This window comes from Uloborus diversus, chromosome 6 (genome assembly GCF_026930045.1).
Source record: "Uloborus diversus isolate 005 chromosome 6, Udiv.v.3.1, whole genome shotgun sequence".
In the NCBI taxonomy this organism is placed as follows: domain Eukaryota; kingdom Metazoa; phylum Arthropoda; class Arachnida; order Araneae; family Uloboridae; genus Uloborus; species Uloborus diversus.
This window is the reverse complement of record NC_072736.1, coordinates 61,427,719-61,534,655: the sequence shown is the minus strand read 5'-3', so window position 1 is coordinate 61,534,655 and position 106,937 is coordinate 61,427,719. Positions and strand designations below refer to the sequence as shown.

Below are 106,937 nucleotides of genomic sequence, written 5' to 3'. Positions count from 1 at the left end.
GAGAAATACGGTCACGGTTTAACCTGAGAACTAATGTGCGGGGATGAAGGAAATAAGAATGAATGGGATACTTTCACGCCGAGAAGAAGAACACCGCGGATACGGCTCCTTATGCAAAACAAACGCACATGGTAATGTTAAAGGTATTGAGAGCGTGGCGTTAGCTGTCGAAATTAGGTTTTTTCGTAAAGAAAAATGCTAACAAGCGGTTGTGCGTGTAGATGAACGAATAATGATGATAAAGAAGTATGCAAGGAGCAGGAAATATCTCTCAAAATCCTTCCACATTCAACTACAGAGCTAAAAAAATAAATCGGTTGTCAATGTCAAATCACGATATTCAAGGTTGTCACGACGGCCATGTATGACCACAAGGATTTTATCGGACTAAAAAAAGAGTACTGAAAACTGATGCTGTGTCAAATTTTTCTTTCTTTTTGAGCAAGCCATCTTGTAAGAAGGAGGAATACAAATTTTATGCCTCGAGCTGCTGAAGCTTAGTAAGTTATTTCGTCATTAATCTACACTTTATAGTCGTTATGTTTACATCAGTTTTGCCCATGTAAAGTTGAATGATATGTATAATACTTCTTGAATTTTCATTTATTCCCTTTAAAAAAAATCGAATAATGGAATTTTTATGAACAAATCATTCATTTTTTTTTCAGTTATTTTTTTTTAGCTTTGAGTATTAAAAAATGATGTTGTAAACTTGTCTCACTATTAGTACGAAAAAAAAAAAAACTATACCACCAAGTGCAAAAAAACTATAAATTATTTTCTCTTGTTGAATACAAAGGTTTGTTCCACTAGTCCTGCAATTACCTAAATTCATTCTTATTTCCTTCATCCCCGAACATTAGTTCTCAGGTTAAATAAATTTTCAACATTCATATACAGCTCATGCATTCCATTGATTCAGGTATATTAATTGTAAATTCATGTGATATTTGTCAAGTAATATAAATACTGTACAAAATTTTAATGATTAAAACTAGTCTTTGGAGCTGTGCCATATTTATATCTTTTAAATCTTAGTAATTTCCTGCTGAAGAGATGAAGAACACTTATCATTCTATATTTATCATTGGATGATTAAACATATTTTCTATACTGTATACATATTATGTGATTCGCCAAATCTCGTACCATAAATTGAATGCCAAGCAGTGCACCTTCAATGCAAAATTACTTTTCTGAGTACCTACAGGTCTGCTTTACTGTTATACTATGTTCAGTGTGAGGGCCCAACGAGAATACAAACATTTTTGACAAAGCTGTTGAAGTGAAATTAAGAAGTGCATTTCAAACCAATGTACAGTACAGTAGTCTCGTTAATCAAATTTAAAAATTTCTTTAAAAATCCTGTTTTTTCATAGATATAATTTTAAGTTATGAAAGTAAAAATATAACTCTGAGTGCAAGAAAGATTCCATTTATATTTTGATCTATTAATGAAGCATTTTCATGACCGTGCTTCTTTGAAATGTCACTAGTGTTTGAAACAGATAAGTAGACTAATTCTTTGTTAGGAAATACAGTCAACTCTCGATAACTCGAAGTCCCATGGGCTAAAACGTTTGAGTTGTTGGTACTTCGAGTTATGGGGAATTTTCACAACAGTCTCAAAAGTTTGGCATCTGATGAAAACTTCGAGATAAAGGAATATTCGAGGTATTGAGATTTGACTGTAATGTGGAAAATTATTCATATATTTTGTAAACAATTCTAATTTTTGTAACAAAACATAGTTTTTTTTTTTCATCCCGATACAAAATTGTTATGCCTTTTTAAGGATCTCTTTCGCTTTTTATACGTAGTATCCTGATTTTTGATTCTCCGGCGTTACGAACGGGACAATTTTTCCAAAAATCGCTCATTTGTTGTTCATTAATATTCTTGCATTTTCAACAATTGCTTATTTGTGTGTGTTTTTTTTTTTTTTTTTTTCGAGCAATAACGATTGCTAATTGTTTTCATTTGACCGTCCTTGGCGTTGTGGTTCCTTTTTCAGCTTGGATCGGGAGCCTCTGCAGGCGCGGCTCCTCTGGTACTGACCACTGTCCTCTAAAATCAGCTCGGTGGTGGTGTTCATGTCCTACTTACACACACGCTCATACACTCACACACGCTTTTACACACATACGCACACGCCTTCGTGCATACACACAGGTCTACGCACACACACAAGCCGACACATGCACGAACGCGCGCCTACATACACAAAACTATAAACACGTAACCGCCCAGGAGAAGGGGCAGGCTTGGAGGGACAGGAGCCGTTTCCAGAAACAATAACTCCAATGAGAAGGGTCCTGTCGCAACTCATGATTGCGAAAAACATAATTTGGATTCAAAATTTCATAATTCAAATAAAATTTTTTTTTTGTCAAATGTTGAATTTTGATAACTTTTCTACAATTTTATTCATTTCTTTTATTTAAAATATTAGGCAAAGGACAAAGTGTGCTAACTCAATGAAGGCTTGCATCCATGAATATTTTTGAGAACCAGTCAATTCAAGTAAATGTTTTTCTTTTGGACATTAAAGTATCACACTAGAGGTATTACTTTTAATATCTTTTCTGTTTATAAATGATTTTATTTTTTAAAGTAAATAAAATATTTGTGTAATGTCCTTACATAAAATTATTGATTTTCCAAACACAATATGAACATTTATAAATGAAAAAATGTTCCAATTCTTACACCTTCATTGGATACATACCTGGTATAAAATTTTCCCATTAGTTAGAACTATCTAACAACTCTTGTAAATGATTATTACACCATCAATTCTTGATGACATTTTAAAAATAGTAGCAAATAGCTTTTCTTTTCTGTGATGGAAATATACCTCCTGGGGAACCCGCCTTGCTTCTGCAAAAAGGGGTAATGCGCTTATTGCATCATACCTCCTAAGTGGCATCCCCACTAGAGTGCTTTTGATCTTAGGTCATGTTCAAAAGCTGTTTTATGATGCTCCAGTCTGGATGCCACTTTAAGGTAGTGTGGAAATTGATGCAGAACTTTATCTTTCTTAAAAAACCTTTCATACTCAAATGAGAAGGATTTGCATGCAACATATATTTCTAGGTTATCACAGTTGAAGTGGCTAACATCCCATCAGATTCATTGGCATAGCGAAAAATTTTGCACACAAGAAGGCTGATTTTCATAAAAACAATGGATTTTTTTTGAAAATAAAATTATTTTATTTGAATGTGTCATTGTTATTTTTTATACAAACTGTTGAACATTCAAATTGGTTTTAAGACTAATGAGTAATATGTATTTTAAGCATCAAAAAGTTTTCCTCCCAAACAATAGGCAGTCTGATTACTAGTAAGTAGTGAATGGTATGGATAAGAGGGTAATTTTTATCAGTTTATTATTAAAGAAGCAAAGTTTACCAGGATAAAGTAAAATAAAAAATTACAACACACACACACAATAATCTATATATACTCAACAATGGTTTGATGTGTCCATATGGTAAAACTATACTTTGTATAATCCATGATTTGTTGTGTAGTGAGAGATTTCATACTTAGAACATGCCACTATGTTGTTCTCCATGTAGGGGTAAAATATTGGAAGTCCATATATACTTTTCAGTAACTTACCGCCCTATAGCCAGGGTTAAGGCGGAAATACATGAAATACACCGCCAGCTCAGTCAATTCCAGCCGAGGACTGCAGTTTCGTGCTTATTAGCACTCATCAGCCCGGCATAGGAAGTGAGTGAGCTGGAGGTGGAAAACCTCTTAAGGAAGCCTAGAGTGCCAAACAAACTGGTAGCTAATGTAGAATCAGCACTGATGACCAGACGAGTGACCGAACCAGTGCTTCGATCACTCGTCTGCTAGCTAGTTTCACAGCTAGTGAAACAAAATGTAAACAATATTATACAGTGAATTTCCATATATCACATCTTTTTAAACTTTTGGTCAACTTATCAAAAAATTCACGTCTTACAACTGAAAACAATCAATATAAACTGATAAAATTCTCTATTAGAATCCTATAATATGCTATGAATCAAGTGAAAGCATTTAGTAGAGGAAAAAAAATCCTTAAATGGTATCTTGAGAAGTTTTTTCAAAGAAATGTCGGGTTCAAAGCTATGCGGAATATCACCGAAAGGCAAGGTTGTCAGATTTTGTCCACGCTGGGGAAAAACCGCCCTATCCACCTTTTTTCAGTACATTAAAATGTTCAAATCGAAAACGCTGAGCTTAATAATAATAAATAAATGTGTAATCTGTGTAAATGATGAATCTGTAACGTAGCAGTTAAATTTTCAATTAATGCAATTAAAAATTAAATCATGATACAAAAAATCATGAATTTTGGGTCCAGTATCAAAAGTTATAAAATGAATTAAAAAGTTGGTGTTGAGAAAGAAAATATTATAGTGTGGCTCTGATAAATGCAAGCTTGACCTTGACTACTTCTTTTTGGGAACTTCAATGAAAAACGGACGTGTAATTGCTGCACGGATTTGGGTTGGAATACTTTTGAGAAACTTCTACAAAAGCAACCCAACTCAATTTGGTGTCAATTACCCTTCCTTGATATCCCAAAAGAATATAAACATTATCAAGGTCAAGCTTAAACTTATCAGAGTCACAATATACATTGAAATGAAACCAGTACTTAGTATGACATTAATGTAAATTTTAAAGTTAAGCTCTTTTGTTCCGGTTCAAATTTAATGCATTTTATACGTTTTCACTTTTGGTTCAATATCTGAAGCAAACTTAATGAATCATAACTTCTTGTGGTATCAGCCTAGGCTGTTTTAAAGTGAATATGGATTTAAATGGAAAAAATAGATTCATTAAATACAAACAAATACTTTTATTAAACAATACAATGATACAGACATGTACTATTTTTACATTTGATTGCCTTATGATTCATAAAAACTAATGTAATACTAGTTTTCAATAAACAGATTTCAATGAATGATATTTATTTTCCAATACTCATGCTATGAGAAAATAATCCTTTCTTTTTCTTGTAATAAGCAATAATATATGAGTTTTAAAATTAAGGTTGGTGGTATTATCATAAGATTTAAGAAAAATATAAAAGCAACAAAATGTAACACTGCAACATACAGAAAAATCTATCATGCAGTAGCCATTTCGGAAGGTTAAGTCATTATCGGATGGTGAAATTGTAGACTATAAGAGGATTGCCAGAAGTCCTGGTTTGACCATGACAGTCTCGGTTTTCAAACAAAATCTCGGTGTCCTGGCTGGTTTACTTCACGTCGCGGAAAAAGATAAATTTGATTACAGATGACCGAAAAAGTCCAAAAACTCATTTCTGTACCTCAGAGCCAGACTGACACGAGTCTATAAATTGCGATTTTCTGCATTGTATGTATAATCCTAGTCCATATCGAGTCATGCAAACGTAATTCTAAAAAAAAAAACTGCAATTATTTACCAGAGTTAAAAGAGCGCACCCCTTATCCTTTGCATGATCCAGACAAATGTTCTTTTTTTTCCTATAAAGTAGCGATTGTGGACTTAAGTTAGTCTTGCTCTGAGGTAAAGTTGACCTGTAAAATTAATATTGGATTAGCTTGTGAGGAATTTTTACAGCAAGATTAAAAACAAAAAAGACTTTCTAAAACAGTCCTGGTCAATGCAAAGAATGCGTAAATATCGTTCAAATTTTTATTTCTCATTCAAAGCTTTCCTTCCTACTAAAGTAACTTAAAAATATTAACGTGTAGGAAATAAAATATTTAAATGTATCTGATTGCGTCATGTATTATTTATTACCCCTGATTTATCATTAAAATTAGTAACCATTTATTCATAGCATTGAGCAGGGGTGCCCACAGAGCGGGATTATGGTGCAAATTGCGCTATCAAAATTTTTGGAGGGGATTTTTTAATTTTTCTATTGAAATTTATTTATTGATTAATTTTTGATTCAAGTTATTTATTTTATTTTATTCTGTTTATATGTCATTTCATTTATTTATTTAGTTTGTATGTGTGTTTTCATTGGCATATCAAAGAACTTTTCTAATAAAATAATGATGATAATAATGATTAAAAATAAATAAACAAATAAATAAAAATGTTAAAAAAATAAATTAACATATTTTAAAAAAATAAAACATAAAAAAGAGAGCTAGAAAATAAAAAAAGGGGGAAAGAAGGTCGAGAAAATTGGGGGGGGGGGGGTAATGTGACCAGATTTTTCCAGTTAAATATCAGGACACATGACGGTGGGGGGGGGGGGGGGTCGAGTAGTTTTTTTTCCCACAGGCTTAATATTTTACGTAACAGAAAAATGCCAAGAAATAACTCAAATGTACCAATAAAGAACTCAAGTTGAAAATAATTTAATAGTATTGATGTAAAGAATATTGCATCACACAACAAATTTGTTAATCAAAATTATTATTTTCATTTGTACTTGCAGCGTATTAAACATTAAAGAATAACATTTCACATGGCGTTCTTACGTTTACTGACAGCAAAAAATCGAAAAAGCGTTTAAAAAATCTAGATTGTATGTTATATTTCTTGTGTGACAGAATTTAAACAAAAAAAGCAGGACTTTTTCGACAAAGCAAGACAGTTTGGCGGGACATTCCCGCTAGACAAAAAGCAGGACGTCTGGTCACATTGGGGGGGGGGGGGGGGGGGGGAATTTGCGCCATTGAATTTAATGGGGATGGGCACCCCTGGCATTGAGAATGAACCACCCTCTAAAACTCTAAAAAAAAACGGGTGGGCAATGTCATTCTGTTTAATTTCTGTTCACACACACACACATCAGAGGATTGTTCATTCAACTCGTTCATTTGAACTACTTCGTACATTGGAAAAAGTTGCAGATGATCTCTCTGGAAAACATACTCACTTAGACTCGAAAGGTTTCATTAGATCAGTAATATTCTTAAAGAAAAAATAACTAAAATTATTTTAAAGTAATAAAAAATGCCTATGAAAAATTGATCAAAAATTTTTATTCAGGTTTAGATGCATAAAGCAATTATAGTTTTTTTTTTTTTTTTTTGTAAGTCATTTCTCAGTTGCCGAAACGAAAAAGTAACAACAAATGTATTGGTAGCTCAGCCGGAGTACCGAAGAACTTAATTTTAAAAAAAGGTACTCACCTGAATATTAGAGAATTTCAAAATTATTCCACAGTACCGATGAGAACAGAAGAAAAAAAGACAACACTTTTTTAAATGGGGGACTAATTAGACAATCTTTATTAAAAATCCCTGGATATTGAATGTAAAATAAGCGACTTCAAAATCGCCAAGCAAGTTAAAAATAAATTAAAATCAATATAGAATGTAGCTGATAGGAATGTTATAGAAGATAAAATGATCACCTGAAAAGTGATAAAAATTATTTTTAGAAATAACTTTGGTGACAGAAAGTGTGAGAAGGATTTTAGCAAGTGTTTGGGACAAGAAGTGGAATGTCCAAACATTTTGCTAATAGCCCAAACCAGTTACACAAAACATTGCTTAATGTAAATTTAACTACATTGGAAAATAAAAAAATTAACTGCAATGGTTAAAGAAAAATGATGAATAACGCAGAAAGTAAAAAGGTTCGAAAAGAAGATATTGTACTGCATTGAGAAAAAGGAAATTTGAAATTGATTGCCCATTAAAAAATTGAAGATGAAAGTATTTTTTTAAAAATGCGATTTTATCACAAGTGCATCAATAAAATTTTCCAAATGCTCACCGTTCAAAGGAATGGTTGTTCGTTTTTTAGTTAAAGAAAGGATCTTTCATTTTAAGGATTCGTTCTTTTAGACTCGTTTGTTCATGAATGACAAATCCCTACCCTTTTGAATACTTGCTACGCTGAAGGCTGGGGGGAGTTTTTCGATGTTCCGGTTGAACAGTACAAAAATCTGGCTCACCTAAACATAATCCACATTAAATTCAAGAAAACTGAGGGATATCGCAACAGATTGAAAATTGCTTAGCAAAAAACAGTCTGCGGAATAATGAAAATGATCTGCCATCATCATTCACTGCAGTTTGAATTTTTCGACTGTCAAGAAATAAAGTCCTTGTAACATTGGCGTAGCCAGAAAAAAATTGAAAGGGATGTCGTTGCATTTCAGAGGGGAAAGGGTGAAGTTTGTTTCAGTTGTTTTGTAAGGTCATAAAAGAAACATTTCTGCTTTTCCGAGGGATGGATAATCACCAAATGTCACTGTAATGTGACTGCCTAATGTCATTCATTACACTCCAGTTACAGAACAGAAAAATTGGTTGACTTTGAAAGACAAAACCAGCAGAGAAAAATAGGCAACTTGTTTATTAGTTGTAAATTTCATCATAAAATCAAAATTCTGACTCTTTAATGCTTAGAATATCGTCAATAAAAAAGACACTGTACATAGAGTAAATAAGAAACCTCATGCACTATTTACTTCTATATATCGATCTAGAACTCAAAAAAAAAAAAAAAACATTGTATTGGTTAGGAACAAAAAATCAACTATTTATTTTTGATCACCTGCAGTTCTTTTTTATTTTATAAGGATGTTTGCTTAGTTAAACACTTAATATCATTTCATGATTCTTCTGTAATGTATTAAAAAATAAATAAAATACGGTGCAAAATCTCAGGAAAAATAACTTTTCATTATTTCCGTTCGTAGTTCACTTACATGCTGGTTCAAAACAAACTTTTCTTTACAAACTTCCAAGCCTTTCGTTGGTTTTGCAAATGATATTCATTTCGTATGCATCGAAAAAATTTTGCTGAAGTTTTCAGAATGATCATGTATTTCTATTGTTCTAAAATCTTTCAAATATTACAGCGAGACTAATAAAATGCTAGTTTTACCCAATTTTTCACTGGTGATGACAAGTAGCTGAAGCTGGGTGGTCAGCAATGGCTTCCAAAACAAAGCAGCAAAAGCTGCATAGATCACGTGTCCTATGCTAAAGTCACGTGTCTTATGCAAAACAAACCTGCTGTGACGTCACGTGAAAGTATCCCATTGTACCACGTTTGAAAAGCAAGCACTAATAAGCCACAAACAAACAAACAACACAGTTTAAATGCAGTTACTTGGGCAGGGACTCGAATAACTCATTGGAGCTATCTGCACAAAGTCCCCCCCCCCCCAAAAAAAAAAGAGACACCATAAATGAAAGAAAAAAGACTCCTTTAAATACTCCTCAACCCCCCGAAAAAAAATCAACGGCAAAGTTTGTTCCATGATCTGCAGGGGTGCCCTTTCCTTCAAGAGTGTGATACCCCTCCCCCCCCCCAAGAACGAAACCAAAATACCTGTAAAGAAAATTTTAATGGCAGCGCAGTTCTGTCCCATGAATCCCCCTCCCCCAACACATACAACCATGCTCGTCATATGGGTGATCAGGGATTCAATTGCCCTTTCCCCCTGGATTTTTTAAATGTTTCTGAAATTGGGCATTTTTGTACGAATTTGGTGTTTTTTTTTTTTTAAATCAAATGCATTGCGCACAATCTGACTGATTCGAGCACTTATAATGTAAGTTTCTAGAATGGAGGGGGGGACATTATCCCCCTCCCTCCATTCCAGAAAATTTGAAATGGCGGGCCTTTGGGACAAAAGACACATTGCTACAAACTTACATACATGCTTACATAATAAAGTGCTCGAATCAGTCAGAGCATGCATAAATCAAGGGCGGATCCAACTTCTGCTTTTAGAGGGGGTTATTCAGAAAAGGGGGGAGGGGTCGTGTCACATATATTGCTCTTCTTGAGCTCAAATGGGGGAGTACCCGTCCCCATCTGGAGCCGTTCCTTAATAAAATTTGCAATGGATAGCAAATTTGCGTATTCTATACTTTGTTTAATATAAATTTCTCATTTCAGTACGAAGATAAATTTTTCGTTTTAATCAGATCAGTTTTTTTTTTTTTTTTTTTTTTTGGTGCATTTATTTCTTTGTTTTTTCGCAGCCCAATGCAAATGAAATGCTAGAAAAAATTTTCGTTAGTAAACTCCTAAAATCCCATAGTTAAAAAAAAAAGAAAAAAAAATTGCAAAACAAAATTTTGAACAGGCATCTCGTTTACAGGACCAATCTGTGAGCTCAAGGCCAAATTGCAACTGTTATTCTCTCCCCCGCCCCCCTCCTCGACTGCCTGCATACATAGACATTTGTATGTGTAATTTTACGGAGTAACTAAGAAAATATTTCCATTTTAAATTAGTAATAAAAAAGAAAGCTTCGATTATTATGAAAGGGCGTTTATTAAATACCTTCAATAAAGCATTGACATTTTTTCTGGTGGCTGGGCAGCTTAATTTTAAATACAGTCAAATTTTGCCCAATATTTACTAACGAAAATAATTTCAGGTATATAAATTAGTATCAAAGTCTCAAAAATCATATTCATCATACCAACATAAAGGTAGTGTTTGTTGAAAAAATTTCATCATTCTCTAACTTTCTGGTTTTGTCTCCACTTATTTAACAGATGCTCTTAACATGTGAAATCTACATTTTTAAATTAAAATGTAGCTTTTTTTCTTTTTCATATATTCAAAACTAGGGAATAGAAACGCGGTCCATCGTTTTCCGAAAAGTTTCACTTTTGGTTTCGATTCTATCCCATAGCGCAGGTGTTCCCAAACTTTTTCGATTCGCGGCAGCCTTAGAAGAAATATAATTTTCCGAGGCATCCCAGTCTTTATCGATCACATATGTGTACGAATGTTATCGTGGGCACTTCGTGGCATCTTTTCGCAGATTAATCGGTAAAAATCGGCTGAAAAAAATTGTTAAAGTGGCCGCTGACCGATATGCTAATGCATTGTCGCATCTCTACTCCGCACCAGCAAAAAATGACGTTGATATTCCATTTAAATTCTTGAGTCACTAGAAAAAAAAATAAAAAAAATAAATAAATAAAAACATATTTAAAATTTTTTCTCTCCATAAGGGAGAAAATGAATAAAATACACGACATATAAATCCGCAAAATGGGGGAGGAAATCAATAAAATATTTGTTAACTAATTAGTCTCTTTCATTTCTATTTAACTATATTATACTTTATCCTTTATTTTGCGGCCTCCTGACAGAATGTACTACACCGATCCCTTCCATTTTGGTCGAACTTAGAAATATCAATCATGAATTTTAATCTCTTTTTGATATTTTCAATTTGGCCCAGGTTCCATAGTTGTGGTACGCCCTTTGTTAGCACAGCCATAAAAATATATTACTTTTTTCAATTTTTCAGAAAATTTGAAGTGATAAACAAATGTTACACAACAGTTTTTAATTTTAATCTGTACATTGTCTTTATCAGTAAAAGTATTAATTTGAAATTAAACCCTGCCAATGTTTGGAAAATAAACAAAATCTGGAAAACTAAGAAATTACAACAGAGAAAGCGAAAATGAGTGAGCTCTATTTACAATTCATGTATTGATTTAAAAAAGGGAAAAGCATATCCTCTAATATATATAAATAAGCATGTCCTTGATGAACATTGCCTGACTGAGACAATTTCTCCCACTCATCAATTAGTCAGAAACTAATGCTTAGTTTCTCTAATTAATATTTCATTATACCTTTTATTAGTGTTCATTTTCAAAAGAGAAACATATCCTCTGTAATATATAAATATACAAACAATTGATGAACTGTATGTCTGAGACAATTTCTTCTACTCATATTTAATCAAACATAACTGAACTAATGCTTATCTGCTACATTAGCAACCAGACTTCACCTGATTAAAATGATCCCTCCCCTTTCTGGCTTCTTTATAGCAAAAATAAAGTTTATAAATTGATGTAACTTTATCACACTTGTAAGATATCACACAGAAGTAGCAAATTTGAGGGTTTGCAAAAATATAACTATTTAGTCGAAAAAAACTAAATATACAGACACATAGACTTGGATATAAGAATTTTATTTATAGCTACAAAAAATATAGGCACCATTTCAAAATATGTAATCTTTACTTTGTGATTAATGAAACAGAAATTTAATACATGGTTATAAACAAAACTCTTTTAATAAAGTTGATTTAATCTTGCTAAGCAGGTGGTGCAGTTGATGCCATTATTTTTTTCAAAAGCATCTTTACTTTTAACATGAAGCCTTAGGATAACCATATAGCAATACAAAAATCTTCGGTTTTCCCTTTGGCCCAGATCAGGGATTATGTGGGTTAATGACATCAGCTTTGATTACTAGACTACATGGAATGCAGCTGAGTCCCTGACCCTAGAGGCACCCTTGGGTAAGATATCAGGACATGAAAAAAATAGCAATGAGGTATCAAGGAAAAGGGATTACTTGTGATGATGACTCACTGAGCTAAGCATGGGATGTTCAAAGAAGCTCCCACACCTGGAGTAAAATTGCTTTATACATTTCTATAAAGGTTGTGTAAAGTGAGAGAGAAGGTTTTTAAAGAAGTGATATGAGAAAAAAAAAAACTTTATTTATAAAAAAACACACACACACACACATACAAAAAAAGTTTAGTTGTGCCAGTCATTGGAAATTAAGGGGTTCAATGACACTAATTTCCCACACTTTTGGTTACACTTCATTATGTTTAGTGAAAATATATAATACATTCAAATCTCAGACTGGTTCAAACTTCAAGTTATGGGAAGTTACCACAGCCCCTCAAGGAATATTTGAGATATTGAGAGTTGATTGTATAACACAAATAAAAAAATGTGTTCCAGAATTTATTCCAGACGATTGAAGACCTCAGTGATCGTTAGTGGTGACCAGGGCTTGTTAAATATATCCATGGTTAAAGTACAAGTTCCCATGCCAAACTGATACTTTTGGGACTGCTGGATCAGGGGTTGCTTGGCTCCTGGTCTGAATCAAAAAACCAGAACTGTCTTCAAGGCCTCATCCAACTGGTTAATCTCCATGTTGTAGTAAGTATGGGGACCCTGGAATGTTGAGAGAGAGAGAGAGAATCCCATTCTTCAGTTGATTCAGTAGCTACTCTTCAGGCTCGGAAAAAACCGAAAAGCACAAGCAGAGTTAATGGCAGCAAATGAAGCCAATTCCCTCTACAATGTGCCATTCAGTCGGGAATTTTCAGCCTCTGCAACTGGACACCTGAAATAGTTCTTGGACTCTGGGAAGAAAAAACAATTTAATTTAAAAGCAACAATATTATACAATGCTAATGGACACAATACTGTTTTTCATCCTGTTCAGAAAAATAATATATTTTATTTCTCAACATGTTTGTAATTAAAATATTTTGTCAATAGGTACAATAGTAAAATAGCTGTTATCAATAGCTTATTTGCTATTACTTTTTTTGTCATCTATTACACCAAGGTGTAACCATGTATTATATAAAAAATTTACTTAGCTGTGATTGCTTCATAATAGAGATTATATCAAGAATAGAAGCAAGACACATTCATACGAAAGATTATTCAAGAATTAAATGCATTGCTTGTGTATTACAAGAAAATTCTCTAAATATAGTATGGCACAAAACCAATTCAAGTTGAGAATCAAGTTTCATAACAGTCTGGGAGTAACCCAAGTTTCCAATTACACAGATTAACAATAGAGTATAGCATCCATAAGAAAGTAACAATTTTAAAGATCAAACATACCCACACTTCCGTTGATTCAGTAATTACTCTTCAAGCTCGGAAAAAACCGAAAAGCATAAGCAGAGGAAACGGCAGCAAATGAAACCAATTCCCTCTACTATGTGCCATTCAGTCAGGAATTTTCAGCCTCTGCAACTGGACACCAGAAACAGTTTTTAGACTCTGGGGAGGAAAAACTTAATTTAAAATTTGAATGCAACACTATAACAATGCTATTGGAATGGCATACAATAGTTCTAAATAGGTATCCATCCTATTCAGAAAATAATTAGTATATTTTGCTTCTCAACATGTTATTAATTAAAATATTCTTCAACAGGTAAAATAGTAAACTAGCTGTTATCAATAGCTTATTCTCTTCAACTCTTTTTTTGTTGTATATTACACTAAGGTGTGACCATCTATAAAAAAAAAATACTTCAGCTATGATTGCTTCATAATATTACATCAAGAATAGAAGTAAGACAAATTCATAAAAAGTATTATTCAAGAATTGAATGCACGACCTGCTTATTACAGGAAAATTCTCAAATTATAGTATGATACAAAACCAATTCAAGTTGAGGATCAAGTTTCATAACAGCCTAGGAATAATTACACAGATAAACAATATAGAATAGTTTCAAAAAGTAGAACTGTAATAAATTAAAATAGATTGGACATCTTTCTGCGAATGGAGAAAAAATCTCAAGATAAAAACAAATATCAAGCAGTAAAAATCCTCAACATATAAGCACTTTAACCTGGAGCGTTTGTTGCTGCTCACAGCTACTGCACCCCACATGATACTTTGATTTAAATACTTCAGTATTTATCCTTAAGCATGTGACAATATCTGGAACTGGCAAGAAAATCAAATCTGCATGTTATTTTTCTGAAAGTCATGAAGCAATTCAGCAATAAAAGCATGATTGACAGATCTTTTAAAGGATGATGAGTGAATTATTTAATTTGAGATTTCCGTTACACAGAATTCAATTAAATAGCAGAAGCTAGAAGGAAAAAAAATGATTGTTTGATAACTGTTTTATAATTCAAAAAGGTAAGAATCTGCATCAGATGAATATACTCCTGTTTAAAAACATAATTTGGTCAATAGGTACCTGCATTTTGAAAAAGAAAAATGCATAAATTATTTTTCTTCTAGAAAATACCATATTTTGCTCCTGTCTGTAACTTTGCAATTTTACTCAAATGAAACAGATACACTATATAGGAAGCTAAATATAATAACTATTGCAGAAATAGTTATTAGTTAACAGAGAAATCACATTTCGTCTAACGAGCAAAGTATTAAGTTCATACAAAGAAATTATTGAAATCAAATCCGTATTACTTCATATCCATAATAACGACGTTCATCATTGAGCGAAACCGTTTTGTAAGATACTATTAAGATGCATTTCTTTAGAAATTAGTTGATTTAATATGAAATCTACACTGAATTACAAGCCGTTATCTAAGTTTACTTATGCTTAAATTAAAATATAAATAAAATTGTACCATTGTTTGTTTCCTTTATGAATCAAAGCAAAATCCTCTTTGTTCTCATGTTCACGAGCACCAAACCATTACGAGATCACTTTGAAGAAAGAGAAATACATAAATTAATCATTTCATCTCAATAGCTCAATATTAAATACATTGTAACATGTTATTGACATCAAATCACATTTATGACATTTAAGATCGAGCGAAACCATTTTGCAAGTCATTAGACTGATTTGAATAAATATTCGTTGAAATAACAAATGAAACTTGCAACATTACTAATTTCAAGAGTTAATTTGTGTTTTTGTGAAACATAAATTCAAATTAATCATTAAAACGTCGCTTTGGCTATTGCCACGGAAAGCCCGTGACGCTAAACAACAAAAACAGCTATTGCCACAGAAGACCGGAAGTACATCCAGGAATAGTCTGTGACAGCAGCTGTGGCATTGCGCGGCGCAAGTATTCTCCTCCTCATCCCGTGACTAATCAAGCGTTTAAAAGGAAAATGACGGGACCGTATATTATGTATTAAGTTATTTAAAGGTATTATTGAATACGTTGCGCTATTTTACAGATGACAAAGTTTTACTAAGCGGAAAATGACCAGTGAATTTATTAAATCGCTTTGAAGCAATGGATTTTTTTTCATTCCTCGCTTCTCATGAATGAAATTTGAGATACAGTGTACGCTAGTTAATTGAATCAGTGGTTAATCAAATCACAGCAGCTTTAATGAATCAAATCGTCAAAAACAGAACAAAATCCAACTTTATTGTATTAGCCGACTGTTTTGATGAAACGTGATTCATATAAGCGGCGATCACTGTATTTCGTAATAATGTAATCGTAACTTGATTTTTTGCGTATTGTGATGGAATTACGTTTTCCCCTGCCCCCTCCCCCACCGTTTCGCGGATAAAAAAAGGAGGATATGGATGTTTTTTTTTTATTTTTAATTACACGCGCAGAACATTTAAAATGATAAAACTGTGTGTGCGTTTTTTTTTTTTTTTTTTGAGGATTTGATGTTATTGGGTCACCCCCCCCCCCCCCCGCGCAAATGAGAGGATATCAAGTTTTTTTTTTTTTTTTTTTTTCTTTTAGCCATAGCATTTTCAATGAAAGAACTATATAATATTTTATGAATTTGATTCATTGCATTACTTTCATGCCCCTCTCCTATTCAACGGCGAGCGCAAAAAAAAAAAAAAAAAGCATCGAAGGACATTTTTAAAAATTATATGTAAAGTATTTTAAATGAGAGAAATGCAGGGCCAGATTACCAGATTACCGCACAGGCCAACTTAGCATTAAAAAGTCATGAATTTTTGTGAAAATAATGAAAATTAATGATTTATTAATTGAAAACATACCTCTGTTAATATTGTTAAACCTCCTAATATTGTTAAACATTTGCATTGACTTAATGTAACAGAATAGAGAGGGGGGGGGGCTTCCAAAGCATTGTAGGCCTTGGGCCTCACATTTATTTAGTTTACGCTACTTTCGATGTTGTATTCTCTTCGCCCAATTAAAGTTGTTAAAATATTTAAGAAAAATGTCCATTAAAAAGCTTTAAAATTAATTAACTGATCAGTAACATGAATTGTTTTGCTTGAGTATTAATCACACTCTTAGATTTAAACAGCATCAACGTGTGGACACATTTTCTGCTTAACACATTTGCCAGTTTTTGTCATTAAAATCAGACATTTTTCACCAGGATTGCCCATCCCCCTCCAGAGTAATGGTACACCTCCAAATACGAAGACCATCGAGCTCAAGAAAGGAATGAGAGTGCCCCCCTGCCCCCCCCCGAAAAATATAGAAATACCCGATTAAACACCTTTAAAATGTTCAATGACACAGTCTGCACCAGTAACTATTACATGGGGGGGGGGGGAGCACGCACTCCTGTTTTCACATTTCACACATACATCATACTCAGGCCGCAATTCCCAATAGCTGCCTTGGGCACGAAATTAGTTTTAACCACACATTATTTTTAATTATTATTCTTGAAACTGAAACATTCTTTCATTTTCCATAGCGATATTCTTTTCTTTTAATTTTAATGAAAAATAATGAGTGATAATAGGAAGCTGGTGCTGATTGCAGAAAAGCAGGTGTTATTGCGTTTAGCCAGAAGTCGCTACAAGATTGGACTTTGACTGAGATTTTCAGTGCCTTATTAAAGTTCACTCAATTGAGGTTTCTTGAGTGATTGACATTTATTTTCTCTTTGATATTCGTAAAATATTTAAATTTAAAAATTAGCTTCTGTTAATGTTGCCTCGGAGGCAAATAAAAATGAGTGTCGAGCAAAAAGGCGGAATGATTTTTAAGTAAAGAAATATGTAAAAATGAAAACCGGAGAACAGAAAAGAGTCATAAAAAAGTTTCTAAAATGGGCAGTTTTCAAAAGTGGAAACTTTCAACTCTGGAATGTAAATCCAGTTACAATTTACAAAGGAAATAAAATCGAAAAGTAAGGAGTGGTAAGAAATTCACGTAAGTGAACGCAATGACTGGGAGATTGATCAAATAGACGGGGGAAGAAGTTATTCAAATCGTAATGGATTCGTAGATGAAAAAAAAAGAAAAGAAAGAAATGAAGGAAACATCATCTGAATTTTGAACGTCTTGAATTCATATTACGTTTTCGCAATCATGAATTGCGATATGACCCTATTAGTTTCTACAAATGGAATGGAACGGAAATGGCCAAGAAATTCGAACCCATCATATTATGACTGGTGATTTTCTAGAATGGGTATTTCGCGGCCAATCCATAAAAAAAAGGAATGATGATTGGGATACGCTAATAAACATAAAAATTTTATGGCCGCAACACAATTATCATAAAGATTATTTACCGCGTATAACGTTATGTTCCTTTATCAGTATTAAATGATGGGAATGTATAATTAGGTTTATATGAAGTTCTGCATTTTAAATTCATCTATATGGTGTTTTTGTTCTTTCGAAAAACCTAATTTACATCCCTTTCCCCTTCCCTTTTTCTATTTTTTGTCTGTTGAGTTAAGCACCGAAAAAAATATTGATAAAATCAAATTGTAGACGATTTGTAAACACGACAACTAAAATTTCGCTCTCTAAATAAATATAAAAACAACAGTTAACATGGTAATCTGGAAAATCCGAACAACATCAACTTTGGTCAAGTGATGATAAAAACAATTCGCGATTGTTCAGTAACAGGATAATGTTTCTATTATAAATAAAGATGACAGCTATGATAAAATGGTAAACGCACATTGGGCCCGACTAACAAAAAGTGAGGCCCAAGGCTCACAATAATTTAGAGAAACTCTCTGTCTCTATTCTATCACTTTAAGTACCAAAATATTAATCACCAAAATATTGTTTAACTTTACCGCAGTATCGGTACTAGCTCTAGCGGGGCCCTTGCATATAGGGCCGTGGGGCCCTGTGCAGTCACTGTTTGCCCACTGCTTTTTTATATTTAAATATTCATTTTATAAATTAAAACTTTTATAACCCAATTAAATAGCGAAGAGGATATTGCCCCCTCCCCACCCCCCCCCCCCCCCCCCAAAAAAAAACACCATATAGATGAATTTAAAATGCAGAACTTCATATAAACCTAATTGTACATTCCCATCATTTAATACTGATAAAGGTACATAACGTTATACGCGGTAAATAATCTTTATGATATTGTGTTGCGGCCATAAAATTTTTATGTTTATTAGCGTATTCCAATCATCATTCCTTTTTTATGGATTGGCCGCGAAATACCCATTCTAGAAAATCACCAGTCATAATATGATGGGTGCGAATTTCTTGGCCATTTCCGTTCCATTCCATTTCTAGAAACTCCCACTCAAACATTCAAAAAAAAAAAAAAAATGATTACTTGCCAAATAATTCTTTTTTCAGTCTTCTGAGCTTAATTGGTCAGTTTACTTTAAGGGAAAAAAAAAAAACTAGGAACCATATTTAAGTCTTTCTCTTACAGAATTACAAACTAAAAGAAATACTAACAAAGTATCAAAACAGTTTTTTTCCAATTAATATATCATTAATTTTTTTTTTATTTTCTTAAAAATACATGATTTTTAAATGCTACGCATTAGTATTTCAAGAATTTCGGACCCCGTAAGAAGATCAGCAGGCCTACTTGGCCTGTGCGGTAATTAGGCCCGGAACGCACAAACTGTTGAAGTTCAGAGCTTGGATTCAGCTTCATAGGCATAAAATAGCTTGATTAGATATTCGATCTTAAAACACAGGTTTTAATCAAAACAGCACTAATGCCTGATTTTGAAAAAAAATTCCAAAATTATTTGGAATGCACTCGTTTTTTTTTTTTTTTTTTTTTTTTTTTTTTTAATGTCTTTTTGAGCAAAAGATAAGGAATAATGAAACAACTCAAAGGAAGTTAATTTCTTCTGAAAGTAAAAATGCTGTCTCGAATAAACCAGGCTTAGACAAATCTCGATTAATGTTTATTCCCCCATTTTCAATTTTTTCTCCAAATTCGCGGAATCGTCAGCAAAAATAGCCGAATTAGGTTTTCTCTTTTTTTTTGGGGGGGGGGGGGGACATTTTTGCGGTTTTTAAATCCAGGAAATTTTGCTCCTATTATTTTGAGGGGGTGAGGAGCAATTTCAACTCTGCCTAGGAGCCCGAACCGGGCCACTATATAGTCAGTTTGGTCATTTACTTCCCTTCCCCCATCCCGCATAAAACTTATAACTCTCCAGTGGCGTAAATAGCGCCCCCGCAACACCCGAGATGCGGGAGGGCGCACGAAGTTTCAGGACTCACGCTCCAGAATAATCAGTTTTAACAGTTATATATTTATTTTTTTATGAGTATTTATTTTTACCTGATTTATTGTCATAGCTTTGTCTTGGGCTTTCTGAATAAAATCTCTAAAAAAACTTGACACATGCTTTCAGTTCACGCTTTTTTTTCTTTCAAGATTTTATTTTATTTATTTATTCATTTTTTTTTTTATTTTTTTTAAAGCTTAAATGTAATGTAAAAGATTTAATTTCGTTTCAAAAAATCTATATCTAAAATTCAACACTGAGGCGTATGTTTAATTTCGAAAAATTGTATTTCATTATCGATACGATTTACATCACTAACTATATGTGAGCAAATATAACTTTAGAATCTTTATGCTTTCCAAAAACATGTAAAACTTTTAATGTTGGGACAGAGATGAAATGAACTGCCGATGATGTTACACACTTTGAGATCCCACCGAGGCCTTCGATCTCACTCGGCTATAAAGGCAGAGCCAAATTTCTAAGAGCTGTCAAGAGCAGCAAAGATTTATTGGGGAGAAAAATTTACCCTTCGTATCATTTTCAAGATCCATTAAAACAAAACATCAAAAAAAGAAAAAAAAAAAAAAAACTCACAACTGTTTTGAAAAATCAGAAATTGCTTATTATCCTGACTTGACCAAAGTTGATGTTGCTCTGATTTTTCAGATTACCTTGAAACCGATTGTTTTTATTATTTATTTAGGGAGCGCAATTTCCGTTGTTAGAGTTTCAAATCACCTGCGGTTTGATTTTATTCATATTTTTTGGGGGCTTAACTCAAGCAGACTTTACATTAAAAAAAGGATTCTTTGTGTAAAATTATATTTTTTCGTTTTAGAGAAAAGCACCTAGATGAACTTTAAACAGTTAAATTTCATCTAAATATAAAATTTCCAAATGACTTATTCCCATCATTTATGATTGATAAGAAATAAAAATACACACGGTATACCCTGCATATGATCTTTATGATAAGTGTATTCGTCGATATCGGCCACAAAATCTCTATCTTTTTTCCCCGCATCCTAATCACTATTTCTTTTTTTATGGATATGCCTCGTATGCCCTATTGTAGAAAATCACCAATCATAAGAAGAAGGGTGCAAATTTTTTTTCCGTTTCATTCTATTTGTAGAAAAAAGAAACTCAACGAGTAGGGTGCTATTGCAATTCGTGATTGCGAAAAACATAATTTGAACTCAAGGTGTTAAATTCAAACAAATGCTGGATGCATAGACGGCCAGTTTCAACGCAATTATTCACTAAAATGATCTCTCAAAAATCGAAGCAGATGGCCACAGTAGACTTCCTCCTCCCAACTCAAAGTTCCATTGGGCCAAGTAACACTGGTGGGTCCCCCCCCCCTTTCCGCTTTGCGCCACTGACGCGCACTTATAAGGCAATTCTTTATTTCAACGCGTGAATTCACCAATACTAGCATTAATTGATCGATCCATAATTTTTAATTTAAAAGTGGAGGAGCAAGGGCCCTTTGTTGTTGAAAAAAGTAACGGGGCAGTCGCCCCTCTCTCCCCCGTATGAGCCACGTATGGCTGCACGTTATATTGTTTATAAATATTTTGTTTGAAAAATACATTTTGATATTTTTTTATCATTCTTGTTTGCATTTTTGATGGGTAAAGCTCTATAAATAAAAATTCTTATATAAGGGGAAAAAAAAAGTTAAACTTTGGTATAAGTGAATGAGTTCAGCTCTTTCTGAAAAAAGACATGGTGGTGAGAATTTTGTTAGTTCATATTTCCTTAAAATTCCATTTTTTAGCCTACTTTCCCAGTAAAAGTCAGAAAAAGAAGAAAAAAGCATGAAAGAAGGCTTAATGCATCTTAAAAATATCGTGAAAAACAAAAAAAAGTCAAAAATAAATAAAATAATTAAATAAATATTGAAAAATTAAAAATTGGAAAGTAGGGTATTGAGATGGGGAAAAATGTCTGTCGGTCTGTCTGTCTGTCCCCCCCTAATAACTTTTGAATGAATAGTCCGATTCGAACAAACTTTTTTTTGTTCGAAAGATCTCGGCGAGGACACCTCATTCCCATATTTCACTTTTTGATTTGAACTATTTTTTGTTCAATTTTGAACAGTTCAAAAAAACTTAACATTAGCGCCTACGGGGAAATTCAAAGCAATTCCGAACGGTGAGGCGAATTTGCTTCAAACAAACTTTGTAGGAAAAAGCTTTTGATAAAAAACTTGTATATAAGATATCTTTTTGATTTGAACAATTTTCCGTTCAATTTTGAACAGTTCAAATCCCTTAACATTAGCGCCTACAGGGAAACTGAAAGTCAATGTAGATTCCGTACTTGAAGGCGGATTTACTTCAAACAAACTTTGTTGGAAATAGCTCTTGACGACCTACTCCGACTCCGAGAATTTAAGGGGACCTGACACCGACTCTGACTCCTGTTCCCGACAATTAATCGGACTCCGACTCCCCGACTTCGACTCTGACTTCGTAGCTTTCGTAGCAACATTTATACACGGAGGACAAATGACTGACTCCGATTCTTGGATATTCGACTCCGACTCTTTTATCCCAAAATGAGATTGACTCCGACTCCGACTCCGCTGCTGTGGTTTTAACTGTGAAATAATTATTGTTGATATGATTTGTTTTTATTTTCACGCTAAAGTTTTAATTTAGATATTTAGTTTTCGGTGAATAAACTCGAAAAATATGCCCAGACGATTTTTTTTTTTTTTTTGACAATGAAAATTATTTCTTTAAATTGACATTTTATTGTTTTTTTTTATTTTGGTAAGTGCATTAATTCGTTTAAAAAATTATTTTCGGCAACAGGGGAAAAAGAAACGATTTTTTTTATACGATGTATTTATTTTAATGAACTTATTATTATTTTTTCGTTTTGAAAGCTGTTAAAAAAATTTTTTAATGGAAGGAAGTGCATTAGCTGCTTTGTTTAAAAGGTGCTGCTATTTTATTTGTTCGTTTTTTTGAAGAAAAGTAAGAAATATTTTATTCCTAGAAATCAGCTTAAAATATTAAAAAAAAATATGTTTGAAAAAATTTGCGATTTTAGCTATTTTTGAGAATATTGATCAGGTAGTAGAAAGTAGTATGGGTATACGGGAAAGTAGGCTCGTCTAGTTCTAGACGGAACTTCTTGTTAAAATAAAAATTTGGTGACCAATTTCTACTTTAGAAACGTTAATAATCAGGAAAGGGTCACTTAAACTAAATGAAAGAGAGAGTAGACATATAGGGGAGAATAAAAATTTACATTACAGTTATGAATAAAATTATAGCTGGACTTTATTTATTTATTTATTATTATTGCATTTATTTATTTATTTATTAAATTATTATTATTGGTTGGTGCAAACTCTTTTAAAACGGTACCTATAGTGGAAATTTAAACTGCATTCTGTGCCCTAGCTTTAAAGATATTTTGTAAATTAGACATTTTTATCTTAAGGAAATGTATGTCTGATCAATTTCTTAAAGTTCGTTGATGAAATCAATTTGAAGCAGTTTTTGAAATAAGCGGTTGTTAGTCTCATTTTTAGATCAAAAACTTTGATTTGATGCCTAGATTTCTAACTATAGGTACCAGGGCAGAGCACTTTGGATCACGTTGAAGCTTTTATTTCTTGTCTTATTGTGATTAAAATAAAAAGACCCGTGATTGACTCAATTGATGAATTTGTAAAAGTAATTTTCAAATGCAAATCAACTTTGTCTTTGAAAATCATTTCCATTTGATTATTTTACAAATGTCCTATCGGCAGCGTGTTTAATAACAAATTTAATGTTTGAATGTGATATGTAATTGACTCATTGAAAACAGCGTCCACTTAGGCATCCAACATGACGCCTAAATTTAAATTCTCATTTCTAACACTAATTTGAAGGATATTTTTTCTGACCTGTCCTGTGGAAAAGTTTAAACATTTTTTTTTCCTATTTCAGTATCTGTTGCAAGTGGCATTGCCCCTTTTCTTTTGAAAGTCTGAGTCTGCTCCTCTTAACCCCCCCCCCCTTACGACAACGAGCCGCTCTTAATTGTTAAGAAGATTAGGTAATGCAATTAACATTGTGAATTAATTGATTTGTTTGGTTATTATATTTTTGATATGTACTAATGTATTATGCTGAGTCGGAATAGAAGTCGTAGAGTCACATTCATTTTAGGGTAAAGAAGGGGTTAAGATAGAATGGGTTCTGTGACCATGCAGAACTAAAAATTTTCAGACATATTCTCAAATCTCAATCTTAGTACTTTGTGTAAAGACTTGATATGACCTTCCCCGAAGGTAAATTCTGGCTGCGCAAGTGTACTACCGTAACTTTTTACTGCATTTTTTAAATTATATATGGTAAGCGTTTTAAAGAAAACCTTGTTTTCATAATTTCCCCTTTATTGAATCCTTTAATCAAACATTTTTGTATAAATTGGTTTGATTTCACCAAATTACATTTAAGTTCGTCTTGAAACCACTGAAAAACGACTCCATACTCCATACGAAAAACTAATACTTTTTTGTTTTAAAATAAAACCGCGCTCTTTCCTTTTTTAGAAAAAAAAAGAAAAAAATCGAAGGTCCTTGATTTGAATTTTATTTTTCATTTTCACTAAAAATTCAAATTTCAACAGCATCTTGTTGCTTATCAATTCAAATGTTAAAAAGCAGAAAATAAGGACCAAAATTTAGAAAAAAAAAAAAACTCTCAAAAATTATTCTAATTCAGCCATCACGGCACTGGAAGTCATCTATCTCATTCTTCAACATCTAAGACCGGGCAGTGACCTTGAGTGACCCCGCGATAACAACTCTTTTATTCGTTTTATACCACAAACGCAAAGAATGCAGGGGTAGGGGGGAGATCATCCACACGTGTGGAGAGTTTCAGAAGAAAGCTATTGTCCTAGTTGCCGACACCCCGTCTTTCGGCAGACACGTGGGAACGTTCTCAAGAGACAAGAAATGAAATAGGTGTAAATTGTAAAACAGAGAACGGCTTAAGAAAGATTTTTTTGCAAGCTTAACACATACTTCATACTTCCAAATTTTATTACATTGTATTTTCAACTAATAATTTAAAGATCTGAACATAAGCTGTATTTTATATATATTGCACGGTTCGGTTCCCCGAAATGTGCTTTATTATTGTAAAAATAATGCAAATACATCGTAAATTTATGAAAAATCACCTCTTTCAAAATAAACAAACTAGTTTTGACAAAATGAAGGCATACAGTCAATTGCCCATACTTGGGAGAGTTTTGAAATTTTACCTTTAGTATACACATTAATCATTTGTTTTCCATTTGAACGAAGTATTATTTTTTTTAGAATGTGCCTTAGTACTTCCCCTAAGGACAATGCATTGATTTGTTGATATGTCCCTTTAAAAATACAGCAAAAACATGTTCATTGTCCCAAGTTAGGGAACCCACTTCTTAACTTGGGACACTTAATATTTTGATCTTTCTTTAATGTATGCAGCAAAAGATAATCGTTTGGGACACCAACTATCACTTTTCAGAAATTATTTTAACAACTCAATAATAAAAAAAAATAATTAGATAGAAATAATAAAATCTTGTAGACGCTCAAAGATTTTAGAATATATACTTGCCCCTGAAAATATTGCATGCCTCCCTAGTCATCTTAATGCTTCTGAATAAACGTTTTCCTCTATATCTGGAAGCCTAAAAGCAATTGTCAACCCAAGTAATACTTAATGCAGCTGATTTTTAGCTCTCCATGTTCCTCATTTCACATCTTTTCATATTCATTTTCATTACTTCATAACACGTAAAGTTCACAACAAATAAATTAGTCTAATCAATACTTTGAGACTCATTTTCATTAGTAGAACTAACATATGTAATATTTTGGAAAAACGTCTTTCGCTCATCAATTAATTCCAATTTTTTTTTTTTTTACAATGACACTTGGTCTTGCTACTGTATGACCCATTTATCGTCATCAGAAAAATCTTCGTTTTTTAAAATTTTGTATCTATGCTTTTTTTTATTGCAATTATATATACTTTATTTCCACAATAGGATAAAGACCCCAGTAATTGGCACTTTAAGAGTTTGTCCTTAAACTTACCTCTGTTTTAAGTACTTATAAAAAAAATACTCTCTTGCAAATATTTTTGTCTCAAATAGTGCACATCTGTGCATCTATTTGGTTCACTAAAATCAAAAATATCTTGAATCGATACTTTTATAAAAATATGTATGTAAAAAGCTACCAAAATCCCCAGTAATTGGCACCTGACACTCCAGTGTATGACACCTTGTGATATAGTAATTGGCATATGTTAATAGAACTGGAAAATCACTTTATTTTTTACTTTTAAATTACATACAAATTTTATCATCATAAGAAACATGAGTAATGATAATGTAAAGTAGGTAATCTTTACTAATAATAAAGCAGAAAGTCTCTCTCTGTCTGGATCTCTGTCTCTCAGGATCTCTGTCTGTCAGGATCTCTCTCTGTCCGGATCTCTGTCTGTCAGGATCACTGTGACGCGCATAGCGCCTAGACCGTTCGGCCGATTTTCATGAAATTTGGCACAAAGTTAGTTTGTAGCATGAGGGTGTGCACCTCGAAGCGATTTTTCGAAAATTCGATTTTGTACTTTTTCTATTCCAATTTTAAGCCCATTTTTCAAATAAATTTGATAATATGAGGAAGAATGTGTTTATCTTTCTTCTTCTTTATCTTTACTAATAATAAACCTGGAAGTTTCTCTGTCTGGATCTCCCTCTGTCCGGATCTCTCTCTGTCCGGATTTCTGTCTGTCTGTCAGTATCTCTGTGACGCGCATAGCGCCTAGACCGTTCGACCGATTTTCATGAAATTTGGCACAAAATTAGTTTGTAGCATGGGGGTGTGCACCTCGAAGCGATTTTTCGAAAATTCGATGTAGTTCTTTTCCTATTCCAATTTTAAGAACAAAATTATCATAAGATGGACGAGTAAATTACGAAATTATCATAACGTGGAACCGTAACATGGGCACAAGCCAATTGGCGAGATACGAAATTATCATAACGTAGAACCGTAACATGGGTACAAGACAATTGGAGAGAAAATTCGCCACACAGGCGAACCAAAAGACCTTTTAATTTTTCTATTACGGGCAAAGCCGTGCGGGTACCACTAGTTTTATATAAATTAATGCTAAATCACTCTTCTTCACGTTGGAAAAGTATTTTAGAGAAATAAAAACATAAATTTGGAATGTACCATGGAAAAGATATTGAAATTAATGCTGTTTCATCCTTCGGTTTACAGTTTTGATTTTACGAATGCTACCAAGTTAGGTTTGCCCCAAGTATAGTTAAAAACTCATATAGCATACTTTTTTGCATAAGTTTTCCTCTTTTTTATTTATCAAATGCAACAAGTCGGTTTTCTTTCTCTTGAAAAACCACCAGCTGCAGGCGGCATTGAGATACCGTAGGTGGCGAACGGGGGTTAGCGAGCGAATCGAGCAAAGGACGGAGCCCCCAGTATAAAATTAATTACTGACTAACTTTTATTTGGATTTTTTTTCTGGTGAAAGTCACTCCAATTGACTAAAAGCCGCAACTTCAAAAATTGGTGATTTTGATGCTTTTTTTTTTGACAATTACTGTACAAAAGCTACCGATTTCAATTTCCGCTTTATCATATTCGTAATCTACGCAAAAAACTGAAGATAATGACACCTCACTCAGCTTTATCGCGGAAGTGACGCTATTTCCACAGTACTTGGCACACATGCCAATTACTGGGGACGAGCAAAATTAAAGCACCAGTAAGTGGCACCCATCATTATTTTAAAATTCCAAATAGGGTTAAAATTTAGTAGGGTTGAAGTTATAATCTTTAAAATTAATGTACATTCAGTTGGTATATAGCCTTCTTTTTTAAAAAAATTGGATACGAGTCTTTTTTTAGGACATTTTTGTTGGAAGTGCCAATTACTGGTGCCGTACCAATTACTGGGGATGTTACCCTATTTCTTACAGACACTTTATGCCTTAGTACCTGGAACAGTGTCCCAAGTTTGGAGCGTATTTGCAATTTCTTAAATTTATGAATAAATTAGTTAAACCGAATTAGTTAAGTGGAAATGAATTTACCCAAATAAGATACAGGTACATTAGCCGAGATGAAATGTGAAACAAATTAAAACTAATGCTGTTAAGTTAGCGTAGGTAACCAAAGTTATTTCCATCCTTAAAAATGGCCTTTTTTTTTTAATTTTCAAAATCATTAAACCAACCCATAAAGCTAAAACATCAGAGTTTAGCTCTCATAGCCTCAAAAGATAACTATTTATTTATTCTGTAACACCATTTATTTCTTACTGATAAAATACTGACAGGTGTACCAGCCCACTAAACTAATTTCGGCAAAATGTCCCAAGTGCCAAGTTGGGGTACTGTCCCAAGTATGGGCACTTGACTGTAAGTAATTTAATCTGAGCTTTTTTTGTTCAAACAAAAATTTGTCAAATTTCACATTTACCTCGAAAAAGGATGCGTTCCCGCAAACAAGGACGGAAACAGACTAGAATGTAAGGGGGGGGGGGGGGTGCTGAAAAGTATGGAGCTGTAAGTACGAAAATTTTCTGAAAGTATCAAATCGGGGAGGAATAAGGAGCTTAGCATGGTACAAACTTTCTTAATTAATATCAGAAGCAATAAAAGGAACCAATTTTTTAAAATATTTACTTGAAAAAATGATTAATAAATCCAAAAGATTATGAAATATACTTGCACTTTATTCATAAAGTACAATTTGAACGTAATGTGTAATTTGTGTAATATTACATTTGCATGATATTCTACATCCATCCATTTCGTATGCAGTTATTAAATTATGACCACATACAATCGACGGATGGTAATATTGTCGACGGTTTAGGTGGGGGGGGGGGGGGCGTTCATGGCCCCCGCGGCCCTCCCCACGTATCCGCCCCTGCCTCCAAATTTTCTTTTTCATGTTTATTCATGAAACCTGTTTTACAATATTGAAAATTGTTGTAAATTTGAAGCGGAAAGAGGGGGGAGGGGGTCATGTGAACATAGGGCAAAATATTTCACTGAAAAAATATTATCAACTGTTAAAACTTTGGTACAGATGTTCAAAATTTATTTTGCTTTCTTGGCCTTGGGGCCCCTAAAAGGCGAGCCCCCCCCCCCCCCCCCCCCTCCGCACCGTGGGGTTTTTCGGGTACGTAGATTTGGGTTTGGCTACGAGACTTTAAAATTTGACAGCGCCATTGCGGTGCAATTGAAACTGACACAGTATAGGTTAAAAACCATTCAATATGTAATTGTTAGGTACATAGTAAAGGTTTGATATTAAGGAGTTTTTTCCTTGAAATATGATGTTTGCTTCCCGCAAAAAATCAGCAGGGCCCCTAACGGCTCAATTTTGAATTCATTTGTTTGCAAGTTTTATTTATTTATTATTATTATTGTTTTTAAGTTTTTAACTTTCATGTTTTACGTTTCTGGGTAGCTGTGTGGGTTTTATACTGATTTTTGAAAACTCATTTCATTTGTAAGTTACATCAGCACGAAAGCAAGTCTCCCATAACTTTACAGCCCCCCCCCCCCCCCCCTCCTGCTTATGTGCTTCAGTAATATTTGTTGAGTTTTAATTTTCCTCACATTTTTACTAAAAACATTACAAAAATGTATTCTTAAACTGTTAATGTTAAAACTTGAGTAAAGTTTTTAAAAATTTATTTTGTGTTTTGTATTTTTTTTCCTTCAGTTTCTTGGGCTATGGGCCTCCCTCACCGCGTGGTCTGCGGGTACGTAGATCCGGACCTGCTTGTATTTCATTTATTTATATCCTGTTCATATGTACCCCAGGCTTGTGCACAATTATCCCTCCCCCTGGCCCATGTAAACAATTGAAGATAATTTTATCAAATATTGTAGACCCTCGTTTTACGCTGGGGTTACGTTCCTCGGAAACGCTGCGTAAATCAAAACCGCGTAAATTAAGACTTAATATTAGTGTTAAAATAGGGGTTAGGTTCCGTAGATTAAAAAAAAAAAAAAAAAAAAAAACCGCATTCTAGTGATGACTAATGTTGTATAACAAGTTTAATATGTACTTAATCAATTTCTTTGCACAACATGTATAAAGAAAACACAAATTAATTTAGTGTTAATGAAAAGGAGCTGGCTATGATAGTCTTTTAGCAGTCAATAATTTTACTCTGCAGTTCTTTGCATAGCATTGACGCAACATGATTATTTCCATAGAATCTTCCTTCAGTAACAAATCAGAAAGATTATTTCTATTGTAAAGGAATGACTGAAAATTTTCAATGTTAACGTTCTTGGTTCTGTGTCATCGACGTCGGTATCCTCGTTGCTCTTGTCCTCCTTTGTCACTCCTAAAAGCTTTTCTTTCAGTGAGCTCTGAACTGTGTGAGTTTAATAACTTTACTTTTGGAAAGAGCTCTGGAACCAATCGCATATAAAATGTCTCCAGTAGCCCAAGCTCGATTATTAGCACGCCAAAATTCAAAATTGCTTACATGTAATCTGAAATCTTTAGGAGTTTGGATTTTGAAAGGGGGGGGGGGATTTTATCTGTTTGCATTGCCCCATCAGCGTAAAACCGAAACTCATCCGCGTAAAATAAAATAAAGGTGTCAAATCTTAAACCGCGTAAAATAAATCCGCGTAAAACGAGGATAGACTGAACCATAAAGTAAATAGATATGTATTTGAAAAAAAAAAAAAACCTTTAAAAATTCCATGACACAAAGAAAAGTTATTCAAGCATAGGGGGCCTTTTGCGCTGAGAAATTGATAATATTTTTGGAAAAATTAAGAAATATATTATCGATAATAAGAAAAGTTTTCTGCTTTCCCTGAAATTTCTATTTCCTAATCACCGTTTTTTTAAATAGATATACCCCACATTACTTATTCTAGAAAATCAGCAGTCATAATATGTCGGGTGCAGAGTTCTTGGCCATTTATATTCTATTCCATTTGTAAAAACAAGAAACCCTACCAGTTGGGTCTTGTTGAAATTTGTGATTGCAAAAAACATAATTTTAATTCAAGACATCAATCTCAAATGAACGTTCTTAGTCTTTTTTTTTTATTAATTTATTTTTTTGTCATACTGATCCTCCAATAACTTTCGCTAAATTATTCTGTGGCAATCTGCTTGTTAGTAACGCTTTATCATCAGTTAGACTTCTGATTACAATGAATCACGATCTGGCGAATTTTTTCTCCGCTCAATTAGGAGGGGGGGGGAGGATCGAACTGATTCATGTGGCATTTGGCCACACCTACCATACATATATATTAATACCATGGACAGTTCGCTGCCCCCCGCACCTCTTCCTATAGCATCCAGTTTGAGAACACCTGTGTTATTGTGTTTTGTTGTTTTTCCCTTGTAGTTTGTATTGGGTTTGCACTTTTTGCCACCTTCCTGAAAAACTTGGAAATAACTGCCCTGAATGATTGTCTGTCAATTCAAGATGAAAAATTAATCTGCAAAAAGATGATACATACTTGTATACACTTGTGCTACTAGTAATGCAGAAAGAAAACGCACACACACGCGCGCGTCGCAAAATGATAAGATAAATTGCCTTTGCATAAATGTTTATAAACAATTACTTACAATGCACCAAAGTGCCCTTCCGTGCCCCCCCCCCCGTACCTTCTAACTATTATACTATAACGTGGCTTAGAGGTTAGATATGGAGCACTGAAGACGACTCTGTTTCTTGACTTCAAGACTAGGAGCCGCACCGCACCTGATCCAGCACACCCAGAACGAGGTATTGATTTGGAACTAGAAGTAGGAGAACTTTGTGAACACTGTAAATTTAACGCGCACTCGTCACTATTGCGTACACGAAGGTCTTTGACCAGCAACGGCAGCTATCGAATCCGCGAACCTCCAGTCACGAGTCCAAAGTTTTTACCGAGCAGACATTCACGACTGTTCCCACATTATATGATGCAAATTTATAAGGGGCTAAAACATTTCCCTCTCACTAAAAACTGCACTACGCACTCTCATTTAATGAAGTAATACATAAATTAATTCAAAAACATCCCAGAAAGAATGTGCGTTACTGCACTAGTTTAAACATATATGCAAGATTGCCCATCTTCAAACAAGGAGGACGCGAGTCCATGTCAGCCTAGTGGGAAACTCTGCCAGCCCCTTGACAGGGCCCGGTGATCTAACTGACAAGGGGTCCGCTTTGGCTCTCGGCGCCTTTTGTTGTCCCCCCCCCCCCCCGAGCGAGAACACCCAAAACGAAACCAATATCATAATGCAAAGTCACACGACCCCAAAAACTTTCAATGGCATCCCAAACCAGAGCCTGATTACCGCGGGGCACAGGTCCCCTACTCTTAGATTTCAGAGGGGCCCAAAATCTCCTTAATTTATCATACTAATTAAAAATAAATAATGGTTTCACTCAGAATCGAGAGTATAATGATGTCATTGATATTTTCGCAAAAGCGAAGACAAGGAAAAAATATCTTTATTTGTTGATAAAAATTCCCCTTACATCACTTTGCTTCTCACTGCCTCACATATATGTGACTTAAAGTACGGGGATGGGGGTTAAGAATTACGAAAACGCGTTTCAGTTTCGTAAAGTTGGCAGATTGCAGAAATCTATTGATTCAAATTATGACAAATGTTTGGGGCAGAGCCCGATCATTCTGATATTGGACATGAAGCTCATTTGTATTTCAGGGCCCCCCCTAGGGCCCGACTAAAGATTTTTGAAGACACTGGGCATGAAATTCATTTTGTCTCCCCCCCCCCCCCCGCATCGGACTTCGGCCCATTTCGGCTTATTCTTATGCTATAAAATATTTCGATACTTGCGTATTAACACAACCATGCTAAATTTAGTGGTAACTTCATATCACAAACGTTTAAAAAGTAGAAGAGATATAGTATACGATAATAATATGAAATGGGGTTAAACTTTGCTAGTTTACTGTCAATATAAAACGTACTTATGATATAGCTTTTAATAGTAAATACAGACTCAACTTGGAGTGACTTTGAGATTTGCACAGAGATCTATTTTTTAAGAGGACATTTTCCAGTTTTGATTTTGCCACTTTATCCCTTTGCTTCTCACTGCCTCATATGCACTCTCAGTTCAATAACGTAATTATTTTAAAACATCGATTAAACACATGCCATAATTTTTACTTAAATACTGCAGTGCTAAGCACAAAAATCGTATCAGCACTTTTTATCAAAATTGAGTTACTGTCACCATGTGATTCTTTGTCACATATTTCACCTATCTAAAATGTTTTACGGTAATATGACAATGGGAAATATTTTTTTTTAAAGAAAAAGTTAGATTTAAATCAAGCACATGGAAGCGCAGAACTTTAAACGGCAATTTCTCATTTTGAACTGAGCTGCAGATACATACAACTTTTGCGTTTAGCATGGTAGTATAGCTCAGTGCATGGGCGCCCTTAAGAGGAGGGGGGCCCTATCCCACTTTGTCTCCCTAGGTACTGGCACAGCCAATTTCTTAAATAAAGTTTGAGCATAAATATCATTCAGAACATTTCAACGTAGTGAATGAAACTAATTAAAACCTTAACTTTTTAGAATGACCACGATTTTTTTTAATGTATTGCTTGGGGGGGGGGGGGGGGGGCGCCGACCAAACTGACAAAGGGGCCTGCTTTGGCTCTCGGCGGTCCCGTTTAAATTAATGCCTCGAAACATAAATTTTCTTAGTCCCACTCTAAAAATTACATATATTGGTTTCCAAGACTCCCTGCTCTCGAATAATTGGCAAAGTCAGTCCTGTCATTTCAAATTTCTCTGGGAGGTTTTAGTACTCAATGCAAACTATATCGAAAAAAAAAAAAAAAAAAAAAAACACGCGACCATTTTTGTAAAAATTCATTAATTTTATGAATCTAGACGGAGGTGCAATGGTCTCTAATGAACCTGCTGCAAGGCATTAAAACTATCTTCCCTTCACTAGCCCTTCAAATCATATTTGCTCGTCCATTAAATAAAGTAATTAATTCAAAAATAATTTTGATATAATGTACAAAATGTATTTGTTGGCATAAAAATCTTTTGACATTCAGTGCACAGGGGCGTGCACAGAAATTTTGGGGCCCGTTTCAAATGACTTATACGGGCTCTTCTCCATACTGTTTGTCCCTACGTTCCTAGAAAGAATATCACCCCTCATATTGACAATCTCGGGCCCTCTTCAGGCTCGAACTGAGGCCAATAGGCGCCCCCCTCTCCTTCCCGTGCATGCCCCTGCCCCAGCAACATGAATTTCAATCTTTAAAAGCAATCCTCTTATCCTCTTGCTCACCTCAAATCGTATACGAACTGCAATTTAACTACAAAGTAAAACCGGATTTAAAAAAAAAAAAAAATGCATGTTATGCGTCATTCGGCAATGCATAACTCGGAATGTCTACATTATTATAACGTACACTTTCCGAGATAGAAAATAAGAAGTAAAAAACATGTAGCGAAAATAATAATGTCAATGAACACCCAGCTCCCAATCATAATTTGTAAAATACCATCAAACAATTTAAAAAACAATTGCGAGAAAAAAAATGTGAAAAGTAATGGATAAAATGTATTTAAGAATCTAAATAACAACACAATTTTATTATATAGACGACCCCCGCGCATCGAGTTAGAATTAATACGTACAAGCAACAATGCAAAACGTGGAACGTTGCCTACGTAAAACGAAGATTTTCCCTTTCCCCAAGATTCTGTGCTTGGCAAAGAAAAAAACGATAAACTGCCAATTATAGCAACCATCACACTTCCGTCGCCCGTGACAATAGCTTATTTTGGTTACTTACTGCCACGGGCTTTCCGTGTCAATAGGCGCAGCCTTAAAACGTACCTCACAATCACCTAAATCCTCAGGCCCCCTCGTGTATCTACCGTTTGTTCGCGCGCCAAACCATTGCGTCGCCAAACGTCAAGGTTGCCGTAAATTTCCCTGTAAAAATCGCCAGGATTTAGCTGTAATTAATGTCCGCCGTTATGGGATTGTTTAGTAAAATACTTCCGTTGTAAACATGTGTTCACAGTTTTAGGAGACCACTTTTTAAGAAAAGAAAAATTGATAGTTTTACTATGGCTTTGAACGCAATTGGTCGAAGAAATTTTCTTTGTAGAAAATATCTGGTGATATTTAATCGATTTAGTACATTAAACAAAGGTTTGATGATATTTTCTATTTGAAGATATTGTTCTAATCACAGAATTAGGAAAGATTTCCATAATTTTTGCCATAATTTTCGAATTGAGGTGGTTATTGTGGTTGGTAATAGATTAAGTGGATAATGTTACGGGCTTGCCGATAGTGCTTGATTGAATGAATGTTGTATTATTGACCAAAACTTGGTGATTGTGCCAAAATCTCAACCATAGGAAATCTGAAATTATGTAGTATTTTTATTGCATCGATCTTTACTTCGTTCATCAAGTGTGCAAAATACTTTCAGGATTGAGAAACTAAAATTATAATCTTTTGATGTTCATACTTTTGCCTCGTCCGCCTCCGGTTTTAGTCAAATTTAAGGGATATTTGGAAAGTTGAGATTTTAACATGTTTGTTAATTTTTGGTCCAATTAATATTTATCAGTGGTGTCAGCAAGGTCAAATTAGGAGATATTTCAAAATTTTGATTTTTACATAGTCGAAAAATTTTGGTTCCTTTTTATTTTTGTTCTGTCATCACCAGTGAGGCGAAAATATATTACGGGGGAAACCAGTTTAGATGGATAAAATAAAATCGATTTTTTTTAATGTCATAAAATGTTAATAAAACCATTGTTAACATCAATGTTAGTAAATAAGAATATGTTGTCAAAATTTCATTGAAGAATTCAGATTAGTTCTGATGCTATGAGCACTTAAGTGACTGGAGATTCGTAAACATTCACAGCAGTTTTTTCTAATGCATTTTTCTAGAAGACTTTTTCCAACTGGTGGGCATTCTAGCGCAAAGAGTTAGTGACCAATCATTCTGAAAATTTGTGTGAATATACTTTATTCAATCATAATCTATATGAACCTAACTCTGGGATGATATTAATAAAATATTTTTTTAAATCCAAGAAATCAAGAAATGTGAAAAAAAAAAAAATAGTGGAAAAGCATGGCATTGTATCAAACACCTCAAAAACATGCAATTTTCCACTTCTTTTTATCACAATTAGGTTAAAATTCTTGGGAAAGATGTTGTTAATGAGAAAGAAAAATTGTAATGATTGCAGATAAAAATTGTGGCAATGCCCACTAGCAACAAGCTCTGATGACAACTGCCTAAGGACAACAGTTTCTAACTCCAATATTTCTAAACAAATTCTGATTATTCCTTCCCTATTAAAATAATTCACAAAAGACACTAAAATTTCGACCTCCTTAACTGCCCCCCCCCCCTCCCAATGCTCTTTAATGTCAAAAAACTGGCAAGTTTTGGAAAATCTGTCAAGAATTTTGGTTATTGAAATCCCCTCCTAGATTTGGAGAAAAAACCTTGTTAGTGTTTAAACAAATGTTCTAATCAGGCTCTCTTGTACATTGTTTTAATGTCATATTCAATTTGTTTTTAGATGTTGTCCCACAAAAGAAAAGAATGGAAGATTTCTTTTTTGATCACAAAGTGCAAAGTATTTTGAAAAAAATCACTGGAGTGAACTATGAAAAGATTTTCAAACCAAGAAAGCAGAAGTTGACTCCTTACACCTATGAGTTTGCCACTGAGAATAGATTAAAAGAGGTAAAATTAAAACGGCATACATTTGTTTGATTTTAGTTATTTACTGTGTAATGTCTTTTAAGACTTTCAAGCAAGTTACATCATAACACTCATCCAAAACCATAAAATAGAATGATGGCATTTTCAGTTTTCAAACTGCTGGATTTGATGTACAAATACAAAAGTGACGACCAGCAACAGGCTCTGGTCCCAGCTAGGCTGGTCCTAGTCAATTTACAATCTCCAGTGAAGATCAATGACCCTCTTAAAGCTATCTACTCCCTTGCTCATTACCACCTCTTCCGGTAAACTGTTCCAAGGTTCCACTACCCTTCTATAATAATTTTTCCTAATATCCATGTTAGCCTGAGATTTAAATAGGTTAAAACAATGACCCCTTGTCCTGTTTTCAGTGCTAAACTTTAGCCTCATAACATCTTTCATTGTAATAAATTTGAACAACTGAATCATGTCCCCTCGGTCTCTTCTTTGCTCAAGACTGTACATTTTTAGCATTCTAAGCCTGGAATCGTAGTCTAAATGAGAAAGTCCATTTATTAGCCTTGTAGCCCGCCTTTGAACCCTTTCCAATACATTAATATCTTTCTTAAGATAAGGAGACCAAGACTGAACGGCATACTCCAAATGAGATCTTACCAAACTTCTATAAACTAATACTATACAGTATAACCTATACAGTATAAACCATACTGTAACTATATTTCGATGATGTTTCTAAAACATGATCAGTAAACAGTACAATAAGCTTAACAAATGCTTCTTGGAAAGAAAAAAAAACTGTCTTAAAATAAAAATCATATTCTTCTGGATATAAATAATTTTAAAGGAAAAGGTTTCAAGAAATGAAGGAAAATTTTATTGTAGTATAGAATGATAAAAAACTTTGTCCAGGAACAAATTGGAGGAACTAATTATATCTTAAAAGATTACCTGCACAAAAATCTCATTTAAAAATAACAATACAAATAAAATATTTCTTTAAAAATCCGACTCTTAATACGATTACATGCAATTTATCGAGAGCCTGGTTTGTAGTTCTGCCTTAGCCCTAGCATAAGGGCGGCAACTTACTGCTTATCAACAGGATTGTTTTAAGTCTGAGTTAAATGATCCTTTTGTCATGCAAGGCAAACTTAAGATGACAGAGGAGAGAAATATTTAATAAGCCAAAATTAAAACGCAATTGTTTTGATTCAATCAGTTTTTAAATAAAGGAGCAACAAATGACCAAGGCAATATACTGTCTGATTTTAGATTTTTGGGTTAGCCATGGAGCAGGGGCGGCAAATAGGGGGGTCAAGAGGGGCGGTCGCACCCCCAAAGTTTTTGAGCAGAATGATAGAAAATGGGTGAATTCAATTTATGTAAGTCGGAAATCAATGTTCATTAAAAAAATCTCGCTGGTTCTCAGTAACTATTTGATGAAACTGGACACATTCCCAGACTAGAAAAAGTGTTTTTCGTTATTTGGATGATGACTTGGAAATTCACGAAGTATTTTTCGGCCTTTTCACGACTAAATATTTCATACTTGTGTGCCCAGTGTAACGATGGTATGTCCAATATGAGAGGCTCGTGCAAAGTGGTGTGGCTGCATGGTTTTCTCAAGAAAATTCCTTGATATTTTACATTCACTTCTACGCTCATTTTTCAAGTGTATATTTATTTGACGAGTGTTTTTTTGCAAGAAACACGTTTCAGCTGCTAAATGCATTATCTGCTTTCATAGAAACTTCTTAAAAATGCATGTGCTTATTGAATTAAAAAAAACCATATCAACAAATACCTTTTATGGGGCTCTATAGTCATGCAATCTCGGAGTGACACAAGATGGTCTTCAAGAGTTAAAACCATAAAAATCTTTCTCTATAACTTCAAAGCAGTGATTTCACGACTGTGAGAATCATTGCAAAACGATTCTTTTAATGGTGAAAAAGCTCATGCTTTTCAGTATGTATGACTTCGTTTGAATTTTTATTCAATTTGTTTGTATTGAGGAAAGTGTTTTAAAAATGCTTTACTCCATCAAAACATCTTCAATCGGCTACCCTTAATTTTCGGACTATTCAAGCCACAGTTCAATCTACAATTGATCTGTGCGTTCATACTACCATAGTTCAATCTGCAACTGAAATTGAAAATAGATTTTACATAGATGTATATTTCAATCAATCGTGAAACTTTTTCAAAAAAATTCTTCCTCCGAGCCAATTTTAAAAAGGCGCTGAAAAATAAATAAATAAATAAATAAATAAAAAAATCCACATGACGATGTGAAGTCAAACACTGATTTTTTAATATTTTGTATGAAGTAATAGATTGTTTTTCGAATAAAATTAACACAAGATTTGATGATAATTATTTTTCTGCATGGTTGGCTCTATATTATCTGGAATGGATTTTCTGAAAACGAAAAAAAAAAAATGTTTCAATTATGAGTAAAGTTTTTAGCACTAGGCAAGAAAAATTACAAGCAATATACCGTCAGACCGGTTATCACATCCAGAGACTGCAGTTCCGTCCTTGTTATGGACTCTTCAGCCTGGAATAGTGAATAACAGAGCTGGTGGCAGATGACATCTCATTGAAGCTGAGAGCGCCGACGAGACTAGATTATTCAATGATGAAAAATTAAGCCCCTCACAATTTTTGAAGTAACCTGGGTGATTTTGAAGAGCAAGATATAAAAAGTGTTTTCATACATAACTTTGTTACTTCAATCTTCAATTATTTTTTAACTATTCCAATTAGCTCAGCTGGTAGAGAAAGATTTTTGTTAGGTTAGAGAAAGATTTTTGAAGCACAATGGGCAAAAAAAAAAAAAAAAAAAACTTTTCTCTTTAGCTGTACTAACAAAACAGCTTGACAATGGGCACTGATAGTAACACTTCCCTGTTCTTCCGAATTCCAAAAATCATGCATTAAAACTTTTCCAAAAGGTATAAAAACTTCAGTATCGAAATGTTTTATATGAAAACTTATTAGAAAATGAATCAAAATTTTAATTGCTTCTAAGCACTAATTTTTATTTATATCAAACCGATTTTATGACCACTTCCTGTCAGCTAGGCTTGCCAGACTTCTGAAATGTTCAACCGGGACACCAAGATGTATACCCCCCCCCCCCCCACAAACGTCGCTAGTGTTCAAAAGGTACCCACCTGTGGCTGATTTTTGGTGTTTTAAAGGGCAGTTTATTCTTAATGTTACGAATAAATGGTTACTAATTATAAACTTAAAACAGGAGTTATGAAAAATGACGTAAGTGGATAAGATTTGAATATTTCACATTATAAGATGTAAATATTTAATGTAAATATTTTTTTAAAACTGAAATAAGATGTAAATATTTACATTTTATTTCAATTTAAAAACACTTTGAATGAGGAACAAAAAAAAAAGAACAATATTTAGATATACTTTTCATTTTATAAGGCTTTTTTAGTCTTTTCTGGTTTCAATCTTGTAAAAATCCTCACAAGCTAATCCGGTATCAATTTTCAAGTGACTGTTACAAATGATAAAGTAATTATCCTAAATATTCCTTCACAGTTAATTATTTTTAAAAATAAATTATAAAAATAAAATTTTTAAAAATTTGTCTTTTTATGGGACGTGAAGTAAACCGGTCAGGACGCCGGAATTTTGTCTGAAAACCGGGACTATCCCGGTCAAACCGGGACGTCTGACAAGCCTACTGTTAGCTAATGTGTGTTTGTTACCACACTGTGGTAATACATATTTAAGAAACTCGACCCCCCAAATGAAATGCTGAAATGCCGCCCCTGCCATGGAGATTAGGTTGCAACCAAAGCAGAGATTCAATTTCAGAGAAAAGTTATTTTTAATTTTGAAATTTTAATTTTAGGTTTCATGGAAGGCTATTTTTATAGTTGAACTTTGCTTACATTTTACTGATTTAAAAGAGAAAACTCTCAATTGATACAAACCTTAACTAATTGGGTCTGTATTTATGTTTGCTCAAAAGTACTTATTTGGAAAACGTTTTAAAAAGATCTGCTCAAAACATTTAGAAAAAAAATACTGCATAGGTAGAGAACCTTTTTACCACTAGAGGCTGCATTTAAATCAGAGCTGCAGAGTCGGACTAGCTCCGACTTTGACTCTGGGAATTTTTGCACCTGCAACTCCAACTCTCCTACCCCAAAATCAGTCCAACTCTGACTACGACTCCAGGAGCACTGGCAGAGTTTAGGACTTGGAGGAAAATGATCGATTCTCATTCTTGGAATTTTATGCCTTCGACTCTCAACTCTGACTACATTATACCAAAATCAGTCCGACTTTGCCACCCTGATTCGAATTAGGCAGTGAAGCAGCATAGGTGGACAAAAATCAGTAAATGCAACATTTATGCAATTTACATTGTTAATGTGCAGTTTTATCACTTCATTTTATTATATACATAGAGGTCATAGGAAAACAAAAACATGCTGTTTATTCATTATTTTGTGTAAAATGTCACAGTAAAATAAAGTTTTATATTTACACAAGGTTAATGATTTGTTAAACAACTACATATTTAAAAGCCACTTCAAATGAAAATGAGTCAGAGATATATTTTTCAACATTTCTTTTTACTTACGCTTTCTTGAAATTGATTAAAAAAATAATATTTAAAAAACTAACATGTAACAATAATATGTACACAAGAATTTTAAAAATTGGTGTAAAAGTGAGTGAAGTATTTGCTTTTGTTTCTCATGAGAAGTTAATGGAATATTGCTATATTAGTAGCTGGACAACTCGAGACAGGCATATGTCTTTCTCATTTTAACATTCATATTATTAAAAATGAAAGAACTTTTTAAACATTTTTTAAATTATTGCAATCCATGTATTTGGATATGATTTTTTACAAGAGATAACTTTTATAAAAGTCACACAAGGGTCATTCCATGCGAAATGAGTAAAATTCGCAAAAAAGTGGTGGCCGCATGGTAACAGATTTTTATGAAATTTGGTGTACAGGTTCCTTTTATGCCTACATAAAAATATCTAAAATATTTTTGCTTAAAATTTTTTATTTGAATAGTTACATGCAATTGAAAATTGGTCAAATTGAACAGCATTCTCATAAATGCTAAATGTTGCACTTTTGAAGGCTTGTATCTTATTAACTATTTAATGAAAACATAAAAGTTATATGTTGTTGCAATCTATGGAGTAGAGTAATTAATCTGATATCAGTAAAATTTTCAAAGTTATTGTAGTTAACTTTTAACCGAGTTTCAAAAACTGAAAATATTTCAATTTTCTCATAATTAAGCATTTTATTTTTTAATCTCAATCTTTAAGGAATGCATTAGCTTTGATGAAATTAATACCCAATAATATGCTAAGTATCATAAAAGAAATACCATACTTTTGAAATTGTATTTTAACTCCTTTGTCTTCAAAATCAGTTTTAAACTTAGTGACATTTTGCAAAATGATGATTTTCCCCTTCACATACCCACAAAAATTCAAATGAGGGTAAATTCAGACAACTTTCAAATTTTACAAGAATATAGAACCGTGTTTCTACTATTTGCTTGAAGAAACTCGAAATTGGTTTTTGATTTCCAAACGTAAAATAAAATTCAGAAAAATAGCCTTTTTTTTTTGTTTTATGGGTCAATTCATACAGGTTCGACGGATGGGTGCGCTCGACCATTTTTAATTTTTTTTGAAATTCATATTCCTAAAAGCTGCATATGAAAGATGTTTAAAACCACTTTTATTTTTTCTCTTAACTAGACCTTTGATTTTTTAGAGGTCATCAAAAGTGATTTTCGTAGTCAAAAATGGGACTTTTAGACCTTTGCATTCTGGCCGAAATCTATTTGAATTATTTATGACAGAATTTAACCCTTTGATGCTAAAGTGCATAAGTTGATAGTCTTACATGCTGAGTTACGTAGCTGTAAGTTAATAATTAAAATAATGGCAACAGGTTAAAGTTCAAGGCCAAATGAAAAATTTTACTCATTTCAAAGGGGGATAACTCACGTAGGGGACGGAAACACAAAATGAAATACAACAAAACTAATCACTGGAACCATGCTAAAAAGAATATGTAACTGTTGCTGTGCATTTGTGCACCCTTTATAGATTACAGCCCCTCAAAAATCGGAAAAATGACGAAAATGACATTTTTAAACCCTTATAAACCAAAAGGGGATGGAATTAAAAATAAAATTTCCTGGCCAATTGAATATTCCGTTCAAGTACTATACATGTTATACATATTGTTTTTTCTATTTGGTTTGTAAAAAAGATGCAGGTCTTTGAAATTAAGCAATTTTGCTAGTCAATTCACACACTAAAACAAATAAAAAGTGTGAAAACGTCATGGCACCTTCTTAAATTGCGTATATTGTGCTCTATATAATACATCATACTGAAAAAACATATTGAAATTTTCAAAATAATTATTTTAATTTGATAACTTAGAAATATTTGAACATGAACGAGTGGAATTGACTGAGCTGGCGGTGTATTTCATGTAGTTCTGCATTAGCCCTGGCTATAGGGCGGTAACTTACTGAATGAACGAGTAGTTTATACTGTATGGAATCTGTATGGATCGACCCTTATGTGAAATTACAAGAATTCAAAGAATTAGATAAACGACTAAATGATGCAAAAGCAAGTAAAACTAACATTTATTTCAATTTAAAAAAATGTACATTTCAGACTGTACTTCATAAACATGCTTTTGAGAAAATGAAACACGAAAGAAATGGTTAGTTTTGCTAAACTTACAAAATAAAAGAAAGTAACTAATGAAATTTTACCTTAGTTCAAGTTACTCTAGTAACAAAAATACACTGATACCAATGATTAAAATTAAGTAGTATCTAAAAGACACTTCAATATATTATGTAAAAAAAAATGAGTAAATTTAGAGCATTCCCTCATCTTCAAAAAAACATCTGAAATAGAGGAAAAAATGAAATTTTTGGAAATTTTCTATTTTTTTAAGTACAATTTCGTCATCAAGAAATTCATAAACAGTTACTAAATAGAGCAGATAGTTACTTATAGATAGTTTTTCAATCTGAATCATTTTTACTGTTATATTTTCATTAAAAGAGCTAGAGGAGTGATTTAAAATCTGAAGTAAATTGGCAAAATTTCAATCTTTGTTAACATCTCAGATTCAAAAAAAGATCCGAGTAAATTTTACTTTGCTCTTTCTCAATAGAGATTTGTTTATAGAATGCGGAAATATTTATTTTTTAAGTGTACATTTATAACTTATGGAGTTATTGAGTCACAAACTGGCAGCAATGAACTCTGAAAATTTAGGCTTAGCCTAAGCATCAACTTCTAACTTTAATAACAAAGCAACAAACAGTTTTTAAACTTTCATACTTTGCATTTCCTCATAGATATGCATGGTTTACCTAAATAAAAATTTTCATTGAAATCTGTGACATGTCAGCCACAGCTGATTTGCTCATTTCGCATGGAATGACCCATAAGAAACTCAAAAAGACCACATGTTCCCCACCTCTGCCTTAGAGAGAAATATGAAATAGTGGGGTAATATATAATAAAGGATTTTAAACATAGAAAATGAACTGGATTCAAGAAACAATTTTACTGTGACATATAAAAGTGCAACCCAATTTCTGTTGCCCCACTTGTCAGGATATCCTATACAGAACCTGACTAAATAAAGGTGAGGCTCCAGTACCACAATATTTTAGAGGCTCCCACTCTAATCACTCACTCTAAGTCAACGGAGAACATTGTTAACTTTTCGTAGTGTCGGTGCCCTTGTTTGTTGCGCTGTTTCCCCATGCCCTGCAGGGTTCATACTCAGTTTCAGAAATAAAATGAAGGAGTAAAATGAGATTTTGAAGGAGTACTTTTGGGCTATCCTTAAATGTTCTCACACTTCTTCAACAGATTTGACCCCCTTCTCTCTTCATCACACTTCACCTTACTCCTTTTCTTGTCACGTGTCATATTTTTCATAAACTTGCTATAATAGTGTGATGTCACTTTTTGTTACCCTCTCTCTTTCCCTTGTCACAATTTCATGAGCCCACCTCCCCTTCAAGGCATGACATCACTTGTGGATGATTCTTTTTACAATGTCACAACTGCAATTTACTAAACAATTCCTTTTTAATACAATCACTTAAAAAAGCACATCTACTTATGTATTTTTAAATATTTAAATATTAATTTGATAAACTGACTTTTGCTGCTAAGAGTGTGGAGGAGGGAAAAGCAATAATCATAAAACTTGAAAAAATAGCCAAGCACCATCATGAGCGTCGCGGGCGGAGGGGGTCCGAGGGGTCCGGACCCCCTCAATAATTGAAAGTCAGACCCCCACAAAAGTTGGAATTTTGAACGACAGAATCCATTATTTTGGGAAAAATCATTAATGTTTTAATTTAAAAAAAAAGACGATAATTCACAGTTATATAATTATTATTATTGCGTGAAATGCAGTTGTGAAATGTTTAATTATTATGTAATTAAAACAAAAGGAACTTGCTACCACAAAAGGAAAGTAACTGTCTTCAATGAAAGCTTAGAAGCAAAAAATTATCGCTTAAGCGGTGTCAGAAGTCTAAACTACCTCGCAAGCAGGTCCGTCCGTCATTTAGAATTTTTACGGAGAGGGATGAGGGGCAAAGAGTAAATACTCCATGGGAATAAAAAAAAAAAAAAAAAAAAATCAAGAATAATTTTTATTTTCTCCGTCATTTGCTATGGAAGGACAGGAATTTTAGGGTCATACATTATGTCAAGGTTAGAAGACTCGAAAGATCCCCAAAAAGCTTTTCTGGTTTTCTTCAAAACTTCTGCAACAGCAGAAGAAGACTACTTCTTATAACTGATATGTCGCCTTCTCCCCCCTTTTTTTAGAAGTTGCTCCTCCAATATCATTTTAATGATAAAAAGAAGAAAACTTTCAGTCTTAAAAATGGACAGGTTTTTTTCCAAAACGCAATCTTAAAGTATTATTTAGGAACATCGAGATTCTGTATTATGAAATTACCTTACCTGGGCTACTAAAATACGTTTTAAATAGAAAAAAAGCGGAAATACACAGAGAGAGAGAGAGAGAGAGACTTGAAATATTGTAATGAATAATCACACTACAAGTAATATAAAGTAAAAAAAATAGACCTAAAGTATCAGTGTACAGTATTACACTAGTTCAAAATGTTAAAAGTGTTTTTACTGAAGCCACAGACGTAATGTCAAAATAATAAACTACCCAGCTGGAAATTGAATTTTTTTTATAGAAAACCAAAGCAGTCAAATGTATTTGAAAAAGAAAAAAAATGTCCTCAAGCCTTATCATTTCAGTTTCCTTTTTGAGGCTTAGCTTAAAATTCTGTTTTTAGAAACTTCGGTTTTGAAAGCACAGGAGAATATCCAAATCTCATTCTTTCCCCTAACGACAGCAACGATAGCATACAATTGCGTAATTTAGAATTTCAATGTCGAAAAACTTCCGGGGAAGCACCCTCACTGTAATCTTGGCAAAACACACACTCCCCACTATTAAAGAGTGTCTTAACTTTCGATTTTAGAGCGTCAACTTAGAAAATGTTCCAGAGATCCCCTGAATCTTCCCTCACACTAATGGAACAAAAGAGCGTCTAAAACTTTGTGTTTAGCCCTCCATTTTCTAAAAAAAAAAAAAAAAAAATTGGGATGAAACCTTTAAGGTCCTTTCCAACACCATCGAAAGTTATCTTTTAATTCAGCTTTTTCGAAACTTCAATTTCAAAAAATTATTTGTTCCCAAACATGACCTGCAATCGTGTTTTTAAAACTTCGATTGAAACTCAATCTCGCTTCTCCCAAACATCACCAATAATCGTCTAAAACTGCGTTTATAGAACAATAGTTTCGAAAAATTTCTGGAAGAGAATCCCCTCAAAATACAGAAAAAAACAGTTCATGCAACATTAACGCTTCATTAAAATAGAATTAGAAGACATTTCTTAGAAAAAGTTCGCTACAGGAAAATAACACACAGTTGCTAATCAAGGTGTTTCAGTTTATAAGATTATGTATTAAATGATAATGTTAATCCATTTTTACTTACATGCTTTTTCTTATGCAATTTGAAATTAGAAGTTTTAAAGTTGGTCCCCCACAATAAATTTTATCTGACGACACCAATGAGCACCATCAGACAAGTGCCAAGCCTGATCGGCGCTGTCGTGCGCATGTCTTTTGAGTGCCTTTATGCATTGGCGTTCGGGGAAAATATAGTTGACACCTGCAAGCTCTGCAGTGAAGCTTTGTAGACAAATATAAAATGGAAAAAAATACATTTGGCATTTAATTTAGTCAAAAAATAATCTTAATATTTAATTTAAGAATATGGTATACGTTTTTACTTCATATTTCGAAATTATTTTGAGTTCAGCAGCTCTCTCATACGCTAATAATGCATTCTTGAAAAAGAAAATATGTTAACTAGCGAAGTTAATAGCACTTTGAATATTCATCTAATCTCTAAGTGATCAATAATTGATAAAGCTTTTATGCCTGTCAAAACATGAAAACAGGACAGTGGCGCAAATAGAAAATAGTTTTAGTGAGGCACATTGGGGAAAAAAAGGAGGGGGGGGGGGTCTCGCCGGAAATTTTTTGCAACTTGTTGTTTTAAAAACGCAATTTTAGACAGTCTTAGGTGGTGTTATGGGGGGGGGGAGGGAATACAAGGGGCTCCACGGAAGTTTGTAGACGTTGAAACCTCAAAATGCGATTATAGGCTACATTTATTGACGTTAGAATAAGGGATGGAACTCTAGGAATCTCCCCGATCTTTTTTTTTTCGAAATCTTTCCCAATATGTTATGGATGTTTATAAGTAATTATGACTATTTACTAATTGGTTCAGCGCCATAGTTGTATCCCAAGCAGACCTTCTGAAAAGTTTTACCACATGGTTTACGGTTCTAGTTCGGGTGATGAAAAAGGAAATGTGCGGCTCGCTCCATTAAAAAATAAAGCATTTCAGGAGCTTATACCTACATCAGAAAAAATTGTTTGAAAAAAAAAAGAACACCTATTCACAGAAGAAAAGCCATCAATTGTCAGAGAGAACCCCAGTCATCAAAGACTTGTTTGACAGAAACAAGAAAGAGAAGAAAATAAAAAAAACGTAAACCCTCTATGAAGGAAATGATACTAAAGAAAACAATGCCATTTGGTAGTCACACACTTGTGAGAGGATATGATAAATGACATGAGACTATATCTAAAATGCAGCAAGTGGTATCATAAGGAATTCGTCGGTGTGAGTCTATGACAAAGATAATTTCAAGTGCCCTGACGGTTGTTAAACAGATTTTTTTTTTGTCATTTTGAAGACTTTAAGCATGGTTAAAGCATATATATATATTACAATTGATATCAATTATCAATGTTAGAAGATTATTTTAATTATTTAAGAGTGTTAAAGTTATTAGGCCTTATTATCCTACCATTGTATAATAAGGTCTAATGACAAGGCTTTAAAAAATGTTTATTTCATGCTTGTTTTCTGCAAAACTGATGAGTTTTTATTAATTTCTTGTAGTAATTGATATATATGTTTGACTAACATTACAATTTGTTGATTCGGATACATTGTTTTTATTTCATTACCCCTTATTTAATCTCTCTTAGGTAGGCCTTATTACCTGCACCTACCTTAGATAGAAATTAATTGCTCCTCTCCCCTCCAGTTTTTTGAAATTGACCTTTCAAAAACGCAATTGTAGACAACATTAAAGATTTTTTTGGAAAGGGGATTTCGGAGCTCTTCCATTGAAAAATTTTTCAAAATTCAAGTCCTAAAAACTTAAGCATTATTCTATGATATTAGGAGGAGATGGTTAAAGGCTGTTCCATTTAAATGTTTCGTAAGTCACAAAACCTAAAAAAACCTAATTTTTGATGATATTAAAGGAAGGTGGTTTGGAGGCCCTTGCATGAATATTTTCTGAAATTGAAGTCTTAAAACCGCGATTAAGACCACATTTGGCAATATTAGGGCCGGCAATCCTTTTAAATGGAAGCTCCAAAAACACAATATTAGGTGATTTTCAAACGCAGTTTCAAGCTATTTTGTTTGGTATTCGGAGGCTTTCCCTGGAAATTTTGTGAAACTGAAGATCTAGAAACTTAATTTGAGATACTACGCAATGCTTTGGCGGGAGTAGAGGGGAAGATTCAGAGGAGAAGCAGTTTGAAGACTTTTTTATTTTCAGAAGAACTAGAAAGAAGAAAAATAAGGAAGGAAGAAAAGAAATAGGATGGGAGAGGAGGTGTAGCTATCAAATTAGCTGTAACTATGGAAAAATTGTAATTCAAAGATGTTTTTAAAGAAATTAAGTTTTATTCCAACATCATTTTTTTTTTCTTATTAAAATCATTTTGTTTTCCTGACACGTGTTTTTCCTCCTTTTTATAATCAAGAATAGTTTTGAAAAACATTCAATACAGGATTCTGGAGGGGAGGGGGGGGAGGGATATGGTGCAACCAGAGGCATGCCCCGTGGACTCCCCCCCTCTCCCTCTGGTTGTGCTACGGAACAAGAGGGTACTGATTACTATGTTTCTAAATTGAAGGATAATAATGTTGAGGACATTCCACTTTAAAATCCAAAACTGAAATCCTTTCCGGTAAAATGAACAATTCTAGAATACGAAATTGTTAAAAAGGCATTGAATTTAAAATCTAAAACAAACACATTGTCCAAAGCGCTTTCTTTAATCTAATACACAAATAGTTAAAGAAAAAGGGGGTGGGAGAATCAAGTAATTATGGTCCAGTTCTTACTTTTTGAAACTAAAAAGTTAACCTAAATTATTGTCTACAATATATGTATATTATGCACAAGTAAATAATATGCAAATGTGCCTACTGTATATTTTTATGTATGATAACATGATGCAGTGAAATTGCTATAAACAGTAGTTAAAACTCACAAAAAGACATATTGCATAAATTACAATACAACATATTTAATGCAAGAACCAAAATGGGGAATAGCAAATTTCTTGCGCGCTTTGTTGTGCACTATAGCGAAATAGCATTCAATGTAAAAGATTGCACTTTTGAACAGGGCTGTGGAGTCGGAGTCGAAGAGTCGGAGTCAGACTAATTTTGGGGTAAAGGAGTCGGAGTCGTTAGAAAACATGTCGACTCCGACTCCGGGCTTCTTTTTGTCTTTCATTTTTACTGACTCTCATTGCATTTTTTAAAAACTGACTACTAGCAATTGGTTCGATTACATGTATAAAAAGTTACTAATGAAAAAAAATAACTGCTACAATGGCAATCAGCTAGCTTGAGTGCTTATCGAACTTTCTGTAGCCGTCCCCTAGTTTGCTTGCTTTTTAACTTAACTAATATATAGCAACTGTCAGCAAACAGTTTTATCGCCTAACATTTTCAAGTAATCAATTTCAAATAAAAATAAAAATATAGTGTTTTGTTCGATCTCAGTTATAAAATAGTAAAAGGGACGTAACAATTTAGTAAGTCGGGGCCCGTACCTCAGGTGGAAACTTTTGAGAGTGATCGACAAATTCAAATAAGTTCTTGCGCGAAAACACGAATACAAAAGATCCGATGAAATAATCTAATGTTTTTTTTCTTTATTAAGACTATTTCTATAAGTTTGGTTCTCACTAAAAAATTTGGAGCAAAATAAGTATAAATGATTTCTTGATTACAATACTAAATAATTGCAGTTAATCTTAAAATCTTCACATTAAGGTTAATTCTAAAGCAGCCAATAAAATTGAAATTAAAAATTTAGCGAAGAAGCAATATAGCATAGCTGCCAACCTCAAGATAAAAAAAATAGGAGCACTTAAGGGAAAAAATAGGAGCAATGAGGGTTAAAATAGGAGCACCAAATCGTGGCCTGTGCTAAACCTTCCTTCTGTACCGTAAGCTTCTATAAGTTCTAAGCACCATTACAATGCGTTTCTGAATTTTCATGTTAGATTTTCAACAAAACTACAACCAAGTATAAGATAAAAATATTTTACATTAAGAAAGCATCATTACGTAGGTACATATTGAAAATAAAAAATAAAAAAAAAACATGATTACTGTTCGATTTAATAAAACTGCAACCCTTTTTAAAAATATTCCTTTATACATATCCTACATGTATTGAAAATGCATCGCATAAGAACATATTGAAGATTAAAAAAAAAAAAAAAACACGATTACTTCTTATACTTGGAAGTAAAGCAACTTCATAGTAAAGGTCAAGACTTGGAAATCTTCTAAGTGGCCAGTGACCACTAGACTCCAAAAATTTAGTGGCCACCACTGTCACCAAGTTTTGAAACACAAACTGGAGGGGAGATGGGTCAGTTTTTACAACTTTCATGAAAAAAATAGATGAATAGGACTTCACACATTTTAAAATAGAGTCATTCAATACTTTTTTTGTACATGGAAAATTCAAGTTAAAATAGATTTCTGATTTATTAAAAATAAATAAATAAATAAATGAGAAGTCAGCAGGAACCTTCATTTTAGATGAAATGGTTTCAGCTTATAGCAAAGCCTCCGAGGCAATAAGGATCAAATACAGATAAAATTTCTCTTTCAAAAAAATAATTTAAAAAAAAAAAAACATAACTTTTTGCCTTTGGTTATTTTTAATAGTTTGCATTGAGACAAACAACCAATTCTGTTTTCGGAAACTTAGGCTATTAATAGTCTTGTCTACTTCCATGTTGCAAATGACCAAACATGGCAACAATGCAAAAAATTTAAGATGATAGATTTTTGAATTTTTTGCATTAAAAGTAATTATAAATAATTAATAATCCTTAAAAAAACTAAAATTTAGATGAAATAGACAATTTTTAGCACATTAACATCCAAACCAATCAGGATAACATAATATTCTGAAGAAATTTTTTTTTCATTTTTTAAGAAAAAAATTAAGAATTTTCCGGAAAAAAAAAGAAGCCCATTTTTGCATTATTTTCAATAGTTTGCATTGCAATAAACATCTAATTCTGACTTTGAAAACTTGGCCACTTTAAGAGTTTTGTGTACTTAAATCTCGCAAATGACCAAATATGGCAACTAAGTCAAAAATTCAGATATAAAATTTTGAATTTGTTGCATGAAAATAATTTGAAAATAAAAAATCCCCATGAAACTACAATTTAATTGAGAATCTTTAGCACATTCGTGTCCAAAGCAATAGGGATAAGATGAAATTTTAAATAGTATACTTGTTTTCATTTCTCAATAAAATTATTTAAAATAACCAAAAAAAAAAAACATTTTGTAGCACATTTTGCTGATTTTCATTAGTTTGCAGTTAAAAGAAACCCCCAATTCTTCTTTGTCTTTGAAAACGAAAGCACTTAAGCATCGTCTACTTCCATCTTCTGAATGACCAAACATGGCGGCTACGTTCTGCATGTAGCTGAAATGCTCAATGAAAAAACGATGTTCTCCGATCGATTAGCGCTCCCACTCAGTGTTTATTTTGACACTAATGCTTCCAGGGTATAAAATTGTCTCCTCTTTTGTTGAGTTTGTGCACAATTCCTACCTTCCAGGATAGGGAAATTTCTTCTTTTTCCTCAGAAATCGAAAAGTGTACAAGCAAAGTCAAAAAACGGAGTTTTTTGGAATAAATCGGATTTTTGGAGTACACAATAAAAATCGGAGAAACTCCGGGAAAAACGGAGCACTTGGCAGCTATGAATATAGGTATAGTAAAACCTATTCATATAAATCTGTATACCGCCGCATTTTGTGTAAAATTTGCTCCTGACGTATATGTGCCCTATTTTCGTTGAAATTTTATTGATGAAATATAATTTAAAATATAATCGGGAGAATTTTCAGAATTAAAGTATTTATACCTTTTATAAACTCTGAAATTAACTTTAGGTGTCACCTACCACATGGGTGTCACCCGGGGCAAACCACACCCTCTCAAGAACTTGGACTTAGAAAAAAAAAAGCTTTTTTCCTCTCAAATTACAGCTTTCAAAAATTGAAAACACACGATTCGATCAATATCTATTTGTTAAATATTAAAGGGGGCAAGGTAATCCTTTTCAATTTTTTTAAAGGAATTTTTAAGTCATTTCATTTTTAAACTCGTAACTGTTGGAAAATTTGATTTTTAAATTGAATTTCTAACGTTGTATGCATCTTGGGTTTACAAAAAAATGCGAAATTTTCATAAAAAGGAATTAATATTTTAATCTCTGTTTAAAGGTTTCCCCCCTTCTCCTGAAAGGAGAGAGGGAATTGAAAAATACAATTTAAAAAATCCGGAGTCGGAGTTGGAGTCGGAGTCGGGCGTTTCAAAATCCAGGAGTCGGGGTCGGAGTCGGCCATTTTCCTTCCGACTCCGCAGCCCTGCTTTTGAATAGCATGTTTAGACACAACAACGCAATTATTTTTCTTTTTAGGTAGGCAGCGAAGCGGATTGCTTGTTTTAAAGAGCAGTATAATTTTACCGCCACTATTAGATGTAATGAAAAGATCAATTATAATATATATTTTTTGGTTGGAGATTTTCCCCTCATTTGGAGCATTTTTGATTGGTTGAGCTAGGCGCCTTTTTGACTCAGGTGCTGTCATGCAACGCACGACCTTGCACATAGAGACGGCGTGGCCCTAAGCACCATTTAAGCATGATTTACTACACTTATGAAATGTCTTTGTGATATAATAATATTTTCACGTTCAACTTTTTGACTTCTATAACCAAATTGTAACTCACATCTTTATGGGGAAAAAATAAATATATCAAATTATTACATTAAAATCGCTCTTATACCTTATGACGAAGTCAAGTTGTTGATCGAAGTATTTTAAACTACTGTCATAGAGGACGATCATGTAGTCTCAATCTAAAAAAGAAAGAGTTTTGAAGGAGTTAAAACCAAAATGAAGGAGCTTGAAGGGCCCTTCAAAAAACTTCCTAAATGAAGGAGTATTGGAGGAGTTTTGAAGGAGCGTACGAACTCTGTGCCCAGCACCGCCACTGCTTTTTTTTAATATCAATTTTATAACTTAATGTCTTAAAAGCTCAATCAGATTATGAAGAGGATATTGCCCCCTCCCCTTACCACACATAAATATTCAAAAGAAATAATATGCCATTTGATTAGTCAGTATATTTATGGGAAAAAAAACTGGTAACTACATTGAACTTTGCATGAAATCCTCAAAAGATAAAGCTTTCTTTCTCATTTAAAACCTACTAAATAAGAGGAATATTAATAAAGTATCAAAAAAAATTTTTTTTCTAATTTTTATTTTATTGTAAACTAGTGGTTCGCCCGTAATGGAAAATTAAAAGGTCATTTGGTTCGCCTGTATAATTAAATATTGGATGATGAGTTTCTCGCCAAATTACTATGTAAATTTGCTCGGTAAAATTTTCTTAAAATTGGAATAGTAAAAGAACAAAACTGAATGTTTGAAAAATTGCTTCAAGGTGCATACCCTCATGCTACAAACTAATTTTGTGCCAAATTTCATGAAAATCCGCCGAACGGTCTAGGCGCTATGAGCATCACAGAGAGCCAGTCTGAGAGATCCTGACATCCAAACAGAGCGACTTTCAGCTTTATCATTAGTAAAGATAACTGCTTTTTTAATGGAATACATAAATTTTCAAAAATTTTGGAGCACCTGGCCTAGTTGACCCTGTGCGTTACTCACGCCCTGATCCTATTTTAAACAACCTAAGTAATCTGTTCTGACTATTCCTTGAAATCTGTACTTTCTGTATGTACGGTGAGATGAAGAAAGTTGATTCTCACACCTACTGTAAAATCATGGATTTTATGGAATTGGCAAACGTTCAGTTAAGATGAGTCTATCTGAATGAGGGGGGAAAGTAAAATTTGATATGCTTGTTCTGCTCATTTGAATAACATTCTGCTTAATTTAGAGGCTAGAAGGCTACATAATTAGTTTGTAAAAGTTGACATCCCTAAAAATTATACATGCGTCTATTTTTACCTGTAATACAAATAAATACAAATACAAATACAAAAGTGACGACCAGCAACAGGCTCTGGGCCCAGCTAGACTGGTACCAGATGTTTGCCTTTCCATACAATTCGTGGTCAGGCAGTACTAAGTTTTCATTGTAAATCTGCTTAACAATGTTGCAATTGCAAATATGTACTAACATCATTCAGTTGAGTTTTGTTTTATTATTTTTTAAGTTAAAGCAATTTAGAAACATTTATTATTTTATAGCAACAAGACTTGTAAAAACTTGTATGAAGTTATTTATAACTAATTTGTTACCATAAGAAGTTTTCTTTAGTCTTTTTTTTTTCTTTTGTATAGCTACAGCAAAATGCTGCTTCAAAAGCTGCAGAAAAGCTACAAATGCCTCCTGTGTTAAGTATTCATGAAGAAAACAAAGAAATTTTAGCCAAAGATCCTGAACTTCAAGGAGTGCTGTCCCACAAGATTATTTTTACTGATATTTCTACAAATGTCTCATCAAGAGTAAGAAATTATAGCCCTTATTATCATTATTTTTTTTTTTAAAGCACATTTCTCTGAAGAATCAAGTTTTGTACTTTGTAGAGTAAAACTTTATTTGTATGTTATGTATTTTTACATCACATATTCTAATAGTGCTCAGTAAATCAGATTCACTGTCAATTAGATATTAATGAGTACTTATTTTCAAGCATATATTTTGAATGTAATTAGTTAATGACAACTTTTTAATACTATTTGCATCTAGCACATAGTTGCTGCTTTTTTAAAATTTGAAATGTGACCTAGTAATTTAAATTTCATGATTAAATTAATTTTCTTTTTTGTATTGATAGTTTTTGTAACTTGCATAAAAACTAAACAGTCATGACACTAGTCCTTGCAGTCGGAATTTGTGGGTTTCTTGTATACTGCAAGCATTATCTGCTGCGAGGCATGGGCACCCATATGAGTGAGTTAGCAGGGTGTAATATATTTGTAACATAGGTGTAACTGTAACCGTGGTATTGTAGTGTAACTGTAACTTTTAACTGTATGAAAGAATGTAAATAAAACAGCTATGAAACGCGCATTGTTAACATACATCGATAACAATCTCTCCCTTCCTTTGTAAATAAAGTTGCTATAGTTATCCTACCATAGTGTATTATTCTAAATGAATAGGTAAGTTACTACAGACATCACATAGGGGCTCAAGCTCCCCCCCCCCATAATTAGAAAGATATAATCCCCATAGAAATTACAAATTCCTTGCTTTTAGTACGTTTTTCTTTGCAAAAATGTAAAAATATTTTCCTCCAGCCATTAATGAATAAGTCATTGAAAATGTCGAACAGACATAGATAAAATGAAAAGCTTTCTGCAAACACAAATCCTAACTGGAAAATTTTCTGCAAATAATTATTTTGCCTAATTCATTCTTAATTTATATTAAAATCTGAAAAAGGCAGGGAAAAAAACTTTTAAATAATTTAATTTTTTTTTTTGCAATAACATCTAGTTAACACTTGCTTTTCACCAACTGAAGAAAACTGCCTCAACCATTCTTTTTTGCCCAATATCAAGCACCAAACGTAGATAAAATGAAAAGCACTCTGCGAACACAAATCCTAACTTGAAATTTTTTTGCAAATAGTTATTTTGCTCAATTCACCCTTGAATAAAGAATTAAATGTATATTTAAATACGAAGAGAAAAAAGAAAAGTGCTTTAAATCATTTTTTTTAACAATAATTATAGTTTGTTTATTTTTCACCAACTGAAGAAAAATTCCAATCCGATTATTTTTTCACACGTGTGCTTTAAAAGGCTTTCGTAGAAATAAACTGGGATTTTTTAAAATTTTCCTTTAAAAAAAAAAAATAACTATTAACATTAGCATATTAAAAAAATTTCTGCAGAGCCAAAAATTTTCTGCAAACGCCGTTCGTGCATTTGTCTATATTATGCAAGACTGATGTCGAATTTTAATTACTCTAATCTAGTAAGAGATTATAACTCTCTTTAATAATCTCTAACTAAATTCTTATTTTTAGGATAGAATGATAACTGTTCGCGAGATTGATGGCACATTAAGGAAAGCCACTAGAGAAGAAAGGTTTCGTATGAACCAGATTTACTATCCACTTGAAGGAAGGAGTTTAGAAGTGCCCAAATTGTTTAGCAGTCCGCATATTGATGTTGGTATTAGTTCAGAATTTATTTTCTGTATTGTTCAATTCAATTTAGTTTAATTTAATTCTATATACAGTAGAACCTTTTGATAAGGGACACAAAGGGGACTGAATATTTTGTCCCTTAAATAGGAGTGTCCTTTCTTCAGAGATATTTTTGTTGATGCATGCAATGTGTTAACTCAGTATAATTTTTTTTAAATGAAAACTATTAACATTTAAGATTAAATACTGAAAATATTCCATGTATACCCAATCAAATTCATAATTATTCAAATTTCTGAGTTTATTATTATTTTATTATTTAAAATTGAATCAAAACTTTGGTTATGGTAAAGTTTTGTAACATTCAGACACTATTTTGAAGTAATTCATTACATGGTTTTACTTCATGTCATGTAATTGTGCAATACAATGAAAATTACAATTAGTGCTCAGATTTTAAGTTTTATGTACAAAGCTTGTCAGTTGCTGTGCACTCTCTGTTGGCCCTGAGCCTACTTGAATAAATTGCTGAGAGGGCAAACTTGAAATCCAATAGCAATATAATATTGAACAAGAAAGAACGAAAATTTGAAAGAACAAAAATTTGAAAAAGTCCCAAAATACCCTGGGACCTCATCAAGGGGTACTCCTCAAAGGTAGGGAAAAAACTATGAGATGTTTTGTGAGTGCTGCTGGCGAAATTGCTGAAAAAAGCAGCACTAATCCCCGACATCTCACAAAACAAGCAATAAGGGGTACTGAAAATCTAGAATATAAGCATGACAAGAAGTAATTAAATTGAACATTTACAAACCAAAAATACAAGCTTTATAGAAAGTTAATTAGAACAATTTCATAACTAATTTAAGCTACAAGAAAAAAATTCATAATTGAAGTCAATAGCAAAAGAAAGAACGTGTAACAATCAAATCCATGGAACAATCAAAATGACCTACGGTTTCTCTTCAATAAGCTTGCAAATGAAATTTTCCGAAAGATGCTCCAGATGTTGGTTGTCATATATATATATAAACTACATTAAATTTTTCTAAAGGACTTTAACTTAAAAATGTGCAAAGCAGCAATTAAATAGGAAAGAACAATAATGGAAAGATACTAATTAGTATGAGCGAAGAAAAATTAAAAAAGTCAAAGACAAAGAGAAGGCTACTTTGAGATAAAACTCATCAGCGTTGGAAATCTTAAATTCTGTTGGTTTTAATGAAATTCAAGCATTGTAATGGAAATTAAATCAGGACTGAACATTTATTTTGTTGAAATGGATATCTTGTTTTACAGTCAAACCTGCCCACATCTCCAATTTAACGTGACAGAAGAAAAATTCAAGATAAGGAGGTTTTCAGGAACAGAGCTTTTTGATAAAGCTATATAACTAAGCAATTAAAAAAAAAAGTCAATGAGTTCAGAGTCTTTTCTGCATATGCAGTGTTGAATAGTCTACATCTTGATGTAGTGTGATTATACATTTAACACATTATAGTTAATATCGATAGAGTGAATTCATACAAACATTTAAGGAAAAAAATTATTTTTCAATGATTGCCGTTTTGTATCATAATTTTGGGACTTGAATTTTATCCTCAATTGAAACAATTTAAACATTAGAACAGCATACAGCCACAGAATCCAACAAACTAATTGTTCTCAATCAAAGACGAATCCAAACATATTTCAAAGGAGGGGCTATTGATTTTTATTACTTACTTTTTACTAGGTATGCTGATTTTAAAATATTGATCACAATGATATCGGACAATGCCGAAACAGTTCTGGGATATTGTCCCAAACCCAAACTTCCCCTTCTCCCAACATCAATGAAACTTGTCTTATTTTGTGTATTGTAAACTTTATTTTTGAAAATTACCGGTGAGAGTACCTCAAGGGGCAATTGCATCCATCGTGCCCCTCCCTTGTATCCGTCCCTGTTCTCAATGACTTGAAAGTAAAACTTGAAAAACTATTTGAATGCTGATGTTAAAGGGATTGCTTTTTATGTCTAAGTTTTACTGTTGGTAAAGATCAGTTTGGGTCAAATTCAAAGATGACAGTGTAGTAGGAATTTAAGGCATAGAGGTTTTTGGGAAAACTAATTTGGGATAAACATGGGGGGGGGGGGGGAGACATTGAATTCATGCTGTGAATGCAAGAAAATTGAAAAACTTTGACATAGGAAGGTTTTTGATATAGGTAAGTTTGAGATAAACAGGTTTGACTGTATTGGTATTCATTTGAGATTTCACTATTTATATATATACAGGGTTGGGAAATTTTAGAAATTGTACTAGACAAGGATATTTTTTGCAAGCTAACAATATGTAATTGATAACCCTGACAAAAAAAAAAAAAAAAAACTGTTGGTGTTTTCCTGTTTTATGTAAACTTAAGACTAACATTTTTGTTAGTCATGAGAAAACTTAAAATCCAGGTTCATTTGTTTTTGTAATTTAGCATCTAATGTAATAATTCTTGATTCCTTTAAAGTTCTCAATAAATAAGAAGTACACACAGTACAACCTCATTAATCAGATATGACTGGAACCGATGGCAATCCGGGTAAAATGGAAATCCAGGTAATGTGGGAACACATACGTCTGCTTATTTACGAATGTGTTTTCCCATGTGTAGGAAAACAAAGTCATAAATAAGCATACTTATCTTTTATTACAGTAAAAAAAGATGCTTTGTAACAAAATTACATGGGATTGTTACTCGCAAACACATTATCATTTTTAGCTTAGCTGCAGTAATGTTGGACTGATACCCCAAATATGCCATGTTGTTTATTAGATTACTATAATTTATTGCATAACCTATGCAGGAGCTGTACATTTAATAAAAATGAAATGTGAATATTTGGCGTATTTATAGTTCCGTCTTGCCATCATAATTTACGACTAATATTTAAATGAATATAATTTTTTTTTTTAATCTACAAATTTGATTCAGATAAACAGGAGATCCAGATAAACGGAAACTGGATAAATGAGGCTCTACTGTAGTTTCAAAAGTACAATTGGGTTACTAAAATAAAAATGAATTTTTATTGAAAATATGACAAGATAACATGTTTTCTTGAAAAAATATATTTTTGCTAAGTGTTTTGATACAGTTGATACAAAACTTGAAATTGTACTTAATATTCTAATTCAATTTTCTTCCCAATTTTTAGCGTCTTATGGAAGAGGGAAATTATATTTTTCTATTGGATATTGCTTGTGTGCAATTTGAGCCAGATGACCCAGAATATCATCAAGTGAGTTTTATTTTTATCAAAAATTGATGAACAATTAGTCACAGAACAATTTAGTCACAAAATGGAATGTTTAGTTTTTTTTACATAGTGGAATGCACATCACATTTTTTTCAGAGTAATAATAGTTCAAGTAACATATCAAAGTACCTTTTTAGTTGTTTTTTTAATTTTAATATTATTGTGTCTTACTTTTTCTCCCACTTTTTCAGATCACCAGTGTTATTTATGAGCATATAAACCAAATGAAGAAATTTGATGTACTTAGATCAACGAGACATTTTGGTCCAATGGCATTTCATTTTGCATATCATAAAAACATTGACAGATTAATTGTTGATATGCTTGAAAGGCATTTGTAAGTAAAAAAGTGAAATGTACTGACATTTTTCTTTAGAAATGTTTGCTAAAATGTAATATTTTGAGTTACATTTTTTAAATTTGAGTTTTTTCATACATTTTTTATTAACCAATTCTGATTGACCTATAAGGAAACTTTTTCAGTTTTTCTCTTTTCCAATATTGTGTAGAATTTTGAAGGAGAGTGAGTCCCAATAATAAAAAGACAGTAAATTTAAAAAAAAAAAAAAAAACTAATAATAATTAGATAAAAAGTAAACATAAATTCAAGTTATTTTTTAAACTTTAATTCAAACTTTCTAATTAAAATTGTTACCTTGTCTTTTTCATACATATTTTATTTTTCTTCTTTTCTAAGGAATTATGAAAAAAAGTGACATTTTAAAAACTTACATGTATAACATACCAATAAAGTCATAAACTTGATGAATATTTCCATTTAAAGAACTGGAGTTCAGACCTGAATCTTTTATACAAATACAAATATGACGACCAGCAACAGGCTCTGGGCCCAGCTAGACTGGTCCTAGTCAATTTACAATCCCCAGTGAAGATCAATGGCCCTCTTAAAACTATCTACTCCCTTGCTCATTACCACCTCTTCCGGTAAACTGTTCCAAGGTTCCACTACCCTGCTATAATAATAATTTTTCCTAATATCCATGTTAGCCTGATATTTAAATAGCTTAAAACAATGACCCCTTGTCCTGTTTTCAGTGCTTAACTTCAGCCCTGTAACATCTTTCATTTTAATAAATTTAAACAACTGAATCATGTCCCCTCGGTCTCTTCTTTGCTCAAGACTGTACATTTTTAACCTTCTAAGCCTGGAATCATAGTCTAAATGAGAAAGTCCATTTATTAGCCTTGTAGCTCGCCTTTGAACCCTTTCCAATACATTAATGTCTTTCTTAAGATAAGGAGACCAAAGTGAACAGCATACTCCAAATGAGGTCTTACCAAATTCTATATAAGGGCAGAAGAACTTCTTTAGATTTGTTTGAAATAGATCTATTGATAAACCCAAGCATCTTATTGGCCTTGTTACTAGCAATGCTGCACTGTTGGCTAAACTTTAAATCCTGACTTATTAAGACCCCCAGATCAGTAACTTTGTCTGCCTGACTAATGACTGAACCTTGCAAATAATAACTTGTACACTTATTTCCATGCCCTAAATGTAGCACTTGACGTTTCCCAACATTAACAGCCATACCCCATTTATCAGCCCACTCCGTAATATGATCTAGATCCTCTTGCAGCTGCTTTGCTTGTTCTTCATTTTCTACAGTCCCCATAACTTTGACATCATCAGCAAAACAATTCATATTCCCAGAAATATTTTTGTGAATATCATTCATAAAAACAATGAACAAAACAGGCCCTAACACTGATCCTTGAGGAACCCCGCTTAAAACCTCACTCCAATTAGAGTAATTTCCCCTTACAACTACCCTTTGTTTCCTTCCGGTCAGCTAGTTTTTTACCCAAATGAAAGTTTTCCCTCCTATTCCTATATCAGCTAATTATCTAAGTAGAGCAACATGCGGTAACTTATCGAAAGCTTTTTGAAAATCAATGTAAACAGCATCTACAGGCTTCTTATTGTCCAAAGCCATGGTAACTTTGTCATAGAAATGTAATAAATTAGTTGCACAAGATTTGCCTTTCCTGAAACCGTACTGAAAACTAGTCAATAGATTATTAGTCTCTAGAAAATTTACTATCTCAATTTTTATCAATGTTTCAAAAATTTTGCAAACCACCGAAGTTAGACTCACTGGTCTATAATTTCCCACACTCCCTTTAAACCCTTTCTTGAAGAGTGGTGTAATGTTAGCCAGCTTCCAGTCCTCTGGCACTGTCCCCGAGTTATAAGAAGCATTGAAAATATTTACCATTACATCTGCTAATTCCTCCGCACATTCAACTAAAATTTTTGGATAAATATTATCAGGTCTCGGAGCCTTAGTCTCTTTAATTTTTTTCAAATGATGTAAAACGTCATCCCTGGAAAATACAAAGTCCAGCTGTACTATAGCTTGTGTCTTGTTGGTGTCAACTGTTGAGATACAGTTATCGTTAAAAACACTCAAAAAAAAGTTATTAAGAACATTAGCAATATCACTATCGTCCTGAGTTAAAATTCCGTGCTCATCAACCAGTGGCCCAATATGACTATTTCCAACTTTCCCCGAATTAGCGTATGCAAAAAACCTCTTGGGATTCCTGTTTATGTTATCTGCTAGTCTTTGCTCCAACTCTCTTTTCTGAATCCGTACCAAATACTTAAATTTACGCCTTGCCTCACAATATTGGAGCCTATCTGCACTGTGACCAGTTTCTCTAAACCTATGAAAAGCAGCTTGCTTGTAATTTAGAGCGTCTTTAGTTTCCTTGGAGAACCACATTAGCCAAATTTTAGTGTTGACACCCTTTCTCCTAAAAGAAACATAATCCCCAACCGTTTTCGCTAGCTTTTCCTTAAATTCTGCCCACTGAAGATTCACATCGCTATTGTCCAATCCAGAAGAAAAAACTGCTTTCAAACTCTGCCTAAGTGCCACAAAATCAGTATTTCTGAAATTGGGCACAAACCTAAAATTCTCTACTTTGTGCGTATCAAATTTAATCCCAAACCTAATACTGTTGTGGTCACTTTCTCCAATATGTTCCCCTACACATAACCCCTGAACAGAACCTTCCATATCACAGAAAACTAGATCCAAAATCACGTCCTGTCGAGTACCCTGAGTTACAATTTGATCTAAAAAACAGTCACCAATTACTTTCAAAAATTCCTCTTCTCTGCTATTACTATGGTAAAAATTATTCCAATCAATTCCTGGAAAATTAAAATCTCCCATTATAATGACTGACCCCTTGCTTGAAATGTCACTAATAATACTAAACATCTGTTCATCTTGACCCTGGCTTAAGTTGGGTGCCCTATAAATGTTCCCTAAACGTAGCTTATTTCCCTTATTGCTCATCAACTCCAGCCAAATCATATCAATCTCATTAGGTTTATCATTAATTACCAATTCATTGCAAGTTAAAGTGTCTCTGACATAAAATAAAACCCCACCACCTCTTTTACCTACTCTATCTTGTCTAAACAATTATACCCAGCAATAGATAATAAATCATCATCACTTTTGGTATCCCATGTCTCGGTAATTCCAATAATATCCAACCTCTCACCTATAATTATGCTTTTCAATTCTTCCATCTTGTTCCTAATACTACGAGCATTTGTATAAAAAACCTTAAGTAAGCCCATCTTACTTTTATTTAATGCTGCACGATTATTTGAATCCCAGCTGTTAAAATCTTTTCTCTTATTAGCCACCCTATTTCCGTTTCTACTAAAATCCAAATAGTTAATATAATACCCTTTCGAATTCTGCTCCTTAAACCATGCCCCCCATTCCAACTTAGTTTTTTGATTCTGAAGCCTCTAAAACCAAACCACTAACCATTTTGACCCCTGTAGAGCTCAGATGCAGGCCATCCCTAGCAATCCAATCATGTTTACATTTACTCCACACATCAATAAACCTGATACTACGTTTAACGCAAATTTCCTTGAGTACCAGGTTCATACACCTAGCCCGTTGGTTTAACCAACTCCTATGCACTCCATACCTGGGGAGCAAACCAACCACTTGGACATTTGCCGAACAGTTGGTTGCTTTGTCCAACAGGGAATCCCATTCCTTTGTAAACTCATCGTTGTTACTATGGCCTACATTGTTAGTTCCCACCCACAAAGTAACTACATCCTCTTTATTAAATACCCCCTTCTTTTCAGCAACCCTATTTACATCTCTCACCCGAGCCCCTGACAAACAACATCTAGCCACCTTACGTCTAACTCTGCCTATTGAGTTTCCCACCTCACGCACCATTGAATCTCCCAAAATTATACCCTTAGTTTCCCAATCTGTCACCTCAGCAATAGCTTTCCCCTTTACCTCTGGAATTTTCCCACTATCTAACACACAGCTAATGCCCACCTCCTTTTTACTAACTTCTTCCTTTACCTCTGGAATATTCCCACTATCTAACACACAGCTAATGCCCACCTCCTTATTACTAACTTCCCCCTTTCCCTCTGGAGTGTTTACCCCATCTACAATCCTACAGCCTAATGCTAACTCACCCTCCAAAGAAAGCATCCTAACTCTGATTTCTGAGAGTTCAACACAGTTAGTGCAAATGAAATCCTTCTCAGACTCATCCTTCCCCTTAAACAAGCAGAACATCTGACATAGGTCACAAGAAATCCACTTGTCCCCTTTACCACTTTTAACCTCCTTCATTATGCATATAACCCCCATTCTAGCTCAAAATGATACACTTAAAAGTCAATACAAAAATGCAAAATTGAAGAAATAAAACTAATTATTAGAATTAGAAAGCATTGGAAGAAAAAGGTACAAAAATTACAAAATCCTTAGACAAGCAGTAAATTAAAATAAACAAGTTACACACTTAACAGAGCACTCAGGCTTAACAACAAGAGATCAGCACATTTTAGGCTTAGCTACAAAGAATAGAAAAACACTTTAAGAAAGCAAGTAAATCAAAAATAAGACTTAAAAGCACAAAAATACTTAATTATATGATAAAATACAATAAAAATACTGAAATTAAAGCAGTAAAATAAACAATTACATTAAAAAATCACTTATCTCAGGAGCAGCAAAATATCACCCCAGCAACACTAGCGCCCTCTACCGGCGATCCCCTTAAAATGATACTTTGATAAAATGACTACGACTCCATTTTGATAAAATGACTAATTAAAATCAAATGTATTCTATATTTTTAATGGTGAAATTGAATTCTTAAAAAGCAAAGTAAGCGATGAGTAGTTTCATACGTAATGATTGCATTTAAGTTCATGGTTTTAAGCAATGAAGAAAGTATTCTGTTTTTGATTGGTTTACGTTAAATACTGCATTTATCTTTGCTAATAATAAAGCTGAAAGTCCATGCCTCTGGATGTCTGTTATGTGCATAGCGCCTAGACCGTTCTGCCGATTTTCATGAAATTAGGCACAAAATTAGTTCATAGTATTGGGGTGAGAACATCGAAGTGATTTTTTGAAAATTTGATTTCGTTCTTTTTTTATTCCAATTTTTTTTAAAGCCACCATTGATGAATTTAATTCCTCGGAAGCAATACCAAGCAAATTACCATTACATGGACGAGCAAATTAACATAGCATGTTAGCGAAAATCATCCTGGGATGTGCCAGTTGCGCCAATCGCCGATCCTGCGCCAAAATGCTCCAAAAGACCGCCAAATGGACTTTTCTGCGCCAAAATCGTACAAACTTGCGCCAAAAGTGCAATTTTGCATTTATTGTTGCAGTTCCTTCCGTATAATTGGCAATTTCTGAAAAATATCATCAAGTTTATGCATTTGGAGCTTGTTTTTACGAATTTTTTTGACTTGGGCCCGATTTTTTGCGCATTTCAAAATCCGATTGCATCTGCTTTTGAAAAACTCTATTATTTTAATTTTTTATGTAATTATGTTCCTTTAACTTGAAAAATTTTGTGTTGATCATTATTTTCAATCTTTCTTATCTTTTGTTTTCAGAAAATGAGGACATGTAAGTTCGTCTTCTTGTCACGCCCACTCGAAAATATCAAATCCAGTTGCATCCAAATTGATTTAAGCGAAAATCATCTGTAAAAATTATTATTGTTCACCAGTTTTAATCTTGGGTTTCCTTCTGTTTTGGGACAGAAAATTCATCTTTAATTTTGGTTGGTGACACTTAAGATAGCAAAAATTGAGAATTCTAATGCTCTGGTAATGAACATACAAACATATCAAGTTTCTCAGATTCAGGCACTTTCTCCATATTCTTAGTTTGTCTTAAAATTTTTATTTTTTTTTCTTTTCTCACATTTTTCATATATTTTTCATGTGTATTTTAAAATTCCTTTTCTTATGACATCATTTCACAAAATCATTTTTTTCATCATAATTTCATTATTAATTTTGTGATTAAATATCAAACAGTGAAAAATAAAAAGTATTAATGTTGCCTTTGCTTGATCTTCCGATTTGTTAATCAAGTAGTTCAGTAGATAAACATATATGCCGAAATAATAATAATAATAACAGTAATAAGGTCAAATATAAGTAAATAACTTACACATACCAAAAAAGAAAGAAAGAAAGCAAAATATTAATTAATATCCCTTTAAACTCACTTGTAACTTGTTGAAATAAAGTTTTTAAATTTAACCATTCTTTTTTGCTTTTTTTAAAAATAAGTTTTTGAGTTAATGTATATATATATATATCTTATGTTGTTTAAATGTATATATGAATATGAAAGCAAAAAATTTTAAAAAAAAAGTATCAAAGCACTATAACTTAAATGTGCACTTAAAGCAGTGATGTATAAGTCACAGATGTTTCTGTGTGTGAAATATATCAGGGCTCGAAAATTATATTGTCCAACGTTTCCAGGGCTTGTAAAAATTTCGATCAGTAATGAATCTTTTACCCTTTCATGCCCGGCTGGCCATGCAATTATTATAATTTTTTAATTAAGTATTGGAAATATTATTTACAACTTATTATGTACTATTTATTTCAACTTTTTTTTAATGTTTTATATTGAAATAATTCTTGATTCAGATATAAAACTTTTAAATTAGTTTTTTGTCTGATTAATGCTATGTGACAAATTCAAATATTTCTGTTACAATAAAATAAAAATCCTGAGCATGTAAAAATTTTATTCGATTATGTATTTTTTTAGACAAATATGCTCGGTGGGGCATGTCAAATTTCAAAGATTTTTCCAGCCCTGAAATATACACAGTTGCTCTAAATTGATGCAAAATTTAAATGTTTGCTGCTGCAAGCTGCTCCAAGTTAGCAATTTTACTGTTCAAGGCTGCTCCAAATTAGCAATTTTCCTGCTCCGAAGATTGCTCGAAAAACGAGTTTTATTCGGCACATCCCTGATCATCCATTATTTTTAAATATACAGGCGAACCAAATGACCTTTTAAATTTCTACTACAAGCAAAGACGTGCAGGTACCTCTAGTGTATAGTAAAAGCTGATATATTCAGCATTCAAGTAACCGAAACTTCTGCCAACAGTCCTCTTATCCGCAAAACTCTTCTTTCCTCTGTTTAAAAACAGAGTAGAAAAACTAAAATTTCCGTGATAAAAACAGCCCTGGTTTTCATCTCTTTACGTGTTTATCTCTTCAAAAAGAAAGAAACAAACAATCAGGGACATTATTTAACAAGGTTTATTGAGCTGGTTATCTGATAAATTTCATATAAATCCTTTGAATTAGGGAGCAAAAAACCTTTTTATTTTCTTAAAGATTTTTGTGATAATTCAATTAGTCATTTTTGTATAAACTTGTAAAAAATATTCAAATGAAATGCAATGAACAAATAAGGCAACTTTCTCCCGAGTTAATCCATGGGATTTTTTTATGAGATAATGTCGAAAATCATTGAGTGGGGTTAGACAAAAATTTGATTTAAGAGTTTAAAGGTGCTGCATTATCAAAGGATCACATGTTGAATAATTGTTATTCAACAATACATAACTTTTTAGTGATTCTGTATCCATAATAAGCATTGATTTTTGACGATCCTTCTGAACTCAGGAGTGAACTGTGTTACATCAAGCATGATCATGTTAAAGCTACTACCTCCAGACTACCATGTTGTAGTATTTTTGGTGGGTGAATGCAGCAAATTTGTAATCCTGACTTAACGGGTGTTCCAGGGGTTAACACAGGGGAGAAGCAAGGGCATTAATATCCCAATTACTTAGGGATTCAGTCTATTTATATCTTACAAAACAATTATATGTTGAAAAAGAAATTCATTATAGTGTAAAAAAAAATCATGAAAATGCTACATTTTTCCTATTACAGAATAAGTGATGCCGCTGATGCTATTAAGTTGTTATCTATTTTGAATCCTGAAATAAGCCTGGCTCAAGATGGAGGAAATGTAGAAATTGTGCAGGTAAAAAAATAATAAAAAAAAATTTAGTATGTGTATTTTAAATGTTTATCAACTCAAATGTAAAAAAAGAAAAAGTAAGAAAGGAATTGCTTTAAAATGCATGATGCATTTAGTATAGTACTAAACACTTCTGCTTTAAATTGCTGATTTCAACTTGCTGTGCCAATTAAGAGTAGATTATATGCAGTCAGGCTTAAAAGCACCTCTATATTTCCAATATTTCCTCAATTTGGCAGGTATTCTTCTATGTTTCTTACATACTCCCATGTATTTTTTACATCTACTGTTAGCTGTTATCCAAATCTGCAAAATACATTCCTCTTCAAAACATTCACGAAAGATATATTATAATTTAACTCGCTAGGTGTTGTTCTATGCAGAAAATGAGTTATAAATTTCATTGTTTTACATATGCTAAAATACAGCATATAGATAATGCCAAAAGAGGGAAAATCCATCATTATTCAAACACACAAAAACCAAAAAATCTAGCTATTCTAGCAACATCATCAAAATATGTAAATAAATAAAAAACAGACCAAGTTTAACATTTGTTCCCAATGATTGGAAAATATCAGCAACTAGTGAGATTTCTGCTTCTGGCTCTAAAAAGTGGAACATGAAAGAAGAGGATAAAGTGAAATATGATATGATCATGGGATCCTAAAAGTTAACAAATCTGACTACAGTTTTAATTCCTGTGACAGTATCAATGACATTTTCATACTTACCTTTAGTGACAAGTCCAATCTTTGTCCAATCAATTTAAAGATTGTCCAATCTTTTTCAAAGGATCTTGCTAAAGTTGAGTATGAAATTAAGCAGCCTTCAGCCATAGTTCCATAATGAACTTGCTAATGGTTCTAAATTTAACCAGCAAACTATGCATTTGTTCTACATGCTTTCATAGTTTCACTGAATAGGGAAGAGAAATGAGTGCGATATTTGTGGAACAAGTAAAACATAATAATACGCAAACAAGGAAAATGCATTGTAAGATTTTTCTGAGTTAGCAATCTTGTAAATCTGGAAATTTCTCTGATATGGAAAAGTCCAGGAATTTGCTTATTGGTCAAGAACATTTTTGCAAGAGACCACTAAGACCTACAAGTGAAATATTGACTGAATTTTTAAAAAAAATTCTCATGATCAATTAAAGAAAATTTGGCAAAAGTTCTGATTTGGTTAGTTAAAGCTATTGCAAGTATTTTGGCAGTATGTGCTGCTCTTTATTGATGGAACGTCACTAATGTGTTATATTTGTTCAAATAGTTTTGGTGAAAAAATAACTTTTTAAAATTAAAAATATACATATTGAGCAAGCAAATGTTTCCTGAAAATTGCTATAAATACCAAATTTCTTTGAATGCAAATGTGTTAATACACATATTAAATATTATAGTATTGTATTTAGCATTTGCTTTTGGTGTATCATTCTTTTTGTTACAAACAGTCAACAAAGATAAATATAACAAACAAATGTATATATATAGTCACCTCAGAGCAACAGTAAGATATCTAATCCCAGAAATAACACTAAGATATCTTGTTGTTGCTCTGAGGTGACAATATATATATATATATATATATATATATATATATATATATATTTCCGAAAATATTTAGCTCTTAAGATGGTAAACAAATAATGCTTGTTGAAATAAAATTTACTCAACTAAGTACTTTGGCAAACATTCAGAAAAAGTTGTAAAGTAGAAATCTTGCTCAGCTTTTATTATAGCTTTTACATTTTTTCCCTCTCATAAGTTTGTGATTCCTTCCACACGTATAAACTTAGAGTTCAGACTTTCCTCCTTATGAAAATGTTCTAGAAAATCACAGAGACAAAGACCAAAAATTTGTAAAAGTTTCGTTTGCCTACTTCTGACAGGATTTAATATAGCCAGCTAATGCTCACAAGACATGCCCAGAAAACCACCCGTCCATTGAGACTTGTATGAATTGCTTGCAATTTCATTAGCTTTAAATAATGTGCTGCAGTATCAGTGAAGCCTTAGCTCTTGATCTGGTTCTAGATCAAAGTGGTACACTAGCAGGAACTGTTGCATTTTGTTGTGCATCTGATTTATCCCTTGCTATACAGGATATGTCACAATGCCCTCTGGGATTTGGAAGGCTTATTAAAACAAACATATTACCTATACAGCAAAAAAATTGACTTTACTGTAAAAATAAACTACTTTCTAAAAGTTTGACCTTTGAATGTTAACCTTTCATAATACAGCAGATAACAAGTCTGAAGCCCAATTTTTGTTTGCATATCACGATCAATGGAGCAAATGTGATACTGATCTTTTGGCATAAAACTGGTAAACCACGAGGCACATGGAGTCAAACACACAATATTCGATGTACTCCTATAAAAAAAAAACTCCACTGTCAAATAATGGTTGGTGCCTCATCTCTTTCGAAAAATTAACGATCATTGATTGTGGCATGTTACAGCGAGTGAAATTAGAATTAAACTTGAGACTTTGTCTGTCGCATTACGAAAGGTACAGACATTGAACATTTGAGAAACAAAACTTGTCGTATCTCTTTCTCTAGTAAAGTATGTTTGTTTTATTAAGCCTTCCAAACCCCAAAAGGAATTGTGAAATGCCCTGTATATATCGCTAAATTAGTATCAAGGGCTCCCATATAGGGGGCAAGAGGGGGCTCGAGCCCCCTCCCCTTAAAAATTAAAACTTTCTTGCTTTCAGTGCTTTTTTCTTTGCAAAAATGTAAAAACATTTGTTCTCCAGCCATTAATGAATAAGTAATTAACAATGTCAAATTTTAATGACTCTAATCTGTCCCGAAATCTGTTTCCATGGGGAAAAAATCCTGCTAAACCATGTTTAAAATATCTGAGATCCCTCTTACAATTTTGTATATGGGCGCTCTTGATTAGTACGTGTTTCAAAAATATTTCATTCCTTTGCAAAATTTCTACATTTAATAGTTGAATAGAGATTATAAATTATGAAAAATGTTTATCTTTATATAATATTTTTGCTTTTAGAATTTTATAAAAACTATTGCTATACAGAAGTCTGATTTGGAGCTGGCATTGCAATCCTTTTTGGAAGCAGACGCAAAACTGTCTCAAGATCAAGTTTCATTATAATGTTCTTATATCATAGCTTTCTATCACACTGTAGAATAAAATATTATAAATAATTTGAGGTTTTTCAGTAAATTTTAAATTTCCTCAATGGTTTAATTATTATTATTATTTTTTTTTGTAAAGTAATTGACTTTCAGTTTATGTATTTAGGACTTATTCAGTATTAATTATATCAGTATTAGTGACTTATTTTTAATATAAAAATAATTATGCTGTGATTTGTTAACTCTCAAATACATATAACATACTTTTTCCATTAAGAGCTAGATTCATTGATGCAACAAACTTATATATTTCTGATATTGTGTTTGAGAAGTTGGATTTTTTTTTCTCAACATGAAAATTCTATGACATCCTGATTTTGTTACCATTCATACATATTCTAAATTCATAAAAGAACAACAAGTAAGTAAATTATATACATAAAACACTTTTATTAAACATTTTAAACAAAACAATTCATCAAATATTTTATGAGATCACACAAATGTATAATTTAAATAAGAGAATCATGGCTCATTACACCTTTATTGTTATGAAGTCATAATTATTCCAAAATATTTGTTAAAGGAACATTATTAAATGGGTTGTATAGTTACAATAACAATTAAAATATGAACTAGACGATATGTTTTTAAAACTTTACATCACAATTAAAATAAATATATAGCAGTAAGGCATATTTGACATATAAAAGCTGCCATTATTGATTGTATCCTTAGCAATTGTGAAGAAATCCTGATTCATATTGAGCTCAGAACCCAATTCTGGATTCTTGTCTGGTAGTTGCGTTCGCAAACCTCAACCGGTCAATTCAACCGGAACCGCAGCGTTCTATGAGAGTACTGGTTAATTGGTTGCTACTAATGTTGTTTTATTAGCCTGACCAGTTGATCTACCAGTCGACTGCATTTTAAGCTGGTTGATTGACCACATGACATTTTTGATTCATAATAAGTATTTTTCACCTGCGTGTCATTCATCTGCGCAAGTAACTGGTGATCAACCAAAGGTGTTTGATGAAGCATTGGTTGGTAACAACCGGTTAGTAACTGCTGACGTCATTAGCTGTCATGTGATCAGCCGACCGGTAGCTACTGGTCAAGGTATGTGAACGCAACCTTTGTGAATAGAAAAGCAAACTATAAATTTATCTTAGGAAGGAAACCCTTAATGTGTTTTAAATGTTTTCTGCTATGCAAAATAAAAAGGTTTCCCTGGATGTTTTCAAATTTAGTTGCAAAAGGATGGAAGATATACTTTGAGTACATAGACATGTGGCATTCAAATGTCTTAAATTTAATACTATTTAATGATCTACAGTTGTAGGAGTCTGAATTTCAAAATAAAATGTACATATATCACAAAATTAAGCAAAGACTTTTTTGCAGACTTAAACCTTCAAATATTTAACTATGGCATTACACTTTTTGCAGTGAGCAAAATTGTAACATGACAGCTCTCTTTAACAGTATTTCACTACAATACAAATCTATCACAAATAAATTCAAAATAGTCTCCAAGGTACTAGTCATCATTTTATAGTTCTTTAAATACTTTCCAAAAAAAATAATAATTTTTTTTTTTTGACTTATCTCGGGCATGTTTAGCAATGCTAAACAACCCCCATGAATCCAAATATCTGCAAAAAATCCAAGAACAGCAATGGGTCACTAAGGACCTCGTCCTTCGTAAAGCCCAAACAAGATAGAATGTGCTCAAGTGAAACCTCTCCAGCAGAGCACCAGTGACACTCCGGAAAAGTCTTGATATTCCCAGAGAATCTAAGAGCTTTTGTGTGGCCACTCAGGAATCTCGAATATGTTGTCTGGAGGAGTCTACCCTTGAGTCTAAAGGACTCACCAGGACATTTTGCAAAATACCAGGCGTGTCTGGGAGGTGTTTTTAATTGGCGATTGAGCTCCATTTTTGAAATTGTGGAGATCTCACTGAAAGTAAGATCTCCACAAGGGCTCACACCCTCTGCAGCAGCAGATCTAGCCAAAAGTCAGCCCTTTCATTACCCTCGACTCCAACGTGGGAAGGGATCCATAATAATAAATAAATAATAATAATAAGTACAAATCACTATTCACATGAGTTAAACCCTACAATTGAAATTATTCAATAATGTCTTTCAAATACAAAAAGGATTACAAATTCATCACTAAAACTGCAAAAAGCTTACATTACATTGAATTTATGCCGTGAACTTTGATGGAAGATTAATGGCGATGAAATTTTTAAATTTGTGATTACATTAACAATGAGGCATGGAACCAAATTATTTTTTAAATATTTAATGCATTTTATGCTTGATTCATCTGTTGGGTGAGCAATAAAGGGAAGATCATCAAAAGTAAAATTATATAACCTTTTGCAGTAAGATTAAGTTTTTAATTTGAAAAGTGAAACTTAGATCCAGGGTTTTCAAACTGGGTGACACGGCACATTAAGGTGTCGTAGGAATAGGAGAGGGGTGCCGCAAAATGTCCATGGTATTGATACATAGACGTAACTCTTTAATTCAAACTGATTAGGTCCGGGGAGAGTTCGGATTATCAAATCATTCAGATTACAGAACATATTATGCTTTGCACATGACTGTAAATAACAATAACTAAAATGTGGCTAAAATGGTGCATAAATGTTACAAAAGGAGAAAAAAGTAAAATATTGTTTATTTATTTTATAGTAAATGAAAAATTACGGTAACCGGGTCGCGTTGGTGTATTTTTTCAAAAGCTGCCAAATTTGACACCTACGATTCAATGTAAACAAAGTACTACAATGTAAACAAAAGAAATCATCTAATGAGAGTTGACCCAAAGACAAGGGCAGAGCTTCGGATTGCTCAAACTATCACCAAAGATATTTCACACCTAGGTAACTACAACTGTTTATTAACCATTTTTTTCCTCTGATTGCAACCGTAAAGAAAAAAAAACATCAAAATTCTTTTTTCCTTTTTAAAATATTGCAAAATATGGAAAGAATCAAATGATTAAGCCTATTTTTTTTATAGAACAATTTTTTTTCTCGTACTTTGAAATAAAGTTTGAAGAAAAGACAAATGAGAGGGTTAAACTTTCTATCAACATATTTAATTTCCTAAGGAACATTAAAATGAAGCATAAATTTTTACCGAAATTTAACAACAGTAAAAGTTGGATAGAACATGACATTAGTCTGAAATAATCTGAGAAAAAGTCATTAAAAGTATTTATTGTTTAATTAAGACTTTAAACGATCTATTTATTAAGTTAAATCACATCACATATCCATTCAGAGAATGTTATCATAACTAAAATTATAATTCTAACTTACTGAATAAGTGATTACGATAATTAATACATTTTAAATTTAAGATAAAACAATAAAACATGAAGGAAATAACTTACTGCGAACACATTCCAAAAACGTATCCAAAAGGTATGAATAACTTATTTTTAAATCTATAACTTAAAAGAGTTAAAACTGACAAACATTTCGCGATGTAAAATTTCATAAAATGTTTCAAAGATCTAAAAATTGAAAAAACACAATATGTTGCCAATTTTCAGAAAAAAATTACCTTTGAGAAAATTAAAAATATTATTCTGTGGAATTAAAAAAAAGAAAGATTTATTGGACAAATAAATTACAATTTTGTAAAGGTGAATTCTGAAATGGCTGATTGGCCAAACAAATAGCAAATCAGCTTTGGTGTAAGGTTACCAAAATTGCTCCGTCGCCAAGGTAAGGTAGCGGGTTTCCAGAATGAAATATTGATTGCTGCGACCCGGTTAACCGTAATTCTACCATAAAGAGCATTAGAAATAGTAGAAAAAAATTCTGTCAATAAGCGCACAGTACTGTAATACTGTGCATAATTGTGCAGCTATTCGAAAGTCTTAAAATTTGAAAAAGCTAGGACTGAGCAGTACCCGCGTTTAAAATAAGTGGTCTTTTGTCACATTTTGCGACCAAAAATTGTTTTGAAGCCTAGATTTTCTATCCTAGGCGCCAAATTTGGCACTTAAAATTTTGGATTCCATTAAAACGTTTCTTAACTAGTTGCGATTGTAATTCACGTTTGTCTTAAAGGATTAATTATTGGATATAATTTAAAAATACAATCAATTTTATCTTTATAAAAACTATCACATCGGTGGCATTCGGGTTGCTGGGGTTTGCATAAAAGAGATTCAACTCTACAATGTAATAATAAATTAGTATAAGCAATAAAGTATGTAGAAAATTGTTTTAAAAGCACAGACTAACAAAACTTTGATTTTAAAATAGCTTAATTGTGGCATGAATAAATACAATAATAAAAGCAATATTTTGTAATTTCTAGGTTTCATCATAAAAGATTTTTTCCAAAATTCAAAAAGGCATGAAATGTTAAGATTAAATCACAGTCTGGAATGGTCTAGCTCAAACAAAATTTTAAAATTATACTTTACGTATATATTTCTAGTTCAAATCACTACATTATTAAAGTAGTCATTCTAAATACCAAGAAACATCAAAAACGTTCAAGATATTCTCTTTAAATAAAATTATCAGAAACCACTTAAATCAAGTTTTAGCTAACTCTACTGATTGGTAATTTAATATAGGGTATTTTCACTAAAAATGCAGTTGAGAAAATCATACATAGTTAAATGAGCAATCTCTCTAAACCACAACCCTTAAATCAATAAAATATTTCAGATGCAAAAAGAAAAAAAACCCTAGGAGAAGTTTTAAGTAGTAGCTGAAATATCAATAATGATAACTTTGAAAACAAATTAAATTATCTTTCACAAATCATCATTTATTTTCTACTCATCACGAACTATAATATACTCTACCCTTTTGCTAAGTTTTTGTTTCACATTTGCTCCCTTATAGTTTAAGTTTGATTGATTTTTAAAACCACACTACTACATTTTTTTATTTTTTACTAATAACTAAATTTGTAGGAGAGGGTGAGCCACAATGAGACATTGTAAATTCAAAAATTAATTCAATTCTGACAGCCACCACTACCTAGGAGGAGTAACAATAACCAAAATGCTTCCCAGAATTCCTAGTTTCATGATGTTCTATGCTTTTGTTTTGTAGAAAAAAATTAGTTACTGTTTGGACACACTGAAAGTTATTTGGATAATTTCTTGCATCTATCATATTCTTGAAAAACTTCAACAATTAAGCTAAGTGTTGTAGTTTATGTTGTTACTGACACTTTAATCTTCTATTATTCAGCTATATTATTTTTAACTTATGTTTTATTTTAATGACATAAAGCAAAAATCTTTATTTTGTTGTTTGGACCACAATGAGACAAATGTGTTTTGCCACAATGAGCCATCTCATTGCGGCCCAAACAGCAGTAAGCAGGTGTAAAATACTTATCTACTTCTTGTTTTAGTTTACAAAAAAGAAATTTAACAACAAAAAATAGGCTTCATTTAAAAATATTTATATTTTAACTAATTATTACAAGTGAACTTTTTATTTTACTACACAGTTTTCACATTAAAAAAAAAAAAAAAACTAGAAACCAGTTAAGTGTCGATAAGGTTGCCAAACATGGAATTTATTTCAAAGCACTTTATAATTATAATTAATCTTTATACATAAATGGCTACTTCTGTAGGTATGTATGTATGTCCAGGGTAATCTTCAAAACTACTGGACCAATTTCAACTATTTTTTTCACCATAGATTGTTACTTTATCGGGGAGCTACTCAGGCTATAATTTATTCCTTCAAAACTTAGTTTAAAAACGTTATGATGGAAAACAGTAAATGTCATTTAATTTCCCCATTAAATGGTTAAATATAAAACCCATTGTTACAAAAATTCTTTGCCTAACAACAGCAATATTAAAAATAATCATAATGAAAATTTTGAATCAAGGCTTCTCCGGAGTAAACATGAGTTAAAAGTCATTTAAACATTTGGAAACTCTACTTTTTGCACACTTTGGGAAACACATTCGCAACTCCAACAAACTATAGGGGGCGCTGCAGTCACTGTCTAATGGCAGATGAAAAAACTAAAACAAACGCACGCTGTAACGTATAAATTGCTTCTAAACTTAGGAAATGAGAGAAATTTTTGTTTGCATGCATGATTTTTTGTTCTTTATTCATTTGAAAAGATTTTTCGAAGTCTTTTGGTTATTCTGACCTATGTAGAAAGAGATTAGAAACCAAAAAGTATTACGAAAGTAAAAAATTAATTCAGAACACACAGTAAGTTGTTCTGAAGCAGCCATTTTCATGATGTTGAATTCAGAATTCATAAATTTTTGGTTCGATTTGAACAGCATTTTCATTTTGTACCATTTTTTCTATACATTAGTACATATTATGTCCAGTTTCGTGACATTTACGGCATTTGTTGACATTTTTGTCACATAGTGCACATACGTGACAGACTGTCAAGAGTAACATTAAACACTAGATAATTTATTTCTATGACTATATGATTGGATATCAAAAGAAATCATCATGCATTTAATTCATTCGTTATGGAAATGATTTAAGTGATATGCGAAATCTTGTCAAGATACATTATTCTTTCACACAATTTTAAAACCATAACCCTATAAACAGATTTTTGGTGAAACTCTTCCACCGATAATGACAGCTTTTGCAGAGCAATAAAGTTAAGTTGGCGTGATATTTTAGCGATAAAAATTCCAAACTTTTATTTTTTATTGTTCAAATTCTTAACGTTCTTTCTGGATTTTTCAATCTGTTCTGCGATAAATATTTTCAAGAAAATTTATTTGCATACTGTCCATTTCAGTTGGATGCTGTAATAACAAAGGTTATTTAAATCATTTATGTGGAATTAGGTTAAGGAAATGAGTAATTTTTCAGCATGGCCCTAGTGTTCAGTCAATGTTGTTAAGTCCGCTTTTTTTCATCGAATTGAAAAACTAATATTTATTCAAATTCACTCAGAACAAGATAAATAAAATGTGTACTCACAGTTTATATCAGATATTTTTGATGTTACGCTGTTGCGAATGGCGATTCCAAATCATGAATTACGCAAATAAAAAAATAAAAAAAAACACATAACAAACTGTTTTGCCCAAAATGAACACGTGGAACGCAATGTTTTAGTTTTTTCGGCAGTTTTGTAAAGATCCACAAGGTAGCGTATTCGAGCTCTGGAGTTGCGAATAGTAGAGAGCTTTTTTTTTTCTTTTTGGGCGAGTGTACTATTTAATTAAATAAAGCACATGGTTTTTTTTAGTGATCTTTGTTTTTGTTAGTTCATATTTTGGAAATTCTTCAGATTTTTATATGCTTCAATTCGTTCTTTCATTTCTGAATGAATACTCGTTCGTTATTTATACTTATTGTTATTTTACTTTTATGGATAAGGAAGAAGCTTGATTTTTAATCACGTCAAAAGCGGTGTGTTTTGAGTTCTTTTAGTTAAAACAGAAAATGAAAAGAAGTAGCGATTGTTTCTCAGTTATTACTGACCCAGGCAACGCCGGGTATTTTTGCTAGTATTTTTATAAAATAGTTCTAAAGCATACAGTGCCTGAAGAGTTTTAACTCCTCTTAAAACAAATTCATTTATATAGATAACAATATTTCGAATATTATCATCCAAGATTTCCTGGGAAAACTGCCTCAGCCAGATATTCATTTAGAAGGGAGAGTGCTTATAATGCAATTTCCAGGGTGTATTAATACTGTTGAAAAACACTAAAATTTAAGATTTGTTTATTTTTTGTTTAAATACTGTACTTAATTGTTTAAATGCTGTTGCAACAGCATTTCAACATTTCAGTACAGAATACTTTTCATCAAATTTATAAAGCCTCATAACTTTTTTTTTTCTAATATTAAATGGGCTAAATTTTGTGAAATATACTATAATTTGATACCTTTAATATATATTTGTGTGCTTTTACTAATCAATATACAAAAAATGAAAAATATGTGTTTTTTGTCTCATTGTGGCCCACTTTCCCCTACATGTATCTGGAATTTAACGCTTTCAATGAAAGAATTGAGGAATGAGTGCATATGATAGTTAAAAATTCTTCAAAAACAACTAGATGTAAAATGTAGGACTGTTAGCAGAAATTTTGACCCTTTATGTAAAATGTAAGCAAACATTAAGAATTATTTTTTAGAATTTAGACTTCATCTGATTCCGGTTTTAATTAAAAAGCTTCACATCTTAGTCTATTAGTACTTTTGATTACTTAGAAATTCCTCAAAAGAATGGTAATTTGTTGCACAGTTAATTTCAAGACCATATAGAAAAAAGTTGAGTAAAATGAAATATCAGTATACTAAACACAAATTGTTACAAAATTATGTTTTGAAATTTTACTCAATTTTAACTTATTTATTTAGATAAGATTTTAGCATGAAACATTTTTGATAATTTTTAATTCACATAAAAAATGATTTAAAATCTAAAAATTTCTAAAACCTTGGTCCCAAACCATTTAAAATTGAAAGCTAACCACAGTCATAAAGTAAGAAAGGGAAGGCATTGTAAAAATATATGCATTTTATTTTACAATTTGATTTCTTTTTCAATTTATTTATTTATTTTTTTAAATATCCTCCACACTATATCTTTAGGCACAAGTTAAGTCTGTGAGCTTGACTAAAAATCTAAAAACAGATTGGGAGGGGGGGGGGGGGATAATGATTCCATTAATTATGATTCACAGAAGAAAAAACTGGAAGCTAAAATTTTGACAATAGGTACTTCGTAAAATTTCATTACAAGTTTCAGATACATATTTTAGATATTTAAAGAAATTGTATAATGATAAAAACACATTAACGTCTGAAAAAGGATTGTGTGAAAGCACATTAACACAACATGTTAAAAAACTTTATGTGCTTTTAATCTACTAAAATAAAAAAAAAATCTGAAAGAGAATAGGTCAAGCAGGACAAGTCACATAGTGAATAGGATACATTTATGAATAAATTATGAAACTATGAGTAAATTTCAGAATTAAGTTTGAAATGGAAGCCTAATTCTGAAGAGTAGAATTTAAGCCTAAATAATATTGACAGATTGAAATTGCATCAAGCAAATGTCATAAATAATGCACAAAAAACATATAAAAGTAAAACACTTTTTCTTTGGTAAGTCACAGGGTATATTGCACTTTCAATTCGTATGGGACTCTTCTTTCAGAAGTAGTTTGACAGTCTGAATGACAGGACTAGGAGAAGTTCGATAGAGAAGTACTTGCAGCAAAATGCAGAAGTCTATAATCACTTGTAAAATACCACAGATCCAGAATTGGATAGGTGCTTCACGTACAACAAAGTACACAGTTTTAAAAACATCTCCAAATGTCCACAGGAACACCATTTTCTTGCTGCAATAAGACATAATTAATTGAGAATATTATAGATAATATATTTCCATAATAAATAAAATTAAAAAAAAAAAAAACTTTGGTACAAAAAAATAAATAAATAAATAAATATTGTCATACAAAACTAATACAATAAATGTTAAAAGACAGCTGCTCGAAACTTTGAAATAAGCGGAGTAGACTTTAAAATAACAAAAACAAATTTCATTGCACAACACTTACTGTAATTTGGGACCGTCCAAAAACTTTGACATAAGCAGAAAATAAAGTTAAGCAAAATCGAGATATCGAGAGTCTACTAAATACACATAAACAAAAAAAAAAAAAAAAAAAAAAAAAAAAAAAAAAAAAAATCAAAAAATGAATCACTCAAAAGCATTAACCTCATTCCAAGAGTTGATTTCTTCTTAAGATTTCGGTAAAATTGTGGCGTTCCTAAAAGAGCTTCAATAAATACAGCAAAAAATCCAATGCTCTCTACAATTAGAACAATTTCTAAGCACAAGTACATGAATATGCCTATCACAGCAGTAAAAGTGGCCATAAATTCCAAGTAGCTTAAAAAGTCTGTCCACTCCCAAAAGTAATGTGCATCGAAATCTAAAATAAATAAATAAATTTTAACACATAAAATGAAAGATTAAAAGCTCATATGAATCAAAAATAAAATAAATAAATAGCTCAAGCAACTTTACACATAATCAAAATGCTGTAGAAAATTCTAAGCACAAACTAAGGTGTTCAACATTTATATAGCTGACCATAGCTACCAATTTAAATAGTACAGTTGGCTCTCTGTTTAACAACTTTCAAGGGACCACAAAAAATCGTCCTTAAGTTGAAAGCATCCTTAAATAGAATGCGTTTAACACTATAGCGGATCATATGGGACCATGAAAAGCTGTCGTTAAATAGAGAAAGTCGTTAAATAGAGCGTCGTTAAACAGAGAGCCAACTGTAATTCCTGCTAAAAGTGAAACATCTGCTTGACAAATATTTGGTGGAGAAAATGGAATATATGGTGCAATGAAGGCATTCATTCTTTTAATTTAAATGGTCTACTTTTCTTAAATAGCTGTATTCAGCCAGTGGCGTAGCTAGACCCAACTTTCGGGGGGGGGGGGGGTTACTTCTTTATATATATATATATATATATATATATATATATATATATATATATATATATATATATAATCGCTTGGAATTTTTTCCTTTCCTTTTTTTTTCTTTCTCTTCTCTCTTCTTTTTCTCTTTTTTTTTTGAGACTAACTTTTCGGGGGGGGGGGGGGGGGGGTTGTCCCCAAACCCCCCCCCTTAGCTACACCCCTGTATTCAGCTGATCACTGGTGATTCTCTCAAAAATTTATTATTAGCTGTTTAATATTACCTAGAACATTGCCCGCCTCGCCCTTTTGTTGACTATCTGAGAAATGGGGTAGCACTTGACGGCACTGCGTCAGCCAATTCCGTGGATGGTGAGGAGTATATTGTACAGGTAAACCAGGCACTTGCCAGGTGTAACAAGTTGAAGGAGGCAGCACAATTAGAGTTAAGAAATTACGCACAGATTTATACAATTTTATAATCCTTTAGACAGTTTAATTTAGCCCATTCAAATATAAAAAGTATATTACAAAAAAAAAAATTATGATTAAAAGAAAAATCATTTGTTTTAGTATCTTGCTGAGAAGACATTTTTTAGATTCTTGACATTACTTTACTTAGCAAAAATTTTTGAGCCAACTTTGTGCTGCCATCTTGCTTTTCTAAATAATACAGCATCTATTGACGTGTTGCAAAGCCCCTTGTAAAATGTAAAGTATTTTGTAGTATTTTTCTAATTAAATAGAGAAGTTTTTTTTTGTCCTGGGATCACACTCGCAGATAATCAAGAGTTTATTATATTAAATGTTCACATCCTTAACATTTAATCAGTTTTATATGAAATATAATTGAACTAACATATGCAGGAAATGAGAATTGCATATGGGAGGGGGTGGGGGAGAGATACATGACGAGAATCAAAGAGCAAAGAGGGAGACACAGATAGGATGAGGTAGCATTATCAGCAAGGCCTGTATAAAATAACAATGACTAAGTTCCTACCTCACATGTGATTGGTCAGCCTGGAAAATACATTAGCATTAGATTTTAATTTACAGTAAAGTTCTATCAGTTTGAAAGAACCCAAGAAAGGTTTCCAACATTGTACATTCTTCTAAATTTTATTTCATGGGGGCTTTAATAAGTATATTAATTTATCTTACATGAAAGAGATTATATCTCTTGCTAGGGGGCTATCGCCCCCTGCTCGCTAACGCTCGCCAACCCCCCACTAAAAACATCTGTTCTTACGCAGTTCCTTTGGATCGCTTCGAGATCCGAGCTCGCTACGCTCGCTCACCAGTCACCAATTATTGGTCTAGCTTTATCTGTATTAAAAAAAGGTAGTTTTTTTTTTAAATATGGATATTATAACACTTATGATTTTCATACATTTAAAAGGGGACAATTACTTTGACATGCAACTCATGCATTGGATTATTATAAAGCAAAAGTTTGCAATTCCATTATATTTTGAGAGAAGTATGCAAAGGAACATTTTTGTACTAAAATTACGAACATAATATATTCTTTGTTTCCTACATTTACTGAATGCAAAAGAAATTGCAGTGAAAAAAACCCTACAATGTTAACACACTTAAAAACATTTCATGGTCATTAACTATACTATGTTCAGTGTCAACATATGTGTGTATATATGTTTTAAAATGTCTAACAGTTTCAAAGAGCAAGCAACTTCTGACATTCTCTGAAAGCAGTGATTTAGTAAAAAAAAATTTAGAATGAGTGTTTTAAGAATCAAGAAACCAAATCCAGTGGCACGACAACTTATGAGGGCCAAGGCCTACTGTACCCAACTCACTCCTTCTGACCAAGGCCTCTGGGGTGCTAGGCAGATGTTCCGGTTAAGAGGTCAACCTAACGCGGAACCCCCAGGGTTTAGTTCCCAAGCACACCTGGTACTTATTTTATCGACCCACTGAAAGAATGAACAGCTGAAGCAATCATGCCCAACCCGGAGATCGAACCAGGGCCTGCAGCGTGGAAGGGCTACCACTGAGCCTCTGGGCTTCAGAGCACTTGAATATAATTTACGAAGAAGAGAGCAGTGGGCTACGGAGTCTTTGGATGAAAGATGTGAACGCAGATTGGTCAGAAATGCTGCTGATACGCTAAGGTGCACAAATGCACACCGTCTTCAAATCGAGAGAATTCCGCAAGTGTTTCCGAATACATTTACGGATTAATCATGCACTTTACTGGAGAAAAAGGGTTGACCTAAGACTGATAATTATAAAACTGGAGAAAAATATTATTGTAGCAAAAAAAAAATTCATTATTATATAACACTAATTTGTCATACCTCGGATACCTTTTATTTCATCCGATAGCAATGTGCCTTTTAAATTCAAATTTAAACAATTTCCCGTTAAATTAGCCTTCCTAATGACTATAGATAAAGCAGAGGGTCAAAATGATTTTGTGAAAACATATTAGCAGTAAAATCAGGTTTCATGCTTCAATTTGTTGCTTTACTTTGCCACTGTGGTTCAGTTCTTAACAACAATGCCATTGCAAAAGTATGTGAAATGTTTCGGTCTTCAGGTCTTCACGATTCAATTTGTTGCTTTACTTTGTCATTGTTATTCAGTTCTTAACTTCAATGCATTGCAAAACTAAGTGACATGTTTTGAAATGAGAATTGTCCAGTAAATTCATTTAATCTATGTGGAATAACATAATACAGTGAAGCACGGTTTATACGTTTCTCCTCTATTCGTTTTTATCAATTATATGTTTTTTAAATTGTCCCTGGAGGGTCTAATATATATTTTCTTTACCAATTACACATTTTTTCATTTGTAAACTTTTTTCATAGTCCCTTCAAAAACGTATAAGCAGTGCTTCACTATATATAAAAAAATGTGGTTGGAAAAAAAACTTCAGTATTTACAGGTTGCAGTTAGTTAAGCTTGAACACGAAAAGAAGGCGGATGACCTTGAAGGGAAACATCATTTGTAATAGGTAGAATCTTCCAGAAAGCACCAAATAGTAAGAGGCATGGTCTCGATAATCCTATTTATTCCAAAATAATAACAAACAACCTATTACAAATGATGTTTTTGCATTAAGGTCATTCACCTTCTTTTCGTGGTAAGCTATAGCAGGGCTGTGGAGTCGGACTTGTTTTATGGTAAAGGAGTCGGAGTCAAAGATTTAAAATTTCAAGAGATGGAGTCGGTAATTTTCTCTCAAAATTCGCAGCTCTGCCAATATTTGCGGAGTCACAGCCAGGGTCAGACTAATTTTGGATAAAAGAGTCAGAGTCTCTAAAAATCCTGTAGTCGGAGTAAGACATTTTTCCTCCGAATCTGCAGCCGTGGTGAGTGGGGAACTTTTATTTTTTGTAAGCACTATGGTTAAGGGAAAACCTTTCGACATCAACATTAACTTTGCAAATGATTTTTTAAAAAAAGAAGAAAATCATAATACTTCTCTGCATACACGATAGAAAATTTCTGGGTTTTCAGATGGCTCTTGAATGCCTTACATATGACATGTCTATGACTGAAAAGTGGTTTTGTTAAATCTAAAAATTTTTTATCAAAAGTTTGACCCTGTGCGTTATTTATAGTCATTAGGAAGGCTAATCTAACAGGAAATTGTTCACGTTTGAATTTAAAAGGCACGTTACTATCGGATAAAATAAGTGGTATTCGAGGATAAGTATCAGTGTTATTATTAGCATTTTTTTAAAAATAAAATATTTTTCTCCAGTTTCATTACTATCACTGTTATTTCAACTCTTTTCTCTAGTAAAGTGTATGATCATACCGGAAATATGTTTGAAAACACTTACAGAACTCACTTGATTTGCAATTTGTGGTTCACGGCGTGCGTTTGAGCACCTAATCCTATCGGCAGCATTTCTTACCGATCGGCGTTTAAATCTTTCATCTAAAGACTCCCAAGCACACTGCTCTTTTCTTTGTAAATTATATTCAAGTGATCAAAAACACTCATTCAAAAATCAAAATTCTAACGCTAGAAATCTAATGCTAGAAGCGAGTCTGCAGCACTTGTAAACAACGATCGTAAACAAAGCGGATCGTTGCCAACGGAGAGAAAGAAATAAAGGCTCATTTTGTGCCACGCATAAGCGTTTTATATATATAGATAAAGATTTAATTACTTTCCTCCGCCACCCCTTGGCAATTAAAGTTATTTTTTATACTTCAGACCAAATTATTTCTTTGTCTTCATGAATTCAGTTTTTAAAATAGAAATGATCCAAAGTTCACCCATGGCATTTTTAATCTCACTACTAATTAGAATACTCATTAATAAAAAGTAGCGACTAATCAAAAAGGCTAATCACAGGCTAGAAACTTAAAATTTAAATTATCAATATCTTACTGGTCTAAGCAAAGTAATAAAATGTTGTTGCATTTCTTTAAAAATTATGTATAATCAAATACATTATACAGATAACTATAATATCGTTTAAATTACAAAAGTTCCATAATCACTTCTCATGAATCATTTAAAAATATAAAATAATAAGTGTTATGATACATGATAAGCAACAAAGAAATGTAGATTTTGCCAATCACAGTCCCTTATCAGCAGGAAGTAAATCATCCTCACAAAATTGTTACTTAGTCCTTTCAAGATGGGTGCCTTACATATGAACCAACTGCAAAGGTTATCTCACAGTTGGATGAGCTTGAGCATGTATGAACAGCTGTTGAAATTGACTGAGTGCAGAGTTATAGTATCATTTGAATTTAAAAAAAAAATCCTTTTATTAGAATTTTATGTTATTACTTATGTTTGTTTTTTTAATTACTTATGTCTGTAATAATAATTGTTTAATATTGGAGAATAACAATGACTAAGTTCCTACCTCACATGTGATTGGTCAGCCTGGAAAATACATTAGCATTAGATTTTTATTCGCATTAAAGTTCTGTCAGTTTAAAAGAACCCAAGAAAGGATTTCAACATTGTACATTCTTCTAAATTTCCTTTTATGAGAGCTTTAATAAGTGTTGATCTTTGTTTCCACTGTGGTTTTTTTATTTTTTGAACATTATTTGAATGAAAGAGGGCATTTTATTTTGTAAATGCGTAGCGTAAATAAATTCAGCACACACATCAAATGCATCAGCCAGTATAGATATATACAAGTAAATCTTCCAATACTTTAATTTCTGTTTTCTGCAATATAGGGAATAAATGTCTCTTATTGGTTTTAGAGGTTTCATTAATTTTTCTTTCTTTTTTTTTTTTTTTTTGAAGTGTGATCAGCAGTAGGAAAAAGAAGTTGTGTATCATTTGAAAAAAAAATTTTCTTTTCAAACTGACAAAACAAACAATATTCAACGAATTGCACACGATAAAAAAAAAGAGACACTTTTTGGTAAAAACGACAATTTTGATATCCTCTTATATATAATGGCCGATGATCAGGTAACCCGCGTGTTTCAACAATGAAACTCGCGCCACCGCATGATAATTTGATAATATGTTTTGGTAATGTTTAACATGCAGGGAAAGGTGGTTAACAATGAACGCTACCTTCTGCAGTTTAGGGTCAATCCACTGGAGTTAGGGAAGGAATTTCAACTATCAAAATATCACCAAACAGGCAATGGCTTCGTTCAAATGTAGAAGCAATTTTACCCATCATACCTTGACAAACGACTTTCTAGTCTTCAAAGAAGTTCCATGTTCATACAGATAAAATATCAGACACAGAACTCATATGCCTTAGAGTACACCTATGTTTCAAAGAATATCATACTGCCCACATTTTGAAATATTGCTCCTTTTTCTTGATTTCATAACCTTTTTTTAAGCACTTTTATTATATTTGTCCTGATTGTCACAGAAAGATCTGAGGCCTCCTTTTGTTAGTCTCACTACTAGATCACTTAGAGACTTTGAGATTTCACTAAATGATTTGCTTAATCTTAAGGTAAAACTTAACGCGAAAAAATTCAATTCTAAAATAAAATTATAATTTTGGTTAGGATGGAAAACAGAAAATTTCATGTAATTTCCCCATTAAATGTTTAAATATAAAACCCATTGTTACAAATTTTGTTGCCTCACAACAGCAATATTAATAATGATAATCATAATACAGCAAGCATGAAATTTATCCAATATCATTGCTTTCGTAGGATTTTAATCCTCATCTATGCCAATAATCAACTAGTATTTTGTAGTAAGTTACAGCCCTGAGCCAGGGCTAAGGCAGAAATACTTATAATACACCACCAGCTCAGTTATTCCATTCGAGGACTGCGAGGATCTTTGAGTTGAACCGCACCATTGCTGCAGTCACTCATCTGGTGTGCTAATTCTGCATTAGCTACCAGTTTGTTTGGCTCTCTTGGCTCCCTTAAGAGGTTTTTCGCCTCCAGCTCATATGATTCCTAATCCAGGCTGATGAGTGCTAAAAAGCACGAAACTGAGGCCCTCGGATGGAATAACTGAGCTGGAGGTGTATTTTAAGAATCAACTAGTATGCTGTGGCAATCCTGAAACTTTCTTCTATATCTTTCTTATAATTCTGATCTATCCCCATGCTTGACGAGGAAGCAATATTCCCAACAAAAGCAAAATTACACACGCCAAAACTTGATGACTATCCCAATTCCCGATTTATCTCAAAAGCGAAGCAAAGAATGAAAATTGAAAATTATTTTAAAAGCCTTGCTTAAAGTAATTGAACATTTATTTGTTAACAAACACAAGATGGCAACAGTTAAAAAGTTTAAATCATCGCGATTTTCTAGTCACTTTCCAGCAATTAAAATCATGCAAAATACGCAGACAACAGTCTATTACCATTTATCTTTCTTATTGTTGCAATTATAAAGGTATTTTTATTGACACAAAAAAAAAAAAAAAAATCAGCCCCCCATGGAGCGATTGGTGCCAAAATTGAACCAATGCCTGTTTACATATGGATTCATATTTATTCCAAATTTCAACCAAATGTAGCATTACTTCTTGAGATAGGGCACTCACAATGGAAAAAAAAAGGAACTTTCAATTGCGCCACCCCCTTTTCAGCTGTTGATGCCAAAATAGAATCAGCTCTTATACCCTGTAAGGGCTACTTCTCAATACATTTTTGTTTGATTCCGTTCATTATTTCTCGAGATACAGCTGTCACAATTGACAACAAAAAACATTTTATAGCTCAACCCCCTATTGATACCAAAATTGAATCAGCATCTGTACCTGTTAGGGGCAACATATGGATCAAATTTTGTTTGATTCCGCCAGTTACTTCTTGGGGAATGGCAGGTACGCATAATGCAAGAAACGTCCCATTGCTCCACCCCCATTAGAGGAATTCACGCCAAAAAGCAATGGGCACAAGTTCAAATAGGGGCACATATGTTTACCGAATTTCGTTCGATTTCATGCAGTAGTTTTTGCTATAGAGCGACCACAAAAAACTGGTCACATACATACGTGATACACACACACATAGACAGACATTTTCCAAAAATGGTCCTAATGGACTCAGCACACCTCAAAACGTTCAAATCCGTCAAAATTCGAAAATTTGCACGAATCCAATACTTTCTTCTATATATTAGATATAAAAGAAAGTAAAAACGGGGCAAAGTTTAGGACACATATTAGGATCTTTATCAAGAGTAACCTGTATGTTGTGAAATATGAATTAATTTTGCAAACATGTAATATTTAAATCGTTCTAACTAAATTAGCACACAAAAAAATCCTAGAGGGGAACAATAAGGATTATTTTTAAGTGCCAAATGCTTAAAGTTTTAGACACATATATAGTTTTTTTCCTTTTAGTATGAAGCATTTATATGAAAACAAAGAGGTGGAATTTCCTGATGGTAACATTATTTTATTTCTGAAATACATTTACACTAAAAAGAATAAAATAACAGAATTTAAAAAAAAAAAACCTAGCACTCTTCAAAATGTACTTTCAAAAGGACAAAATAACTTTTCTGGGTCAGAAAGGACAATATTTAACTATTCCTGTAGTTTTCAATTATTCCAAGAAAATGACTCCACGAACCAGGAAAAGTGCAGCTCAAGTCATTACAAACCAAACTTTCCCAGAAAAATATGCATATTTCTACACTCAAATTTATGACAGAAAGTTAGATAATGATAAGAAATTCTCTACTGACTTCAGCCACACTTTTCTTCGTTTATGGAGTCATTTTCTTGGAATAATTGAAAACTACAGGAATACTTAAATATTGTCCTTTCTGACCCAGAAAAGTTAGTTTGTCCTTTTGAGTGCACATTATGAAAAAGGGTACTTAAAAAAAAAAAAAAAAAAAGCTGTTATTTTTAATTTGAGGTGATTTTATTAATTTTTATTTTCATCCATATGCTGTAAGATGAAATTTGTAATTGTTTGGATTCAAGAATTTTATCATCTAAAAATTTATTTACAGAATATTTCTGAAAAACAAAATGACAAAGTTTTGAATTAATCTGTGTTTTTCTTACCATGTAAAAAAAAAAAAAAAAAAAAACCTTTAAACAATTGAATCAAATTTAGTTAATGAATCCCCCCTTCCCTTCTCCAGTTAGGCTTAACAGTGTTTTGAAGATATATTGTGTTCTATAAACATGCCATCACCATCTTATGGGATGGCACGCATGGCTGACAAACAGACCCATCTTGAAAGGATTAAGGTGTTATAACTCAGAAAAGTTTTAAAGAATTAGGAAACTAATAATGAAGGAAGAAAGTAAATATAGAAGATGTTAAGTAGAAGACATACCCCAATAAGATCGAGGAATAGTTGGATGAGAATAGGATAGAGTGATGTCAGACTGTTTATCATCATCATCATTTGCTGCTCACACACAAAAAAGAAAAGTTAAATGTTTAATATCTCAAAAAATGTAAGAACATATTTTATTTATTCTATTCTAAAGAGGGAAATAATACACACACAAATAAATTCAGATTTATCCACTGCTGATTTAAAATCATTTTTTTTTCTGCATCTTGATTATATTTTTCTGATTACCAAATTTTACTTATGCCAGCATAAACTACACAAGCTCTGTTTAAGCAATGGTTCAGGTGTTTACAAGTAGTTTTTACAGTTTGGGGTTGGCAAAAGTAAAATTGCATTGAAACTTGTTTAAATTGAGATCATCAAAAGACCAATGTTTGACAGTTCCCCTATAAGGTATTTATCTAAAAGTCATTGTTGCAATAATAAGTGGCGTAGGAAAAAGAATGGTTCCCGGGTTCAAACTTGTGATGCAGCTTAAAAATTAACTTCTTTGATGCAAATCCAATTTATTTCTCTCTTGTTTAAACGTTTTTTTGACAACTAATCAATTTCATGCATGTATCACTGTCCTAGTCTGTATAGAATTAAAAACAAACTATGACTGCTATTTTCATTTCAGAACATTTGAGTGGACTATTTTTAGCTGGATAAGACACCATCTTCAATGAATCGCTTGCTAATTATCGGCAACAAATATTTTGCTGATACATGCAACTGAACAGCTGTGCAGTCCAATTTTATCAATCATACATTCAACATGGGTGCCCAACGGGGAAGGGGTGGGGGGGGGGTGGGGGCTAATCTCTCCTAGAAATTAGAACTTCCTTGCTTTTAGTGCTGTTTTCTTTGCAAGAATGTAAAAACATTTCTTCTCTAGTCATTAATGAATAAGTTATTATAATTGTCATATTTTAATAACTCTAATATGTACTGAAATTGGTTTCCATGCAGAAAATATCTTGCTAAACCATGGGGAAAATATCTGAGCTCCCCCCCCCCTACCCCCTCACAACGATAAAATTTTGCATGTGGGCGCCCATGACATTCAATACTTAATAATTAACTACATAGCAAAGTGATGGGACATGCCACACAGCCTGCATTTTTCGCTTGGAAATTTCACGCATCTTCACAGTAATAGATAAATCACTCAATAGGGCGCACTGCTTTTTTGTCTTTTAAAACTCAGCTTTGTCCGCTGTCAAAAAAATTACAATAGCTTTAGCATTTCCTCTTCTTCTTTGCATCATTCATTCACACACATGTGCATACATTAGGGTGGAGCGAAAAAAAAACAATTTTTTTTGCGAGTTGCTATAGCATGGAAAAGTTGTGATTGATGAACTTTAAAAAAAAAAAAATTGAAATCGTATAATATTTTCCAATTGTGCAACCAGCCTAAAAATTTGGAAAAATGAAAAATTTTATGTCTTATTTACTGATTTTTAAACATTTTGTGTCAATGTTTTTTTTTAAGTTCTAAGACGGATAAATTGCAATTGATGAAGCCTACAGAAATTTAAAAGAAATATTAACACCAAACAATACCTTCTAATCCAGAAACAAGCCTGAAAAATTTAAAAAATGAAGAATTTCATCTTTTCTAAAAAAATTTTTTTTTTACAAATTTCTAATTTTTTTTCTTTTTTTTCAGTACTATAGGGAAAAACCTTTTAAAAAGCACTATATTGCACATAAACATTAATTTATTTCTCTATTTTGAAGGTATCTTCCAACCATGCAGAAGTTCCATTCTTTCAAGCAATGAGCCATTTTCAGATAATGGAAGATTATAAAATATTTAGCAAAATTTCTACCGTCCAGTACACAAGTCTTATTTTTTAAGGGTTACTTGTTCAAGCTAATTTACAATCAAATTTTTTGGAAACTTGGGTATAAATTGATCTGGATTTCAATGTTTTCCTAAAGTAACCATCACTTCCTCTTAATTCGCAAACTTTAAGGAAAGCCTCCGTCACTATAACTTTACACATCTTTCGACGGCTTGCGTAGTGGCAGTTTACATCCAAGTCTGGTGTAGTACCTGTTTCAATAAAAAATATTTACTGTCTTTGTTAGTAACTTTTCGAAGAAAAAGTGGCGGAGATAACTTTATCATGCTCCTAGCAATAATCTCTGTGTAATCAATGGCTTTGAAATTTAGGGATGGACTAACAAAGTTTCTGATGGTTTTGCCTTTAGAAATAGGCACACTGGCTTTTGAAACCATTTAAAAATTCTAGTTCTCACCAAAAGCATCTTTTCGTCAAAAGCCATGGCTATCAATAAGTTTTCGGAATGCGCTAAGAAAGTTTCTTTCAATGATAAGGTAAAACAACTAGCTTTTAAGTTCTCAGGCAAGTATCCACAGATTTAAATTGTTTTGTAAACACGAATGGGACCATTCGTGAAGTTTTTACAGTTCTTTATTTCAAACCAAACTGGTGTGTAACATTTCAAGATAAAAGTAACAATGTGTTTTAACGCATCTGATGTGATTTTTACATTTGCGTTGGGTCTATTTGCACAAGTGAACCATCTGGAATGTGAGAGCGGGCCGGGGTTTAAGATTTGACTAATCATTTCGACAGTTGAAAGTCTTTATTGCTTGAGATAGATCCAAAAGATACCTTTGATCCTTACTCAAGCAATTTCTGTTTACATCTATAGTTGTACCTTGTACAGTCAATTACTTGATTACTGGCAGTTTTTCACAACCACTAAGACGTTTTAGTATTAGTCCAGAAAATAAACTTGAACTGTTTGTTTCACTATTAACAACGAAAAAGTGATGAAAAGACAATTTGATGAATTGGAATAAACAAATAGCCCATTGCAATGTTCCTCCGACATAAATTTCGAATTGAGGAATTGCCATGTTTCCACCTGGTATAAATTTTAGAACTATCATAACCTATGGTGCCTAAATAGTCTAGTGAAATTCGTTGTTCATTTAGATATGAAACAATGCTATTGACTATGTCTTTGGCTGATCTAGAGTTTGGAGAAGACACGTGGCTTTGCTCAAAGTTTGCGAATTAAAGCAAGAGATGTCTACATAAGAGCAACATTGAAATACAGATCAATTATGTCCAATTTTTTTCAAAAATTCTGATTAATTAGATTCAACAAGTCACACTTAAAACAATAAGACTTGTGTACTGGATGATTGAAGTGTTGCTAAATATTTTATAATCTTCTATTATCTGAAAATGGTTAATTACTGTAAAGAATGAGACTTCTACATGGTTGATAGCTTCAAAATCAAGAAATAAATTAATGTTTATGTGGAATATAGTGCTTTTTAAAAGGTTTTTCCTTATAATACTAAAAAAAAAGAAAAAAGAAAACTTTTTTTTTAAATACTTTTTTTAGAAATTATGAAATTCTCTTTTTTTTCAATTCTTCAGGCTTGTTTCTGGACTAGAAAGTATTAATTGATTTAAATTTCTGTAGGCTTTACTAATCGCAGCTTACCAATCTTAGAACATTAAAAAAAAAACTTTAACACAAAATTCTTAAAAAATCCGCAAAAAAACATAAAATTTTCCATTTTTCCGAATTTTTACATTTGTTGTGTGATTGGAATTTTTTTGTTTTTTGTTTTTTAAATCTTCACCAATCACAACTTTTGTGGGCTATAGCAACTCGCAAATAAAATTATTAGTTTTTTTCGCTCCACTCTAGCATACATACTAGTATCATATAACTGACATAAACAATAAAAAGATATTTTTAAAATTGTTTTTCACTACAATAGAGTTATTAAAATTCCTGAAATAAAAACAAAGACCAACGAAAATTGTACAATCGTAGGCACTAAACAAATTATTTCTCGAAGTTTATAGGGTTATAGGAAAATTCAGGGTAATATAGATTCTGAAACATTCTTGTTCTGAAAGATCTAAATTTTCTGAAAGAACTGTCCCATATAGGACATTTTCCACAAAAATATAGGACAAATATAGGACACATCATATGAATAATTTTGCTATGAAAAAAGAAATAATACATATCATATATTATTTAGTTATTCTTATCAATGTTTTCGTTTCAAAAAAAAATATTTAAAAAAAAATCAAACAAAATTATAACTTACATCTCAAATGACTTTCCTGTAGTTGAAAGAATAATTTTTGAAAAAAGTGTACTTTATAGACTAAATAACTGAACAAAATTTGAACAAAGTTGATTTTTATTTTTCTTCCTCATTCATGACCAAGTACAAATTCCACTATTATTTGATTTTATATCTAAACTGAACCTTTTACCACTTCTATTAAGAACAAACAGAGCTTGAGGAGGATCCTCCTGACGTTTTTCAGAGTTTTCTTTACGCTCGAATGTTTTAGCATGCTGCCTCAAATGGTTGCAAAATGACAAAAAGCAGTAAAATCATCTTTTCCATTACTGCACATGCACCAAAAGTTGTACAATTAATGTCCTCCTGGTTCAATCACTCCACACGAAATTGTGTTAAGCAATGCGATTTCGCCATTATAATTCCACTTAATACAACGAACTACGTTTTAACGTCATACGGAACTAACATTCGATGATCCCAAAATTTTACAAAAAGAAAAGATTGCAAAAAGAATATTAGAAAATTCCAATTAGAAAATGCACTGAACACAAGAAATATACCAACGATTTGATTTGATTTATGGTAACACACATTGGAGAATATAGCTATTCTCAGCGGAGAAGATTTTACCTCTAATAATCCTTTTTCCATACTTTATTTCCAGGACAATACACATGAAAGATGTACATTACATAGGAATAAAAGAACACTCATGGCTACAGACAGGAATTGAACCTGCGTCTCTCTGCTTACAAAGCAAGTTGGTGAAACCACACGGCCACCAAGGCCCCTATACCAACAAAAACGAAAACCCCCATGATGGAAAACAAAACAAACGGCTGTTGCCCCCCTCCCCAAACACAAAATTATAAAACCAACTTCAGACTTAGTTCTCGAAACTCCACCAACTATAGAGTGATGTCACATTGCTGTAGCCAATGAAAAATGATGCCTGTTGCAGGATTTAGTCAGTAGCGTTTTTTAATTTGAAATTCGTTCGGGCACGTACTTTCAGCGAAAAATCCGATGTCAGAAAGTTTATTTACTGTTCTTTTTAAAAGATATATAGGGTAAAAAAAGGGAACATAGAAAATATAGGAAATTTTTGAAAAATATAGGAAATATAGGACAATTTTGATGCTTTTTTTTGAAAATATAGGAAATATAGGATCTATAGGACTACTTCGACCCCGTGTGTAGCATTTGAGGGGGATGCACCACCAACCTGGAGGTGGGGGTGGGGGGAGGGCACTCATATGTGGGCATGATTTGAAATGCCTATGAGTGGACCTCAAAGTTATAACAAAATCAGAGCTTCTGAAAACTTTCCACAGCTATCACAGAAATAATGTGCATACCAGTGAGAAATGATATGTGTTTTTAAACTAGAAAACATATAAAGAAAAATACTGATATAATGCATAGAATTGTCAGAACACTAAGAAATGCTTGGTTTATTTCTCTTTTAGCAGTTGAACTGTTTATATCCTGTTCAATGGTTACACTGGAAGTTGCAGACATGACTGAACAGAAAAAAGTTGTTCTTACAAAAAGTAGAAATTTCCCTCTATGAGCAAGTGAAGTTTAAAAGAGTAGGAAAGCAGGTCTAAATAAGACGGTGCTCCAATTTGGGCATCATGTATAAATATCTTTGTTTTACTCAAAAATACTGAATTAAGGGGGTCCGTTATGTACAACTACGTAAAGTGAAAATCAAATAAGTAAAGCGCACAAATTTTGATTATTGAAAGAAAAATTTTAAAAGAAATGTTATTAGAAATCTGATATTGTGAAGCACTGTTTATACGTTTCTCTTTTATACCTTTTTATCAATTATAAGTTTTTTAAATTGGTCCCTGCAAAGTCTAATACACATTAACCTATACGTTTTTACGCTTTTTTCACAGTCTCTTCAAAAACATATAAACAGTGCTTCACTGTACATAAATATATTGTAATATAGCTATTGTTATTATAAAAAAAATATAGAAATAAGCATAAAAAGAAATCTATTTCAACAACGAAAATATTAAAAATATTAAGTTTACCTGAAAAAAGCCTTGACTTGGAAGGAATAATGAGTGCTTTGTTTCTAGTTTTAACACACAGATGCATCATTGCTAGCATGGCAATATTCATAATAATACTCTGACATAGTAATGGAAGCTCGTAAGTATGGCCAAACCTAAAAGATAACATTAAGCTTCTCATTAAATAAATATTTTACAAAAATATCTCGGAGCTATGAATAATTAAAATTAAAAAATATATATTTAGAAATAAGTTTTCATTAATAATTGTTTGATTAAATTATAATGGCATTTAATAGAACTTTTCCAACTTATTCCACATAAAATATCACATACAGTCAATTCACGATAACTCGAATCTAAAGGGACCGACAAAAAACTTCGACTTATCGGAAGTTCGACTTACCGCTAGTTTCGGTTTTCGGCATTTTAATATTAAAAACCATCTAATATTAATTAATATGTGCATATAACAGACAAAATTACAGAACTTAAAAGTTTTTAAGCAAAATCTGCACAGTTTAATAAAAGATATTGAGAGAGAAAAAATCAAAAGCATGGTTTTGATTTCTATACTGCTGGAACCATTTGAATAGAGCTGATTCCACTTCAGGAAAGGTGCACATCTTCATTCTTTTCAAAATCGGGTTCATGGACTTTGGATTCTACCACTTTAGAAGTTTAACTTTTTTTAAAAAAATATAATTGAGACTGTATTTGCTTAGACATCTTTAATAGTAAAGAAAACTCACTCTGTCTTTCAGAAACTTATTAGCAAATGACTGAACTAAAGAATGAAGTGGATCGCATCTTAACATAGGACATAGGTCTGCCTTTAAATAAAGGTACAGTCAGTTGACTTGACAACTTGACAGATTAAAAGCAAATTCGTAGTACAGTAACCTGTCAAAGTGTAAACAGTACAACAAATTTCTTTCTTTTTTTTTCCTTTTTTTCTTCGAAATAAATCTAGTCATCTTTGAAAAAACTTTGAGTTAAAGGAAGTCAACTTCGTGATATTGAGAATAATTAGCATGGAATTAAAGACAAAGGGGTCGGGACTTGATAAAATCTTCGAGTTATAGTAATATTTGAGTTATCAGACTTTGGGCTGTCACAAATTGACACCATAATTTAATGATGTGAAAGTGTTGAGAGTCCCAGTCTATTGTGTAATTTTGTGAGTGGTTTTCAATAAGTTCAAAAAATTGAACATTTTGTTTTGAAACAGTAACATTTCCATCTACATGAACCCCAGATAAATACACATTTTTAAAAATTCATCAATTATACAAATACAATGTTTGCTATAATGTGTCAAGTTAAAAAGATTAAATGTTACGACAACAAAAGAAGAATTTCTTTTCTTCGTCACTTCCGCAACTTTTAAACTCTATTTCTTAAATATTTTTATGAAATGTAAAGATTTTTGTTGTTTCAAAAAAATATTTCAGGGGTCGATCCAGCGCGAAATTGGGGCCGCTTTGCGGCCCCTTCACAAAATTCCGCATGGCAAAAGCGGCCCCTTTCACAAAATTCCCCATCGCAAAAGCGGCCCCATTCACAAAATTCCGCGTCGTAAAAGCAGCCCCTTCACAAAAATTTATAAAAAGGCAGCCTTTTCACAATATTTTTTAACCGCAAATGTGTACGCATCTACGCGGAAGCCTACCCCTCTTCCACCTTCCCCCATCTTATCTTTTTGCCTGCTGCGTGAGGTGTTTTTGCTTGAGAGCGTCAAAGGGGGGGGGGGGGACGAGAGAGGGACGCTTGTGATTGCTGGCTAGCGAAAATCCAAGAAAAATAATGAGCACGTGATAAAGAATTGATTCGCACATTTTCTGCTGTTCCACGAGTGCGAATTGAAGACTGACTCATTTCACGCCACGGCAAATTAATCGCCTATATTCTGTTGGTTTGATTTGCTTCAATGACCAAATACTTCTGAATTAAATATTCCTTTGAATCATTGTAACTTTCAATTGTGTCTTAGTTGCACGCATCCTTCCTTTATCCATATTATTTTTTCAAATTATGCACTTTTAATTCTCAAAAGTAGTTGCAAATTGAAACCTTGCCAGTTGCAGATCTTCTAGTTTTTTTTCCTCTTTCTTTTTCTTTTTTAAATTTTTTTTAAAAATATTCACCTGTTTTTTCAATTTGTTCCTATTTTCTTCAGTTTATTTTGAAAAAGTTTAAGGTTCATAGTTGGGGGGTTATCTTACGGAACGGACGAGCAAAATTTCTGAAAATTATTCCCAAACAAAGGTTAAAAAGAACACTCGAAAATCTTATATTTTCCCTTTTTAATCAATTGCATAGAAATTCGCATTGAATACTGGCGCATGCTGATGCAAATCGTATTGTATGGCAATTAATTAAATCCTGTTAGAGTATGAGTGACTACGCGGGAAACGCCGAACAACCGATTGGCGAAATTCCCTGTAGTTTGTAGTTGATACTGTCCGTTCTCGAAAGCTCACTTGACACGATTGCATTTAATGAAAAAAAAGGTGTGATTATTAGGCCAGGGGTACCCACTTTTTCTCATATTTTTTAGTTTAAAGCAGCGTTTCTTGATCTTTTTTTGAATCTCGGACCGGTAGAACTTCGTCAAAAAATTTCACGGACCGGTAGAAATTTTTATTTTTTTTTTCACTAAAATAAACTCATCTGTTTTGTCCTTTTTTTTTTTTTTTTTAACAAATGCCAGAAAGAAAACCTTTGTACTTAAAATAAACTTACAAAAGTTAATTGTAAGATTTTTTTAAATAACTTACACACTCTGAATGTAAAAATAAGCGCAGCTAATTTGTGTAAATTTTCATAAGCGAATAAATCTTGTAGAGAAACCACAAAACGTATGCAAAGTGATGGATATATTATTGCATAAAATATCGTATAAAATTAGGAATAAAATTAAAATAAGGAAATTTTATTTTATTGGAAACGGGTATAATTCTTCGAAGACCGGTCAAATTTTCTCGCGGACCGGTGCCTGCGGAGAATTGCTGGTTTAAAATGCATTATACATTTTTTCTTTCCTGCTATTTTTCTTGTAGACTGTACGCGTAAGAGCAAAAGATAACTTCCAAAGTCACGCTAGTTTGAGCGTACAGTAAACCAAAAGAATGACGGTATTATTTTTTTGTAGTTTAATTCCAAGATTCCTTTTATTGATAAAATACAATGCCAGCTGAAAAATATCGTCGGTCATTCTATTTAATCTTGCTGTCTTCTTAAAATAAATATGAAACTTCCAGATGAGCAATTTCGCAATTTTTAACCCATGTCCGCTAATAGTGAGCAACGGGAACAGCGCGCAAAGGAAGTTTTATTGAGTGGGATTTTATTAAAAAGTGGCGGGAATCGCGTAATCTGCAGACGATAAATTTAAAAAATGTGGTAATTGTATATTATTCCAGTTCGTTTTCTTTCTCGGTATTATTTTTTCTTTTGTAACAGATCGTCTGCGATCCAGGAGCGCAGACGATATTTTTCGTAGTTAGCTTGTTCGCGCCTTCGCGTGTTTAAGAGGACATTTTTTAGGCGCATCAAAGAATAAATTGATATTCTATTCGATTATAATTTGTGTGGGAGCGGATAATGGATAATTTTTGCAGATAATGGAGCGCTGGAGATAGCAGCCGCAATAATCTCAGTTTGGAGAGATTGCTTGTTCGTTGAAAATTATTCTTCAAGAAATTAAAATATGAAACGAGGACGTCCTGCAACGGGAGGTACCTCCCGAAATTGTGCGTATTATGTTAAAAAACTTCGCTCTTCGAACGTTCGGTCCCAAAATATTGTGAATTTCTTCAAGTCAGCAATTAACAACTCCGATAAAATCGCTACCACCACTTCATCATGCAGTAACAGTAACGCAAATGTTCCCGTTTTGGAGGGCTCGGGAAATGCGGTAAAAGATAATACATCAAATGACAGTGAGGCAGTTCGCGAAAGTATAACGATTTTTGAGCAGAAAATACTGGAAGTGAATCTGGAGCAACTTCAACTGATGATGATATTGAGATTGAGCCATCAAATAATGATTCAAGCATTGTATTTGAGAGTACAAATGGAAATAAGAAGCATGCAATAAATAAAAAGTACATTGCAAATTATGAAAAGGTGTATAGCTGGCTTTACTATTATAGTTATTCAGCTAAGGGTTTTTTGTGCAAAATATGTTCATCTTTCATGAATGTTAGTGATTTGAACAAACCTTGAGTAAATATTGGAGTTGATATCAAGAAAAGCTGTCACCCTATAGAGTTTTAAAAAAACATGAGTGCAGCAAAAATCACAGAGAGGCTGTCAATATATAAAAATCTAGTGCAAAAGAAGGAATTCTCAAAAAAATCTGAAAGTGAAGAGACTGGATAGGAAGCAAAAAAAAAAAAAAAAAATGATTGGTAAGTTTATTCAAATTTTGTACTTATAATCATGAAGCAATGGGCCATTTTTGAGAATTTTGAATCTCTAGTTAGATTTTTGGGGGTAAATTTAGATGACAATGAAATGAAAAAACATTTGCTAACTTGTAAGAATGCCACGTATTTATCCCACATTTCAGTTCAAAACATTTATCTTTGAAAATACCAAAATTCCGTTGTTTTCAGGAAAATCCTAAATTTTACTTTGATTACGCAATATATATTTAGTATTAATTTGTGTTGAGTTTCGAAATCCAATTCTAAAATAACTTTACTAAAAATAAAATTCTTTTATATGCTGTTTTTATATTTTTATTTCTTTCGAAGATCTTGATTTCCTTACATGCGCCATGGTAAATGAATTTTTCGCATTTTTGATGTTGACTGTACCTTGTTAAGTGGCAAACAAATAAAATTTCTTTATATATTTATTAACATCATTAAATTGCAAAGTTTTAAACGAAATACCTACTCTGTAAGAACGTCAAATGTCAAAAAATTAAACGCTGAATGCTGGTGCAGTATTATTTTGGGTTTTAATTACTTTTAAGTTTTTCAAACACATACATTCTTCTGTGTTAAGAAATATGTGATGTCTTTGAGTCTGTTCATATTGTATTTATTGGGAGTTATCATTACGTTCGGCAGCATGTGCAATTTTCATTGATCTAAAAGTATTTGAGAGGGGCAAACAGTAAATCTGTTGTGAGACTTTCACCTTAAGAAAGTGTGCTTTGCATATGTATATTTGTAAAAAACAATAAATGTAATGTGTGTCAAATTACGAATAAAATGTTAAGGGTCTTACTCCCCCCCCCCTCCCCCAGCGCATTTTCTCTAGGCAGCTTTCAGGTATTCTTCAAGAACTTGCAATCACCCCTGAAACCTATCTAGGGCTTTTCTATAGCGATACGACAGCTAAAAATGCTTTTATATAATCTTTTCCAAGAAAAAAATCACAAGAAGTTCTTTTTTACAAAAATAAAGAAAATTCACAAAAATATTTTGCTTTTTCACAAAAATAAAGAAAATTCACAAAAATATTTTGCTTTTTCACAAAATGGGGACCCAAAAAATAAAACCTGGATCGACCCCTGTATTTTCATATTCATAAACTACGTTAAATTACCTTTAAATTGCTGTGTATAATACCATTGGTTTTTATGAAAGAAAAAAATGCGTATCAGGCTACAAACCATGCAATCACCTACTAGCAAGTACTATGTTAGAATACCTCCAAATATGTTCCTAAAATAATGACTTTTACTTGTAGACATGTTTTTCCCTTCAAATATATAAATCACATTTAGGGTAACGGCACCAAGTCACAGATATGATTAAGACATCGCACTTAGGTTAACTCAATTTAGGCTTTTAAAACTATTTTTCGCTGATGCAACTACATCTCATCTAATGTTTGGCTGCTTCTGGATCCATTGGATGAGTTAATCCTATTTTTATTTGTTCAGTTTTGAAAAAAGATCCAACCCCCAGTAACAGACACCAAAGAATTTGATGATACTCAGTAACTGACAGGATGAGAAAAGGATGAGTAATAGACAAAATTCCCTTTTTTTTCTTCAAAATGTGCAAAAAATCTTAATTTTTAGAGCTGAAGCCTTATTAAGTTCAAAGGAACATGAAACACCAGCTGATCATGGTGGCTGTTCATGTTCATAACCTTCTACTATTGCCTTGTAAATACCAAGTGACTCAAAAATTCATTCTGATAACACTAGATGATTGCACTGTATTCATGGACCACAGCAACATCAGTTTTACCTGCCTAAAAATCTTATTATTGAACAAGGGCGCCCATATAGGGGGGCAAGGCCCTCCCCCCCCTTTGAAATTAGAACTTCCTTGTTTTTAGTACTTTTTTCTTTGCAAAAATGTAAAAACATTTCTTCTCCAGCCATTAATGAATAAGTAATTAACAATGTCAAATTTTAATGACCCTAATCTGTCCTGAAATCTGTTTCCATGGGGAAAATATCCTGCTAAACCATTGTTAAAATATTTGAGCCCTTCCTTACAATTTTGCATGTGGGCGCCCATGTTATTGAATAGAAACCTATGATTAAATCGAAACTTATGACTGTCTATTACTGGACCATTGTAACCACATTACTGGTGAGACACCAGTAACAGACAAGTAAGGTCTCTGTGACCTTACCCTATTGACTTTAACTTAAGAACAATAGAGCATTCATAATGGATCTATCACAGTGTATAAAAAAATCCTTTCAGAGAAACTCACAACAGGGAACTCAACCCTTAACCCCTTGAGGACCAGCGCTCGGAAAATGAAGCGCAGCTACGGGACCGAACGTTCTGAAATGGAACGCCGCCATCGGCCCAAGCATTTACAGCAGTTAAGCATAACTGAACAAAAATATTCATATAAAATCAGCATCTCAAGATAATGGCTTGAAATTTTAATTTTGCTTAAACTATGTACTACTGATTACTAATTATTAATATAAAGACTATTACATTATTAGAAGAAGTGAAATAAGTAGAATACTAAAATTTTAACCATGTGCACAAAATTAAATGATATGTGCACAAAAACAAAGTTAGAGTTTGACATCGTGAGTGTGGAATCAAAGAAAAAGAAATGTAGCAAAAAATATATGTTCCTTATGTAATTTTGATTAAAACAACTTAGCTCAATGAATTTAAACTAGTTATATTTCCCATGCCACAAGTCTCAAAACTGCTTCATAATTCACTCGAAAACATTCCCTTTCACTCACTTTGCTAACCATTTTTATTGCAGTTTTCCATTCTCCAAATGAAGAAGAATAAATACAGAGAACAATATCAGAAAGGATTAAAAAATAATCATAAACTTCAGGCCTCTTGAAATCATTCCTGTACTCTCATTGAACGGGGAATCCCAAAAGTCTGGAACAAATACGCTAAAATATTTTAACCTTTTTTCCCTCCCCCATAATTCATTCAGCTAGATGTATATCACTTTCAATTACTCGTAAAAAAAAAGAGAAGCAAAGATATAAACAAGAGCAATTGAGACCTCATAAATCATATGAGCAGAGCAATGATTCACTGTTGTTTACATAAAAAAAATCTATCCCATTGAGAGGCCCAAATAAGAAACTAAAGCGTGTACATGAAGGTCAAATACCATGTGACTTGAATATGATCAAAGTTATAGCCATTTAACGCCATCTATTATCGTTTAAATATTCAATTCAATGGTTCCATTTCGAAAGCATATACGTGACGCTGGGACGTCAGCTTGATCAGAACGCGAAGCAGGGAAGTGATGCTGGGCTGATAGGAGAGGAATCGTTGCATGGGTGGCGTCCGCGTGAAGTGACGCTGGGTGCAAACAGGTTAATGACTGAAACACACTAAATACTCACCAGAATATTATTCTTAGGGTATTTGCAATAAGTAAAACAAGGCATACATAAGTAGAGAATCCATCAGAGTTATCAGTTCTTTTTATCTCTTTATATTGTGGTATGTAGGGTATCACACCTCCAAACATCATTGCCAAGCAGCAAGTCCATGTTGCTATGTTTTTTAAATTTAAGACTTCAAAAGCTTGCTCAGAGTCCAAAGACCAAGATGTGTATTCAGACATTTTCTATGGAAAATTCCACTCTTTGTACCGTCTCATTCCTTTCCTAAATAAGAAACCACATAGCATGAATTTCACAAATTGAAAATATTTCATATAAGTACAATAAAAGCATCAATCTCCAAGCTTCAGAAATTTTTTTTTCAGTGCAAATGGAATTATTTAGGAGTTGCAAATAGTACCCGCAAAAGAAGCGACCATTACATGAAACGGTTTGTAAATATTATTAAAAATAAATAAATAAAGGATAAAGAGAAACTGAATACAGCAGACATAAATAAAAGATTTAATTCGCTATTCTGCCTGCCCAATGCATTAAGATATTATTACAGTAGAATACCTTTATAATGCCGACCTGTACAATGCAATTCTCTATAAACCGCACAACTTTTCAGAAGTAAACAATAAGTTTTGAAGTTTACAAAATCCCTCTGTTTTGCCTTGCAAACATAAAAATTGTTAGGGAAATTAAATTTTGAATCAGTTTTTCATCTTTTCATCTTAATTCCAAGCTTTTAAATGAAAATTAGCATTCACATTAAAATGAATACCAGATGGTTCTTGAAAATGCAGCTGTTATGCAAACCGTGAAGCTAGCAGAAGTGCAGGATATTTCACTTTCTTGCAATAAAGAAACATATTTATTTGTGAATGACTCATTGTTTAATTTGTGCTTTAATACTCACTACAGATAAAACTCATTCTGAAGTGCTAATATATAGATATATTTTGAATATTAGTTTTAAAATTTGTGAAATGACCTATATAACGTCAAAACCTGTATAACGCAAAAGCTCTGGTCCCAAGGTGTGCGTTATAATGGTCTTCTACTGTATACTTTTTATTTATCATCACAAGTTTCCCAAACAAAGTTGACCTGGACTTGGCAACATGTAGCGTAGCCATCAAAACAGGATAATTTGTTCGTCGTGCTACATCACTGGGTGCTTTGCCTCCCTCCAAAGATGAGATTAAAAAATCCTGCCCAATTTCAATAGTGCAGTCTGCACCATGAACGCCAGGGATGCCCTTGGCATCCTATTCTTGCGCTGTTATTAAAGGTATTATGTAATTAAGGATAATAAGCAAAGATAGATAAACAAGAGAAAACAAAAAATAAAACTAGTGGAAATAAGGACTTTAAGCATGAAATGATTTTGAAATGTATGCATTTTTTATCTTTTTTTTTATTAAAGAGGAAAGCTTTTTTTTCTTTCTACGTTTCAGGATCGATAAACAAAACTTCGATAAGAATAAAATTTGATGAATTGAAAACAATTAGCAATTTTAAAACTTTCTCTGAAATATAATTTGAAGCTAACTTTAACAATAAATAATTGTAGGCATAACATAACGTTATTTACCGACAGCAATCACTAATTAAATAGAACATCTGCTAGGAACTTGACATCTAATCTGCCACCAAAATGTAAACATAAACACATTTTCAATTTCAAAGCGATGACGTTTCGAAAGAAAGTTGCCAGATGCACAACAGTACACGAATGAAGTGAATAGAACTGGAGTGACAAATTAGTGTGCCTTCATACACGAAAGCAATGGGGCTCCAGCGAAAGGAAAAGAGAAAAAATCTGTGCATAAAGATTGCGCAGTAATACTTTTTGGCTCCTATAAAAGCGGCAAAAATTATATTACTTAGACCAGAGATCGTCAACTGTGTTTTGTGGGGCCTGGGGTTTGGTACTGTCCCTGTTTAAAGGAGTCTATAAACAAAAAACCAGACTTCGACCGTTTGTGTAAAAACC

At 32.7% G+C, this 106,937-nt stretch overlaps 2 protein-coding genes across 2 annotated transcripts; one reads left to right on the top strand and one right to left on the bottom strand.

Annotated features, from left to right (window-relative positions):
- The first annotated feature begins 35,050 nt into the window (after positions 1 to 35,050).
- On the top strand, positions 35,051 to 71,834 carry LOC129224473 (28S ribosomal protein S22, mitochondrial-like). Its single transcript, XM_054858926.1, has 8 exons — positions 35,051 to 35,225; positions 36,626 to 36,792; positions 55,145 to 55,309; positions 56,842 to 56,985; positions 60,155 to 60,238; positions 60,448 to 60,593; positions 68,535 to 68,628; positions 71,654 to 71,834. Exons 1-8 carry the CDS (start codon positions 35,141 to 35,143, stop codon positions 71,756 to 71,758), a joined length of 990 nt encoding a protein of 329 aa, XP_054714901.1. The 5' UTR covers positions 35,051 to 35,140; the 3' UTR covers positions 71,759 to 71,834.
- Positions 71,835 to 80,807: 8,973 nt separating this feature from the next.
- LOC129224509 (solute carrier family 66 member 2-like) lies at positions 80,808 to 106,621 on the bottom strand. The gene is made up of 5 exons (XM_054858971.1): positions 106,536 to 106,621; positions 104,951 to 105,217; positions 97,141 to 97,277; positions 81,501 to 81,717; positions 80,808 to 81,117 (listed from the first exon to the last, which is right to left on the bottom strand). The coding sequence occupies exons 2-5, from the start codon at positions 105,172 to 105,174 to the stop codon at positions 80,904 to 80,906; spliced, it is 792 nt and encodes a 263-aa protein (XP_054714946.1). The 5' UTR covers positions 105,175 to 105,217; positions 106,536 to 106,621; the 3' UTR covers positions 80,808 to 80,903.
- Between the last annotated feature and the right edge of the window lie 316 nt (positions 106,622 to 106,937).

Excerpts from the sequence above, each read along its gene's own strand:
- LOC129224473 (XM_054858926.1), top strand. The coding sequence starts at position 35,141 with ATGGCTTTGAACGCAATTGGTCGAAGAAATTTTCTTTGTAGAAAATAT. Across the intron at positions 36,793-55,144 it reads CTGAGAATAGATTAAAAGAG|CTACAGCAAAATGCTGCTTC; the intron begins GTAAAATTAAAA and ends TCTTTTGTATAG. Across the intron at positions 60,239-60,447 it reads ATGACCCAGAATATCATCAA|ATCACCAGTGTTATTTATGA; the intron begins GTGAGTTTTATT and ends CCACTTTTTCAG.
- LOC129224509 (XM_054858971.1), bottom strand. The coding sequence starts at position 105,174 with ATGTCTGAATACACATCTTGGTCTTTGGACTCTGAGCAAGCTTTTGAA. Across the intron at positions 97,278-104,950 it reads ACCCTAAGAATAATATTCTG|GTTTGGCCATACTTACGAGC; the intron begins GTGAGTATTTAG and ends GTTATCTTTTAG. Across the intron at positions 81,718-97,140 it reads CAAGTCAAGGCTTTTTTCAG|ATTTCGATGCACATTACTTT; the intron begins GTAAACTTAATA and ends TATTTATTTTAG.